The sequence below is a fragment of the Andrographis paniculata genome, unplaced genomic scaffold (genome assembly GCF_009805555.1).
Source record: "Andrographis paniculata isolate CXL003 unplaced genomic scaffold, ASM980555v1 Contig14END, whole genome shotgun sequence".
Classification (NCBI taxonomy): Eukaryota; Viridiplantae; Streptophyta; class Magnoliopsida; order Lamiales; family Acanthaceae; genus Andrographis; species Andrographis paniculata.
The window spans coordinates 1,099,257-1,243,435 of record NW_026137424.1 but is presented as its reverse complement, the minus strand read 5'-3'; the positions used below and the strand labels follow the sequence as shown (position 1 = coordinate 1,243,435).

At 31.1% G+C, this 144,179-nt stretch overlaps 6 protein-coding genes and 1 long non-coding RNA gene across 7 annotated transcripts; 5 read left to right on the top strand and 2 right to left on the bottom strand.

The window, feature by feature from the left end:
• The first annotated feature begins 4,241 nt into the window (after nucleotides 1-4,241).
• On the top strand, nucleotides 4,242-10,557 carry LOC127259727 (WAT1-related protein At4g30420-like). The gene is made up of 7 exons (XM_051287285.1): nucleotides 4,242-4,540; nucleotides 5,404-5,472; nucleotides 5,728-5,844; nucleotides 7,675-7,900; nucleotides 8,561-8,719; nucleotides 8,802-8,950; nucleotides 10,155-10,557. Exons 1-7 carry the CDS (start codon nucleotides 4,362-4,364, stop codon nucleotides 10,354-10,356), a joined length of 1,101 nt encoding a protein of 366 aa, XP_051143242.1. The 5' UTR covers nucleotides 4,242-4,361; the 3' UTR covers nucleotides 10,357-10,557.
• Nucleotides 10,558-12,741: 2,184 nt separating this feature from the next.
• Nucleotides 12,742-21,175, top strand: LOC127258497 (WAT1-related protein At4g30420-like). The gene is made up of 7 exons (XM_051285350.1): nucleotides 12,742-13,130; nucleotides 14,716-14,784; nucleotides 15,609-15,725; nucleotides 17,534-17,789; nucleotides 17,939-18,097; nucleotides 19,874-20,022; nucleotides 20,980-21,175. Exons 1-7 carry the CDS (start codon nucleotides 12,955-12,957, stop codon nucleotides 21,173-21,175), a joined length of 1,122 nt encoding a protein of 373 aa, XP_051141307.1. The 5' UTR covers nucleotides 12,742-12,954.
• Nucleotides 21,176-43,592: 22,417 nt separating this feature from the next.
• Nucleotides 43,593-49,793, top strand: LOC127258494 (uncharacterized). Its single transcript, XM_051285345.1, has 6 exons — nucleotides 43,593-43,992; nucleotides 44,134-44,745; nucleotides 44,845-44,954; nucleotides 45,324-45,497; nucleotides 46,206-46,352; nucleotides 49,284-49,793. The coding sequence occupies exons 1-6, from the start codon at nucleotides 43,593-43,595 to the stop codon at nucleotides 49,791-49,793; spliced, it is 1,953 nt and encodes a 650-aa protein (XP_051141302.1).
• Nucleotides 49,794-60,728: 10,935 nt separating this feature from the next.
• LOC127259144 (WAT1-related protein At4g30420-like) lies at nucleotides 60,729-75,216 on the top strand. Its single transcript, XM_051286291.1, has 7 exons — nucleotides 60,729-60,919; nucleotides 67,668-67,736; nucleotides 70,137-70,253; nucleotides 72,110-72,356; nucleotides 72,515-72,673; nucleotides 73,678-73,826; nucleotides 74,888-75,216. The coding sequence occupies exons 1-7, from the start codon at nucleotides 60,744-60,746 to the stop codon at nucleotides 75,090-75,092; spliced, it is 1,122 nt and encodes a 373-aa protein (XP_051142248.1). The 5' UTR covers nucleotides 60,729-60,743; the 3' UTR covers nucleotides 75,093-75,216.
• A 1,209-nt stretch (nucleotides 75,217-76,425) lies between these two features.
• On the bottom strand, nucleotides 76,426-88,262 carry LOC127258490 (cytochrome c oxidase subunit 6b-2-like). Its single transcript, XM_051285341.1, has 5 exons — nucleotides 88,252-88,262; nucleotides 87,658-87,793; nucleotides 77,712-77,800; nucleotides 76,989-77,070; nucleotides 76,426-76,823 (listed from the first exon to the last, which is right to left on the bottom strand). The coding sequence occupies exons 1-5, from the start codon at nucleotides 88,260-88,262 to the stop codon at nucleotides 76,770-76,772; spliced, it is 372 nt and encodes a 123-aa protein (XP_051141298.1). The 3' UTR covers nucleotides 76,426-76,769.
• Nucleotides 86,086-87,311, top strand: LOC127259153 (uncharacterized). The gene is made up of 2 exons (XR_007840438.1): nucleotides 86,086-86,144; nucleotides 87,266-87,311. It is a non-coding gene; the product is annotated as an uncharacterized LOC127259153 (long non-coding RNA).
• A 2,408-nt stretch (nucleotides 88,263-90,670) lies between the features above and the next one.
• Nucleotides 90,671-91,419, bottom strand: LOC127258953 (putative glycine-rich cell wall structural protein 1). The gene has a single exon (XM_051286050.1). The coding sequence runs from the start codon at nucleotides 91,334-91,336 to the stop codon at nucleotides 90,923-90,925; it is 414 nt and encodes a 137-aa protein (XP_051142007.1). The 5' UTR covers nucleotides 91,337-91,419; the 3' UTR covers nucleotides 90,671-90,922.
• Between the last annotated feature and the right edge of the window lie 52,760 nt (nucleotides 91,420-144,179).

Here is a 144,179-nt window from a genome sequence, read left to right as displayed (position 1 = left end):
AAAGGGGTCCAGTTACCGGACTAAAAAAAAATAGTTTACCCTTATTATTATTATTATTATTATTATTATTTAAAAAGAATTATATTGAATAGGACTGAATGAATACGCATTTCCAAAATGGGTACATTAATTATTGTATGTCCATCCACCCAAATTATGACAATTTAATTTTGTGGGTAAAAAGATAAATTAATGCATATCCGATGAAGTCTATTTAAAGAAATTATACTTAATTACTTAATAATAATAAGGTTAAATTGCATAAAATTTATCCGTGTTCATTAAATTGCACTAAATTTTTCATACTTTTAAAACTGTGTCAAACTTCATCGTGGTTTCATAAACTTTGCGTCTAACCCCCTCAGCAGTTTTTATTTAACGGTATTTGACCTAAATGTGTTCAAACTGCGAATAAATTAAAATTTTTATTTCTAAACCCCTAAAATTACAAATATATTTATTTTTTATATATTTAGCTTTAAAAATAGTAAAAATAAACTCTTAAAATTTGAAAAAAATAACTATATTTGAGTATGTTTACTATTTTTTTAGGATAAATATAATATATATATATATATTTGTAATTTTAGGGGTTTAGAAATTTAGATTCTAAAATTTATTCGCAGTTTTAGCGCATTTAGGTCAGATACCGTTAAATAAGGACCGCTTAGGGGGTTAGACGTAAAGTTTATGAAACCACGAGGGAGTTTGACGCAGTTTTAAAAGTACGAGAGACTTTGTGTAATTTCATGAAACCACATTAAGATTTTGTGCAATTTAGCCTAATAATAATAATAATTATAATAATAGTAATGCATTATGATATTATCTTATTTTTTTTTATATTATTGATGATATTGATAGTTTTAAAATAAATCTAATACTATATATAATTAAAAAATCTAAAATATATTTGTAAATATTTTAAAAATTATATCGCAATAAAAAAATATATATAGTATGTATATAATTTTGTAGAGAAAAAATCACATAAAAATATTTTTATTTATTTATAATTAATATAAACTAATTTTTATAAAAGAAACAAAATTTTAAATATAGAGAAAAATATTTATTTATTATAAGAAATATAAAAATAAAAATGTTTTGAGTGAATTGAATACTACATGATTTATGATATTATATGTTATATAATTAATTAAATTAATTTATGTTTTTTAAATATATTTTGATTTAGTAAATTTTATTAAAAATAAAAAAATATCAATTATTATTATATAAATAAAAATGAAAAAACAATATCAATTATCATGGGGAGGGAGCATGTAAATAGTAATAATAATAATAATAATAATAATAATAATAATAATAATAATAATAATAATTCCCCTCTCTCTCGTGAAGATACACACTCCCGTCGGGCCTGGTTTGCAGGGTATTAGGTTCGGCCAGAGGTTTACCCAATACCCATCTAAATAGTTTATTATTCTAAATTATTAATCTGTCCATCTCTTATTTGTGTTTATAAAAAATATCATCATATATTAATAGTATTATTGGTTTTTTCCTTTTTTTTAAAAAATAATATTAATAATTACTCTATTATAAATTCTGTCAAAACTTTTAAATAAGATCATCTTAGTTTTGATTAGATGTGAGCTCTGTTTGTTCACATATTTCGTTTGAAATTAATTTTCAATTTTTTTTCTCTAAATAATATCAAATCAAATATGTATTTATTTAATATATTGTTAATTTTAGTATAATAAATCGATGTAATTTGTTTAAATAATATTCGTATATTTTTTAAAATAAAAAGCGTAGCTAGAGGTAGATCTTCAGCAATCGAGTTTCACGAACATTGTTGAAAAAGAAGAATGACACATACACTTTTCGTCCCAAAAAAGACCTCCAACTAGCTTCATATTTTTATTATTTTTTTAATCAAATATATTTTTTAAAATTTCCGTGTAAGATTTAAATGTTCTAATTTGTACGGACAAAAACAAATATAATTTATGAAACTAACTAATATGGCGATAATATATATATTCTCCATCCGCCAAACAAACCCTCATTCGGGTTTTGATTTATATAAAAAAATAATATTTTCTATTAAATGATAAATTTTTATGAAATAATAAGATCCATGCATATATATATTATATTGCGAATGTATCGGAAAAAAGTCTATTGGAAAAACAGATCTAGTATTAATATATATTTTTTTATGTCTCAACTCAAAATATTATTTTTATATTTTTATTTGTGTCACTTAAAAATATTATTTTACTTTTAATAAAAATCATTATGCATTAATGCCAAAATACTTTTAATTTTTTTTAGAAAAATTACAAATATAATAATAGTACATATATATACAAAATCAAATGACAATTTAAATTCTCTTACACATTTTTATTAATCAATAAAATAAAAATATTACTTTTTAATTTACTACCAAAATTTAAAAAAGTACGTTGAAAAGTGGTGGAGGAAGTATATATATACATATAAAAGGCGGGTGCAGGTGAGACGGCTTCATTGTTATTTATGTTCTAATTTTTCCTAATTTTATATATATATATATACACACGGGTGTATTTAAAAATATATTATTTTATTTTTAAAATACAATCGCATTTAATATACACGACTGTGTTGAAGTCAACATGAAAAAAATATATATATAATTATCATATATTTAACACACAAGTGTTTTATATCTAATAAATTCGTAAGCTATTGTATCCCTTTTTTTATCCTTCCAAAATCATAGGTAGCCTGGGAAGACCAAGGCATTTTGTGTTTTGGTAGTGTGGATGGGGAGGGGATCCTCAGCATCATTTTCTCCCTGCCCAATCTGCTTCATACATATTCATGTATAGATACATGGGTGTATATGTATTTATATATGTGTGTGTAACGATGTTGAGAGTAAGGCAGAGAGTAGATGATACTGAGGATCCCCTCTCCTGTGGGTGTGTTTTCTAATTCCAAAATTTTTAATTTTTTACTATTTGATTTGTGGGTTTTCGAACACAAATATCCTATCAAATATTATTTAATACTTTCCTCGTTCTAAATAAAATGAATCGTACAGAAATTTAAGTAAAGTATAATTAGTAAATAATTAAGAAGTGTATTAGTAAAAATAATAATTATTTAGTAAAAATAATTATATATTAAGATTAAAATAATTAAATAGTTTAATTAAAATTAAAAAAATTTAAATTTTAAATTTTAAAATATAATTAAAATGTATAATCAATTTTCTAATAAGAAATTAAATTACTTGGAATGGACAAAAATAAAAATAAAAAAAATTAGGCAAAATAGAAAAAAAATCCCTATGGTTTTTCGAAATTGCTGAAAAGCCCCCGTGATTCTAAAAATCTAAAAGAACCCCTTGTGGAATTTTAAAACCACGAGAAATTTTCAGCGAATTCTTAATATCACAGAGGAATTTTTTGCTATTTTACCTATAATTATGTTGGATAGAAAGAATATCAAATTCAAATCAATTTTTTTTTTTTTTTTTTTTGGAACACCGTCTAACCCGTGTGTGCTCTAACGCCCCGTCAGCCTAACAGGCGTAGAAGGGTCTTGAAGGGACGGGACCACCATAATCTTGTTTGGCAGGTGCAGCTGTACCCAACATTTCTTCAATTATTAATTACCCGAACAATGCCCTCGACACTACATAATGATTTGAAATCCATATTTGGTTGAATTTTAGATAGTAATATTTTAAATATAAGATTAATTTTTAATATAATATGAAAAATAAAAATTATATTTAAAAAATAGAAAATAGTAAAAATTTTGAAGAAATATTTAACATTAATCACAATATTAGAATTTTGTTTTGATTCTTATTATTCAATATTTCGGAAGAATTTGCTGAATTCTCCAATAGGCACAAGTAAAATATGGAGATAATACATGTGACAATATAAATATATATATATATTTTAATAATTATTATCAATATAGTGTATTTGTTTGAAGAATTTTGGTGGATTTTTACTATTTACACGAATTTTTTTTTCAAAAATATAAAATCAAACATCTATTTTTTATTTTTTACATTCAAAATATCACGTCAATCCATATTTATATCACATTATACAACGATTTCAATTCAAATTTTTTATTGTCCAAATTTCAACCCAAAATTCAAATCCCCAAACAAACACAGCCTTAACCAGCGCTTTCTAAACTACATCCAAAAGCGGATATATACATACATACATATATATATATATATATAGGACCCAATCTTCTTCTTTCCAACGCCACCGCAGCAGCAGAAATCGATCATTCAATAATTAAATTAAATTAATAATTAGGGCAAAGCTCTGTCTGCAGTGACTGCCAGTTCGATAATCAGATAAAAAATGGGCTTCTTCGAACAGCAGATTCCGACGACAGCGATGATCGGATGCCAGATTCTGTATTCGGCGGTGGCACTTTCCGGCAGAGCCGTACTTCTCGACGGCCTCAGTTCCAAGGTTTTTGTCGTCTACAGACAGTGCTTTGCCTTCTTCCTCATTGCCCCCCTTGCCTTCTTCTCCAGGTAATTAATTTCTTGCACACAAAACCCTAATTTATTATAAATTGGATAAATTATACAACATCTTATGAATATTTTAAATAATTTTGTTGAATAAAATAAAATAAATAAATAATTAATCAATTATTTATTTTTATAATTTTTATAAAAAATCAGATAACAATTTGTCTCCAAAATAGTATAAAATGAAGCATTAATCAATTGTTTATTTATTTATTTTATTCAAAAAAAATTATTTAAAATATTTTTATTTGTATAAATTAAGTCTTTATTTAGAATTAAATATCAATGTTGGACAATGAAGATGATTCGCCCAAATTTTACAATAACGCAATAAATATAACATAAAGTATTCTGTATATTTTTAGTAAAACACAAGGGTGTTATATAATTTACCCTTATTAATTTGAATTTCAAGATTTGATTTTTATTTTTGACTAAATTGCACAAAACCTATTTGATAGTTTCGTAAAATTGTGCTAAATCCCTTTAAAACTTGAGTCAAACTCGCTCGTGGTTTCTTAAATTGACATGCACCCAAATTGCGAATAAATTTTAAAGTCTCAATTTCTAAATCCCTAAAATTACAAATATATTTATTTTTCTTATATTTAACCTAAACAATAGTAAATAGACTAAAAAATAATTATTTTTCTTAAATTTTAAGAGTTTATTTTACTGTTTTTTTAGAAAAAAATAAATATATTTATAATTTTAGGAATTTAGAAATTGAAATTCTAAAATTTATTCTCAATTTAGGCGCATTTATTTCAAATACAAGAAACCACAAAAGAAAAGGAATTTAATTTCGTAAAACACACAGGTGTATTTTGTGTGATTTAATTTTTATTCTTTTATTTTTGCAGGAGAGAGAAAAAGGAATGTGGTTTGGGGTGGAGAAGCTTGGGGATGATATCATTGCTGTCGTTTATTGGGCAAGTTATAACAACATAACCAAGAAACAAAGAAAGAAAGAAAGAAAGAAAAAAATATTTTAAATTACAAAATCCGAAGACCACAAATGTAATAGAACTGACATCTTCTCTTTTTTTTTTTTTTTTAATTTTTTTAATTAATTCTTGCAGAGAAGGGAGGAAGAAAACTATTTTATTTTATTTTATTTTATTTTAATTATAATAATTTAATTTTGTGTTGATAATTGGATTTATTATAATAAAATTAATGTGCAGTGTGACAGTGAATCAGAATATGTATTATTCGGGGCTGTATTTGGCGACTTCTTCTGCTGCCAGTTCCATCACCAATCTTGTGCCTGCTCTCACCTTCATCCTTGCCTACACTTTTGGGTAATTATAAATATCTAAATTTATTTATTTCACAATTATTTTTATATTTTTGTTATTTAAATTTTTATAATTTTATAAATTATTACTCATCCAGCTCCACATAATTTGTTTATATTTTTATTTTAGTTCGTCCCATATAATTTGTCATTTTTTTTTAAATATAATTATACACTTTAATCCTATTTTAAATTTTATAATTTTTAAAATTTTAATTAAACTATTAGTTATCTTAATCTTGTACAATAATTATTTTTACTAATACACTTCTTAATTACTTATTACTTTAGCTAAATTCTCGCGTCTAAAGTAATATAGCCGTAAGGAGTAGGGATGTCAACAGGGCGGGTTCAGGACGGTTTCTGCAGGCTCCGAGACCCGAGACCCGTCCCGCTAGAAAATATTAGGCTCCGAGACCCGCCCCACCCCGCTTCCGCCCGGCCCCAGACCCGTTTTTAAAAAAAATATATAATAATAAATATTTTTTTAACAATCAAATGCTAAAACAAATAGCATTAAAAGCACAAAAAAAATCTAAAAATAATCAAATATTGATCCATAAAAATAAGATAAATAAATAAATAATATATTTTTATTATATAAATATACATATATTAGGTATAATAATTTTAAAAAATTATTTGGAGCAGACGACTAATTGAATTTTATATTTAAAATTATTTAAGAAAATAAATAATATATTTTTATAATATAAATGTACATATATATTAGTTATAATAATTTTAAAAAATATTTGGATCCGGGTTGGGGTTGCGGCGGGTTTTTAGTAAAACCCGTAACCTGCCCCGAACCCGACCGGGTTTAAAATTTTAAATTCATAACCCGTCTCGAAACATATTATTTAGATCCAAACCCACCTCATTAAGAGTGGATCCGGCGCTAACCCGCCCCATTTGCACTATGCAAACGGTATACATTTTTAAATTAAATCATCTTTTTTCTTTTTAATAAATATATATATATATATATGATATTTTTATTTTTTGATAAAATTATTTATGTTTAATAACACTCATATATATTGTTGAGATATAATTTTAAAATATTTCAACAAATCTATATAAGCATATCTCGTTATTAAATTAATATTTATAATATACTCCAAAATCAAAGGTTTGTGTGTCTCTATCGGTTTGGATTGAGATGATTTGATTTAAATTGTATATTTAATATAATATTTTTGCTAAAATAATACTTTAGTTTTTGGAAAATATAATAAAGTTTGGAAATAAATAAATAGCCATAAGTAGCTTTAAAAAGTAAATAAATAAATCATATGCCCAACATGTCAAACAAACCCACCTTAATCTTAGGGTTTATTTGAATTTGGATTTCAATGATATTTTATATTTTATATTTTTGTAATATATATATTTTTATATAAAAATTGAAATATAACATATAAAAAAAATTTATATGTTAGGAATTGAATTTGAAGTTTGAAAACAATTTACTTTTAAATTTAAATAAAGTTACAATGGGACATAAATAAATATTCTTTTGGTTTGCCAAACTTATTTATGTTAAATTTATTATATTATTAATTTTGTCAAAGTCAATAAATCAAAATTAAATTAGTACACTTTATTCAATAGTTATTTACAATAAATGTCATTATTTTTCGTTACATTCTTCCTTCGTTTGTTTTAATTTCTAAACATTTGTTTTAATTTCTAATTAAATTTTTAAGAATATTTATTTTTATTATTTATGCCAAATTCAAATAGATAATTTTAGTGGACGGAGGAATAACTATTTTATATAAATTATTATTATTATTATTATTTTTGATGATTTGTATACGTTGTACAGATTAGAAAAGGTGAATTGGAGAAGCGTACGAAGCGGTGCAAAGGTGGTCGGAACGGTGTTGTGCGTGGGCGGCGCCGCCGCAATGGCGCTGCTCAAAGGCCCAAAACTGCTCAACACAACAAACAATTTTTTATTATTATTAAGTGGGCCCGAGGACACGTGGCTGCTCGGCTGTTCCTTCTTATTTGGAAGTGCTTTCTGTTGGTCACTTTGGCTCATATTACAGGCAAGAATATATTATTATTATTATTATTATTATTATTATTATTATGTTGAATTGTATAAAATTCATATGTGATTTTTTAAAATTGCGTATAATTTTTTATATTTTTATTATTGCGTCAAATTTTTTTATAATTTTATAAACTCTTGTGCTTTACCCATCAATCGTTCTTATTTAACAATTTTAACAATGTGCACTCAAAATGCGAATAAATTTTAAAATTTTTATTTTTAAATATTTAAAATTATAAATATACTAATTATTTTTGTTATTTAACCTAAATAAAAGTAAATATATCATAAATAGTTGCTTATATCTAGTTTTAAAAGTTATTTTTAATATTCTTTGAAGTTAAAAATAAGATAAATGAATACATTTTAAATTTTAGAAATTTAGAAATTAATATTTAAAATTTATTCGCACTTTAAGCGCGTGCCGTTAAATAAGAACAACTAAGGAATTTAGATGTAGAATTTATAAAACTATAAAAAAAATTTGACATAATTTTAAAAATATAAAGAATTTTGTGCAATTTTTATAAAATTGCATATAAATTTTGTGTAATTCAACTTTATTATTATTTTTATTAATTTTGATAATTTATTTAAGTTGTAAAAGAAAATAAAGAAGCAAAATTAAGTGTGGATATTGGGACAAGTGCAGGCTCATGTAAGTGGTTGGTACCCAGATCATCTGGCATTGACGGCGTGGATGTGTTTGATCGCAGCCGTTCAATCTGCGATCTGGACGGTCCTGGTTGAGCCTGATCTGAGTGTTTGGAAGCTCACTTCTCCCTTCCAACTCTTTTCCTGCTTCTTTGCAGTAAGTATTACTAGTATTTATTTTATTTTATTATATTTATTAAAAATGAATAATTAATTAATTAATAGTATTTGTTACGTAGGGATTGACGTCAGCAGTGACGTTCTTTGGTCAAGCGTGGTGCACTTCAAGAAGAGGGCCTCTGTTTGCTGCACTGTTCAATCCTCTTTGCACTGTTATTGTCACAATTATTGCCTCCATTTTTATGCACGAAGAGCTCTACTCGGGAGGGTACGTACACTTCCTCTATTTTTCATATTATATAATAATAATAATAATAATAATAAATAATATTATTATTTATATATATATAATTTTTAATCAAAATTGTCTAGCGGAATTGAATTGTTTTTTTTTTTTGTCTATTAAAAAAAGGTGTTGAAAAAATGATTTGAATTCAACTAATTAAATATTTATCACTCAGCCTTAAAAAAATAATTTTATTTTTACTTTTATTTTTAGTAACAAGCTCTCACATTTTTACAAAATTATCCCTATTTTTTCAAAATACTTACATATATAAGGTTATTTTGATCTTTCAAAAATATTTTTGCATCAACATTTTTGCATTAATTATCAATATAATACTTTTAAAAAGTATTTTAATGTTGTAAATGTGTAATATTACTTGCAAAAGAATAGATAAAACAATAGATACAAAACATAAATTTCTATTCCATTTATATAAATATTTTTAGATTTTTGCGGATTTGAAAATTTTTACAATGATAAAAAGATTGAATATTTAGTACGATATTTTGTAAGAGAAATTAAAATAAATATTTGATATGATATATATTTTAAAAATTATTGTTATAATTAAATAATGTCAAAACTTTCAAAATATGTACATTAGTATTACTTAATGTGCCATTTTAATGAAAAATCAATACTACTTTTATACTCCCTCCGTCCACAAAAAAATATACAATTACTTTTGTCGTTTAAGAAATAATAGTATTTTAATTATAGTGGGTAGTTAAAAGTAGTGTAATGACATTTTTGCCTTTGTTTTTTTGGTGTAAAAGTAATGATGTGATGTAAAGCAGAGGTATTTGTGCAAAAAAGTAAGGTATTTAACGAAATGTTTACTTTGTAATTGAACGTCCCAAAATAGAAACATGTATACTTTATAACTGGACGGAGCGAGTAATAAACAACTTTATTTATTCACAATTTTATTAATTATTATTTAACAAATAATAATCAATTTATTACTATATTTTCAATTAATTCATTACTTCTTATTAACTCTGCAATAATTTTTTCATAATATTTCACTTTTTATTCAGTTATAGCGATATAAAAAATTTAGACAGAAAAAGTATTTCATATAATATATTAAATAAAAAAGTACACATATATATCATATATATATGAACATTTGATAATTTTAGGCAGAAAATATTGATGAATAGTTTATGTATGTATATAGGTTGATGGGTGGATTGGTTGTGATACTTGGGCTGTACATTGTGCTCTGGGGCAAAGCTAAAGAGAATACGGCTACGGACGGAGAAGAGGATGACATTGCCCAATTGAAGAGTGATGAAACCGATATTTTGGAATACGCTGTTACGATCGATTTAGAAGAGCCATTTTTGTCTGAAAAAATTTCAGAAAAATTCGAGGAGTGAAAGAAAGTAAATGAAAAAAGTGAATGATGGATCAAATTCATTCTTTCACCAAATTAGTGTAGTTGGTCTTAATTGAGTTTTGGGGATGTCATATTTATCTATGTATATATTATTTTTAAGTTATATAATATATATATATATATATATATATTAGGTATGTATGGTTAATTTATGGAAATGATAATTCTAAGTATATAGATAGGCATTGACTATATTGTTGAATTTAAAATTCAGCACTGTGTTGACAAGTACATTGATGATTTAGGTAAAGCAAAAACGAAGAGTTTTCAATATATTGAATGATTAGTGAAATGAGGTACAGACTTAGAGTGTGTATATATACAAAGACAAAACAGAGAGACAAAATAGAAACGGACTAATTGCCTAGCACAAGAAAATGAGCCATATTAAACTTAATTAAATGGCCTAAAAAAATGATGAACTAATGGCCCAAATGAGAGTTGTCTTCAACCTTCGATGGCTGCATCTTTTCTGCAACGATATTCTCTGTAAGTAGCTTTTCACCCCCACCCCTCACGCCAAGCGTGTCATTGCACAGCTTGGAGCGAAACCGGAGAAAAGTCAGACCGGGAAGAGGTTTCGTGAGAATGTCGGCTAACTGATCACCACTGCGCGTATAGACAGGAACAAGGAATTTTTTGTCATAATGATGATGGATGAAATGACAAGCAATGTCGATATGTTTGGTCCGTTCATGAAACACGTAATTCTCAGTAATGTGAATAGCAACCTGGTTGTCACAATAAAGTGGAATGGGGTTGTGAAACTCAAGCTTCAAGGCATAAAAAATATAAGAGAGCCACACAAGCTCACTCGTACACGAGCTCATGCTCCGGTAGTCGAATTTTGCGTAAGAGATGCTAATAGTAGGTTATTTCCTGATTTTCCAAGAAATGAGATTGTTGCCAACAAAGATACAATAGCCGGAGATAGATTTCCTGGCTTTCCAATAAAATGAGATTGTTGACAGAACCTTTAAGGTAGCATAGAACATGCAGAGCAGCCTTCAAGTGGCAAGAAGTGGGATGTGACATGAACCGTCTTAGTTTATGTGTTGCAAAGGTGAGATCAGGGCGAAAGAAGTTAAGATATAACAAACGGTCAATAAGACGTCTGTAAGAGGCAGGATCAGCCAAAGGATCACCATCAGAAGCGGATAATTTGATCCCAGGTGGCAAAGGGGTGGTAGTAACTGAAGCAGATATATCTTTGCTAAGATAATATCAAACCAGAATCAGAATGAGACTGCTTAATCTCAATATCCAAGAAGAAATTGGCGTCACCGAGATCATTGAGATAGTTCTTGACTTCACCAATTAAGCTCACCGAGATCTGTATACCCATTTGTATCCTATGGCCTTTTTGTCTTTGGGCTTTGCAACTACATCTCATGTATGATTCTTCTCAAGAGCATCAAGCTCCTCTTTCATAGAATGAGAATCAGATGCGTCTTCTAGATAAGATGTTGGCTCATCATCATTGTTAGTACAATGACAAACATAGTCTTGAAGCCGACCAGGTTTTCTAACCTCTCTATGAGGTCGTGCAGAAGGTGTCACAGATGAGGATTCAGTTGCAGTATCAGAAGAAGAAGAATTGCAGGATGGAGAATAATGAGCAATTTGATGAACACAACAAAGACATTCAAGACTTGAGATTTTAATGGCAACAAGAAGATCCAGGTATTTCTACTGTAGTCATCGAAAATAGTTAAGAAATTGGATGATGAATCCCAGTCCAAGAATAAAAAGAAGATGGAGGTCCGAAAGATAACTCTAGAACCAGGTTAGAGATTAAGTATTTTTGGTGATTACATATGGCATAACAACCAAAAAGTTGTTATAATAGATTGAGGTGTATATTCTTCTGTTGGAAGAGTTAGTTAGACTTCTGTATTTATATTCTCCTACGACTTAAGAATATATTTTTAGTTTTTTTTTGCTTTGTTTCTCTTCTTCATGGTGCTGCTGCCCTGTTTATTTCCTTTAAGCTAAATTTCTTCAAGTAATCATACTTGCCCACAATATTACCGGTAAGTGCAATTGATGTAAATATCAAATGTTACACTATTAAGAGCATTTTAGTAAAGATATATATCCATTATATATATATATATATGTGTGTGTGTGATCACATGATATACAGTCAGCTCCAATGCAAGCACAACTCTACAATCATCACTCGATGTTTCGCAGGTTTTTCCAATCCCACCTTAATTTATATATATATATATATATATATTATATAGCTGTCTGTCGAGTGTCGATCCTGTATATAAATTAATTAGAGTACAATAATTGAAATCACTACACAATTAATATTCAATTACATTCTAAAATCCCACCAATTTGAACCCTACACCTATCCCTTCAATATTCAACCATGGTTCCTTAATTCATGGGCACCTCATGTCCCAATGATTCAATAAATTACTACACCACACATATCCCCAATCATTAAACATACGATCGAATTCGGTCCGAGGAATGCAAATATAAATACAGGACGTACTATGGCTGCTGCATCAACAGGCCAGAGAATATATATAACAAAACCAGCTTTTGTAAAAGAATTGAAATGGGTTTCGAAGATAAGATTCCGACGATAGCGATGATCGGATGCCAGATTCTGTATTCGGCGGTGGCACTTTCCGGCAGAGCCGTACTTCTCGACGGCCTCAGTTCCAAGGTTTTTGTTGTTTACAGACAGTGCTTTGCCTTCTTCCTCATTGCCCCCCTTGCCTTCTTCTCTAGGTATTATTTAGTTCTTCATTATATTGGACAGCATTTTGATAAGAAAACCCTAATTTTTATTTCAAGAGAACATTTGTGCTTTTTGATCCTATAAGAGTGACTCTTGTTTTTTTTTTTTTTTTTTTTTTTTTTTTTTTTTATTGCATTTTATTTAGTACTTTTTTTGTATCATTTTAGTACACAAAATTAAGGGATCAATAGATATATTTTTAGTTCCAACTGTGGCACAAATTTTTGTCCTTTTTATCTTTCTCTACTAAAGCATATATATTAGTCTTATATTTAATTAATAATTGTTGAAACTGTTATCTCTTAGTAGAACTTTGCCATATGTGCTAACATGATACAAGTAGGCCACATATCATTTCTTATATCAAATTTCAATGTAGCTTTAATTTCGTATATTTATTACAAATATATACTTATTATTTATTTCAAATTTTAAATTTACATCAATATTTTGTGGAAAATTATTAATATGCCGCAAGTCTATGTCAGTTTCGTAGTGTCATACACGTGTGGTAAGATTTTAGTACTCCCTCCGTCCCACATATCATATCCACATTGCCGTTTCTGCCCGTCCACGTCTCATATCACTTTCCTTTTTAGAAAATAATTACAGACTTTAATATCATTTTAAATTTTCTAATTAATTTTTTTTAATTTTAATTAAACTAATTAGTTATCTTAATCTTAATTTATAATTATATTTACTAATAAATTTTTAATGATCTACTAATTATACTTATCATAGATTTTGATATCTACAGTAACATGGACTTCCTATGTGGAAACAAATGGGGTATTATATAACAACTTTAAGAAGTAAAGATTATAAGACTATTTCCATACAAACTTTATTGAAAAACAACTACAATGATCATAAAGAATATATATGCTATGTACAGACTAAAGAAACATTTAATAATAATAATGGAGATTCTATGGTTGCTAATGAGGTACATATACGCATTCACTACAAGAAAAAATCAGTTTAATAACAAAATTCCGTTACTAATGACATTAGAAACGGAATTATGAATGGAATTGCGTTAGCTACGTGAACTTTAGGGATGGAATTCTGTTACAAATATATTATTTTTTTTAGTGATTTTGACGGTTTGATATTTTTATATTAACTTGTTTGGAAATTATGCAAATTGCAATTCAACCCGAATTTAATATTTTTATTATATATACATATATATTTCTTATAAGTTGAATATCTGTCTGGAAATAATCTTATATATATTATTTTCGATCGAAAGTTTAGTCTTTTCGTGCCCAAAATTGGTTAGGGTGATCAGATTGACGTGCCATAGGAGCACATAAATACTTATAACATATCTCTATGATCATATGCTTGTAATTGGCCATTACATAAAAACAGCTACTATGAATAAGATAGGAGATATTTTAAGAAAAAACACAAATAAAATATTAAAATGATGGTTCTAGTTACTAGACAAAAACAATATACTACCTTATTTCAAGATTTTATTTTATTATTATCATTTTTTTTTTGTTTCAATTTTTATTTATTAATTAAATTATTGTTTCTGTTGCTGTCCTTGATTTGGTGCAGGAGAGGGAAAAGGGAATATGGTTTAGGATGGAAAAGCTTCGGAATGATATCTTTGCTATCGTTTATTGGGCAAGTTACAACAACATATATATATATATATTACTACAAAAAAAATAGTATATTTGTAACGGAATTTCGTCCCTAAAGATCACGTAGCTAACTTAATTCCATCATTAATTCCGTCTCTAATATCTTTAATAACGGAAAAAATAGATTTAAAGATAAAAAAATTTCGTTACAAAAATGATATTTTCTTATAGTGTATATATATATAATAAATGAAGAAGGAACAAAACAAAACTGATCGAAGCACAAAATAAATAAATAAAAATTAAACAAAGATTAAAAATGGTATCTTTACATACACACTACAAAAAAATTAATATATTTGTAACGGAATTCAGTCCCTAAAGTTCACGTAGCTAACGTAATTCCGTTCCTAATTCCGTCTCTAATGTCATTAGTAACGGAAAAAGTAGATATAGAGACAAAAAAATTTTGTTACAAAAATGATTTTTTCTTGTAGTGACTACAAAAAAATAATATATTTGTAACGGAATTCCGTCCCTAAAGTTCACGTAGCTAACGTAATTCCATTCCTAATTCTGTCTCTAATGTCGTTAGTAACGAAAAAAATAGATTTACAGACAAAAACATTTTGTTACAAAAATAATTTGTTCTTCTAGTGACAGTGAAGAAACAATATGCTAAAACACATTCAAAATAATCTCAAGATATAAATGTAAAAGAGCTGACATTACATATATAAATGTAAAAGAGCTGACATTATATATGTAATTTAATCTTCTTCAAAATAAATAATTTAATTAATTAAGTAGAAATAATTAATACTATTAGGTTTTGATATATATATATATATTATATATATGCAGAGTGACAGTAAACCAAAACATGTATTATGAAGGATTACAGTTGGGCACATCTTCTGCTGCAAGTTCAATAACCAATTTGGTGCCTGCCATCACTTTCATCATGGCTTATACTTTTGGGTATTTACGTTTTTTTTTTTTTTTTAATTATTTAAATAAAATCTTGATTATATACATGGTATTTCTTATTATTTTTAGTATTTTAATGAGATCCAGTCCAAAAATAATCATGTATCTCACTTATCTTTACATAATTTCTCATTATTTCATGTGTTATATATACTCATGATATTGACATGTATGTGCTATGAGTAAGTATTCTACTTAGGTTAGAACTTTTAAAATGACAACGAGTGAAATATGTGTGTTTATTTGATTTTGGGATTTGGTTTTGAATAGTAAAATTCTAAATTGTAATAATTATTTGATGTGATATAAATATGTATTGATGTGATGTTTTGAATGTAAAATAAAATTTTAGTATAATATAATAAATAAATAAATAATAGGTATTTGATTCGATAGGAAGGTGTTTGATTCGATAGGAAAAAAAAAAGTTGAAATAGAAAAATTATGTAAAAACACCCGCAAGTAAACAGACGAATATCATTTTAAAACATGATTTAATTAAAGAAAAAATGGTAAACGATCATTTTATTTTATTTTATTTTTTTCACAACAAAGATATTAGTTACCCATAACAATTTTATTCTCATGTTCATTTTCCATCCATGCACGTGTTGAATTAATTTATTTTTCTTTCTTCCACACTTTATTTATACCCCAAATTGTTGTTCAACTTCTGCCTTTGTTGGTTATAAAGAGAAGAAATGGAACAAGATTGAATACAAGAATGAAAATCTTTTGATTTGATTATTGGGGTTTGCTTTTGTATTTTTGTTTGAATATAATATTTTGTGAGAAAACTATAATAGAAAATCACGATGATCGCACGCTGGGAAAAATAAATGAAACAAAACAATTGAAACCAGACTCCAGGGTGTGTTTGTTTTAGGAGATAATTTGAATGAGTATATTTTTACGTAAGATATGAAAAAATGTATAGAGAATATAAAATATTGAATGTGTGTGATATATTAATATTTTTGAAAAAAAAAATGTATATGTATTTTTTATTAAAAGAACACATGCTTGATAGAACTGCCAAATTATTCTCAAAACTCTTTGCACTTTATCACACACACTTGCTTTGATACCACTTTCATTTTTACCCACTAGGTTGTGAAAATAAGAACATTATATATAGTGTCAAACGAACCTATTTAGGCGTCGTATTTTCTTTGAAATTTAGAATTAAATATGTTTTTGGTATAGAAAAATGATAGATAGTGAAATGAAGATGTCTTCATTTTCCTTATTTCTTGGAGACAGATAATTAAGATTTGAAAATTAAAAAATTTCTCATTTTTTGATATCATTTTATCTTTTATATATAGAGAAATTGAAAGAAATAAAAAGTGAGAAATATTGAATTTGTTCATTTAATATTTTGCTTTTACCTTTTAATATTTATGATTTTTTTTATAAAAATATATTATTTTATTTTACAAAATATTGCATTAAAACGAGCATTCAAGTAATTTAAAAAAAAATAAAATGATTGTCAATTAAATACGCCAATATTTATTCGTTAATCTCAATTCTATTGAAACTCTATTAGATTAATCATTTCTCTTTATCAATCATCTTGCAATATATATTGTTTTATCTCTCAAATATATGATTCTACAATTTATTTCTCAATTGAATTATTTACTTTTATCAAATAAAAAATCAGTTATTCTACTTGAATTCATTATCTATAATTCTTTTTTTTTACTATTTTTTTTTCTTAATTTTATTCTCTATACCGAACGGCTTCTAATAATTGTTCAGCCACTCAATTAAGTTCCTCCCTCTCTCTCTAGGTTAGAAGAAGTGAATTGGAGAAGCTTAAGAAGTGGTGCAAAGGTAGTGGGAACAATAGTGTGTGTATGTGGTGCAGCTGCAATGGCTCTGCTCAAAGGTCCAAAGCTACTGATCAACCCTACAATAACTAATCTGTCATTACATCCAAAACATAATTTATTTCTACTTAGCTATGGACAAGAAGACACATGGCTGCTGGGCTGTTCATATTTGTTTGGAAGCACCTTTTGTTGGTCTCTTTGGCTAATTCTCCAGGTCTCTCTCGCTCTCTCTCATGATCTAATCTTTCATGCAATAAATTGTGTGTGTGTGTGACAATTAATTAATTCTGGTAATATAAATTAGAAATTATGACTATGAACTTTGTTGTGTTTCTTGTTTTTGTGGGGATTGGGCAAATACAGGTTCATTTGAGTGCTTCCTATTCAGATCACATTGCATCGACGGCGTGGATTTGCTTGATCGCAGCCGTGCAATCTGCGATCTGGACATTCATGGTCGAGCCAGATATGAATGTTTGGAAACTCACTTCCTCTTTCCAACTATTTTCTTGCTTCTTTGCTGTGAGTATTACAAACCCTAAACTTCTCTCCATTGTTGCATTATATATACATATATATATACTCTTTTTGTCCTAATTCAACGAACTTTTTTACTATTTTGTCCGTCCCATTCAAAAGTACCCATTTTCATTTTTAGTAAAAGTAATTATACACTAATATCAAAATACCATTAACTTTTATCTAAATACAAACATACCAATACGCATACAATTATTTTATATAAAAAATCAGAGTGCAAAATGTAAAATTTCTTACACATTTCCAATAACTTTTAAAATACTACTGCCTCCGTCCCGTTGGAAAGGTGGCGTTTGCTTTTTGCACGTAGAATTTTGAATATTAGTATTATATTAGATTGTAGTAAAAAAGACAAAAATACTCCTATTAGTATGGTGTAATATAAAAGTAATGACATCTGTGTAATATATTGTAAGTTGAAAGGGTATTTATTATGTGAAATAAGCAGTACATTTACTAAATTAGGAAATTGTAACCTTGTTTTGGGACGGACGAAAATGAAAAATGGTAACCTTTCAATAGGATGTAAGGAGTATTATTTTTTAATCTACTACAAAACTCTAAATGCCCTCTTTCAAAGGGACGGACGGATGCACACTCCAATTTCCGTACTTGATCAAATCAATATGGTTTAGCACAAAAATGTAAAAGGCAGTATACAAATAAATATATATGGTAATACAATAAACAACACATGTCCTAACAACTTACATTGAAAAAGTAACAACTGTATTCATATGCTTATGACAAATTATCACTTTTATATCTTGTATGTTTCATTTTTTTATCAGAATATTTTGTATGTTTCATTAGTTATATATGCTTGAATTCTAATGTGTGAATTCATCGACCAAATAATATAAAGAGCGACTTTCTTGAAAAGTATAAGACCAACATAGATCAAAATGATATAAAGATCGACTTTTTTGAAAATTATAGAACGAACATACAATGATACAATGTTTATGATTTAAGTGACAATATGCTATATGTGCATGACTAAATTTGTAATCTTCTCCAATAAAATCCTACCTATTTTCATTTTTATTTTTCAATTAAGCTTGAGATGTTTAACATGAAAATATTTACTAGAGGGTGATTCTTTTGCATCTCGTGTTTGGAAACAATAAAATTAAATAAATAGTTGAAACAATTACTTTTTCCATTTACAAAATTTATATTTTTTTCCTTTTTTCCGTTTACAAAATATATGCACTTATATATCTATATATATATATATAAACTCTTGTATACTTTTAATTTATATAATTGAATCTTATACTTATTTACAAATTTTTCACAATCATAATATATTTTTACACATCTAATTATTGAAAGAAAAAAAAAACATTATTCTCATAAATAATCAATTTACTTTTTAATGTATTTTTACATTATATTACAATCAATTAATATAATATTATATTTATTATTAAACTTCTGCTCAGCTATTATTACTATACTTTTGATAGATATATAGAGAGTACAATAAAACCTTTCATTATATAATACACAAAATTTCAACTCTTTGATTACTTATATTTTCAATTTTTTTTGTACTATTTATTGACACAATAATATATATTCTTAAAAATATCATATTAAAAATCTATTTTTATTTTAATATTACATTAGAAACATACTCTCTCTTCAAAATAACACCAAAATAACACGACTATTCAAATTTCAATTTTTTCTAAATCGAAATCCAAATTTTAAAGATATTTTGAAAACACATGCATTTCTTGTTTCGTCTAGGGTTTGGCTTCAGCAGCAACATTGTATGGCCAAGCATGGTGCACCACAAGAAGAGGACCTCTCTTTGCTGCATTGTTCAATCCACTCTCTACTCTCATTGTCACCACTATTGCCTGCATTTTTATGCAAGAACAGCTCTATTTTGGAGGGTACGTACTTTATTACATTTATCTTTCTCGTCTTTCTCTTGCATTTCTATATGCATCTATACATATGTATTTATATGTCGAAAAAGGTCTTGAACATAATAAAAACACAACTTTATTCAAAGGCAAAAGAACATCTAATCGAACCTTAAAAAAAAAAAATACTTAGGCTTGCTTCTACAATTATTTAGATTGTAAAAGTTTTGCGTGTTGTGCTTATTAAATACATATAAGTGTGTTTGTTTGGGGTTTTGAATTTTGAGTTGTGATTTGAATAGTAAAAATTTTGAATTTGAATAGTTGTATGATGTGATATAAATAAGTGTTGATGTGATGTTTTGAATGTAAAATTGATTTTTACTATAATATAAAAAATAAAAAATAGGTGTTTTATTTGATGTTTTTGAGAGAAAAAAATAAAATGAATAGTGAATTTAAAATCCAATCCCCAAACAAACACACCTTAGGGATTGGTGATTATGTTGAAAGATTATTCAACACATCAATGTTAATTGAAACTAGGGATTGGTGATTAACACTCTTTGGATAAAAATAAATAAATAAAATGGGTAGTCAAGAATAATATACCAAGCTTATATTTTCAACAATATATATATATATATACACAGAAACTTGTATATCACTATAAATATGTACGTATTCTTATGATTGAAATAGAGAATTTCAGTTTCATATTCTAACAAATATAAAGTGTGTTTAGTTTTTTGTTCCCTTTTTAGTGGGAATAGGAGTTTGAATGAAATATATTGTGAAAAATATAATATATTTTTATATGTAATCGCAGAGTTGAATAATAAAAAATTGAATAAGTGCCAAGTTTCCGATGATCAAGGCAAGAATAGCAATTAATTTTTATTTTCCTAAAATATCTTCTATTGTCGCAATTTTTTTTCCATATCATATATACATAAGTTAATGTTTTTCGACGATAATATATAGGTTGATGGGTGGAATGATAGTGATAATCGGGTTATACATTGTGCTATGGGGCAAGGCTACAGAGCATCAAGTGATGAATAACGAAGAAAATGATAGCAGCAGCCAATTGACGAGTGATATAATTTGCAATTGTAGCGAAAATGGTTTGGAAGATCCTCTCTTGTCTAAAAAGGATCCAACAAACTTAGATGTCTGAAATTGAAGATTCCTTGGAATAATTAAGCTAATTGGAGTGAGATCTAGTCGTGTGATCGACTCTTGGATTGTAAGGTTTTTCGATAATAGACTTTTGGGATGTATTGGAGATGCACATATTGGAACTTATTAGTAATTAAATCCTAAACCCAAGATCTGTTGTGTTGAAATAATTGATACAAGAAAATACAATAACAAGTCGGATTTGGATCTGCAAATTAATAAAAGATTTTGTGTTGTTCAAACCTATAACGTAACCCTTACTGAAACTCTTAGGTTTCTGTCATTACTTCCAATATGAGCTAAAAATATGAAAATAATGGATGTTGTGTCTAAATTTGGGATCACAATCCTAATATATTTATATTATCCCTATAATTAATTAACCTCATCACTCACTCAATAATTTTTCGGATTTATGCATATAGGAGACCCGCATTTACTGAATAAATCTTAAGCTTAATAAATTTAATAGATCACTTAATATATGATTAATCTATTTGATAGCCTAAATAGTTATATTTAACCCACAATTGAATTTTTAATCTTACTGCACATACATAGTTTGTTTATCATTTGAGTTTATATTAACACATACAATTTAAATGATTCAACATAATCCCACGTAGTAAATATCAATTAAATTTGCTCGCATATTTCCAATACATTACTGTGTGGGACCGAAACTCACTATCGGAAACTTGACCATTTATAGTGTTGGGTGATTCTCGTAAAATATTAATAAAAAAATTATACATATTCTTACAAGCTTAAACTTTTAGGCAAAATGTGTCATTTAATATCATCTTACATGGTATCATATAGGTCTTGTATTTGAGTCTTACCGTCCTAATCTTACATATCCAACGATGTTCTACAACACACCAATGAAATACCAAATTATAAAATAACAAAATGGTACTTTGTAAAATTACAAGGAATTAGTAATCATCCAACTCATCATTGAAAAAAAAAAGGTACTCTGTAAATTTTTTTAGATCATATACTACTAGGTTTTCAATAAAGTGTTTTATACCTTTGTAAACTTTTTGAGGAAATCATATCCTAATAAGTATTTTATACCATTTGTAACTTTTTCCAAATAATTAAAGCCGCAAACATCTTTTGTATGTGGAATTTTACTAAGTTTCGCATATCATATATGAACCTACATGTACGAAATATTAATTGATATCAAATTTATGATAGAATAGTTGAAGTCACTAGTTGCGGATATTATGTACAAGTATTGTAATGCTATTGATATACAACTTTGTATAATAACGTATGCACATAGTTAGATTTATTGAGAAATATAATACTCCATATAACTAGTTATGTTATAATAGTATTCACATTATAAATGAAATTATATTTATCTTGGAGCATTTTATGATTTTTATAATTTACATTTGAATAATTTTACAATACAACAAGGTAATAAAGTACGAAACTATGCGCTAATAAAATTGTATTTTTTTTCTTTTTTTTGTTATAACTATTTTCAACTTATTTATCATTTATACTCATGTAACGATATATATACATATGTATAATATACACATAAGCATTAAAAAGTACATCTTAATACGTACAAATTATACACCCACAATCACATTTTATTTTAAAAAGAAAAATAAGATTACGAAAAAAGAAATTGTTGGAGTGAACTCTATTCACAATAAGTTATATAGGTACGTATATCTTAAAATTAAGGGATTGAATACAAGTTAAGTTAATTGTTGGGGTGCAAACCCAAATCCCATATTGGAAGTTGTGAAGAAAATTACACACCTTATAAGTCCTAAGTGAACTCCACTAGAATGAGGCTTTTTGGAGGATATCCAAAAATAAATCCATGCGGACTTAGCCCAAAGCGGACAATATCATACTAGTGTTGAGTTGACCCAGTCCTAACAGTGGTATCAGAGCCCCAGGTGATCAATCGATTGCGAAATTGAAAGAAAAATTGATTCGAGTTTGGTAGGACTTGAATCGTGGTAAAAGGCTAAACTCTTCTCTCTTTAATTTCGCTATATTACGATTCTTGGTGAATTTGTGGTTTGATAATATGCTGAAATTCTTTGTGTTGATTGGCTATGCTTACTTGGTGATTGATTGAATAATCTTGGAATTTGTCGGAATTTCTTGTATTTCTTGGTGAATTATTTTTTTTTGGAAATTGTTTTTGATTCCTTGGTTATTTCGAGTGTAGTTTCTTGGGCTATGTTTGTGTTAGTCTTGAGAAATTGAGTTGCTTTAGCCGATCGTTAGATGCATGTTGATATTTCTGTGTGAGATAGAAAATGCATGTTAGGTATTATTTAAAAAATGCCTAAAAATGATTCTAAAGTGGAGGATAATCAAGAATAAAACGATTTTGTTGCATTATGTGTTTCCTTGGTGAAATAATTGAAATGCATGTATTAGATTCTTGATTTGTATGCTATGTGATTGATTTAGTCTTTCCTCTATAGGTTCTTTGTGAAAATAATAAAATGTCAAAGTGTGAAAATTAAATTGCATGTTTCTTGTGGAGAATTAGTTGAAGATATACATGAGATGCTAAAATTAGAACTAATTGTTGAAAGTTAGGAATACTTTGGTGCATGATGTTGTTTGATGTGTGATGAGTTGCATGTATTCCTTGATATCTTTGCGATTTGATTGTTTAGTTGGTATTACGTGGATTGAGTTCCTGATGTGATCCTGCTATGTGGATTGTGATGTAATCCTATTATGTGGATTATCTTGCTGATGTGATCCTGAACTGTTCTATACATTAGATTGTAGCATTGATATTTGGTGATCATGCTTGTTACTTGGATTGCATGTTTTTGTGCTCTAGTTGTTTTTGTTTGATTAAAGCATGTTGTCTCCTTATTTGATTATTTGTGGTTATCGTGCCTGTATATTTGCGCTTAGGTTGTGAGTTCTTTGTGCTTAGGCTGTAGAACTTTGTGCTTAGATTGTAGGACTTAGTGCTTAGACTATTGGACTTTGTGTTTGGGTTGTAGGACTTTATGCTTAGGTTGCAGAACTTCACGCTTAGGCTATAGGACTTTGCGCTTAGGCTGTAGGACTTTATACTTAGGCTGTAGGACTCCGTGCTTAGGTTGTAGGGCTGCATGTTTGAATTGTAGGGCCGTGTACTTAAGTTGTATAGTAGTGTGTCTAAACTATAAAGTAGTATGTCTAAATCCGTAAAGTAGTGTGTTTGAGGCATAGAGTATTGTGTCTAAGTCGTAGAGTAGTGTATCTAAGTTGTAAAGTAGTGTGTCTGAGCTATAGAGTAGTGTGTCTAAGATGGAGAGTTGTGTGTTTGAGCTGTAGAGTTGTGTGTCTAAAACATAGAGTTATGTGACTATGTAGTTTGGTGTGCCCATGCGTTCTCTAGTTGATATCAAATAAGGTGGAGCTCATGTTATGTGATTCTAAGTTTTGTATTCAGTATGTTGTTGCGTTTCATTTGTGAATATGCATGTATGTTGCTGGATTGTGTAGTAGCTTGTTTGCTCGCTTAAAATCTGTAGGTTCATTATGTTGAATCTGTTTAAACTTGCTTGTATGCTTGTTTTCGTAGTAGCTTCTGTATACTACGTGCTAGGTTGTTGAGTGATCAATCTAGGTGCATGTTAGGACTTGTGTGTTCTATGTGCGATATATATATAATTTTTTTCTGCATAACGTTTGTTCGTAGATGCAGCGAGGGACAAAAGGCTATGATGAAATCCATTGGTACTAGGTAAGTCTATATCTAGTAAATACTTATTTGGGATTTCGTTAAATCACGACCAAAATAGGTGAAGATTGTTGGGAATTTTGGCCGTTCGAGGCCTAACTCGACAAGTCCCTCGATAAATAATTAGTTGACCCACTCCGTAGCCCGACCCACTGGATCAACCAAACCCTGCGTGGTCAATTAGAATTCCAAGTTAGGCCTATTTGGTTGTGTTTCTTCTAATTTCCATAATTACCTTGATTAATGCGTTTAATTTCTTTTCGATTCGGTTTTATTTCAATTTGGGTTTATTCGATAATTCACTTTCGCTACTAATTGTTTGTATTTTTGTATACGAGGTTTGTTCGATAAATTCAAAAAAATCCGGGAATAAATTCACAACAGTGGTATCAGAGTCTGGTTAGATGGTTAAGTGGATTGGGTGGCATTGGGCATTGGTTGTGGTGGTGGGCTCGCCCTCGTGACCTGCGGATGTGCCTTGTGTCGAAAGTCTCGTGGCGGTGTTGGGTCGGTCCCGATTAAGGTGGTTAGACAACGGATCCCTTTGTGATAAGCGGTACAAGGTGGGCAGGGAAGATCCATTAGTTGGTCCTTGGTTTAAGGGGAGGATTGTTGGGGTGCAAACCCAAGTTCCACATTGAAAGTTGTGAAGAAAATTACACACCTAAGTCCCAAGTGAACTCCACAAGAATGAGGCCTTTTGAAGGATATCCAAAAATAAATCCGTGCGGGCTCAACCCAAAGCGGACAATATCATACTAGTGTTGAGTTGACCCTGACACTCGTGAAGGCAGCAGTTAGGGTGTTGATTAATTTGATCATGCTAATTCGACTAAATCAACAAACTAACTTAAAGGAATTAGCAAATCATTACACAATATATAATGTGCTATTCAAATATGTATTACATTTTATATCGATATTTTTAATTTTGTTTTATAGGCATTTACTAATTGGGTCAAACCAGCATCATATTGACTTGATCCAATCAACACGATAACGCATTCATAAGATAACCCAATTTGATTAAAATTAAATTTATTTTTAGAGAATTTCTTTCAATGATAGTAAATCAATATCAATTATACAAATTTTATACTCCTTCCGTCCAGCTAAAAAGTATACATGTTTCTATTTTGGGACGTCCAATTACAAAGTAAACATTTCATTAAATACTTTACTTTTTTCCACAAATACCCCTACTTTACATCACATCATTACTTTTACACTAAAAAGCAAGGGCAAAAATGTCATTACACTACTTTTAACTACCCACTATAATTAAAATACTATTATTTTTTAAACACAGCTCCAAAAATAATTGTATACTTTTTTTTTTTTTTTTTTGTGGACGGAGAGAGTATCAATTAATTATATGCCCAATAAACTAGTTTGCACCCTTCTAACCTTTATCCATGAAGAACACAAAAAAATTAGTCTACAGTTATTTCAAACTTTTATCAATAAATTAAAACAAAACCTAAATTAGACATTTTGACCTAACATCTAACACTCTGATAATTGTGTTCTATTTTTGTTCTACATAATAACATTATTCTATTAATGCATGCTTTTAGCAATAACAATTTAACCTAATTCTTGGGATTCGAATTATTGCAATTAATATGAATATTATTGTTTAGGTTTATCTTTTGTTGTTTATTCGAGAAACTTCAATTTTTTTCGTCTATCTTTTCTTCTTTTTGAATGATATTTAAATAAGTGATGATACAGATATATCTAAACATTTCTTCTTTTTTTTATTTATTTCTTTGTTAGAACACTAATTTTGAATATATTCGAACACTTGCATGTGTATAGGAATGACAATTGGGACGGGTCTTACCCGGATCCGGTGTTAATAGAGCAGATTCAGGTTGAAAATTTTATTGAGGGGTGAATTATAGATTTTAAGATTTTAAATACGGCCGAGTCTAGAGCGAATTACGAGTTTGATAAAAAATTTGCCCCAAACCCGCTTAAGTTAATATTATATATTTATATAATTATTTATATTATCTAAATTTATAAATTCATACTTTTATTATGATTTTTTATTTTAATTTTTTTTTGTATAATTTTTAATTGTATTGTACTTTTGAGTTTGTTCACTTAATATTTTTGTATAGAGTGATTCCCTATTAATATAGTGTCCCTTTTACTGTAGACACGAGAATTTAGAAGAAATATAATCGATAAATAATTAAGAATGTATTAGAGAGAATAATTATTATTTAATAAAAATAATTTTAAATTAAGATTAAGATAACTAATTAGTATAATTAAAATTAAAAAAAATTAAATTAAAAAATTTAAAATGAAATTAAAGTGTATAATACTTTCCAAAAAGGAAAATGACAGAATAAGTGGGACAGAGGAGAATAGAAAAATTGACATGATACGTGGAACGGAGAAAGTATTATACACACACATTAATATAAAATAAAAATACCATAATATAATTTATATATTCAAAACAAAGTCAACAATTGAACTTAAAATATTATTTTTTATATTACTAACACAATTCTTCATACCTAACAATAAAAAAAAAAAAAGAAAAAAGAAAAAAAAAAACAAAATGAACAAACCCTTTCAAACCCTTTCAATTTACTATTTTTTCCAACTCATCATTGTTTTGTTATTCATCTATGTAACTTCAATTGACAATATATTGTCCTTTTTAATATTAACATTTCTAAAAAGTAAAATACTCAATATTTAATATATGAATTTTAATTTATATATTATTATATAACCTATATAAACATAGAATCAAAATATAAATATATTTTACAAAATAAGATGAACTTTTTGAATTGGGTGTAAATCTGACTGGGTCCAAAACAAAGCGAATTTTGTAACATACGATTTCATAGGCCTATATCTTTTTGGCAGAAGCATCATTCCAATCAGAGGTGGATCTACAAAAGTTATTAGTTGCTCACACAATATATCAACTTTAAAATAAAATAAATAAAGTTTTTAATTTTATTAATTAAAAAAGAAAAAAAAAATATACTCCCTCCGTTCCAAATAAGGTGCAACATTTTTTTTGGGCACGGGTTTTTAGGTGGATAGTATTAAGTAAGATAATTTAGAAATTAAGTGACGTGATGGAGAGATAAATGTATATTTTAATTTTTTTTTATTTGGGTGATGTGATGGAGAGATAAATGTATATTTTATTTTATTTTTATTTGGGTAATGTGATGGTATAAAGTATAAGGTAGAGATTAAGTATAATTAATTATTTTATATTTTGAAAATATTACAGGTATTTGGGACATACCAAAAAGAAAATATTGCACCATATTTAGGACAGAGGGAGTACTAGCTAACAATTTACGGCTTCATTTGAAACATTAAAAATTATTATTGATAATAGAAAAAATAATCACATAATAGTATTATTTTTTATATTTATTATGTTATGTAATATAAATTAATCATTTTAATTGAATTGAATTTTTACTTATTTTGATACGTTAGGTATTTTAAATTTTAAATAATTTATCTATTTTTCTTGAATAACAATGTATTTTAAATTTTTAATGAGAGCACTGCAATTTTTTATTGGTAGCACAATTAATAAATCATAACAAATTTTCTTTATCAGAATAAATCACTGGTGGCACGTGTCATCACCGGGCAGAATATAGATCGGTCATGTTCCGAGGCCTACAAAATTCATTCAGAACCCACTTGTCACCGTCCTTGTATGCTATTTTCATTTCATTGTTTGAATAAAAGTAAATAACATTTAAAAAAAAAATTAAAAAAAAAAAAAAGAAGTCATCTAACCAATATGAATATGATATGATACAATTTGAGTATTTCAATAAAGATAATATGTAATATGTCAAATATTTCTTCGGATTTGTGGTATTTATATATATATTTTTTTATGACATGAGAATCCATAATCGCTATTCGAAAGTACGTATTGGATAAACCCTCGATCGAATCTAATACAATGCAAACTAGCCCGACTGGATTTGTGGTATCTTTAATTTGATAAATTGAGGTCTACATATATTTAATATAAGGCTGTAAGTTTGAGAGAGATTCAAATATTCCATAGAGATTGTGGTATGACTTCTTTTTATTTTATTCCAATTTCTTCTTATTTTCTTATCAAGAAGAGTGTTATATATTTTACATATTTTATTCTAAGTATTATTTTTTTCTTCTCTTGAAAGTAAAAGACAGAGTTGTTTAATTATTGTGTAATTATACCAAAAAAAATTTAAATGATAGTTCGTCCGTTCCAACTCAAAGTATCATTTTTATAATTTTCATCCATCCCACTCCAAAGTATCAATTTCTTATTTTGGTAGAAGTAATAATATATCAGTACCAAAATATTCTTAATTTTTATCTAAATTACAAACATATAATTACGCATATAATTATTTTTTACGTAAAATCGTAAAAAATGTCAAAACCTCTTACACTTCCGCTAAGTAATTATTACTATGTCTTAATCTATCACAAAATTCCAAATGACCCATTTGGACCGAGACAGAGGAAGTATAAGTTATTAAAGGTTTATTCACATTGTGTTTTTTTATGAATATATTTTTTTTATATTAGGTATAAAGACTATATTGCTAATATAAAAAATAATATTTTGTATTATTACCGAAAATGTATTCGACGAATAACGACCGCAGATTTCTAAATTATCAAAAATTAATATTTGAATATAATAATAATAATAATAATTTGTATTGAATTGTTAAATTATCTATGAAAGAATGTATTATTATTTATGTGTATATTGTATTTTTTTTTAAAAAAAATAGCATTAATAGAGAATCATTTCCTTTAGAAATACTAGCGAAAAAACCTGATAATTTGAATTAATCATGTGAATTTGAATATAATTTTTTATTTTTTAAAAGAGAATTTGTGCATCGAATAGCAAAATGGGAGCAAATTATTTAATATTGGTTAAAATATTATTAAAAAAAGAAAAGTAGAATTGCAATAATAATGTAATTCGTCATTTGACTCATTTCAATTGGCGATTTTTTTTCCAGTCTTTGTCATTTAAAGTGACAATTTTTTGAAAAATTTCATTTCATAAGTTTTAAAGTAAAAATAAAATTAGGGGTGTGATCTTTTCATTAAATTTTCTCAACACATCTTTTTTAATAATATTAATATATTATACATATTCATTATTTTTATATTACGTATATCATTTTTTATATCTTATACAGTATAAAAAAATATCCTTACAAACTAAAATCAAAGCACAAAATTGGGTGTGTTTCTTTTGAGATAGTTTGGCAAAATTGGGTTTGAGTTTGAGTTTTATTTAAATTTTAAGATATATTTGAATTTTGATGTTTCTTTTGTATTTGGGTTTGGTTGGGATTTAGGGAGTTTTGATATGATTAATTTGATGAGTAATAAATATAATAATATAAATATGTATTAATTTTAAATAAGGGTAAAATTTGATTATGAATTTATATTATAGGATGTGTTTGTTTGGGCTTTGGATTTTGAGTTATGATTTGAATAGTAAAACTTTTGAATTTTAATAGTTGTATGATGTGATATAAATACGTGTTGATGTAATGCTTTGAAAATAAAAACAATTTTTAGTATAATATAAAAAATAGGGGCCAATAATGTTTTTTTAGCATAATTTTCCCAAATTTTATTGGACTCTGCGTTTCCCGAAAAAAAATACATGTTTTCCTCTAACAAAACATCCCATCAAACATTATTTTCATATCAAATTCAAACCAAATTTTTTCCAAACCCATCAAAAGAAACACACAAATATATTTTTGGAAAAAAAAAATTGGATAAATAGTGGATTTTGGGGAGAATCCCCGAAACAAACGCACCCTATCTACATATATATTTTTAAATTTTTATTTATTTATATTATAAAAAAATTATTTTATACAAAATGACATATTTATTGTATATATTTTAAGTTATAATTATTATAAATATCAAATTATACTCTCTTTGTCCATCTCTAAGGGTTACATTTACTTTTTTGTGTCATTGTACTTAATATTAAAAATATCTTCATATTTGTATAATTTTTTTAATAAATGTCCATCTATTAGTATTATAAGACGATGATGACAGTATTTTTTTTCAATTTTTTCTTATTTTATACTATGTTTCGATATAATAATAATATTTAAAAATTAACACTCAAAAAATAATTGAGACCTTTAAAATCGGATGAAAATACTATTTTAGTTTTACAAAGAAAAAGAAAAAAGAAAAACACTGTCGTGCAGACAATATCGGGAGGCAAGGAACAACCTCAATTTAAGAGTTTGCACGTGAAAAACCCCCCAAACTAAGTTGAAGAAACCATCCTATAATACACAATATATAATATAAAAAACTATGCAATATTTTATTATTGCAACTTGATAAAAATGAATTTTAATTTTTTAACATACTAGACATTTTATGATATAGACGGTATATAATTCTTGAATTTAATTTTTTAACATACTAGATATTTTATGATGTATACCGTATATAATTCTTGGCTTTGGTTTTTGTGTTGTTTGAGTCAAATTAGAACACTGTTAATTTGACCAAATCGGTATATATTTATACCAAAAGTAATACATATCCAGTAGTACATATTAATACAATATATGATGTTATATATTATAATTTAAATACAATAAGGGTGTGTTTGTTTACTATAAGGGTGTGTTTGTTTGAGGGTTTGGATTTTGAGTTGAGATTTGAATAGTAAAATTTTTAAATTTAAATAGTTGTATGATGTGATATAAATAGGTATTGATGTGATGTTTTGAATGTAAAATTGATTTTTAGTATAATATTAAAAATGAAATATGTGTTTGATTTAATGTTTTTGGGAAAAAAAATTGGATGAATAGTGAAAATTAAATCCAATTCCCCAAACAAACACACTTTCTAACAGATTATATATAGCACAACACAATACATAACTTATACAACACATGCTTCCATATAACACATGATAATATGTGTTGTGATAAAATACTAATTATTTCAAGTTAGTGTGGTATTTTCGTCAAATCAATATGATACTGATTTGACCAAATCAACGTCCTAACCGGCCCCATAATTCATGTTGTTAAATTTGTAAATATTTATATGTAATACTCTCTTCGTCCCACTTATCATGTTCATATTTCTATTTCCGTTAATCCCACTTATTTTGTCACTTTTCTTTTTTTGGAAAAGAATTATACACTTTAATTTTATTTTAAAATTTTAATTTAGAATCTTTTAAATTTTAACTAGATTAATTAGTTATTTAATCTTTATTAATAATTATTTCTATTATACGATAATTATTTTTACTAATATATTCTTAATTATTTACTAATTATATCTCTCCTAAATTCATGTGTCTACTGGAAAGTGGACATAATAGCCGGAACGGAAGAAGTAATTAATATATATAACATTTGGAAATGTTGAAATAGGAATATCAATTAAATTAGGGTAAACTGTTTTTTAGTCCCGTAACTGGACCCTTTTATCATTTTAGTCTCGTAAGTGGAATTTGTCGCAAACTAGTTCCATAAGTGAAAAACTTTCGTTGTTTTAGTCCTCCGGCGCCGGAGACGTCCGCGTAGCTCTCCGGAAGCCACGTGTCCGACAGGTGTTCCACCAAGTCAGCAACACCTGGCGGACACGTGGATTTTATTTTATTTTTTATTTTTTTAATTTTTTTTTCAATTGGACAAATAAAAAAATTTAAAAAGACAAATAGAATTTTAAATAAATTTTAAATCAATTTTAAAAAAAAATTTTAAAAAATGAAAAAAAAACAATAAAATCCACGTGTCCGCCAGGTGTCGCTGACTTGGCGGACACGTAGCCTCCGGCAAGCCACACGGACGTCTCCGGCGCCGGAGGACTAAAACAACGAAAATTTTTCACTTTTGAAACTAGTTTGCGACAGGTTCCACTTATAAGACTAAAATGATAAAGAGGTCCAGTTACGGGATTAAAAAAACAGTTTACCCATTAAATTATTATATTAGTTGTATATAAACTTCATTAAAAATACTCTCTTCGTTTGTTTGAGTTAAAGTTATTCATTTTGTCATTTTTATATGTCCAATTGTAAAATATCCGTTTTTATTTTTTAGTAAAAATAACTCATAACTAAATATCAAAATGTTCTTACTTTTTGTCGTTATTATTTCCCTACCATTAATGTCAAATGCTAAAAAAAAATTTACACCTACGTATTATAAAATATTAATTAATATACTTAAATTCATGCACAAAATTCAAATAAAATCTTTTACTCATATTGAGAAAGTATAGTTTATTAACGGCTTAGCCAAGAGGAGCGGGGATCTTGGTCTCTAACGATTTTAAGTTTTTTTTCCCTATTATTATTATCTTAATAAAAATTACTATATATATATATTATAATTATTAAATTTAATTTTCCAAATATAATTATTCTTACAATGAAAAGGAAAATTTAAGGTGTATTTATTTTGTGAGATAATTTGAAGGAGAAATTTTTTTATATGAAGTATGAAGAATTGTATAGAAAATTGGTAGAACAAAAAATAATCAAATGGAGAACTTTGTTTGCCTAAAACAGCCAACGACTTAAAATTCCAAAACTTAATTGAAATTCCAATGAATGTAAAATAAAAAAATAAAAAAAAAAACTGTTTATCTTATTTATATCCTAAGTATAAATAAAGAAACCCAAATATAATAAAGGTCCAACTATTAATATTTAATAAAATGCTAAAGTCCTATGCTTGCGAAGGCAAGCTCAATCCCGTCCCCGTCTTTTGTAGACGAGTAAGGGCCTTGATCCTTTTTCATTCTTGGGTATTTGCTCTGACTCTCTATTAATTCCATCATTCTCTGAGACAATCTTGTCCTCAAGGTTGAACACCTGAAATTGACTCTGAAAGTTAGTCTTGTCCATCCACGTGGCATCGTCGGCAAAATGTCCTATCAATTTCACCAAGAGTTGGGTCGTTGCGCGTAATGACAATGTCTCGTAATTGGCCTTCTGGGAAGTGAGGCATTAGGCGACATAATTCTGCACCCTCCTGAACATCCATTTTTAGTAGACATTCGACGCCAACCTCTTATAAGTACGATAAGCGCCTGCATGCCCTCCTGAAGGTGTGTCGTGAAATTCGGCCAATAGAGTGAGGATTCAGTACGAATCAGAGGCTAGCACAAGACCCTCTTGAAGAACAACTGTCCCCTGACCAACTTGAAACTTGGCTTACTGGCAGGATCGTTGTTCAGGGCTTGCACGATGCTGCGTAAAAACTTATCACATTGCTGTTTTTCCTCTAACTCAGGCAGTCCGATCTATTTAGGCATGCTAAGGGCTGCCAGAGACGGCTCCCCATTGCGTCGTGAAAGGGCGTCGACTGCGGTGTTGGAATTGCTCGATTTGTACTCGATCGTAAAATTATACCCCAACAACTTTGCCACCCAAACTTCTGCGATGGATTTCCAATGCGCTGTGTCAGCAAATGTTTCAAGCTGCGATGGTCCATTCGCACGATGAATCGATGGCCAACCAGGTAAGGGTTCCAGTGCTGTATCGCCAAGGCTAACCCCATTAATTGTCTCTCGTAGGCTAATCGAGAGAGGATGCGGTCAGATAGGGACTTTATGAAATATGCTATAGGGTGCCGCTCTTGCGTGAGCATGACACCGAGTCCAATACCGAAGGCCTCGCACTCAACCAAAAACTCTCGATTGAACTGGGGCATGGCAAGGACCAGTGCCTCAGTTAATGTTGTCTTGAGGCGCTGGAACCCCTCCTCGGCCGTCGGGGGCCACCTAAACGGATCAGTCGCCTCTTTCTTTAAGAGCGATGTGAGAGGGATGGCGATAAGACCGTATTCCTTCACAAAGCACATGTAGCAGCCCGTCAAACCCAAGAACCCACAAAACGCGCGGACGGAATGAGGGTGCGGCCAATCAAGTACGGCGCTAACCTTAGCAGGATCCATCGCCACTCTAACCTGCGAAATGATATGAACTAAATACTCGACCTGAAGACATCCAAAGGCGAACTTTTTTTGGTTAGTGCGAAATTGATTTTCTAACAATATGCGCAGGACCAACCAAAGCTGATCGCGGTGGTCTTCCCAAGAACGGTTGTACACCAAAATATCATAAAAAAAAAACCAGCACAAACCGGCGTAGATAGAATCAAACAAATCATTAATGACATATTGAAAGGTCTGTCAGGGCATTCTTCAACCCAAAAGGCATTACGAGGAACTCATAGTGTCCACTGTGAGTTCGAAATGCCGTTTTGTGGATGTCAGAAGTGGCCACCCGAATCTGGTGGTAGCCGGAGCACAAGTCAATCTTGGAACACAATTGCTCCTGAAAACTCATAACATCTCCTGGATTACTGGCATGGGGGTACTTGTTCGGCACTGTGGCTTTATTGAGCTCCCTATAATCTACCCAAAATTGTTACCTACCATCTTTCTTTTTAACCAAAAGAACTGGACTCGAGAATGGGCTGGAGCTCGGGCGGATGATACCTACCTACAACCTGTCATCTACTAACCGCTTGATCTCATCCTTTTGGACATGGCCGTACTAGTAGGGTCGAACAGAGACTTGAGTGCCCCTTGGGGTCAACTATATCCTATGATCTGCCGGACAGCAACGGGGCAGCCCTTTTGGCTCCGCGAAGACCTCTGCGTGCTGGTCGAAAATGTCATCCAACTCTTTCGAAGACGCGCTAGACAATTTTCCCGGCTCACCTTCAAGTAATATTGCCCAAAATTCAACCGCAGTAATCTTGATCAAGGTGTGCAGGCTAACCAAATTCCGACACATTGATGGGTCCCCTTTTAACTCTATTTTTCATCCGTCCCATGCGAATTTCATTGTTAGGGCCTCCCAATTGGTGCGGACCTCACCCAATGTGGCGAGCCATGCGACTCAGAGAATGATATCAATGCCCCCTAAGGAAAACATGTAGATATCAGCTCTGATATTGCAGTCTGGTAGTGAAATTGGGAGCTGTCTACAAACACCCTCAGATTCCTTTTTGTGGCCATCACCCAATTGTACACCGAATTTGCTTGTCTAATCCAGACGGAGCCATAGTAGGGAAACTAGCGAAGAAGATATAAAATTGTGTGTTGCACTACTGTCGATTAGAACTATGACGGGGCATATCTCAACTTACCCCGCATAGGCCCATGGTCCGGGAACTGAAAATTCCAGCCATAGAGTAAATCGAAAAATCAACCTCCACCTCGTTCATATTTTTTTGGCTCTCAAGGGCATCCTCCGATTTAGTCACCTCACAATACTCATATTGTTGGAGGTCCAATTCCTCTCCTTCTTCAGCTACCATTACTCTCAATTGCTTTAGGGGGCAATCATGGTAAAAGTGAATGGTTTCCGAAAACGAAAGCAAAGGCCTTTAGCCTGCAAGTTTGCCAACTCCTTAGGTGGCAAACAGGTGAATTTTTGGCGAGCTACTGGCTGCCCGGGCACCCCAGTATCACTTCCAGACAAATGTTTCACCCATTTGGCGGAACCATTATGCATCGCCTTAATGCCTCCACTGGATGCCGCCAACCCCCTTCTTGCAGACAGCCGCGGGGAGGGCCCTATGCATGGCGTGGAGGTGCTGAAGGACTAATTCCCGGGGCCGCCGCTTGAAATAAACAAATTGTCATCGATATCCCTAGCCAACTCCATTTCCGTTTCCAGGTCATTCGGGTGCAATAGTCGCAAGGAGCCACATATAGTCTTCTTCAATCCATTCATAAAGTAGCCGAGGTAATGGTCATCAATGAGGCCAGGTACTTGACTCGCCAATTGAACAAACAATGTAATATACTCCTCCACTGTTCCAGTTTTTCTAACCCCGAAAATCTCTCAAATTGATTTTCTTTGAATTGCGTATCAAAATGTGTCACCACAGCTTGCAAAAATTCCTCCCACGATAGTCCTCACTTCCGCATTCTCCGCCACGTCAGCCAATACAGGGTTGGGCCTTCCATGGCCATCACTATCGATGCTACCTTCATCTCCTGTGGAATACAATTTAATTCAATTTTTTGTTTAGCCCTTGCTACCCAACTGATTGGATCGCCTCCATCAAATGTTGGCAACGGTGTCACAACCACACCTTTGTGGCCAGAAGCATAGACTGGCGATACCACAACCTCATAATGGGTCTGCAGGCTCGTCAGTGGCACAGTCTGGGCGCGTTATGCTCTCCTGACGCTGCCTGGGATGTTTCGGCAGATACGGAATTCTCTTGCATCACCTTCTGGAGCGTTGATGATAACTCAGCCAGAGAAGCTGCAATCTCAGTTAACTGTACACTATTTTTCACCAGTCGCGCATTAGTTTCACCTTACTTATCTCTCATCTCTTTTTTGGTTGGCTTCTATCCTATCGAGTCATTCGCTCTGCGATTCGTCATTTCGGCGGGAACGGATATGGAAGGTCGGACAAATTAATAGAACCAAGAATAATCAAACGAGAAATCCTCGTTTGGCCAAAATAGCTGACGGCATAAAATCCCAAAACTTGATTGAAATCCCAATGAATGTCAAAAAACAACGGTAGCCTAGGTATAAATAAGAAAACTCCAATATAATAGAGGTCCAACTATTAATAATTAACAAAATACTAAAATCCTAAGCTTGGAAGGCAAATTCAATCCCTTCCCCGTCTTCTGTAGATGAATAAGGGTTTTGGCCATTTTCATTCTTGGGTGCTTGCTCTAAATCTCTATTAAAAAAAATATAAAAATAATTAATATGTATAGTATATTAATATTTTTAAATAAGCGTGTTTGTTTTTTTTTATTAAAAGAACACGCCCTTAAAAATTAGTATCCTTTATAATTTTATTTATTTATTAATTATATTATATACATTTAAAATATATATATTATATATTTAATAAAATCGACCAACCAAATATTTTTGTAAATGTGAAATATCAATAAAAAATTAAGTGTCCAAATAATACTAATAATAATAACAGAATTAGTGCACAATATTTTTCAGAAAAAGAAATTATGCGGGAAACAAAAAATAAATAAATCAATCAATCAAGACCAAATTTTACCTATTATTGTCTGTTCAATTTAAAACTACTATTTATTTTTTTCAATTTTAAAAAAATAATAGTATTTTAATTATAGAGGATAATTAAAAATAATATTCTTTCCGTCATGTAAATGTGTGCTCATTTGACCAAGTACGGATTTTAATAAAAATAAGTAATAATGGTTACTTTCCCTTAAAAAAGATACAAGTATGTAATAATGTTTACTTAAAAAGGAAACTAGAATATTTTTCAATGACAATTCAAAGAAGAAAATGAGCATAGATTTGAATGATGAAGAGAGTATAAAAATATTTTTTTTTATTTTTTTATAAATATAATTATATAATGATAAAATAAAAATATTTGAAAAAAATAAAATATTTTTTATAATAATTATTTTTTAATTAAATAATTCAAAATAAAAAAATATATACATATTAGTCGATAAAAATAAAATATCTAAGTGAGATTTGGATGCAATGATTAAAGCAATGATTATAGCTATTGGGCACATGAATACAGTCAGATCCTATGTAGGCATGACTCTACATGTTTAGTCTGTTTATTACTACTACAATGGATAATAATGCCAACATGGTTAACAGTGTTTGCCAGCACAGATGGTCTCGAGTCACGTGTTTTGCACGAATTTAGCTGTTTTGGTGGGCGTTTCAATTATGATCTCAATTTGATCATGTCTGTTTATTTGTGAATTGGAATTTTGAATATTAAAATTTTGAATTAAAATAATTATAAGATATAATATAATATTTTAAGTGTAAAATTAAATTTTAAGTATAATTATGGAAGATATTTTTAACAATGTAAATTAAATTTAAAAAATACTATCGAGTTTGGGTAATAAATATATACATAAGATTTTCAATGCATTAAAGTAATAAATAAATAAGTAAAGAGTGACCATTTAATAGGAAATTCTTAATTTTTTGACTGATTGAAGATATTATTTCTTTGATTTCCCTGATATTTAAATATTCACTTTAGAATCGCCCTGAATCGTCAGAACTGCCCTGAACCGTCACCAAATCGGTTACCAAACTGCTATCAGTTAACCTCATAAACCAATTTTCTGATGAAACGTGCCATCAACCGACCACTGACAGTTTATGTCAGTTATACACTCTAACCGCCCTACATTCTCACAACGGATGTGCTTCCCTACATATCAACCAAACTCGGTCCGTTCCAAACTGCAACCGATGCAATCCCCTAATTCCTTATTTAATACCCCGATTTTGGAGTGTATAAAATAATATTATTGTAGCAAATAAATATTTTTATAATATTTTGAAATTAAGAAATTAATATTCTGAAATAAATTTCATTCCTATTTTATATATTGATTACGATTGAAAAGACGGTTAAACGAATAAATATCGATAAGGATAATCATAAAATATAATATATATATATATATAATAATAATATTAATGGTGATGATGATAAGGATAATATTTATAATAATAATAATAATAATAATAACGTTAATAATAATAATATAATATAATATAATATGTAATATATAATAATAATATAACTATATATGTATATATAAAACAAATCAACCCACCTGCGAACGAGGCAGAAGACGAAACGCAAAGGAGAAGAAGAAAGGAGAAGAAAAAAAGGAAGAAAAAGATTTAACCGTCCGATTTTGATTCCGACTTCGATATTGTATTTCTTGTTATACGTAAAATTTAATTATGGATTTTAATATGAATTTAGATATTGAAGATATTAAATTTGAAATTCTTCAAAAATTTATAACTAGCTATTTGGCTATTTAATCGACGAATTTCTTTATCTAATAGCTTATTCGTAGTCTTAGTATTATATTCTGAGAATTTCGTATCGATCCGAGCCGAATTGAAAACGGCAGTGTACTGCACCTGCCTGTTTATTCATATCTTTAAGTAATTTTATTTAATAATCGGGCGATATAAATATTATGAGGTATAAGAGTTTTATAGATAGAATATCACAGTCTATCAAATATAAAAGTTTGAAACCCAACGAGCTAACTATAGAAATTAGCTTTTGAATAAGCAGGTAGCTCCTATGTATAAGTATATAGCTCAGCTGATTTGAGTAAATAATGGGGCAAGTGTACGTTGGAAGAGATTTGGGTGAAATTGCGGGAGCTAGGGAGTGTCGATAAAAGGTAAGCAGTAGAGAATTAAATCTAATTTTAAGAAATTAGGTATGCACGTTGCATACGATTTTGATTAATATGTTAACGTGATATTATGTGAATCATTTTGTTGCATGTATATATTTATATATATATATATATGTGCGTATGCATGTGGGAGACTTCACGGTTTATGATATTTGATATACGTATTTGATCGCGTTGGTGAATTTATGAAAATGAGGATATGTGAGCTGTCTTACCAGCCCTTTTCGGTAAATTAACTTATTTGGCATGTTACACACATATTGCATGGTTTATCGGATGTGTTTTATGGATCTATCGTTTAGTTGCCGTGTGCGGTAGTGCTAGGCGAGGGTATCATCTGGGGTTAGGATATTCGATCCCGATGTACCGTAACACTTTGGCGATAGTGGACGATAGTAGTCGGACAACTGGGTGACTTAGTCGCACGGTCATTCAGGGATTAGACCCATTGTAGTTGAGACGTATTTGGTCTAATCATTCGTGCTCGGTGTTGTTCCACTCATTGGACTGATCACTAGTGAGGTCTACCGGTAGTTTAGGATCATATCCCAAACTCCAAACGTGATCCCGTTAGGGCGCGCAAGGAGGAGTAGAGTTTCCGGGTTTCCCTTGGGTAATTCCAGGTTGCACAGATTCTACTACATTACACGGGATAGGGCTAGTCAGTTGGGGTCCTATCTTCGCTATCACAGACTATGGGGCGTCTTGTGGTTAATGGCGACAACGTTCGGCTATCCATGTATTGATTGTGGGAGTGGTATGGTGGGTATATGGAAGTGACCGGATGACCGTTATATTATTATGGGTTTATCAGGTCCTTCCTTAAGCCGAGGATTTTCCGGCTATTTATTGACGATGGTCTAGTGAGCTTGTTATTACGGGGCCGAGGGTATTCCGGCTGCTCACTTAGACAGATGTAGTGAGCCCATGATTATGGAGCCGAGGTTATTACGGCTGCTCACTTTGGCGGATATATATATGTGAGTGTGCATTGTTGTCGAGTTTGATATCTGTATTGCATCATTTCACTATTGGCATGACATGACACGTATTTTATGATTAACGGGAATTAGACTTTATTTTAAAAAGGTGTGAAATGACATATTTCACGTTAGTTCTTAAAATGGATTTAATTCTAGACTGCTTTTAAGAAAATATTTGTTTCAGGTATGCATGGCACATCCGAGACAGGGGACGTCTCGAGACATAGAAAGATGGGCTGAGTGAGTGAACTTACGTATATTGTATTATATGTAAATTTTTAACCGGAAAAACCTCTTGTTAAGGGGTGTGTTTTGTAAATATTTATAAATCAGATTTTGGTATATATAATAATGCGCTTTTATGGTTAATTTAGCCTTAACACTGTATTGTGGGGCCCGAAGTAGGAGGTGAAGACCTCATGATGCAGTGTGGCGGTAGCATTTCCAGTATGAGCCAACTGGGGGTGTTACAAGTTGGTATCAGAGCCTAGGTTTGGTAGATTTTGGCTATTTGGATTAAAAAAAGGTTTTGAAAATAATTATGATATTGAATTGGTTTGGCGAGGTTTGGGTTTTGTGGGTGCATTCATGTTAACGTGGTTTATGCTTTAATGTTATATCTGGTTTAGTTGTGTTGCTGAGTTGATATTGAATCAGGGAAGTCGGGGGCAGTATGTCAAATTCTCGAGGTGATGGTACGTAGGGCTATTCGAGGCCCAGAGCTATATCCTTCTTCTGATGAGTCACAATATCATGTGCCAGAGCATGTACGAATAGAAGCACCTAATCAGGATTTCTTCCGGCAGTTTATGGCTGCGATGATGCCTCAACAAAGGAGTTTTATTGATGCTGTGATGCGGCATAGCCCGCCAGCATATTCTGGTTCTGTAGAGCCTGGAGTTCTTGAGTTCTGGGTTGAAAAGATGGAAAAGATATTTCGTGTTGTTCAGGTTCCACCAGATCAACTAGTCAATATCGGGGCTTATTTCTTGGAAGGTTGAGCAAATCGGTGGTGGTTAGGTGAGGAAGCTGCGGTAGTGGACCAAGTGGATATGACTTGGGATGAGTTTAAAGCAAAATTAAAAGCTAGGTTTATACCGTCACATATACGAAAAGCAAAGAAGCAAGATCTGCTGGACTTGAAGCAGGGTTCGATGTCAGTCGAGGACTATTTTGTAAAGTTCAATGAGCTGGAGATGTATGTTCCTGACTACTTTTCCTGTGAGCGAGATAGAGTTGATCATTTTGTAGATGGGTTGCAGCAGAGGATTCAAGAAGCTTTAGCTGTGTTGGATATCAGTTCGTTGTATGAGGCTTACGAGTGTGCTGCTCGATTCTATCAGAAGCAGGAAGTCAGGCAGAAGAACAGTGAGAAGGAGATGGGGTATCAACATCAGTTTCGAGATAAAAGAAAAGCCAAGGAGGAGGACGAACCAAAGGGTAAAAATAAATGGTGGCAAATATTCAGGTATGGGCCATCGTACAAAGGGATTTCGATTAAAGAACCGAGTCAAGAGAGGTTTCAGCAATCGGGGGTTGTTTGTCGACGTTGTGGAACAAGTAATTCAGGTACCCGTTGTGATAATGTTCCATTAACATGTTTTAAGTGTGGTGGTAGTGGTCATATTGCCAGGCTATGCCCGAGTGTGGTAACTGCAAAGGAGTTTCCAGAACCGAGATTTAGGCCATGGCAGCTGCCATCTTCACAGTCACAGGGGAGAGAAGGATTAGGACCATCATGGCGAGGTGGTCGAAGCCAGTCACGTCCATCATCTAGGCAGCTAGGCAGAGGACCTGACCAGCGTGGCAGAATAAATGTGGTTACCCAAACAGAGGTTGATCATTACCCAGGTGAGGTTTTAACGGGTAGATTTTTGTTTGCGGTTTGTCAGCTCTTGTGTTATTTGATTCGGGTGCAACGTTCTCGTTCATATCTAAACGTTTGGTTAAAAGATTGCGTCTGAATTCATCGGTAGAAGTGGTAGTGGAAGTTTTACTTCCATCAGGAGAAGTACTGGAGTGCCGAGAACTCTATATGCAAATTCCGATTAGTATTGGGGGAGTTGATTTTGCTACTAACTTGTTGAGTATGAAGTTATCCGAGTTCGATGTGATACTGGGGATGGATTGGTTAATGGCATATCAAGCTCAATTTGATTGTCGAAAAAGATCAATTTCATTGGTTGGAGCAATGGGTGAACAAGTGAGCTATGCAGGATCGGCGAGACAACCTTCTATGAAGGTAATTTCATCCCTATCATTTCAAGCAGTTATTCGTAAGGGGTATCCGGTGTATCTGTGTGAGGTAAGAGATTGGAAGCAAGGGGAGCAACAATTGCAAAATATTCCTGTGGTTTGAGATTTTCCTGATGTATTTCCTGATGATATTCCTGGTATGCCACCTGCTCGTGAGGTGGATTTTACTATTGATATTGTGTCAGGCGCCGAGTCAGTATCAAGAGCCCCATATCGCATGGCACCGTTAGAACTCGCTGAACTTAAATTGCAACTACAGGAATTATTGGATAAAGGTTACATTCGTCCTAGTACGTCGCCTTGGGGTGCTCCAGTTTTATTTGTGAAAAAGAAAGATGGAAGCTTAAGATTGTGTATTGACTACCGTGGGCTGAATAAAGTAACGGTAAAGAATAAATATCCTCTTCCGAGAATTGATGATTTATTTGATCAACTGAGAGGTGCAAGTGTATTCTCCAAGATTGACTTGAGGTATGGATATTATCAACTAAGGGTTGCAGAGCATGATATTCCTAAGACAGCCTTTCGCACTAGATACGGTCATTATGAATTTACGGTTATGTCTTTTGGGTTGACCAACGCCCCGGCTGCATTTATGGAATTAATGAATCGAATTTTTCAACCATACCTCGATCAGTTTGTGGTGATATTTATCGATGATATCTTGGTATATTCTCCAGATAAAAAGACACATGCAAAACATTTGCGTGTGACACTAAATACACTGCGTGCGAGGAAGTTATATGCCAAGTTATCCAAATGTGAGTTTTGGTTGAAAAAGGTTGCTTTCTTGGGGCATGTAGTTTCTGGTAAGGGTATCTCAGTAGATCCTTCTAAAGTTGCGGCAATCTCGGATTGGCCAAGACCTACCAATCAATCAGAAGTAAGAAGCTTTTTGGGTTTGGCAGGGTATTACCGAAGATTCGTTCTTGATTTTTCGAGGGTTGCGAAGTCATTAACTAATTTGCTGAAGAATGACACAATGATTAATTGGGATCGTGAATGTGAGTCCTCTTTCTTAGAATTGAAACATCGATTAATTTCAGCACCAATCTTGGCTTTACCAGTAGAGGGTGAGGATTTTGAAGTTTATAGTGATGCTTCGAAAAGGGGATTGGGATGCGCCTTAATGCAGAATCAAAGAGTTATTGCTTATGCGTCACGACAACTAAAACCTTATGAAGAAAATTATCCTACACATGACCTGGAGATTGCAGCAGTACTATTTGCTTTGAAGATTTGGAGGCACTATCTTTATGGTGCCCATTGTAGAATGTTTACTGACCATCAGAGTCTGAAATATATCTTCACCTAAAGGGAATTAAATTTAAGACAAAGAAGATGGTTAGAATTGGTGAAAGATTATGATCTCGAAATTGTATATCATGAAGGTAAAACAAATGTTGTAGCTGATGCCTTGAGTCGAAAACCAAGGCATAAGTTGGGTTATATGTCAGTTTCTGATGAACTGTATCAAGATCTAGCACGGATGGAAATTGAAGTACTTGGACGGGGCATGACGCGGGGATATTTGCAAATTATGCAAGTTGAGCCTGAAATTTATAATCATATTAAAGCGGCTCAAATGGAAGATGATAAGATGGTCGAGCTGGCTATAAAAGTTCAGGGCGGTCAGACTCAAAACTTTAATATTGCTTCAGATAGGAGTCTTCGATTCCATGGGAGGTGGTGTATCCCAAAGGACCGAAGCGATTTGAAAGAAAAAATTATGAGTGAGGCTCATAATACACCACATTCAGTGCATCCAGGGGGGATTAAAATGTATCAAGACTTACATCAACATTTTTGGTGGAAGGGCATGAAGAATGATGTAGCTAAATTCGTTGCACAATGTTTAAACTGCCAAAAGGTAAAAGCAGAACATCAGGGACCGATGGGGTTGCTACAGCCTTTAGAAGTTCCGCTCTGGAAATGGGATTCTATTGCAATGGATTTTGTGATAGGACTTCCAAGGGCGAAGTCGGGAACAGATGCAATTTGGGTGATTATAGATAGATTAACTAAGTCAGCAGTGTTCATCCCAGTACGTATGACTTGGAGCATGCAGAAGTTGGCCCAATTATATGTTCATCATGTGGTTAAACGACACGGTTCCTGAGGTAATCATATCGGATCGTGATCCACGTTTTCAATCTCGTTTTGGCAAAAATTGCAAGAAGCCTTTGGTACTCAATTGCATATGAGTAATGCATTTCATCCAATGACTGATGGTCAATCAGAGCGAACTATCCGTATTCTGGAAGATATGCTAAGAGCTTGTGCAATAGAATTTCAAGGAAGTTGGGAGGACCACTTGGATTTAGTGGAATTCTCAAATAATAATAGTTATCAAACAAGTATTGGAATGGCTCATTTTGAAGCTCTTTATGGATGAAGATGCAGAACTCCTTTAAATTGGGATGACATGAGTGATCGACTGATATTAGGTCCAGAAATGATCGAAGAATCAAAAAAATAAGATTCGAGTTATCAGGGAGAAGATAAAGATAGCTCAAGATCGCCAAAAAAGTTATGCCGATAAAGCCCGACGTGAAGGCCAATTTCAAAGTGGAGATTTCGTCCTGATAAAAGTATCTCCAATGAAAGGTATTAGAAGGTTTGGAATTAAAGAAAAATTGAGTCCACGTTATGTTGGACCCTATGAAATCCTCGATCGAGTTGGGGATTGGGCTTATCGGTTAGCACTTCCTAATTCCATGGAACGAATTCATATGTGTTTCATGTATCGCAGCTTCGTAGGTATGTCGCAGATCCTTCTCATATTTTATCTCCGGATGAGTTAGAGCTAAATGAGGATCTTTCATATGAGGAAATGCCTCTTGGGATCATGGACACAAAGGTTCGAACTACGAGGAACCGAGATATTCGTATGGTGAAGGTAATGTGGTCCCGGCATGGAGCAGAAGAGGCCACGTGGGAAGTAGAACAAGAGATGTTCAAAGCATACCCACATTTGTTTAATTAAGTAGTGTTGTTATGCGTTTGAGTTTAGATTTCGGGGACGAAATCTTTTAAGGGGGAGTGAATTGTAATACCCCGATTTTGGAGTATATAAAATAATATTATTATAGCAAATAAATATTTTTATAATATTTTGGAATTAAGAAATTAATATTTTGGAATAAATTTTATTCCTATTTTATATATTGATTATGATTGAAAAGACTATTAAACGGATAAATATCGATAAGGATAATTATAAAATATAATATATATATAATAATAATATTAATGGTGATGATGATAAGGATAATATTTATAATAATAATAATAATAATAATAATAATAATAACAACGTTAATAATAATAATATAATATAATATATATAATAATAATATAACTATATATATATAAAACAAACCAACCCACCTGCGAATGAAGGCAGAAGACGAAACGCGAAGGAGAAGAAGATAGGAGAAGAAAAAAAGGAAGAAAAAGATTTAGCTGTCTGATTTCGATTTCGACTTCGGTATTGTATTTCTTGTTATACGTAGAATTTAATTATGGATTTTAATATGAATTTAGATATTGAAGATATTAAATTAGAAATTCTTCAAAAATTAATAACTAGCTATTTGGCTATTTAATCGATGAATTTCTTTAGCTAATAGCCTATTCTTAATCCTAGTATTATATTATGAGAATTTCGTATCGATCCGAGCCGAATTGAAAACGGCAGCGTACTGCACCTGCCTGTTTATTCATATCTTTAAGTAATTTTATTTAATAATCGGGCGATATAAATATTATGAGGTATAAGATTTTATAGCTAGAATATCGCAGTCTATCAAATATAAAAGTTTGAAACACAACGAGCTAACTATAGAAATTAGCTTTTGAATAAGCAGGTAGCTCCTATGTATAAGTATATAGCTCAGCTGATTTGAGTAAATAATGGGGCAGGTGTAAGTTGGAAGAGATTTGGGTGAAATTGCGGGAGCTAGGGAGTGTCGATAAAAGGTAAGCAGTAGGGAATTAAATCTAATTTTAAGAAATTAGGTATGCATGTGCATACGATTTTGATTAATATGTTAACGTGATATTATGTGAATCATTTTGTTGCATGTATATATTTATATATATGTGTGCGTATGCATGTGGGAGACTTCACGGTTTATGATATTTGATATACGTATTTGATCGCGTTGGTGAATTTATGAAAATGAGGATAGGTGAGCTGTCTCACCAGCCCTTTTCGGTAAATTCACTTATTTAGCATGTTACACACATATTGCACGGTTTATCGGATGTGTTTTATGAATCTATCGTTTAGTCGCCGTGTGCGGTAATGCTAGGCGAGGGCATCATCTGGGGTTAGGATATTCGACCCCGATGTACCGTAACACTTTGGCGATAGTGGACAATAGTAGTCGGACAACTGGGTGACTTAGTCGCACGGTCATTCAGGGATTAGACCCATTGTAGTTGAGACGTATTTGGTCTAATCATTCGTGCTCGGTGTTGTTCCACTCATTGGACTGATTGCTAGTGAGGTCTACCGGTAGTTTAGGATCATATCCCAAACTCCAAACGTGATCCCGTTAGGGCGCGCAAGGAGGAGTAGAGTTTCCGGGTTTCCCTTGGGTAATTCCAGGTTGCACGGATTCTACTACATTACATGGAATAGGGCTAGTCAGTGGGGGTCCTATCTTCGCTATCACAGACTAATGGGGCGTCTTGTGGTTAATGGCGACAACGTTCGGCTATCCATGTATTGATTGTGGGAGTGGTATGGTGGGTATATGGAAGTGACCGGATGACCGTTACATTATTATGGGTTTATCAGGTCCTTCCTTGAGCTGAGGATTTTCCGGCTACTTATTGACGATGGTCTAGTGAGCTTGTTATTACGGGGCCGAGGGTATTCCGACTGCTCACTTAGACAGATGTAGTGAGCCCATGATTATGGAGCCGAGGTTATTCCGGCTGCTCACTTTGGCGGATATATATATGTGAGTGTGCATTGTTGTCGAGTTTGATATCTGTATTGCATCATTTCACTATTGGCATGACATGACACGTATTTTATGATTAACGGGAATTAGACTTTATTTTAAAAAGGTGTGAAATGACATATTTCACGTTAGTTCTTAAAATGGATTTAATTCTGGACTGCTTTTAAGAAAATATTTGTTTCAGGTATGCATGGCACATCCGAGACAGGGGACGTCTCGAGACATAGAAAGATGGGCTGAGTGAGTGAACTTACGTATATTGTATTATATGTAAATTTTTAACCGGAAAAACCTCTTGTTAAGGGGTGTGTTTTGTAAATATTTATAAATCAGATTTTGGTATATATAATAATGCGCTTTTATGGTTAATTTAGCCTTAACACTGTATTGTGGGGCCCGAAGTAGGAGGTGACGACCTCATGATGCAGTGTGGCGGTAGCATTTCCAGTATGAGCCAACTGGGGGTGTTACACCCTAGCCCACCGATGGGCCCACTTTCCATCTTATTTTGAGCCAAAACCCTAAGTATACATTTTTTATACTTAATAACTTGCCCCGTCGCCTGACTCCCAAACGTCATTCCTCGATCGCCGTATGATAAGACGTTTGAGAGTATGTAGCTTAAGTGATAGTACTGCTCTGATGCCGTTTCAGGTCCCATCAGTGGGGTTTAAAATACCCCAATTCGAACCCATATATCTCATTCAACAATAAAACTTTTCGTTCTATCTGCATTCCCTCACGCTCTTCAAATTTCTTTCGATCTGCATCCAAAGTGAACAATGGCCAACCAATACGTTCCACCCCTACCTGTCGATGGATCAGACCCAGAAATTTCCTTCGTATGATGCAAGGCTTTAACCCCAACCATTCGACCCTACTGTACTAACCCCGAAGATTCTAATCGGATGAGGGAAGTGCTAGGAGGCGGAAACCCTTTAGCCATTAACAATCCTGCTTATAACTCTGTCCGTATAAACGACAGTATTAAAACCCATATAAACGATCCCAAAGAGCCCTATCGTACCTGGTACACCAGGGTAGCTGAACGTTTCCAAGAACAATGGAAACTCCAACATATCGACCAAGCTATCTTCCTATCCACCCTCCCCTTCCATTTGCACGAGAAGGTGTTGTTGGCCATGGCAGCCTTCTGGCATACGGAAATAGGGGCCTTCTGCCTGCCATTGGGCCCCATTGGCCCGACCCTGATGGACGTGGCCCTGATCGCCCACCTCCCTATCGTGGGTGAGGATCTGGTATCGGGCTCCTTGGACGGGCGGGAGCCCGCAGCAGACCACCTCGGGTGGTCGCTGGCAGGAATAAAAGAATGGAGCTTGACGAAGTTCACAACCGACCAATAGGGGGCAGAAAGGACCCCTGTAACTGACCGCGACCACACCGCCTTTCTCTTGTTCTGGCTATGTAGGTATGTCATCGTCTCTCCCTCTAAATGCGTTCTTTCTTCACACTTAGATCTAGCCATTTACTTGGCCTCAGGTCGTTTCTTCTCACTAGGCACCCTTTTCCTTGCTAACTTTTTTTAGGGTTTGTCTCGAGTTAGCACCCGCCTTACAGATACCAAAAAACTAGATACGGCTACGTCATATCCTTTTTGGTTTTTAGAACTTTGATTCCGTCTATATTTTCCTGACACTTTTTGTCTTGGCCGCCCTTCTAGAAATCCTTCACCCGAACTCTCTTTGGGACTAGCTCTGACCAAACTATGTCCCATTCACGCCAGTGTACAACCATCAGACCCTATCATTACGGCCATTGTTTCTGATAATCGTAATAACTCCCAATTTTATGTATATGAGAGATATGCCCGCTATGCAGTCGGCTTGTTCTGGCCTTTCCCTGTAGTTTCCCTTATAGCCAATCCAGATCCCTTTCCTCATTCGACCTACCATTTTTCCTGGGATGCATCCCTCAAGCCTAGATCTTTATTCGCCAGTAAGAGGTTTGATAAAAACAAAAGGGCAAAAATATTTTTATACTTTTAATTATCAACCCCAGTTCCTGGCGCGGCAATTCGGCTGTTGTCAGGGGTTACCAGGTCCTCTTGCCCGTCCACATCTCATAACCCAAAGCCCGGACGACAAGGTTATCCTCGAACTTATACTCGTCTACCTTAACTAATTTAGAACCTATATTTCTTCCAACTCTTATATTCCGTTTCAAGTCTTCCCCCAAACCATTGAGAACTTTCGAAATTAGTGATCGGATATGTGGGCCCTCCTGGTCCCTGCAAAAGATCAGTTGCTGGGCATACTCTTGCCCCAACCTACATTAGTGCTAGGGGCGGCCCGACCACAAGTTGCCCCCCGAAAGACAGCAGCTGCCCCGGGTGTTGGGACCAGTGTTCCCAAGAAGAAAAGAAAGATGTCCCTAACCCAGGCTGTTCCGACCCCAAAAATAGACCAGCAGGCCGTCGAGGAATATTCGATATCCCGTCCTCTGGACACGATATCAGTAAGGATCCGTCTTCACCTAAGTAAGCATCTGAATTCCTTATTTACTTTAAAGTTCTTCAAATATTTGACTTGTACTTTATACCTTATGACAGATCCTACCCAAGCAGCAGCTCCTGCCGATCAACCGACTTCTACTCTGGCCGCCCTACCAAGCCATCCATCCGACCAGCCCCAGGTACCTTACTTGTACTTCCATCTTTTTTTAGATTAACCTTCTTAGTTCTCACCATACTCCTTATAAGTTCCTCCCGCCAATGTCCAAGCTGCACCGCCGATGATTAGTCGGGAGAAAGATCCGACTAAGAGGCCGTCTCTTCCCTCCCTGCTAGTAATTAGTCCAGAGAGGAACCCGACTAGGAGGCAACCTTTCCCCTTTCCGATGTCAAGAACCTCTGTAAGCCTCTCATATATTATACACTTGCTAATACTTGGATGTATTAATAATACACACTTGGAATAATTTCCAAGTGCCTTCGCAGATTCCACCCACGAATGAACTGGAGGTGACGGCGGCTGTTGCAGAAACCCTTGAAGTGGCGGCTCGACCTATACGTGGACCGATGGCGGAAGTGGTCCGACCCCCATTTTCACCAAGTCCGAACTTGGAGCTGGCTGCCCCCACTGCAGCCGCCCCCCAGCCGGAGGCTGGGGAAGAACCGGCAGAAGATCAACCTGCCGACCCGGCTGCCAGCCGTCTTGAGGGCCCGCAACATTTTTTTGAGGATATTTCTTCTTCCGAATCGGGGGAAACCTCCGTCAACCAGAATTTGGAGGTGGTCGTAAGGCCTTTACCACATTTTTTACATATGTATGTATATTACGTCGGCTGCTAACTATTCTGTCCTTTGATCTTAGAGCTCTGGACCAATCCTTACTCTACCAGGCCAACCGTCTGCCAGTAAGGAATTGGTAGTAGGGGCCCTGGCCGTCCGACCTCCACGCCCTCGACCTTCGACTTCCTTTGTGTCATCCGTTTCCACGGTTCATCAGGAGGTAAGTGTAAATCTTCCAAATACCTTTCCCCGCCAACTTTCCATTAATCAAACTGATAATTTATTGAATTATCTTCATTCAAGGTCGCCTTGACCTTGCCTCACTATCAGTTGTCTCAATTTTTGATGAAGTTCAGGTCGTCATTGCTCAAGCAGTCAACCGTCGTTTTGCGGACGTAGGGCCGGAATCCCTTGAAGGCCTTACTTAGACGGTTGGCGACCTACTATTCCAGACTTCGTCAGATTCGGCGGCTGCTCCAATTCTTCATCGGCTGATGGAAAGGTTAACGGAACTTCAAAATGATCTTCCATCCATCCGACACCCATCGGCCGAGCCGTCCCAGCCAAGCTCCGAACCGACCGATCTGGAGGCTTCTCAGGTCAAAACTAGAAAATCCCTCCAACAAGCTACTGAGCGGCTGAACGGCCTTCTTCAGACTGAAACTCAAATTGATGAAATCATTCAACAGAAGAAAAAAGAATTGGAGGCACTTCGGCAGGAAAAGACCGTTCTGACTGGCCATATATCTGAAGAACGGCGGCTGATCGAGGGGTGCCAACGTGATGAGGCCAGCTTGGATCGAGAACTGAAGATTCAAGCCCGGTCTCAGTTTATTAGAAGATATCAAACCGCCATCAGGAATCATCGAGTAACCAGGGCCGAAGAGAAGTGGTCCCAAATTAAAATTTCCCTGGGGGCCTCTTACTAAACTGACCCATGTAATTCTTTTTGACTTAGTAAAATTTCCTCTTCTATCAATAAAGATCACTCTATGAATTCCGAATCTCAAGTAACTATATTAACTCATTCCCCTTGATAAATAATACAACCCTCTCATGATAAATAAACAATTCAAACCTAAAACTAGAACATACCTGAGGTATTAATAAAATGTCACAACATCGACCCCATGTTCTTTCTAACAACTGGGAAACTGCCATGCAACCCTTCCTTGTAGGTAATCATCCTGCCGGTGGTCATGCAGAAGACTTAGTGCATGTACTTAAACAACTGGATTTTAAATTCGGGTTCTCTCAACGAGGGAGAAGAACCATTCACTGCGTAATTCGTCTAATGGAACACGTCCTTGACGGATGTGAGACTCTTCATGACATCCTTAGCCGCCTTCCTGATATTGACCATCATATGGACCTGATTGAACACCATGTAATAGCCATACTTCCAAATCTTGGCTGGGACCATGTATTTTCCAACCAACGAGCAGTCTTTTCCAGACTACGTGTTCTGGTTCACTGCGAACGCCAAGCAATAACAGACATGAAAGCTCATACTAATCACGATCTGGAAGAAATGCAAAATCAATGGGAGCGATACCGACATGATCTCGAAGATCTGCTTGATGAAGAACTGTAATTAATCTCCAATAATTGGGATGAAGACTCTAACTCGGAAGAAGAGAGACCCACATGCATTCACCTCTCTGACAACGAATGAACCTTCTCTCGGGTTCGAACCCTTTTATTTAGGTTCTAAATAAATTAATAATAATTTATGAATTCTTTTTACCTAAAAAGGAAGAAAAATACCTTTTCAGATATATGACATTAATACAATTATGTACTCTTTTCCCTTCTTGATTTATTATAATGAAAGCACCATTTCCAATTTCCTAATGATTAATAAATGGTCCCTCCCAATTTGGAGACAACTTTCCCAATTGATCAACCTTCTTGTACGTAAGTAAAATGGTTTTCCAAACCAAATCTCCATCTTTGAAAGTCCTGTAAGAGACCTTTTTTCCGTAATGTTTACCTCTGATCTCACTCTGCTTTACCATCTGGTCAACTGCACGGAGTCGACTGACATCCAAATCTTCCAACTGTTGCAACATGACCTGGTGATATTCCTCAGTGAATTCTCCAGTGATAAAATATGTACGACCTAATGATACTTGGATTTCGGCCGGAAAAACGGCATTTTGTCCGAAAGTAAGCTGGTAAGGCGAAAATCCAGTTGTCGTGCTTCTGCTATTTCTATGTGCCCATAAAGCTTGAGGTAGTAACAAATACCATTTTCTCGGATTTCCTTCAACCATTTTCCTTATAATTCCGATAATAATCTTATTAGCTGCTTCTGCCTACCCATTGGCCTGAGGATAATATGGGCGAAGAATGATTTAACTGAATACTATATTCTGCCAAGAGTTTCACAATTTTTTCTCCGGTGAAAGCCAATCCCTGATCGGTAGTCAAAAAGTGAAGGATACCATATCTATAGATAATCTAATTTAATACAAAGTCGATTACTTTTTTTTTTATCCACATTTTTTAATGCAGTTGCCTCAACCCATTTGGTGAAATAGCTGTAGCAACCAAAATGAAAAAATGATGTTTGGATGAAGGAGGGTGTATCTTACCGATGATATCCATCACCCAAGACTTAAAAAGGCCACGGTTTTACCATAGCCTGGAATTCAATAACTGGTAGATGACTCAACTGCCCGTACCTTTGACATTCCTGGCATCCTTTTGCAAACTGGGTACAATCTTCGAAAATCTTTGGCCAAAAGAATCCCAATCGATCGATAGCCCATCTCATATTCAAACCTGCTCGATAGACCCCACAAACCCCACTATGAACTTCTGTCATAACTTCCAAAGCTTGCTCAGATCCTAGACACTTTAAGAGTAAACCTTCAAACGTACTTCTATACAAAATTCCTTCGATCAATTGGAACCGTAAAGCCTTCAATCGAATCCCTACCGGAACATTCGCGCCTGGATCTGCAGATAATAATTTCAGTCCTCCAACCGGTCACATCCTCTCCTCCTGATCCGACCTCTCCAAAACTAACTGTGGAATTCTTTTACATGCTTTTTGAGCTAACTCATCTGCATGTTGATTTTCTTCTCTAGGAATGAATTCAATCATTACTTCTGAGATTTTTGATAACAATTGGTATACCAGATATCCTATATCTATGCAAATGAGGGTAGTTACAAACATATTGCTTGGTTACCTGATTGATCACTAGTTGAGAATCCCCTCGTATTACTACCGATTGGACTTTCCTCGCTATCGAAGCCTCTAGCCCCAAGATTAAAGCCTCGTATTCTGCCGAATTCTGAGTCATTGCTTCTAACTGAAGTTGCAACTTAATCCTTTGACCATTTGGTCCTTCCAAGTTCGAGTACTTACATAAGGAATATACTCTGATTCCCTTTGATCACTTCCTTAAAACTCTGCCAGAAAATCTGCTACTGCTTGACCTTTTACAGAGAGAATGTTTTAAGGCAAAAGGGGACAACTTTATGGCCCATTTCATGAGTCTACCCTGCATAGTAGGCCTTTGCAAAATTAATTTGATGAGATCAACCTTTGAGATGACTTGTATTTCCCTAGGAAGCATGTAATGCTCGAGTTTGGTACATGCAAATACCAGCAAGTAACACATCTTTTTTGGCATAGTATAATTTAAATCCGGACTTGCTCAGATAATAAATTGCCCTTTCTTTTCCATCATCGCCATCATGTGCCAATAAACAATTGACCACCTCTTGAGTATTTGACAGATATAACTTAAGTGGCTGACCTTCCTAAGGGGACATTAAGACTAAAGGTTGAATCAAAGCCTTCTTTATAATGTCCAAGGCGACTTGTTGATCTGGTCCCCAAACAAAGTCGGTTGCTCTCGCTTTCAGCAATTTAGTGATTGGTTTAATCTTTCCAACAACATTAGCAATGAATCTTCTCAAATAATTTACCTTACCCAAAAGACTTTATACTCATGGACCAAAAAACCCAAAAAATTAATAGTCGATATCCCAAAAGCACATTTAGTCGGATTCATCTTTAAATTATACTTCTTCATCCGATCAAATGCATTTTTTAGATCATCAAGATGGCAATCAAAATTAGATGACTTGATGATTACATCATCGATATAAACTTCCATGGACTTACCGATGAGATCGTGAAAGATTGACTTCATGGCCCTTTGATAGGTTGCCGCGGCATTCTTCAATCCGAACAACATTACTGCCCATTCATAAATTCCCAAGGCCCCTGGACATCTGGAAGCTGTCTTGTGAATATCTTCTTCTGCCAAGAAAATTTGATTATACCCCACATAGCCATCCATAAGACTAAGGATTTTGTGTCATGGCGCTGAGTCAATTAACATATCGGCCATAGGCATCACATACTCGTCTTTGGGAGTTGCCAAATAAGATCCCGAAAATCAATACATATTCTAATTTTTCTGTTCCTTTTGGTTACCGGTACGATGTTTGCCAACCATTCTGCGTAACGGCAAGGCCTAATAAAACCAACTTTGAGGAGTTTCTGGATCTCTTCCTTGATTTGAGGCATTAGGTCTGGGCTCATCCAACGTGGGGGTTGTTTGTAGGGCTTAAATCCTTCTCTGATAGGCAACCGATGCTCTACTAGACTCCGCTCCAAACTGGACATTTCTGAATAATCCCAAGCCAGACAATCGATATATCCCTAATGACTTCGAGCATCCTTGCTTGTTGTTCTCCGGATAAGCAACCACTTATTCTAACCATTCTTGGAACCAAATCGGTTCCTATATTGAATTCAATTAGAGGTTCTTGAGCTGAAAAGGTAGGCTCAGTTTTTTCTAACAAATCTGGCCATCGGAATTGTTCATCTTTATAGTGAACATCAAACATTTTTTTAGTTTTCTCTACCTTTTTCAATAGTTGTTCTAAATAATATTGATTAATAAGTACTCTACAATATTCTATACTTGTGCTACCCATTAGAATATTTATAAACGAAATTTGGCTATCTTACGAGCCATGAAAGACGCATGTTCTTTCAGAAGAACATTGAATTCTGAATAGTGAATTTGTAACCCTTTCTTGGGTTTTCACTCATCAGTACTGCCTGAGACATTGGAGGTAAGTGGTCTGAGTAAAATACTGATTCTTCAACCCTCTCTGAGGCACAAAAAAGGGTTATCATTTGTTTCCATCTTAAAGACCTGGTTATCATTAGTTGTTGTTGTAAGGATAATGGTACACATTGAGATGTATGTATTCAATCCCGTCCCGATAGAACTGAATACGTGGTATTTGCATCGACCACAAAAAACACGGTAGAAATTGTCTTTGACCCATCTTCAATCAGAGCTACAATCATACTTTCCGGCTTTGTTGGTTGTCCTGTGAAACTAGTCATCTCGAAATTCACGGGAGATAAATCGTGACTTTCTTTTCCTAACTTCTTAAGAGTTTTCAAAGGCATAACATTGAAAATTGCTCCGTTGTCTATGAAAAACTTAGTAACTGGTTTCCCGCAAACATGTGCGTTAACATAAAGAGGCTTCAAATAAGGAGTTGTTCCTTCTGGAATAGGAGAAAAAACTATAGGGGGAATCTCTGTCTGAAAATTGGGGTATGATAATCAGCCCATTCTGGTTCCTCCAAGGAACCATTCACTAAACTTGCCCACAAAGGTTTTTCTTCAACCCAATGTACTTCTGTCATTCGACATTGGACTCGTGCGCCTATGCGAGATTTGATAGACCTTGGCTTAGGTTCTGTCGGCTGTAACTCCTCCCCTAACCAATTCCCGGACCGAATCCTTCGATGTCCTAAACGAAATTCCTCAAAATTTTGATCAACATTGATCCGCTTACAATACTGACATCTGAAACATTCGGCCTTCTCGTTAAGATTTTCCTCTTTATTCTTTTGTATGGATCGGCTTCTCTACTGATTATCGAAGACTACTTGAATATCAGCCGGCTATTTTGGTGCAGAAGATTACCCTTTTCCTTTTTTCCCATATATCACAGCGTATCTGCGCTTGGCATTACGAATTTGAGTACGATTCATACCTGAAAACCGAGGGTCGATGTCAATCGGTAAAGGTTTACGATTCCGAGCCTACTTGTCTCTGACTAAACCAATCCTTCGAGTGGGATGATCCCGAACCATCATATGTTCCTCAATTTCTACGTCGAAAGAGCCATCCTAATTATCCCACTTTTCTGCTACCGGTTTTTCACCAACCTTGAACTTTCCTTCTCGATGTCTCTTTGATTGATGTATTTTTATTGATTTAGGGTTTGCCAAAGCATCCATCATTTCCATCGTAGCCTTTGGAAATGGTTGTTGCTCGACTTCTAAAGTAACATATTTGAGTCGCCCTGTCTTGATGGCCCTTTGAATTTATTTTCGAAAATGCGTACATTGATTCGTATTATGAGTAAAATAATTATGTCACTTACAATATGGTCTTCCTTTGATCTCCTTTTTAGTGGCTAGTCGTTGGCCTTTCGGAATACAAATTTATCCATCTGTCAGTAGAATATCAAAGATTTCATCGGCTTTAGAACTATCAAATGTAGGTTGATCCCTCCTTTCAGTTCCTGGCAATGGGCTTTAACTTTGGGCACAGATACAGTTTTCTAGAGATAATCTCAGCCGTCATTTCTTCCATTTCATCAACATCAGGACTGTATGGTTCTGTTTCCATGCTGGCCATTTGCTGAACTTTGTTGCGCCTGAAATTTTGATCATTTTCTTTAAAAGGGACTTCAAATGCCCTGCCTTAGATGCAAGACTTGTTAAATCTTCCACATCATGTGTTGTAAGTGCCTTTCTCAGGCGTAAATGCATATTTCTGACAACCAAGTTGGTCATCTCTTTCTCATCAATAGCAGTAGGACATCGCCCCTTCATTAAACGCACCATTTCGATGAATTGTGCGGCTGATTCTTCTGGTACTTGCTTCATCTCCAGCAAATCAGTGAGGGATATTGTTGGTAGTGGATTGAAAATCTGGTATGGAATGCCATTTCCAATCCCTCCCAGGTTTGTATTTGCCCCGGTGATAGGTTGACAAACCAAAAAAATGTTGTCCTAGTGACAAATAACTGCAACTTGTAAAAAGGATTATTACTAATCCTCCCTAATTGTGCTGTGAAACGACCTATGTGCTCGATAGTAGAAGATCCGTCTTCTCCTGAAAAAGCATGAAATTCGGGCGGTAGATAATTCCTTAGAAGGGGATATTCGTTGACAATCCTTTCTGGAAAGAGTCTTTGATAGGCAGGGCGATTAGCCACGTGAGGATTCATAACGAAATGAACCATCAAGACATGCGCGTTTCCTTCGGGATCCAACCGGAAAGGTTGATGATCAAGGACATGAATAGGATCATATATATGCCCTCATTGTCTTTCTTTTTCTTGGAACGTTTGGTTGAATATTCTCAACCCTTAGTCCCAAAGGAACATTGTTTGGAAATGTTAGAGGGCTCTTTCCTCTTTCTGTTCGGTTGGGAGCCGTAGCACTAGGGATCGTACTATCAACGTATGACGGCCCTGCAAATGTTGGCCCTGCAAAAGTTGCCTGGAAATGCGAAGGCAACAATGTTGGGGGCGTGTTTGAATGCAACGTAACCCTTGACAAAGCCTGGTCCAGCATATTCTGCATTAAATTATGTTGATCATGCAACATTGTTTGTATGGTTGTCATCTGTTGATTGTTCATTTGCTGAACATAAATTAACCATTCAGGCTGCACTTAAGGCGTTCCCCCCGTAGTTGAAACGGATGTTGCCGAATTTGAAGTTACAGCGGAGACTCTGACACCGGTGGTAGTGGTTTGAGATTGAGAGCCTGCCATAATGTTTCTGCTAATGATCCGACCGGACCGCAAATGTATGAAGCCTTCGTTAAAAGTAGAATCAGCAATCTTATTTCTTCTCCCACTGTGGTCGCCAATTTATTGAAGATATTTCCAACAATACAAAGTAAAATTCGAGAAATACTATCGAATTTGTGTAATAAATATATACATAAGCTTTTCAATGCGTTAAAGTAATAAGCAAATAAGTAAAGGGTGATCCCCAACAGGAAATTCTTAATTTTTTGACTGATTGAAGATATCCTTCCCCTGATTCCCCTGGATATTTAAATATTCTCTTCGGAACCGCCTTGAACTGTCACCAAATCGGTTACCAAACTGCTATTAGTTAACCCCAAAAACCAATCTTCACACGTACCCTCAACCGACCACTGACAGTTCCTGTCATTTGTACACTCCAACTGTCCCACCTTCTCACAACGGATGTGTTTCCCTGCCTATCAATCAAACTCAGCCCGATCCAAACTACAACCGACGCAATCCCCTAATTTCCTGACCCACCAATGGGCCCACTTTCCTTCTTATTTTGAGCCAAAATCCTAATTATACATTTTTTTATACTTAACAATAATATAAAAAATAAAATATAAATAATTGATTTGATATTTTTGAAAAAATAAAATTGATAAATAATAGAAGTTTGAGAAAGTTGATAAATTTGAGATTTTATAGTGTGTTTAGGAAAAATATGTTCAGCATTAATTTTCTCACTGATTTTTATTTTTTTATTATTTTTTATTTTTTATATTTATTTTGTGTCGACCTCGAGTCTTGACAAGCTGCATAATTAATGTAATATGCCCAAAAAAAAAAAGTAATTTTATAACATTGCCGAAGGTAATTTTATCAAAATATTCAACTTTTCTTTAACTATTTTAAAATATTTCACGCAAGCGGAACTAAAAATTATTAGGCATTGACTTCACGTCACGTGCATCTAATTAAGCCAAGTAGGTGTGGCCAACAATGGATGAGCTAATAATTCAATCACCGTAATCAAATTAATTTATTTATGGATGATCTGTCGTGATACACGAATCGAATTAGAATGGGCACACTTCACATGATTGGCTGCATTGAATATATCATATATATCTATACTTATATATTTAATTTTTTTTAAAAAAAAGTTATATATATATGGTGATTAGATTGAAATAAAAAGTAATGAATTGGTAGAACAGAAGAAAAGAGAAGAAGAATGAAAATAGAAATAGAAAAAGAATACATAGTGATGGTTGGGTGCCAATTGATGTATGCAGCAACGACTCTTACAACGAGATATGTTCTTCTGCAAGAAATGAGCTCCACAGTCTTTGTTACCTACAGACAGTCTTTCGCTTTCTTCCTTCTCGCTCCTTTCGCTTTCTTCCCTAGGTATTTATTTCTCTCTCTCTCTCTACAATCTTTTATCTAACTTTATTTTCTATTTCATGTGTTTTGAGATTTTAATTCAGGACAGTGTTGAAAACACATTATGTATCAAGAAATAAAAATATGACATATATATATATATAACAACAAAAAATAAATTAGGTCCGTAAGAAATGACATGGTGGTGTGGGGAGTAAACTTGTGATCATTAGTCATGAGTTTGAACCCCGACGACTCCAAATAACCAAACATAGTTCGTCTAGTGTGATTTATTCACTTAAATATATATATATATGTGCACACACATCTATGTTTTATTTTGGTAAAGATTTTACTACCATATATTTTGAGTCTATTACGTAGATACGGTAATTTAGATAAAATATAATTAGTAGATAATTACGAAGTGTATTAGTATAAGTAATTATTATTTAGTAAAAATAATTATATATTAAGATTAAGATAAGTAATAGTTTAATTAATATTAAAAAAATTATAAAATTTAAAATTTAAATTGTGATTAAAGTGAAGAATCATATTTCCAAAAAAGGAAAGAACAAGTTACGTGAGACGGACGAAAATAAAAAATAAAGACAAATTATGTGGGACGGAGGGAGTAATTATTGATGATTCTACTTTAATTTGAAAGTTGTTTTTCATTTGGTAATTACTTGTTAGCATATATGAATTAAAAATTGAAGTGGGATCAGATACTGAATCAAATTGTTCAGCATGAATGCTGAACACATGAAACTTAATTACTTTATTTTATATAATTAAATTTTATTATTATTATAATCATGTAAATTAATTTTAATGAGGTTCAGCACCGGTGCTGAATTTTTTCATTCAGCACCGGATCTCCTCCGTTAAAAATTTACTTGAGTTCGACTCATCTTGAGTTTTTATTATAAGTTTGTAAAGTTACATTTGAATAATTAATTGATTGATAAGAAATGTATTATTATTATTATTATTAATTTTTATTAGTGAATTTTGTCTAATATATAAACTTAAGTATAATGTTATAAAGTGTATCTTTTTAATATAAAAATATCAATTCAATTCCACAATGAACGGTATTTAATATTTCTTCCGTCCGCTTGCAAGAGTTACATGAGTGTGTTTACTTTGAAGTTTTGGTTTTGGGCTTTGACTTTGAATGGTAAACTTTTGAATTAAAATAATTATTTGATGTGATATTTTGAATGTAAAATTAGATTTTGAATTAAACATTTTCCAACGAAGCCCCAACTCATTTGTATAAAGAGCTGAATTTTGTATTTATATTTATCTCATTTTACTTAACAAATGAAGGATTTGTTTTTTTTAATAATTTTTTATTGATACAATTTTTAATAAATATTAATAAAAAATATAATGTACATACATTCATATATTATAAATAATATATATCATATTATATCGCCAAAACTTAATAATTCAACATACTAATATTACTTTTTATATTATCACTAAAATTCATCATACATCATATTTAAAATTTAAAAAAATTAAATAAATCTCAAATTAAAGCATGAAACAAATACACCCAAACTTTCATCGACATCAAGCAACTCAAGCTTGCAAACAAGTTTTGCAACTCTAGTTTAGAAGGAAAATATATACTATCTTCGTCCGGCTATAAAAGTCTTATTTACTTTTTGTCTGTTAATATCTGAATATTAATTATTATATCAAAATATAGTACAAATTAAAAAAAATTGCAAAAATACTTCTATTTGTGTCTTATAATACTAAAAGAACATTTGTACAAAAAAAAAATTAAACAAATATAAAAATCTTTTTAATATTAAATACAATGACGAAAAGGTAAATGTTAACATTAAGAATACAAGAGTTTTAAAACTCTAATTTATTTTTTTTTTTCTTAAGAATGGATTAAAAAAGCTAACTACTATTAAAATAATTACATACTTTTAAAATTACTAAATAAATGAATGGTCATGGATAATGTAAAGATAAAATTGTAATTTAACTCATATTACTACAAATATATGTATATGAATTTGTCTGAATAAATTAATATAATTATTTCATAAATTTAAATAAATAGTTATTTTATAAACTTAAGTTATATTTTTAATTAAATTAATTTGTAGCGTTCACATTAAAACTTAAATAAAGAATTCATTTATAATCTTAAATTATAACTAATTTATATGAGAAATATTTTGTAGAGTTAAAACATAGCTTAAATATATATTGTTAATGTAAACTAAAATTTGAATATAATTTTAATTTGTCATCTAATATACTGAAAGTTATATTGTTTTACCTTTTAGGTAAAGTATAATTAGTAAATAATTAAAAGTGTATTAGTAAAAATAATTATTATATTATAAAATGAATTATAAATTAAGATTAAGATAACTAAATATTATAATTAAGATTAAAAAATTATAAATTATAAAATTTAAAATATGATTTTAAAGTGTATAAATATATTTCCTAAAAAAAAATAGATAACTAAATATTATAATTGAGATTAAAAAATTATAAATTATGAAATTTAAAATATGATTTTAAAGTGTATAAATATATTTCTTAAAAAAAAAAAAAGATAAATAAGATGGAACCGACGAAAATAGAAATAGTTGACGAAAAATATAGGAAGGATGGAGTATTATATTATAATTTTTTATCTACAAAATAAATAATCAAAATAATGTATTGTTATAAAAGAAAAAAAAAAAGCAGTTGTATATAACATGAGAAAATTTCAAATAGAAATTTAAGAGTGTAGAATATTACTTCCTCCATTCCCTATTTCTATTTACTTCTATCCATCATTTTTTTTAAAAATATAATTATACACTCAATCACATTTTAAAATTCATAATTTATAATTTTTTTATTTTAATTAAACAATTTAGTCATCTTAATTTTAATTTATAATTATTTATATTAAATCATAATTATTTTCACTAATATATTTTTAAATTACTTACTAATTACACAATGTCTAAAACTCGGTGTATAAGGTAAATAGGACAATTTAGATGGGACAAATGGAGGAATAAATAGAAAATTAAAATTAATATAACTAAAAAATTAAGAAAATAATAACAAAAAAATAATAAAAAATTAAAATTAGCTACAATATATTTTTAGCTTAGTTTCTCAGTTAACATATATGGGTTTTTTTTTTATAGTTTTTTATTTGGATTTTAGAATAATAATATTTTGATATTCTTTTTTTTAAAAAAAATATAATAATACTTATATGTTTATTCTATACTTCGACGACAAAATAAAACAAATTTGATTTTGGAAATCCAAACTTTCACATGTTTGGTTTGAGTTTCAAAAGCAAATTACCACTATTCAATACATATGGTTTCATAAATAAAAATATATTATTTTTTTTACAAAATATCATATTACGAATATTATTTAAATTAAAATTAAAATTAAAATCAAATTTCACTTTTAAACCAAAACCAGACAAAACATTTGGGTGAATAATTCAATTATATGAATATATTCTAAGATTTTAATTCTTCTTTTTCTAGTTCAAAATAGTTTTATTAACAAAAATATATAAAATATTGTTAGATTTATATTTGAGTTTGGGTTTTTTTATTTAAATAGTATTTTAACATAATATTATATACAAAAAATAATATATTTTTATTTAAAATCTCATCGATTGAATAATAAAATATTTGGTTTGAAGCATAAGCCAACAAATTCCTTTTTGCATTTTTTATTATATAATATATATAATTTTTTTAAAAAAATAAATATCAGATTTGATATTAATTTTTAGTACAAAATATCAAATTGAATAATAGTTTCATTTTTAAAAAATATCAAAATAACAATAATAATAAAAGAATGTTAATTCAATTTGGATGTGTATATATGCAGTTTTGATTCATCAAAATTCATGTAGGTGAATTTGGGATTTTAAATAACAAATTTTTTTAATTAAAATAATTATTTGATATGATAAAAATATGTGTTAATACGATATTTATAATATAAAATTAAATTTTTGTGTAATATATTTTTATAAAAAAAAAATAGTAATTTATTTTGACAGATTTTTATGAGAAGAATTAGTCAATAGTAAATTTCGATTTGAAAAACTTTTGAACAAACATAGCAAGCGTTTTAGATATGCTTGGAAGTTATAAGAAAATTAAATAGAAAATAGATGTTACCTAATATTTAAATACAAAAATAATTTTTAAAATGAATTTAATAAAAAAAAAATCAAATGTTATATATGTATTTTAAGATGGAATTTTTTCTTATTGATAAATAGTACCAAAATATATATATATATATATATAACTAGGAACATAGATTAGCCGCTGCTCAGGTCAGGTCAAGTCAGTATAATATTGATTTGATCAAATCAACATATATATTATATAGGTAATCAGTATATATTTATACATATTTTATTATATTTATAATACAACATCTGTTATATTATAATTCAGTATATATTATATTATAACTCAATCGTATATTATATTATATATAAATATATATTGATTATGTATATAACATATACTATCTATCAATACACTTATTCTATTATGTATTCTATTTTTTCGATATTAATTTTTTTAGTCTGTAAATCCTACAGTGTCCTATAAATGAATATTTTTATTCTATAAATATCTAATTCATTATTTAGATCAATTTTTTTAAAAAAAAAAAAAAAAAAAAAGCAGCAAACATGCATGTGCATTTAATTAATCAGAATACCATGCGCTCCAACCCAACCCCATTTTCTGCCCCATTTTTTTGGATAACTATAGTGTTACTCTATTTTTGGAGTAATATTGTAACTCTACACTATTTTTAGAGTAGAGTATTTTGTTATTTTTTATAATTTTTGGGTGTTTTATGTAATTTTATTTTTTAGAAATTGATATAAAATTTTATTTTTGTAAAAAATAATATATAATTTATTTTTTTAAAAGTGATGTATAATTTTATAAATAAAATATGAATTATATATTTTTAGTGATAATATAAAAATAAATTAAAGTTAGGGTGTAATTTATAAATATGAAAAGTTATATAAAAGAAAAATATATAGGAATATATTTTTTTAGAGTAAAAATTGAAATTTGTAGTTTGAATAAGATGACTGTAGTAGACCAACTGTATTTTTACTATAGCTGTTGCAAAAATAAAGTAATGAGTTGGAGATGACCGAATGGATGGGACGCTGAATTTATAAAATTCAGCATTGCTTAAGTAACACCATTGATTACTAAATTATTTATCTGACTAACATGATTAAATTTAAAATTAAAGGTAGGGATTGAATGTTGAATGCATTTGCAAGTCAGCATATGATTTTATCGTTTAATTGATAATTTTGGCTCTATTTGTCCAATAATTTTTTTTACACAACTTGTAATATATTATTGTCTTATAAAACTAATATTTAAAATAAAATATTATTTTTATATTAGCGATACGATTCCTTATACTTCACATTAAAAGTTAACATTCAAAATAATAATACCTCGTTCGTCCAGAAAAATTATATAATAATATCTTTGTCCAATTTGAAAATATATATTTACTTTTGGCACGAAGTTTAAGAAATAATAGTACTTACTCTGTTCCGGAAGGAGAATACCATTTTTTTTGCACATAATTTTTTTAATATTAGTTTGTAGTAAAAAGATAAAAATACCTCTGTAAGTATTGTGTAATATAAAATTAATGATATTTGTGTAATATATTATAATTTGTAATAATATTTATTATGTTAGGTAGGTAGTATAATTATTAAATTAGGAAATGACGACACCTTTGTTATGGGACATACAAAAAAAAATAACTCTTCTTATGGGACGGAGGGGATAATTTAATTGTAGCAGATAGTTAAAAGTAGTGTAAAAATAATTTTATATTTAGTTTTTTGGTGTAAAAATAATAATGTGACGTAAAATAGAAGTATTTGTAGAAAAAAATGGAATTTTTTAAAAATTGTTACTATGTAATTGACCAACACAAAATAAAAATATGTATATTTTGTGAATTGACGGAAAAAGTATTAGTTAAAAACTAAAAAAAAATATTGATATTATAATGTTAAAGTGAGGGGCTGCGGATCCTGTGTTATCCAATTAAATAATATGGTGTTAATTTGATCGAATCAATATATCTTATAAAGATAATCAACGGATATTGTATACTATCCTAACATATTTATGATACAGTATATATTATGTTATAACTCAGCATATAATATTTTATAACACATATATTGTATTATACAAAAATATATATTGAATATCTTTATATGATATTTTGACCTCATCTATTCAGCACACCTGATCTGTACCCTAAAAAAGATATGTAAAAATTTAATGCGGAGATGTTATAAAAATATGTATATATTAATAAATTAATAAAATTATAATGAAAAAATAGAAATAATAATAATAATAAAATTTTTATTTACTATAAATAAAAAAATATAAAAGTATGAATTGATAAAATATTTTATTATAAATAGTATCGATTGATTCCATAAAATATAAATTAATAAATAATATGTATATCTACCTGTTTCGATTTTCAAATAAAATTATTATTTATATCATTTAATACGACACGTATATAAAAAATATATTTTTTGACGGACTGACCGATGAAATATATGTTTATAATTAAAATAAAATAAAATAAAGTTGTGAAGTAAACATATAACTATTTTAATTAAATATGGGGTTATTGTTGTTTGCAGGAGAGGAAAAAAGGCATGCGCTTTGGGGTGGAAGAGCTTTGGAATGATATTTATGCTTTCCCTTATTGGGCAAGTAACCTCTCTCTCTCTCTATTTATAATTTTAACTTTTTTTTTTTATATATTTATTAGAATTTTTATATATTATATTAATGAGTATATAATTTTTTTTAATTTAAAATATTACGAAAATTAAAGGTCTATTTATGCAAGTATTCTTTGGAATTATGATTCTTTAAAAATAATATTTATATCTTTTATAAAATTTTCTATATTATACATAAAAAAAAAAGATTATAAAAAAATTAATTATTGTCCGTCCCGTAGCAAAGTTGTCATTTGGTTTTTACGTCATTATATTTGACATGAAAAATATCTTTATATTTGAATAATTTAATTTAAAATATTATTGTATTGGTATTATAAGAGACTAATAAACATATTCTTGTCTTTTTTCTTAATTTTTACTGCGTCTTCATATAATAATTAATATTCGAAAATCAACGTGCAAAAAGCCAATGACAACCTTGCAGCGGGACGAAAGGAGTATTATAATTTCAGCATAGATACTAAATGAGTAAAAATGTATTATCATAATTTATAGTATTAAATAATATAATCAATATAATTATATAAATTTAAGATATATTATACGCATATTCTTAACACTTTTCTATAACATATAAGAAAAATCAATTCATACAAAAAAAAAAAAAAAATTGGGTGAACAGAACCTAAGTGTTTTTTATTTATATATTTTCTTTTTTATTTTCATATTTTTATTAAAAAATTGTTCTAAAAAATTTGACGATGATTAATATACTGACACTAACATCTATGAATGATGATCCGCACAATATGATGACAGATAAAACACAATCTATGTTAGTGTCAGCATATTAATCATCGTTAACATATACAAATATATTATTACTTTCGTTCGACTCTAAGTGTCTCATTTATTTTTTTCGTATTGATCTTTGAATAGTAATTATTATATTAAAACGTAATACAAATTAAGAAAAAAATTCAAAAATGCATCTATTAGTGCTTTATAATACTAATAGAAGGATATTTATACAAAAAAAAAAAAATTATACAAATATAATGATATTTTTAATGTTAAATATAATGACGCAAAAGATAAATATAACCCTTAGAGAAGAACGGATGAAATATATGATAATTGTTCATAATGCATACATTATAATTGATTTTAAAACAAAAAATATATCCATATAGTACACCTTATTTTGCGTTTGTTTTGTATTAATTGAAATTATATATTCCCTTCGTCTCATAAAGAAGTATCAATTTACTTTTTGCACGTAGTATTAGAAATATTAGTATTATATTGGGATATAGTAGAAATAAAATAGAAATGACTAAAATAACCTTATTAGTACGTGTGATATAAAAGTAATGACATTACGTGTGATATAAAAATAATGACATTTGTGTAATATATTGTAAATTGTAAGGGTATTTATAATGTTAGGTAGATAGTACAGTTACTAAAAAAGGAAATAGATACTTTGTTATGGGACGGACTAAAATGAAAAAATGGATACTTTGTTATGGGACGGAGGGAATACTATTTGTGTGTTTGGTCAAATTGGCACGTGACATCTCCCAAAAGTTCTATATCTAATATTTAGATTCTATTCAATTTTTTTACTATTTTAAAAATAAATTTCAAATTGTAGATAAAAATAAAATAAAATAATAATAATTTTAAAGTGTGTACATCAATAAAAGTTTTTGGCACACTTTCATATTAATATTATCCAAAAAAAAAAAAAAAAAAAACAAATACAACATATACACGCTAATAAAATATATATAGAATATATTTTTATATTACCAACATATTTTCATGTATCTACATTAAAAAAAAAATCTACATTAAAAATAAAAATAAAGTCAACAAATTTTTAATTATTCACTTATTATATTCCTTTTAAATTCTCGTGTCTAAAAAAAAATAAACACTTACGTGAGACGAAGTGAGTAATATAAAAATAGGATAAGTAAAAGCTAATGTAGAATGTTATAAAAAATTTATTAAATAGCTAATATAAAAAAAGAAAAAGATAATTAGAAAATATAATGACAAATTGATTGTTATTATTTACTAAAATAGAAGTAATGAATTATGAATTGTGAATTGATAAGTTATTTATTAAATTTAGGTAACATCTAGTGTGTTTCTTGTTACCAAAATTACGTGTTTTTTATATTTGGATATCGCATTCTCCAAAAAAAATATAATTTTTTTAACAAAAATATTTTATCAAATAATTTTATATCAAATTCAAATTAATTTTTTTTTTTTTTTAAAAAAAATCAATAAAAAAAACACACCCACATGATTGCCCCAATTGAGAGACTATTATTTTTTATTTGAAAGAAAAAAATAACAAACAAATCCTAATTAATTTATTTATTATTATTATTATATAATTTGCAGAGCAACGGCTAACCAGAACATATACAGCGAAGGATTGTATCTGACGACCTCTTCGGCTGCAAGTGCATTATCCAATTTGACGCCTGCCGTCACCTTCCTCCTCGCTTATACCTTCGGGTAACTTTTATTAAGTAATTAATTAATTATTTTTAAAATAAATAGTAGGAAAAATTGCTTATAATAGATACCGTTAGAAAATTTATATTATACTCTGCCCGGTCACGGTCACGTAACAATTGACATATTTCTATTTTTGGTAAATTTATTAAATTAATTTAATTAACTACATAACATATAATATTATACATCAATTGGGATCCAATCAAAATCTGCTTATTTTTATTTTTTTCCTAAAAAAAAAATTAATCTACATTTAAAATTTTACATATTTTATAAAATTAATTTATATTAATTATAAATAAATAAAAGTGTTTTTTATTTATTTGTATTATAGAAAATTTTATTCTCTACAAAATAATATATATTACATATATTTTTTATTACAATATAATTTTTAAAATATTTAAATACACATTCTAATTTTTTAAAATCATGTATATATAATTTATTTTAAAAGTATCAAAATACTATTATAGGATCTTCATCTTCATTTTCATTCACTTCTTTACATTCTTGTATAAAAACATAGTCTAACATGAAAATGGCACGGGATAAATGCATATACATGTATACAGTGCTTTTGTTGTACCGTTTCATTCTTAAACGGTGCTACTTATACTATCATACGTTGAAACTTATCAGAAATTCAATCCTAAATTCGGGATTTACCGTATTGTAATAATTGAGATAAAAATAAAGCAAAATAAATTAAAGCAAAATAAATTTAACTTTATTCATCAGCATAGTCGGATTCAAATCTACAAATCAATTGAGGGTTTTGTATTTTTCAAGCCTATGACGCAACCCCTTTTGAGAAAACCGCTAGGGTTTCTGCCATTACTCTCACGATGAGATATGAAAAATAATGGATGTTGCGTCGGGATCACAACCCTATTTATATCCCTTATTATTAATTGGTTTCATCACTCAATTAATAAGTTACCTGGTTTCTACACATAAGAGACTCGTACTTACTAAATAAATTTAAGCCCAATAAATCAATAGATCACTTAATATAGACTTAACCTGACTCATAATCCAAATAGTTACATTTAACCGACAATTAGATTTTTAATCCAATATCATATAGATGTGAACTGCAGTTTCAGTGTTAGATAAAAATTGATAGTACATAACAATAATTATACTGTACATATGTTATCATTGATTTCAACACATAAAATATATTTATAGAACATATAGTAAAATATATACTCCCTTCGTCTCATAACAAAGTATCCATTTTTCCATTTTAGTCCGTCCCATAACAAAGTATCAATTTCCTTTTTTAGTAACTGTACTATCTACCTAACATTACAAATACCCTTACAGCTTACAATATATTAAACAAATGTCATTACCTTTATATCACACATAAGGTTATTCTAGTCATTTTTATTTTATTCCTACTATATTCCAATATAATACTAATATTTCTAAAACTACGTGCAAAAAGAAAATGGATACTTATTTCTGGGACGGAGGGAGTAAATTGTTAGTGCATGATTTCAATCAACACCAACAAATATTGTTTTGTTGAGTGAAATCATATGTTGTATGTTCTCTTTTAGTGTATCAATTAGGGTTAATCAATACAATATTGATTAACCTAAATACATAACCACTATTAATGGCGTCGGTCCTGAGCCCAAGGAATACCTAAGGCCCAATAGGAACCTGTTATATATATAATTTGTTTGATTTATATAAAATACTATGAATGATCCGGTGGTACAGGGTTGAAATTGTAGGCATAAAAGTCATGGGCCTCTTCGAAATTTAGGATTGACAACTATAATTAACACAATTGACCATATATCAATTAAATCAAAAGTTGTTTATGACTATGATAGGTTGGAGAAAGTGAATGTTAGAAGTATGAGAAGTGTTGCAAAGATAGGTGGGACAGTGTTGTGTGTAAGTGGTGCTGCTGCAATGACACTTCTCAGGGGCCAAAAGCTACTCAATAACACATACTCACTATTATTATTACATCATAGTAATAATCTATTATTTACTGCTGCAACCTCAACATGGCTGTTGGGTTGTCTCTTGGTCTTGGCAAGCACTTTTTGTTGGTCTTTTTGGCTCATTCTACAGGTAAATAATTAATTTTTTTTATTTTTTTATTTTTTTAAAAAGTATAATTTTTTTTATTTTTTTATTTTTTTAAAAAGTATTATTATTATAATAATTATATTGTATTATTACTAGATATGGATAATACTAATCTAATGATATAATCACATTGACAACAGCCTAGTGTGAGTGCGCAGTACCCAGACCATCTAGCATTGACAGCGTGGATGTGCTTGATCGCAGCCGTCCAAACCGGCCTCTTGACGGCCCTGATCAACCCAGGGACACATGTTTGGAAACTCGATTCATCTTTCCAACTTTTTTCCTGCTGCTTTGCTGTGAGTATTATTATTGTTATTATTATTTTGTTATATGATGCATATTTTAAAAAATTTTGATACTCTTTCCGTCCCATTGAAAGGGTGACATTTGATTTTTGCACGTACATTTTTAAATATTAGTATTATATTGGACTGTAGTGAAGAAAAAGACAAAAATACCCTTGCTAGTATGTTGTAATATAAAAGTAATGACATTTGTATAATATATTGTAAGTTGAAAAGGTATTTATTATATTATGTAGGTAGTACAATTACTAAATTAGAAAATGATAACCTTATTTTGGGACGGACGAAAATAAAAAATGATAATCTTTCAATGAGACGGTAGGAGTACTATTTATTAAAATAGTTTTTAGTTTTAAATATAATATCAAACATTTATTTTACAAATTCCCGTAAAAATACGTAATACTTGCACACATATTTTTAAAAACATTGACATTATTCATCATCGGTAATTTTTTCAAAATACATTACATCAAATATATTTCACTAAAAATAATTTAGCTCCATTTCCATATCCATACACACACATATATATATATATATATATTAAAAAGTTTGACATTATTCATCATTGCCAGTTTTTTTCAAAATATATTACTATCATATACTTATTTTCTCTCTCTAAACATCACATCAAATACTAACATTATACTACTATTTAATTTTTCAAAACTCCAAAAACATCTACCTACACAAAGCCTTTACATATTATACAAAACATAACATACAACTATTTCACTTAAATACACACAAAAAGCACTTGTATATTGTGTTTTCAAAATCATTCTACAGTGAAAAATCTTTTCTTCTAGAAAATATTGCATCCAGAATCCATAAACACCAAATAAAATACCTAATCTTCATTCATATCCACCCCTTATTTTCAATTCAAAACCTTTCAAATCCAAAACATCTCATAAACAAATCAAAAACACTTTCCTTTTTCTTTTTTTCTTTTTTATGGATTGGAGCTTAATGAAGTGTTAGTGCAACAGGGATTGTCAACAGCAGTAACAATATTTGGACAAACCTGGTGTGTTGCAAGAAGAGGACCTCTATTCTCTGCTTCTTTCAGCCCTTTATGCACTGTTATAGTCACACTTGTGTCCTCTACTTTGATGCATGAAGAGCTCTACACTTGGAGGTAATAACCTACTCAATTTCTATATTCCCGCTACATTCTTTCGTTCAAAGATCAAATTGCTACTATTCATTTTCCGATAAAATAAAGAAAGGAAATCTAACATCTATTTTCATTAGAAATACTACGTCCAAAATATGTTTACTATTCAAAAGCATTGCCATTATCAAACATCCCCAAGACACCAAACAAACGAGCATTTCTAATTTTCTGATTTATTATAGTAAATTTCATTATGCTCATCTTTACTATGAAACTAAATAGCTATTTTTCCTTTTTAATTTAGAAGTTGTTCAAGATAATTGTGCTTTGTGAAACTCTAATCCCTCATTCGTTAAAATTAACTGAAGGTATGTGTCATGTACTAGGACTGCAACTAAAGTCGAGGGTTTAGTTAGTTAAAAATATACAATTTAGTTGGAATCATAGCATATTATTCTATTACATTCTCATTCAGAAATAACTTTGCTACTATTCATTATCCAGTAACATAATTTTTTTCTCCTAAAAAATAGGAAATCTAGCATCGGCTTCTCACTAGAAATATCATGCCCAAAACATATTTTCAATTCAAAAGAATTGCTATCATCGAAAGACCAAAACACTCCTAAGGCACAAACAAGCGAGCATTTCTAATTTTCTTACTTATTATGATAAATTTAATTATGCTCATCTTTAGTGTAATAATAAGAAATTATTATTTCCCTTTTGAACATAGAAGTTGTTTAAGATAATTATGTTTTGTAAAAATCTAATCTCTTGTCCATCAAAATTAACTAAAGATGTGTGTCATGTACCAGGATTGCAACTAAAATCGAGGGGTTAGTTTAAAATATACAATTTTAGCTGGAATCCTAGCTTGTGAAACGTATTATTCACTAAATTCTAACACATAGGAGGTTCTGTGCACAGTTATACAAAATATAAACTGGAATCCCTCCATTTCTAAATTGTGGGGTGGGACTGGGGGGTGATTTTTGAGTAAATCGTAGGGTAGCCTAATAGAATTTACCCTATTTATGACAGATTCTTTTACCCGGCAATAACATGTGTCTCTTGTGTAGTATTGTGGGAGGATTGATTGTGATAGTCGGATTATACATTGTACTGTGGGGCAAAGCAAAAGAGCATCAAGGGAAAGATGAAGAACACACAGAAGACCAGTTGAAGACTAATCAAGATTCAGACAACATTTGTGGCTGCACAATTGATTTAGAGGAGCCGCTTTTGTCTGAACAGATTTCAGCAGAATTAAAGGTGAGTAATTAGAATAACAAGACTCTAAATCTATCCTGGATTAGTGTTCCTTTCGACACATACACATATATATATATATGTATTTAATTATTCACATCTTCTTGATGGAATGGGAATATTGCAAATTTTGTCAGGTCAGTACAGTAATATATATTATTGTTTTAAAAATAGTTTCTTATGTTCTTATATACTCAACACAGATATTAGCATGAACTATAACTTTAAAAGAATATATATTATGATTCTAAATTTTCTAAGTTACAAGATGATAGAAACTTTCTAAGTTACTCAAAATTTGAAGCCAGTAAGTCAAAATCATCTGCAGGTTCCTGATCAGTTTGATCACACAATAAAAGCAGGTTGCAATAATGCCAAGAGTGTAACCTTAAGCACAATCCATACAAACCAAGATAATAGCCATCCTCTGACTATCAATTTTCAAAATGAAACCATCAACTGAATAATTTTAGGATAGGATTTTCACAACAATTTCTAACAGGACGAGAGTGCATTACATAACCAGTCACAAAATTTCAAGACAAATATACTTGCAATGCAAGTCGTAAACATTGTTATTACATAAATAACATAAATTAAAGCAAAACTTTAAATCAAAAGAAGCAATATATGGTACATATATCATCCACGGTGAAGGACTACAACAAAAATAGCAAACTCAGTAGGCCATATTTAGTTGGTACGATCGAATCCCATATATAATCGATCTAATAAAATTTGAACAGAAATTTATAATAGTACCTGATAAATGAACCTTTGAATTGGTTTCTTAAGTATGCAGCCAAGAAAAAGAGAAATGGAAGAAACTTTTATGTAAACTGGGGCGTTTGAATTCATTTTTACGGAGTCAAATCATAAATAAAATCTAGAAAGCAGGTTTTCGAAAGTTTGTTGGGATTGCTTTTGAAAAAAGCACCTATTGAAAACAAACTTAACACTTTTCAATAAATAATAAGATAGACATATACATACATAATTCAATTCTCGCATTTCAAAGCATACAAAGTTTTGGCCAAGGAATTCAACTAGAATTTTCTTTAACTTATACAACATAAATAAAATAATTTGAAATATAATTCTATATCAATATATCAATAATTTTATTCATTCAATATAAATATACATATAATGATAGAAAATTTTAAACAATCGGTATCACATGCTCTTTCTAGTCATTCATAATAACAAAAAAAGACATTTCATTTTGTCCACCAAATACTTTTCACCTTCAATCCAAATAGTGTTCTACATGTAATTCCGGTTTTGATTTCTGAATTTGTTAAAAAGTAAACACCGACGACCTAGCTTGGGCATCATTTTCTGAAATCACATAGAGTAGAAAATTACTTAACCTTTATCATATGATAACATGGCAAACATCATGTTCTAACTATACATTTTTCCACATTAAATAAGTTAGAAAAGGCATAGTATTAGACAGTGCACTTCGAGATATTTTAAACAGAAAATTTCAAGAAATTCAAAGGATGATATCAACGAAAAAGGTACAGTGAAGATCTGAAAAACATCATTTGATTCAGCAACTCTTCTTATTTGTTTTGGGGAAGCATAAAAATGCACAGAAAGAAAATTGCAACGAAAATTTATTATCTCAACTGCAGCTTAAAATTCCAAGAGGAGAAGGACTAAAACCCTTACACGGTGATGTGATCAGAGGGGCCCAGGGAAAGTTCCATTCTCCCTCTGCTCATTCCACCTTTCGATCTGCAAATGATCAATAGAATACAGAAACTTATAGTAATTTATTCATGTAATACACCAAATTAAGGAAAATAAAGAAAGCTGGAAAATAAAGAAAGCTGGAAAACAAGAACGTAGAAGGAATACAAAGAATAATGGCCCAATGTGAACATAGTCATCATAACTCACCCACTCTCCAGGACATAGAGCACGGTAGTACTTGGCGAATTTTTCGCAGTCACCAGCCCCTTCACCCTTTGCAGCCACACACCTGAAAAATATATCATCATGAGTCTTCTTTCCTAGCAACTAATAGAGCAAAATCATTTCACATGAAAATGTATTAGTCCTTATGAAATTCATAATCAAAATACCAGAAATGCTATCACAGTACAAGAGTAACACTCATTTTAAGACAAAATTAAGAAATACAAGGGGAAATAGATCCATAGGTCTGTAATCTCAACTCAGCTCAATCCATCAATTTAAATTAATGATGACAGATATCCATAGTGCCAAAAAATATGTCACAAACTCATGATTAAATGAAAGGAAAGCTAGGAGAAAAAATATATATCATTTGACACTTACAACAGTGGTTTGCAGGCGCATGGCTTCAAAATAGAAATTGGACTGACTCCTATTGAAATAGGAATACTTCCCATATCCACAAGGCACGTACCAATAGATTCCAGTGAATTCTCTCAACTTCTTTAATAATTGCAAAATGATGTTTTTAATAACATTAAAGCAAACACAATTAAATCTCATTCTAATGAACAGATTTAAGCACAAAACTAAATTAATACACATTCTCAAAAGGATCACTAGTTTGTTAGAATACACAAAATACTATAGATATATCAGTAACAAAAGCTTGATCATAATGCAAGACAACAAAATCCACATAACGTGTTAAACTCAATGTAGCGGGTGAAACAATGCCTCGTTTGGTTGGTAGTCGGGAAACGAACATCTGCAGGCGCAGTTTTCAATTCAATCTGACAAAAAAAAAAAAAAATCCACAAATTAATTATGTCAGATGTAAACGAATTCGCAAATCACCGGCAAAAAATAGGAACAACAAATGAACGAGATATATGACTCCGGCGTAGCAACCCTAAATCAAAACCGATAGTTGTGTAACAATCATGATACAAACTTTTATTCAGCCATTAGAAATCAACAGCCAAGCGAAGCAAAAGGTAAATAAATAAATCAATTCAAAATCACTGTAAAATACACCTATTCTGTAATGCCCCGATTTCGGAATGTATAAAATAATATTATTATAGCAAATAAATATTTGACAATAGTAATGGAATCAAGAAATTAATATTTTGGGATAAATTATATTCCAATTTTGTATATTAGTTATAATTAAATAGACTGTTAAATGGATAAATATCGATAAATATAAATATAAAATATATAATAATAATATAATAATAAAAGTAATGATGATGAAGATAATATTTATAATAATAATAATAATAATAACGCTAATAATAATAATATAATATAATATAATGTAATATAATGTATATAATATATATATATAATAATAATATAATTATATATATAAAACAAGCAAACTTACCTGCGAAGCGAAGGAAGGCAGAGGAAGAAACGTGAAGGGAGGAAGAAGAAGGAGAAAGAAAGAAAAAGATTTAGCCGTTCGATTCCAATTCCGACTTGGGTATGGTATTCCTTGCTATTCGTAGAGTCCGATTATAAATTTTAATACGAATTTTGATATTGGAGTATTAAATTAGAAATTCTTCAAAAATTCAAAATTGGCTATTTAGCTATTTAATCGATGAATTTCTTTAGCTAATAACCTATTCGTAGCGCCGACGTTATATTTTGAGAATTTCGTACCAATCCAAGTCGAATAAAAAACGGCAGTATATTGCACCTGCCTGCTTGTTCATACCTTTGCGTATTTTTATTTAATAATCGGGCAATATAAATATTATGAGGTAGAAGGATTTTATAGCTAGAATATCATATTCTACTAAATATAAAAGTTTGGAGCCCGACGAGTTAATTATAGAAATTAGCTTTTGAATAAGCAGGTAGCTCCTGAGAATAAGCATAAAGCTCATCTGATTTGAGTAAATAATGGAACAGGTGTACGTTGGAGAAGATTTGGGTGAAGTTATAAAAACCCAGAAAGTATCGGTAGGAGGTAATCTAATTTTAAGAAATTAGGTATTTATGTTGTATGTGATTCTGATTCTGATATTGATATGATATTATGTGGAATCATTTGGTCAGTGCATCTATATATGTATATATATGTGTGTATATGCATGTGTGAAACTTCGTTTTACGATATTTGATATACGTATTTGATCGTGTTGGTGAATTTATAAAAAGGAGGATAGGTGGGCCGTCTCACCAGCCCTTTTCATTAAATTCACTTATTGACATGCTGCACACATTGCACGATTTATCGGATATGTTTTATGGATCTATCGTTTAGTCGCCGTGTGCGGTAGTGCTAGGCGAGGGCATCATCTGGGGTTAGGATATTCGACACCGATGTACCGTAACACTTTGGCGATAGTGGACGATAGTAGTCGGACAACTGGGTGACTTAGTCGCACGGTCATTCAGGGATTAGACCCATTGCAGTTGAGACGTATTTGGTCTAATCATTCGGGTTCGGTGTTGTTCCACTCATTGGAGTAGCTACTAGTGAGGTCTACCGGTAGTTTAGGATCAGATGCCAAACTCCAAACGCGATCCCGTTAGGGCGTGCGAGGAGGAGTAGAGTTTCCGGGTTTCCTTCGGGTGATTCCAGGTTGCACGGATTCTACTACGTTACACGGGGTAGGGCTAGACAGGAGGGTCCTATCTTCGCTATCACAGACTATGGGGTGTCTTGTGGTTAATGGCGACAACGCTCGGCTATCCATGTATTGATTGCGGGAGTCGTATGGTGGGTATATGGAAGTGACCGGGTGACCGTTATATTATTATGTGTTTACCAGGTCCTTCCTTGAGCCGAGGATTTTCCGGCTATTTATTGATGATAGTCTAGTGAGCCGTTATTATGGAGCCGAGGTTATTCCGGCTGCTCACTTTGACATATGTATATGGGTATATGTGCATGAGTTGTCGATTTTGACATTATTGTTACATTATTTCAGTATGAGCATGGCATGGCATTTATTTTGCAAATGACGGAAATTAAACTCTATTTTCGAGCATGACATGGCATATTTTATGTTAGTTCTTAAAATGGATTTAATTCTAGACTGCTTTTAAGAAAAATATTTGATTCAGGTACGCATGGCACCTCCGGGACAGGGGACGTCTCGGGAGATAGAAAGACGGGCTGAATGAGTGAACTGCATCTGATGTATTATATGTAAATTCTAACTAGAAAAACCTCCCGTTTTGGGAGTATGTTTTTGTAAATATTTATAAACTTGTTTTTTTGGAAATAATAAAATGCTTATATAATTAATTTTAGCCTTAACACTGTGTTGTGGGGCCCGAAGTAGGAGGTGACGACCTCATGATGCAGTGTGGCGGTAGCATTTCCAGTATGAGCCAACTGGGGGTGTTACAAGTTGGTATCAGAGCCTAGGTTTGATAGATTTTGGCTCTTTGAATTAAAAAGGTTTTGAAAATAATAATGATATTGAATTGGTTTGGTGAGGTTTGGGTTTTGCGGGTGCATTCATGTTAATGTGATCTATCTTTTATTGTTATGCTTGGTTTAGCTGTGTGCTGAATTGATATTGAATCAGGAAAAATTGGGGGCAGTATGTCGAATTCTCGAGGTGGTGGTGTACGTAGGGCTATTCAAGGCCCAGAGTTTGATCCTTCGTCTGATGAGTCACAGTATCCTGTGCCAGCGCATGTACCAACAGAGGCACCTAGTCAGGATTTCTTTCGGCAGTTTATGGCCGCGATGATGCCTCAACAGAGGAGTTTCATTGATGCTGTGATGCGGCATAACCCACCAACATATTCTGGTTCAGTGGAGCCAGGAGTCCTTGAGTTTTGGGTTGAAAAGATGGAAAAGATATTTCGTGTTGTTCAGGTTCCGCCAGATCAACGAGTTAATATTGGAGCCTATTTCTTGGAAGGCCGAGCAAATCGGTGGTGGTTAGGTGAAGAAGCTGCAGGTGTAGACCAAGTGGATATGACTTGGGATGAATTTAAAGCAAAGTTAAAGGCTAGGTTTATACCGTCGCATATTCGAAAAGCGAAGAAGCAAGAATTGCTGGACTTAAAGCAGGGCTCGATGTCAGTTGAGGATTATTTTGTGAAGTTTAATGAGTTGGAGATGTATGTTCCTGACTACTTTTCCTGTGAGCGAGACAGAATTGACCATTTTGTAGACGGGTTGCAACACAGAATTCAAGAAGCTTTAGCGGTGTTGGATATCAGTTCATTGTATGAGGCTTACGAGCGTGCTGCCCGATTTTATCAGAAGCAGGAAGTCAGACAAAAGGAGAGTGAGAAGGAAATAGGTTATCAACATCAGGTTCGAGATAAGGGAAAAGCTAAAGTGGAGGATGAGCCCAAGGGTAAAAAGAAATGGTGGCAAATGTTCAGGTCTGGGCCATCGTATAAGGGGATTTCGATTAATGAACCGAGTCAGGAGAGGTCTCAGCAATCGGGGGCTGTTTGTCGGCGTTGTGGAACAAGCCACCCAGGTACTCGTTGTGATAAAGTTCCATTGACATGTTTTAAATGTGGTGGTAGTGGTCACATTGCCAGGTTATGTCCAAGTGTGGTAACTGCAAGGGAGTTTCCAGAACCGAGGTTTAGGCCATGGCAGCCGCCGTCTTCGCAGTCACAAGGGAGAGGATTAGGATCATCTTGGCGAGGGGGACGAAGTCAGTCACGTTCGTCATCTAGGCAGCCAGGCAGAGGACCTGACCAGCGTGGACGAATAAATGTTCTTACCCAAGCAGAAGCTGATTATCATCCAGGTGAGGTTTTAACGGGTAGATTTCTGGTTTGCGGTTTTCCTGCTCTTGTGTTATTCGATTCGGGTGCAACGTTCTCGTTCATATCTAAGCGTCTAGTTAGACGATTGGGTCTGAATTCATCAGTTGAAGTGGTAGTGGAAGTTTTACTTCCATCAGGAGAAGTGTTGGAATGCCGAGAGCTTTATATGCAGATTCCGGTTAGTATTGAAGGGGTTGATTTTGTTACTAACTTGTTGGGCATCAAGCTATCCGAGTTCGATGTAATATTGGGGATGGATTGGTTAGTGGCATATCAAGCTCAATTTGATTGTCGAAAAAGATCAATTTCGCTGGTTGGAGCGATGGGCGAACAGGTGGATTATGCAGGATCTGCCAGACAACCTTCTATGAAGGTAATTTCATCCCTATCATTTCAATCATTTATTCGTAAGGGGTTTCCAGTATATCTGTGTGAGGTAAGAGATTTGACGCAAGGGGAGCAGCGATTGCAAGATATTCCTGTAGTCCGAAATTTTCCTGATGTATTTCCTGATGACATTCCGGGTATGCCACCAGCTCGTGAGGTGGATTTTGCTATTGATATTGTGCCGGGTGCTGAGCCAGTATCAATGGCTCCATACCGGATGGCACCTTTAGAACTAGCTGAACTTAAATTGCAACTACAGGAATTGCTAGATAAGGGTTACATTCGGCCTAGTACATCGCCTTGGGGAGCTCCAGTTTTATTTGTGAAAAAGAAGGATGGAAGTTTGAGGTTATGTATTGACTACCGTGGACTGAACAAAGTCACGGTGAAGAACAAATATCCTCTTCCGAGGATTGATGATCTATTTGATCAACTGAGAGGTGCAACTATATTCTCAAAGATTGACTTGAGATCTGGATATCATCAGCTAAGGATTGCAGAGCATGACATTCCGAAGACAGCTTTTCGGACTAGATACGGGCATTATGAATTCACGGTTATGTCCTTTGGGTTGACTAACGCCCCGGCTGCGTTTATGGAGTTGATGAATAGAATTTTTCAACCATACCTCGATCAGTTTATGGTGGTATTTATTGACGATATCTTGGTCTATTCCCCAGATAAAAAGACGCATGCAAAACATTTGCATGTAATATTAAACATATTGCGTGCAAGAAAGTTATATGCCAAGTTATCCAAATGCGAGTTTTGGTTGAAGGAGGTTGCTTTCTTGGGGCATGTTGTTTCTGGAAAGGGTATCTCAGTAGATCCTTCTAAAGTGGCGGCAATCTTGGATTGGCCAAGACCTACCAATCAATCAGAAGTAAGAAGCTTTTTGGGTTTGGCAGGATATTATCGGCGATTCGTTCTTGATTTTTCGAAGATTGCAAAACCATTAACTAATTTGCTGAAAAAGGATGCAAAGATTAACTGGGATCACGAGTGTGAGTCATCCTTTTTAGAATTGAAACATCGATTAACTTCAGCGCCAATTTTGGCTTTACCAGTGGAAGGTGAGGAGTTTGAAGTGTATAGTGATGCTTCGAAGCAGGGATTGGGATGTGTCTTAATGCAGAATCAAAGAGTTATTGCTTATGCATCACGACAACTAAAACCTCACGAAGAGAATTATCCGACACACGACTTGGAAATGGCAGCAGTGGTGTTTGCTTTGAAGATTTGGAGACACTATCTTTATGGAGCCCATTGCAGAATATTTACTGACCATCAAAGTTTGAAATATATCTTCACCCAAAAAGAATTGAATTTAAGACAAAGAAGATGGTTAGAATTGGTGAAGGATTATGATCTTGAAATTGTGTATCATGAAGGCAAAGCAAATGTTGTAGCCGATGCCTTAAGTCGAAAACCAAGGCATAACTTGGGCTTCATGTCGGTTGCTGATGAACTGTGTCAAGATTTAGCGCGGATGGAAATTGAGGTACTTGGACGGGGTATGACTCGGGGATATTTGCAAATGATACAAGTTGAGCCTGAAATTTATGATCGCATTAGAGCGGCTCAAATGGAAGATAATAAAATGGTTGAGCTTGCAGTGAAAGTTCAGTACGGTCAGACTCAAAATTTTAATATTGCTCCAGATGGGAGTCTTCGATTTCACGGGAGGTGGTGTATCCCAAAGGATCGAAATGATTTGAAAGAGCAGATTATGAGTGGGGCTCATAATACACCATACTCAGTGCATCCGGGGGGAAATAAAATGTAACATGACCTACGTCAACATTTTTGGTGGAAGGGCATGAAGAAGGATGTAGCCAAATTTGTTGCACGATGTTTAAATTGTCAAAAGGTAAAAGCAGAACATCATAGACCAATGGGGTTGCTACAACCTTTAGAAGTTCCACTCTGGAAATGGGATTCTATCGCAATGGATTTTGTAACAGGACTTCCAAGGTCAAAGTCGGGAACAGATGCAATTTGGGTAATTATAGACAGATTGACCAAGTCAGCAGTGTTCATTCCAGTACGTATGACTTGGAGTATGCAGAAATTGGCCAAATTATATGTTCGTTATGTGGTTAAACGACACGGTATTCCTGAGGTGATCATATCAGATCGTGATCCACGTTTTCAATCTCGATTTTGGCAAAAATTGCAGGAAGCCTTTGGTACTCAGTTGCATATGAGTACTGCATTCCATCCTATGACTGATGGTCAGTCAGAAAGAACTATCCGTATTCTGGAAGATATGCTAAGAGCTTGTGCTATGGAATTTCAAGGGAGTTGGGAAGACCACTTGGATTTAGTGGAATTTTCATATAATAATAGCCATCAAGCAAGTATCGGAATGGCTCCTTTTGAAGCTCTTTATGGTCGAAAATGCAGAACTCCTTTGAGTTGGGACGATATGAGTGATCGACTGATACTGGGTCCGGAAATGATTGAGGAATCGAAAAATAAGATTCGAATTATCAGAGAAAAGATGAAGGCAGCTCAAGATCGTCAAAAGAGTTATGCCGATAGAGCCCGACGTGAGGGTCAATTTCAAAGTGGAGATTTTGTCTTATTGAAAGTATCCCCAATGAAAGGTATTAGAAGGTTTGGGATTAAAGGAAAATTGAGTCCGCGTTATGTTGGACCTTATGAAATTGTCGATCGAGTTGGTGATTGGGCCTATCGGTTGGCACTTCCAAATTCTATGGAGCGTATCCATAATGTGTTTCATATATCTCAGCTTCGTAGGTATGTTGCAGATCCTTCTCATATTTTATCTCCAGATGAGATAGAGCTGAATGAAGATCTTTCGTATGAAGAAAAGCCTCTGTGGATCATGGACACAAAGGTCCGAGCCATGAGGAATCGAGATATTCGTATGGTGAAAGTAATGTGGTCCAGACATGGAGCGGAAGAGGCCACGTGGGAAGTAGAACAAGAAATGTTCAAGGCATACCCACAATTGTTTAATTAAGTTGCCTTGTTATGTGTTTGAGTTTAGATTTCGGGGACGAAATCTTTTTAAGGGGGAGTGGATTGTAATGCCCCGATTTCGGAATGTATAAAATAATATTATTATAGCAAATAAATATTTGACAATAGTAATGGAATCAAGAAATTAATATTTTGGGATAAATTATATTCCAATTTTGTATATTAATTATAATTAAATAAACTGTTAAATGGATAAATATCGATAAATATAAATATAAAATATATAATAATAATATAATAATAAAAGTAATGATGATGAAGGTAATATTTATAATAATAATAATAATAATAACGCTAATAATAATAATATAATATAATATAAATATATATAATATATATATAATAATAATATAATTATATATATAAAACAAGCAAACTTACCTGCGAAGCGAAGGAAGGCAGAGGAAGAAACGTGAAGGGAGGAAGAAGAAGGAGAAAGAAAGAAAAAGATTTAGCCGTTCGATTCCAATTCCGACTTGGGTATGGTATTCCTTGCTATTCGTAGAGTCCGATTATAAATTTTAATACGAATTTTGATATTGGAGTATTAAATTAGAAATTCTTCAAAAATTCAAAATTGGCTATTTAGCTATTTAATCGATGAATTTCTTTAGCTAATAACCTATTCGTAGCGCCGACGTTATATTTTGAGAATTTCGTACCAATCCAAGTCGAATAAAAAACGGCAGTATATTGCACCTGCCTGCTTGTTCATACCTTTGCGTATTTTTATTTAATAATCGGGCAATATAAATATTATGAGGTAGAAGGATTTTATAGCTAGAATATCATATTCTACTAAATATAAAAGTTTGGAGCCCGACGAGTTAATTATAGAAATTAGCTTTTGAATAAGCAGGTAGCTCCTGAGAATAAGCATAAAGCTCATCTGATTTGAGTAAATAATGGAACAGGTGTACGTTGGAGGAGATTTGAGTGAAGTTATAAAAATCCAGAAAGTATCGGTAGGAGGTAAACAGTAGGGAATTAAATCTAATTTTAAGAAATTAGGTATTTATGTTGTATGTGATTCTGATTCTGATATTGATATGATATTATGTGGAATCATTTGGTCAGTGCATCTATATATGTATATATATGTGTGTGTATATGCATGTGTGAAACTTCGTTTTACGATATTTGATATACGTATTTGATCGTGTTGGTGAATTTATAAAAAGGAGGATAGGTGGGCCGTCTCACCAGCCCTTTTCATTAAATTCACTTATTGACATGCTGCACACATTGCACGATTTATCGGATATGTTTTATGGATCTATCGTTTAGTCGCCGTGTGCGGTAGTGCTAGGCGAGGGCATCATCTGGGGTTAGGATATTCGACCCCGATGTACCGTAACACTTTGGCGATAGGGGACGATAGTAGTCGGACAACTGGGTGACTTAGTCGCACGGTCATTCAGGGATTAGACCCATTGCAGTTGAGACGTATTTGGTCTAATCATTCGGGTTCGGTGTTGTTCCACTCATTGGAGTAGCTACTAGTGAGGTCTACCGGTAGTTTAGGATCAGATGCCAAACTCCAAACGCGATCCCGTTAGGGCGTGCGAGGAGGAGTAGAGTTTCCGGGTTTCCTTCGGGTGATTCCAGGTTGCACGGATTCTACTACGTTACACGGGGTAGGGCTAGACAGGAGGGTCCTATCTTCGCTATCACAGACTATGGGGTGTCTTGTGGTTAATGGCGACAACGCTCGGCTATCCATGTATTGATTGCGGGAGTCGTATGGTGGGTATATGGAAGTGACCGGGTGACCGTTATATTATTATGAGTTTACCAGGTCCTTCCTTGAGCCGAGGATTTTCCGGCTATTTATTGATGATAGTCTAGTGAGCCGTTATTATGGAGCCGAGGTTATTCCGGCTGCTCACTTTGACATATGTATATAGGTATATGTGCATGAGTTGTCGATTTTGACATTATTGTTACATTATTTCAGTATGAGCATGGCATGGCATTTATTTTGCAAATGACGGAAATTAAACTCTATTTTCGAGCATGACATGGCATATTTTATGTTAGTTCTTAAAATGGATTTAATTCTAGACTGCTTTTAAGAAAAATATTTGATTCAGGTACGCATGGCACCTCCGGGACAGGGGACGTCTCGGGAGATAGAAAGACGGGCTGAATGAGTGAACTGCATCTGATGTATTATATGTAAATTCTAACTAGAAAAACCTCCCGTTTTGGGAGTATGTTTTTGTAAATATTTATAAACTTGTTTTTTTGGAAATAATAAAATGCTTATATAATTAATTTTAGCCTTAACACTGTGTTGTGGGGCCCGAAGTAGGAGGTGACGACCTCATGATGCAGTGTGGCGGTAGCATTTCCAGTATGAGCCAACTGGGGGTGTTACATATTCAACATCTTGCAACAACATGAAATAAAAAATCATCGCCGCATCAACAAAACAATAGCACTGACATTTCGCAATATAAATTTGCGTCGGGATGGGATTTACCTCGGCTAGAGGCGATCGACGGGAGATCTCTGCTTCAAATGGCTCAAACGAATCAAAAGAGGAGAAGTGAAGTGGTGCGTTGATCTTGATCTTATAGTTGTCTCGAAGAAAGAGGATTGCAGTTAGAAAACAAAAACTAGAACAAATAAATAAAATAAATAAATAATGAACATTAACGGCTTTCTTTACTTCCATATTAAAATTTAATTTTATATTTAAAATATCACAGTACATATTTTATGTCATATTAAATAAATATTTAAATTCAAAATTTTATTATTTAAAATCATAAAGATAAAACAAAAATCTCATAGGTAAACACACCAGCCGTCCTTTCTCTCCAATCAAAGACATCCGTAAACAATTCATAACTATATTCTTTTTAGGATTTATAATGGGTGTGTTTATTTTGTCTTTTTATTTCAAATAAAATTTTTTGATGAGAAAATATAAAAAGTGCGTAAATAATATAAAAATAATTATGTATAAATATATTAATTTTTGTGAAAAAATATATTAAAAAATTAAAAAAATAAAAACAAACCCAATATATTTTTCTATTTAATTTTTGTCTTATAATCTTAGACTATACACCTAGGTGACATCTCCTATGCAGAGACCTCGGCACCAAATAAGCAGCACCAAATAAGCAATAACTAAAAAAAATTGAAAAAATCTCATAGATATATATGTAGAGATGCCTAGAAATATTTTATTTTCTTTTTATTTTATATATTTATTTTTTGTATACTTTTATATATATATATGTATTATATGAAACTTTGTTTTTTATACAATAATATGTATATCGATATATTTTTTTAATTTTAAAATAAATAATAATGATATAAATATAAATATATATGTAATTTTTTATTAATGAGGAGAAAAGAGAGTATAAGTTGAAAGAAAGAGAGCGCAAAGATCCTTGTACTCTTTTTTTTAGAGTCAAAAAATATTTTTTATATAATTTATTTTATAATTTTTTAAAATTCACAAATATATCAAATACTTAATATAAATGTAAATTAAAAAATTAAAATATAGAAATATAAAAAAATAAATTATTTCATAAATAATAAAAAAAGAACATTGAAAAAAACTTTTTAAAAATAAAGAAACAAAAAAAGTATAATTTATTCATATATTTTAATTAATAAATAATTAAAAATTATAACAAAAAAACACCCTCTCACTTGAGAGGTAGTTTAAGTTCAGCTCAATTCTGCCTCACCTTCTCGGATGATAAAGTGACAATTGAAGAATGTGTGATTGTTTGGGGAATTGGATTTTAATATCACTATTCATTCCATTTTTTCCCCCAAAAATATTAAATCAAATATATATTTTTTATTTTTATATTATATTAAAAATCAATTTTACATTCAAAATATCACATCAATACCTATTTGTATCACATCATACAACTATTCAAATTCATTTTTACTATTCAAATCCCAACTCAAAATCCAAACCTCCAAACAAACACACCTAAGGTAAGTACAGATAAGTTGCACATGGTCTAATATTTTTTCTCTTTTATATTGTATTCTCTTTTGGTTATTTTAGAAAAAGAAATTATCTTTTTTAATTATTTTATATACTTTTTTTAAAAAAAAATTAATAAATTATACATTTTTATTATCTTCATATTATCTACGCAATTCTCTATAACTTATATATAAAAAAAAAAAAAAAAAAAATCTAACTATTTTACATAATAAACCAACATTCCTCATTTACAAAAATTTTAAATTCATTTTTCTTGGCATCATTATAATTTTGAAATAGTATAAATAATATTAGATTATTTATTTATTTAAAAAAATAATTATATTTAGTTAAAATTATATTGACACTCCCTCCGTCCATTGAAAGGTTGTTATTTTTCATTTTCGTCTGTCCCAAAACAAGGTTATCATTTCCAGTAATTGTACTACCTACCTAAGATAATAAATACCCTTCCAACTTACACTATATTACACAAATGTCATTACTTTTATATTACACAATACTGATAGGGGTATTTTCGTCTTTTTTACTACAACTCATTATAATACTAATATTAAAAAATCTACGTGCTAAAAGCAAATGACAATATTGCGCATCGGAACAAAGAGAGTATTATTTTTTCGAAAATAAAATTTTATAAATTATAAAAATACAAAAATATTAATATACGTAAATATAAATCAAATAAAATACAAAAACATAATAATAATAATAATAATAATAATAATAATAATAATAAAACATAGTAATCTGTTTTTTTAGCTAAGTGTCTAATTTTAATTGGAACATATGACAACAAAAAACAACAGCAACATTGTTTCAGAGTTGGCACAGAGCAGCGGTGCTCAATTTTATCATTTTTCACTTTTTTTTTTTTTTTTATATTCATTTTTTTTAAATTGTACAAAAATTCATCCGTGATTTCACGAAATTGTGCCAAATCTCTATATTTCTAAAATTGCGTCAAACTTCCTTGTTGTTTCATAAACTCTGCGTCTAATCTCTCGGCGGTTCTTATTTAATAGTATTTGACCTAAATGCGCTTAAACTATGAAGGAATTTTTTAATATCAATTTTTAAAGCCTTAAAATTACAAATATATTTATTTTTCTTATATTTAGACTAAAAAAAATAATAAATATACTAAAAAATAGTTATTTTTCTCAAATTTTAAGAATTTATTTTTACTATTTTTTCAAGCTAAATATAAGAAAAATAAATATATTTATAATTTTAGTAGTTTAGATATTGACATTCTAAAATTTATTCGCAATTTGAGCGCATTTAGGTCAAATACAGGACCGCCGAGTGAGTTAGATGCAGAGTTCATAAAAACACAAAGGAATTTATAGCAGTTTTAAAAGTACTGGGGATTTGACGCAATTTCGTGAAACGATACGTGGGTTTTAATGCAATTTAGCCTTTTATTTTTAATAAAATTAAAATATTTCCTCCAAACTATACCTAAAAATTTGTAACCACTAAAAAAAACAACCAAAAATAAAAGACAAAGGAACACGCCTTCATCAATTTATTTAATTTAGACAATATAATTACTAACACTTACTAGTTTTACACCTTACACACATGCATGCATGCATGTTTTCATTACCATTTTATTCTTCAATACACTAACACACACACAGATACAGACAACAAAAAACATACACAAACAGACCTTATAATAATTAAATTTAAAAAAAAAAAAAACACATCAAACAAACCAAACCGAACCCTAACAACAACAATATCCTCAGTCATGGTTGCCCCCTGATCCAGCACGTGACCCTGCACGTGACCCCGCCGATGAGCCGGCGCCGCCCGACCTCGACCCCGCAAATGATCCGGCAGAAGATCCCGCCTCCGAGCCGGCTTCTCCTCCGCCACCCGAACTTGAACTTGAGCTTGAACTTGAACTGGAGCTGGAGCTGGAGCTCCCGCCCCCTCCTGAGCCGGACCCTGATCCAGCTCCGGCTCCGGAGCCGCTACCTCCACCCCCTAAGCCAATGCCGATCCCGGTTCCTATGCCGATCCCCAAGCCGCCGCCCAAGCCGCCTAGGTCTAAGCCGAGATCTTTTCGGGCAACTCGGCTTTCGGACATCGGTGTAAGAATTGCTGACGTGGCAAGAAAGAGAAGAAGAACATAGGGTTTGATTGGTTTGGCCATGGTTGAATACTTTTAACTTAATCAAGAATTGCTTCTTGTCTGAATGTATGTATATGAATGAGTGTGTTTGAGTAATATGTGGAAGAACTTACAATGGAAAGGTATTTATAGGTGGTGATGAAGTGAGTGGGGATTGTTTGTTTGGTAAAGTGAGTGTTGACTTTTTTTATTTATTTATTTATTTATTTTTTACTTTATATTGTAATACTTTTTTTCAAAATATTAGCTGTTGTTTACTTGTGAGATTTTTGTAGTAGTTTTCCAATTTCAATTTTTTTTTTAAAAAAAATATTCTCTATGTTTTAACTTAATTGACACATACCTTTTTATATATATATTTTTTAAAAATTGCTAAATCAAAATATACTTAACAAATATAAATAAACTTAATTAACTATATAATATCATACATCATGTAGTAACCACTCAAAACCTCTTTATTTCTATCTCTCTTATAAGAAAATAAATATTTTTATCTTTCTTTAAAACTTCACATCTTTAATAAAATTAGTTTATGTTAATTATAAATAAATAAATGTACTCTTTTTATTTATAGGAAATTTTATTATCTACAAAATAATATCCGTATTGCATTTTTTTTATTGCGATATAATTTTTAAAATATTTAAATATATATTCTAATTCTTCTAATCATATATATATTAAATTTATTTTAAAATTACTAATATTATTAATTACATAAGAAATAATAAAATAATAGAGTATCATAATTAAGTATTTTCAATTAATTAAACATCATTGTCTTAAATACCGTGTCACTAATAAAAAAGTGTCAATTGAGCCAGGGCGGAGGGAGTATTAAATCACATACTTATTTTTAAGGGTAATTATTTTTTAGTTCCATATATAATCATCTTTATCATTTTAGAACTTTAAGTGGACCATGTCTGAAAATACTCTCGTAAGTAAAATTTTTTCGCTAAAATGGTCCTCCGTGCCGGACTCGCCACACTGGCCCACCCGTTGCTAACGTGGTGCTGACACAGCTGACATGTCATCGCCACGTAGATGTCACGTCGGAGAACCATTTTAGCGAAAAAATTTTACTTGCAAAACTATTTTCAGACATAGTCCATTTAAAATCCTAAAAATGAATAAGGAAGTCATATACGAGACTAAAAAAATAGTTACCAAGATATGTTATAAAATTTAAAAATAAAAATAAAAAATCACATGTCGTTGACGTGACATCTATGTGGCCATGATATGTCAGCGCCACGTCAGCCTCATTAGCGCCACGTTAGCCTACGTGGGCCAGTGTAGCGAATCCAGCATCGGATGATTATTTTAGCGAATTTTTTTTACTATGGTACTATTTTTAAATATGATCCACTTAAGGGTGTGTTTTTTGGGGGGATTGGATTTTCAATCCACTATTCATCCCATTTTTTCCTCTAAAAAACATCAAATCAAACACCTATTTTTCATTTTTTAAATTATGCTAAAAATCAATTTTACATTCAAAATATCACATGTTTATCACTTTCTCCATGCCCAAAAATGTGGAGATTGTGGAGTTATTTTTTGCCAGTGACATGTGAGACCGGTGATGCACAAACCCGACCCGCACAACCCGAAACCCGGATCCAGTAACCGTGAACCAAACCCGGTTTTTTTAGGAACCGGCGGTCTGATGCTGAACCGCACCCCATTCGGAGCCAAACCCGGTCCGGAACAGTGATATATATATAAAAGGCTGGGGCCCGGTTTAAGTGTGATACTCTCTCAAACTCCCACACTTACAGATTGATACTTTCTCTCTCCCCGACTCACGATTCCTCTCTCTAAAAGCCCTAACCTGCGACGGCGACTTCAATCGATTTTCCTTGGGTTTTCTCCGGTGATCTGTCCGGCGAAGTGAATGTTTTGACTGAGTTCTTCGACATACAGCCTGTGCTGAGGCTGTTATTCGGTTTGATTTACTGATTTGAGCATTCCTTACAGTGTATTGTGTATATTTTCTGTTTAGGAGAGATTAGACTTAGATCGTTGATGTTTTCATTAGATCGAGGTTTGGTTCGCATGATTGTTGCGTTTTTGTGGATGTCGATTGTGTTTGGGTTGGTGTTGTGCATTACAGTAGGTGTTGGAATTGTTTTTCGATTGGGTAACCTGAGTCCGAGTAGTATCTTTCGTAATATAAAATATTCTTTAAGTTCTTTGTTAAATTCGTGTGTTTCTTGTGAATGTATGGCTTATCAATCTTGAATTTGTAACAACAAGTGGTATCAGAGCTTATAAGCCATTTTTAGTTTACTGGAAAGTTGAAAATCGAGTTTTAATGGTGAACAACTTGTTCTCAGTGTAAAAACCAAAAGTTTTTTTGTAAATAGACTCAAGGTTGTGCGAAATCTTGTTTGATAACATTGTTGAAGTGAAAAAACGTGGTTTTGTGGCGTTTTTTTTTTCCTCTCCACCACTGTAAAGTTTGTTTTCTCCTTGTAAAGGTTTGAAATTAGCCTTGTAGAAGATTAAGAACTAAAACCACCCATATATGGTTGATTTGTATGGTTTCTTTTAGGTAAACCATCAAAACTTTACTAATTTGTGTATTAAGTGCGCAGTGGACAAGGTTTGACAGGTGGAGTGACTTGGATTACGAAAAGAAAGTCAAAGTATTGTTGCGGAGCAAGGAGTGGGTAAAATTTCGCTTTAAATACAAGATGTTAACGTGTTGTTGTGTGTTGTGTTTGTTTTCTTGGTAGTTAAGTGATTTGTTGTGGTTGTGATGTGTTTAGTTGTCAAGTCTTGGTTGAATCAGTTAGATAACTGTTTTTCTATTGGAAATATTAACTGCCCTAAAAGTTAGTTTTCAAAAGAAACTAACTCGAGGATTAGTTGGTATTAATAAGTCAAAATTGAGGTTGTTTGCAAATTCTGGTTTAGGTGAGCAAAACCAGAATTTGCTTGTCCTTTTAAATCAATTTGCGTGAGTCTGGGCTGTTTTTTGAAAATTCAGTGAGATTTTCTTTAAAATCTGAAAACTGGTAAATCAAACATATTTTAATATACAGTTCTTTGATGAAAAAACTGATTTTGTTATTTGAAAACAAAAAATGAGAAGTGTTCTTGTAACTCAAAGATTAATAAAAGTTGTGGAAGTTGATCTAGCAGCTGATATTCCTGCTGCAAAGAGGAATGAGCTGGATGAACTTGCATCATCTTGCATTATTTTGAACTTGGCTGATTTTGTAATAAGAAAATTAGGAGTTTATAAATCAGCTAAGAACTTGTGGGATAAGTTAAATGATATGTTTACTGAAACTTTTCTTCCAAATAGAATACATCTTTTAGAAAAGTTTTTTAGTTACAAATTAGACCTTTCAAAGACAATAGATGAAAATTTAGATGTTTTTACCAAATTAATACAAGATATTAAACTAACAGGGGATAAAACAATAGATAATTACAGCTCTATTGTCTTGTTAAATGTCATTCCTAATTCATATTCATATGTAAAATCAACAATAAAATATGGTAGGGATGTCATTACACTTGATGTGGTTATAAATGGTCTAAAAAGTAAAGAAGTAGACTTGCAACTTTATAAATCTAACAAACAGTCACGTGGTGAAGTCATGCATGTTATGGGTAGATCTCCTTTTAGGCCTAACAAGAATGGTTCTTCTTTCAATAATAATAAGCATGGAAAGAGCTCCTATAATAGTCAAAATAAGAAGAACCTTAGGAGTAAGTCAGAAATAGGTCTTAAACACCCTCTAAGTTCATTAGGAAGTGTTTTAATTGTGGGGATCCCTCACATTATATAAGGAATTGCCCTAAGAAAGGTAGAAGCAATGCTATCAATAATAGCAATATAAACACAGGAACAACCCCTGTGAATGCTACTTTGAATGAGCAAACAAACTTGATATTACATGATGATTGTGTAGGCGAGGTATTTGCTGTAACAGCTGATTGTTCAAACATAACAGATTTTAACAAAAATGAATGGTTGTTAGACTCAGCATGTACCTATCATATGACTACTTTTAAGATTTAGCTCAGGAAATGTGTTGAAACTTTGCAATGTGAAATATGTACCAAATCTGTCAAACAACTTGCTTTCATGTGTTGGTTTGTCTTCACTAGTCTTCGAGGGGAAATGGAGAATGAATTTTATGAAAATTACAAAGGGTTATTTAGTTGTTTTCAAGGTTGTTTTGAGGAATAACCTCTATGTAGTGACTGTTGTGCATGTAATTGAATCTGAAATGTGTGTTAATGCTGTAAAAGACAACACTAAGCTGTGGCATAGAAGGTTGGGTCATTTGAGTAATAGAGGATTAGAGATTTTACAACAATCTGAATACTTTGGGCCTGAAAAACTTTCAACGTTGCCTTTCTGTGAAAATTGCATTTATGGAAAACACCATAAGGTTTCATTTCCTAAAAAACCACTGAAAACAGAATTTTTTCAAAAGATATCTTAGAATATCTTCACTCGGATGTGTGAGGCCCCTCGAGTGTACCCACACATGGAGGGAGAAGATATTTTTTTATCAATAATTGATGATTTTTCCAGAAAAGTTTGGGTTTTCTTGCTAAAACCGAAATCTGGTGTATTTGAAACTTTCAAAAACTGAAAAATTTGAATTGAAAATCAAACGGGAAAAAGGATTAAGTGTTTAAGAACCGATAATGGCTTGGAATTTTGCAATACTTGGTTTGATAACTTTTGTATTGAAAATGGAATTGGAAGACATAGGACAGCCCCTTATACTCCCCAACAAAATGAGATTGCTGAAAGGATGAACCGAACTCTATTGGAAAGAGTTCGAAGCTTACTAGCTTCTTCGGGTTTATCCAAGAGCTTTTGGGGTGAGGCTGTTAAAACAGCCTCCTACCTAATAAATAGATCTCCTTCAATACCTTTATAATGTGCTTGTCCCGAGTCTATTTGCAGTGGTAGGGATATAAATTTGTCAAATTTAAAGGTCTTTGGTTGTTCAGCGTTTATACGTGTTTTAAATGATAAACTTGAACCTAGGGCTGAGAAATGTGTCTTTCTAGGATATCCCGAAGGAGTAAAGGGATATAGGTTGTGATTAAACTCAAATTCTGGTTTTAAAACATTTATTAGCCGAGATGTAGCATTTAATGAAAGAGAAATGCCCTGTTTGAAGGAAAATCAGTCCTTAATTGATGATAATTCTGTGATAAGTGACTCAAATAATACTCAAAGTGAGGTAGAGCAGACTCATTCTAATTCAGCCAAAGAAGAGGCTGAATTAAGTGAGAATTTGGCTCCAGATAAAGCTGTTTATGAACCAGCAAATGCTGATCAGAATACAGCACTGGGGAGGCAGAATCTGATCTAGGCTTCAGCCCTGGAGATTTGAGTGAGGATTCAAATTCTGATCTTGATGGAAGTGAACCTTATAATCTTGAGAATTATCAACTAACTAGGGATAGAAGTAAGCGGAACATTAGGCTTCCATCTAGGTTAAATGACTTTGATATGACTTCATTTGTTCATAATGTGTTTGAGTCTTTAGATGGGAATGAACCAAAGTCATATAATGAGGCAATGAAATCAAAACATAGAGATGAATAGGTTAAGGCTATTGATGAGGAGATGAAATCTTTAAAAGATAACAATACCTGGAATTTGGTGCAAAGATTGCCTAATTGTTATGTAATTGAATGTAAATGGCTATATAAAGTCAAACAAGATGAAAATGGAGTTAGATTTAAAGCAAGGTTAGTTGCTAAGGGGTATACTAAAAAAGAAGGTATAGATTACAATGAGATATTTGCGCATGTTGTTAAGCATTCCACTATACGATGCATGCTTACTTTGGTTGCTTATTTTGATTGGGAATTGATACAATTAGATGTAAAAACAATATTTTTACATGGTGATTTGGTTGAGAAGATATACATGAAACAACCGGAAGGTTATCTTGATAAAAATAAAACAAATCATGTTTGTCTTTTAAAGAAATCACTCTATGGATTGAAACAGTCCCCTAGGCAATGGAACTTAAAATTTGATGAGTGTATGAGATCTGTGGAATTCATTAGAAGATAGCATGTAAACATCCCACATTCTTACTGCAGTATGTTGATGATATATTGTTAATGGGTCATAGTTTGGAAACAATAAATCATGTAAGGGATTGTTTAAACAAGAAATTTGATATGAAATATTTAGGGGATGCAAAAGTAATTCTTGGCATGAATATAGTAAGGAATAGAAGGGATAATGTGTTGTTTCTAAACCAGTTCACTTATGCTAAGAAAATTCTGAAAAAAGTTTTCAATGCGTGATGAAAAATACTCACCAGTCCCATTAGCATATAATTTCATTTTGTCTAAAGAACAGTGTCTAAAATCTGAAAATGATGTGATTTACATGAAGAATGTTCCTTACTCTAATGCCATAGGCTCAATCATGTATTTAATGGTATGTACTAGACCTGATTTAGCATATGTCATTAGTTGTTTGAGTCGTTATATGTCTAATCCGGGTGTGGAACATTGGAATGCTTTAAAATGTGTGTTTAGGTATTTGGTTGGTACCATTGATGTTGGTTTAGTTTTTCGCAAACGCATAAGTGAGATTAAACTAAATGGGTATGTGGATTCCAATTATTAATGATAGAGATTTTAGGAAATCAACTACATCTTATATCTTTACACTATATGGTTCATGTGTTAGTTGGAAGTCTCAACTTCAACATATAGTTGTTCTTTCTACTACCGAATCTGAATATGTGGCTATAACGGAAGCTCTAAAAGAAGCATTATGGTTAAAAGGCCTATTAAGTGAAATTGGGTATTTGAAAAATAATGTCACTATTTTTTCAGATAGTCAATCGGGGATCCAGCTGTGTAAAAATCTAGTTTTTCATGACCGAACTAAACATATAGACGTTAGGTTTCACTTTATTCGTGATATTGTGTCTAAAGGTCTTTTGAAACTTGAAAAAATTCCAACTGAATACAACCCTACGGACATGGGAACTAAGGTTTTGTCTTTTTCAAAGTTCAACTTGTGTAAGAAAACAGTGTATATCGATACTTTTGATTAGGACTATTTTGAAACTGTAAGTTAAAATATTTTTTTGCTACACTGTTTTATGTTTTGTTGCTGTGTTGGCATGAAATTTTTTTGTTGATTAAAATTTGAGAATTCTAATCATGGTAAGTAAGTTTGCAGGTTAAAAGATTGAAAGCGATCGAAGCTCAGACCGTGATGACACCCATGTTTATAACTTTCTCCATGTCCAAAAAGGTGGAGATTGTGAAGTTATTTTTGGCCAATGACATGTGAGGCCGGTGATGCACAAACTCGACCAGCACAACCCGAAACCCGGATCCAGTAACCGCGAAGCAAATCCGGTTTTTTGAGGAACCGGCGGTTTGATGCTGAACCGCCCCATTCGGAGCCAAACCCGGTCCGAAACAGTGATAATTATATAAAGGGTTGGGGCCCGGTTTAAGTGTAATACCCTCTCACACTCCCACACTCACAGATTGATACTTTCTCTCTCTCCGACTCACGATTCCTCTCTCTAAGAGCCCTAACCTGCGACGGCGACTCCAATCAATCTTCCTTGGGTTTTTTCCGGTAATCTGTCCGGCGAAGTGAAGGTTTTGGCTGAGTTCTTTGACATACAGCCTGTGCTTAGGCTATTCCTCGGTTTGATGTACTGATTTGAGCATTCCTTACAGTGTATTGTGTATATTGTCTGTTTGGGAGAGATTAGACTTAGATCGTTGATGTTTTCCTTAGATCGAGGTTTGGTCCGCATGATTGTTGCGTTTTTGTGAATGTCGATTGTGTTTGGTTGGTGTTGTGCATTACAGTAGGTGTTGGTATTGTTTTTCGATTGGGTAACCTAAGTCCGAGTAGTAGCTTTCGTAATATAAAAGATTTTTAAGTTCTTTGTTAAATTCGTGTGTTTCTTGTGAATATATGGCTTATCGATCTTGAATTTGTAACAACAAAAATAAATTTATAGTGTAATATATATATAAAAAAAAATTACTATTTGATTTTATATTTTTAAAAGAAAAAAAAATTAAATAGTAAAAATTTGTGGTAATTAAGAAAAAAAACACAACTTAATACGTTTTCTAACAGTATAAACCATTTATGTTTACTTCAAATAATTTTAAAACCCAAAACAAAGGTAACATGATTTGCTTTTTTGCTTTTCCTTCCGAAAAATACCATATTTAACTAATTATCCATATTTTATTTAAAATATTGCATTCGATATTATTTATTTTATTTTAAAATTCTCAAAACGAAATCAGAACAATGTATTTGTTGGGACTAAACAACTCAATACTGGTACGATATTATCCGCTTTGGGCTGAGTTCGCACGAATTTATGTTTGGACTTCCTTCAAAATATTAAGTACTAGCTGTGGGACACGTGTTAGATTTTCTTCGCATATTCCAATATGGAACTTGAACTTTCACCCCAACAATATTTATTTAATTTTTTAATTTAAATAATAAATTAAAATATTTTATAAAATAAAATAATTGTATATTTTTATTGACAATCATTTCATATAAATTAGAAAAATATATAAATAAGTGTGTTCACGCATACTCCCTTCGTTCCGGTTACAATATTCTTTTTATTTTTAAAAGAAGTATAATTAGTAAATACTATTTAAATATGTATCAGTAAAATTAATTATCGTATGATAAAAAAATGATAGATTAAAATTAAAAACTTATAAATAATTTGTTTTTAAATGAGACTAAATTACTTAATTATTTTCCTAAAAAAAATAATAATAAAATAAGTGAGAAAAAAAATAAAAAAATAAAAAAAATGAACACAGTCAATGAGACTGGAAGAAGTGCAACTTTTTTTTACGTACAATTCTTTATATATATCATGTAGTATATTACTTATTTCTTTTTATAAAAATCAATAATTGAATATAATTTTTTTTTAATTATCAAACACAATTTTATACTACAACTTTTTTAAAAAAATAATACTAATAATTTGTTTCAAGAATTTCAATCAATTTTTACTATTATAAAATTGTTTTCTAAGAAAACTATCATTTTATTTTTTACTTTTTTTTTAATTTTTATATCATACTAAAATATAATTAACATTAACATATATTAATAATATATCATACAATTATTTTAATTTAAAATTTTTATTATTCATATTCTAACTTAAAATTCAAATCCAATGAAACACACCCAAAACCCAGCTTGACCGATGAGCACCCCTTGGGCGGTCAAGCCGAGAGAAAATCCAAACCGTTGATGGCGTGTGATCTGGCGGTGGGGACAGCGTGGAGTTGTGGACCAGAAAAGATGAAGTAACACTGAAGCTTAGAAAAAAGTAGCTGCTAGGCTAGGCATGGAGTAGCATCTCATCATTTATTTATTTATTTAATTATTTATTTTCCTTATCATGATTATGGCAATAATGTGTTGGCCAACCCACAAATCCACTCAAGAAGTGGAATATATATTTGTCTTGTTTTCTATTTCAACTTAATATCTTTATTATTCAATTTAAATTATTTTTAATAAATTATGTAAAACTAAACTTATGTAATTTGAGCATGAATTTTATATACTCTCTCCATTTCATTTTATCTTACTATTATTTTTATTTTCATTCCATCTTATTTATTTTTTTTCGTTTTTTAAAGAGAAATATTATACAATCCATTTTTTTAATTTTAATTAAATTTGTTGAGATATTTTAGATATTCAATTTTATATTTAGTAAATTTATATCTAGATTTGATCGTATCCATATATTAGATTACTTATATTTGAGTTTATTTTGTATTGTCTATATATAGGCTTCTTATTTTGATGACCAAAAATACAATCATATTATTTTCCTTCAAAATTTCTAACATGGTATCAGAGCACGGTTTTCCAAAACCAAAACCCTAATCTCCACCGCCGATGTTCGCCATCCATCGTCCGCCCTTCTCCGGTCGTCGTTTTTTTTTTTTTTTTTCGGTCGCCGCCTCCTGCTTTGGTTCTCTACGTCGTGGTGTGGTTGGCTTTGTCATCAGAGTTGATCTCGTTTTGCGACTGTTACCTATTGGATTGTTCGATCTACTTTCTTGATTTGGGCTTTGATTTTGTGATTCATATATTTTTATACGTTTTTTTGTTATAGACCGTATGGACGTTCATTTATCTATTACTACTATCTTGTCCAGCGATAATTATGATCTTTGGATGCATCAATGAAAAATTTCTTGATTGTTAGGAAGTTATGAAGAATTGTCATTGGCGATATCCGGCCACCTGTCTCTCCATCTCATTTTGTGCATGTTGATCCCACCTCTCGGGAGCATGAAGATTATGTTGCCAAATTGGAAGATTGGGATAGTAAGAATCATCATATTCTTACTTGGTTGAGCAATACTTCTGTACCTGCGATTCAGGTACAATTGACTCTTTTTGATACTGCAAAGGAGGCATGGAATTTCCTCGCTGCTCGTTTTCAGACTACAGGTCTTGCTCATTATTATCAGCTTTGGACCACGATAAGCTCCGCCCGACAGCAACCCGGTCAGTCTGTTAATGAGTTTCTTGCTCAAGTTCAGCCTATTCGTTATCGTCTCCGGCAGTCACAAATTAGTCAGGACTATCTTGACCTTATTCAGATCTTGATGGCCCTTCGACCTGAATATGAGGTTGTTCGTGCCTCACTCCTACATCGACATCCATTGCCTACTCTTGATGCTGCCATTCAGGAGATTACTTTTGAGGAGACCCATCTCCAATTGGCTAAGACACCGAGTTCTGATTCTGCTTTAGCTGTGTCTCGTCAGTCCCGATCTGCTCGTACTGGATGTTGAGTTTGCAAGTCTCCTTATCGCACTTGGTCCACCTGTCCGAAGATTGAGTGCCACTCATGTCATCTACGTGGCCATATTGCTCCGGTCTGTCCCACAAGATCTCATCGTTCAGGTAGTTCTGCTCCTAGACATTCCAGTAGCTTTGCTCCCAAACCTCGGGAGCCTAGTGGGTCTTCTTCGACTGTTTTTTCTACGATTACGGCTGCTACTACTGATGAGACTCAGTATTCTCCTTACAATCCTCACGACATAGAAGCCATCATCAAACAGGTTATGCAAACCAATTCTTCTATGTCTACCACTCCAGGTACATCTACTTGGTATTTTGATTCTGGTTGTTGTCACCACATGACCTCTAACCCTCGTAACCTGACCTATATGTCCCCTGTCTCCCATTTACCACCTATACATACTGCCAATGGTACTACCATGCATATTACCCACACCAGTCTTGCGTCCTTCCTTTCCCTATATCTTCCTGATACATATTGCATCCCTGATTTAGCCTTAAATCTTATCTATATTGGTCAATTAGTTGAATAAGGTCTTACCATTACATTCTCTTCTGGTGGTGTGCAGGTTCAGGATTCTCAGACGGGTCAGCTTCTCGGGACGGGACGCAAAACGGGTTGGTTATTTGAGCTTGAGTCTCTCCATACCTCCTGCGCATATCCCTACACTGCAGCTCTTACCTCTGATTCCTTTAGTCTTCATTGGCATCTTCGCTTAGGTCATGCGTCTTTCAGTAAGCTCCAGTCACTCCATACTAAAGGTCTTTTAGGTCCAGGTCGTTTTGAGTCTTTTAATTGTGTCGATTGTAAACTTGGCAAACAACCTGCTCTTAGTTTTTCAGAAAGTTCATCTATTGCTACTGAACCTTTTCCTTTAGTCCATTCTGACATTTGGGGTCCTTCTCCTATTGCGTCCGTCAGTGGTTTTCAGTATTATGTTATATTTATTGATGATTTTTCACGATTTACTTGGATTTATTTTTTGAAAAATCGTTCTGAATTATCTTCTATATATGCTCAGTTTGCTCAGATGATTCACACTTAATTCTCCCGTCCTATTAGAGTCCTTCGTACTGATAATGCTTGTGAGTACAATGCGTCATCATTTTTGCAGTTTTTATCTAGTTAGGGTACCTTGGTACAACGTTCCTGTCCTTATACGTCCCAACAGAATGGGCGGGCAGAACTCAAACATCGTCACATTTTCGATATTGTTCGTGCCCTCCTTCTTTCTGCTAAGTGTCCTGATCATTTTTGGGGGGAAGCAGCCTTAACTGTTGTTTACAACATTAACGGTTACCCTCGTCAGTCCTCCATGATGTCAGTCCCTTCGAGCATCTATTTGGTCAGTCTCCTGATTATAGTTTATTCCATCCATTTGGTTGTGTGTGCTTTGTCCTCCTCCCTCCCCATGAGCGGACAAAGCTTCAACCTCGAGCTCGTTTATATTTTTTTTTTGGTTATGGCGACGAACACAAGGGTTATAGATGTTGGGATCCTATTTCTAATCGGTTGCGCATATCTAGTCATATCACCTTTTGGGACCGCACCTATTTCTCCACCTTATCCAAGTTTAGCACACCGTTTCACTCATCTTCTCCCTTCTTTTCGTCTTCTCTCTCTGATCTCTTCCCAGACACCTCTTCCTCTTCTTCACAACAACTCATTGATCAATCTGTCTTGTCACCGTCTCCTGGAGTTAATCCGTCTGCGCCTCCTCCCTACTTGTCTTCGCTCCACTCGTGTAAGTAAACCTCCTTCACACCTTAATGATTACCATTGTTACTCTGTCATTTTATCTCAACATGAACCTAGGTCCTTTCGTGAGGCGAATGCTGATCCATTATGGCAGCAAGCTATGACCGAGGAATTGTAGTCTCTGGAAAAGACTCACACTTGGGATTTAGTGGATTTGCCCTCAAGAAAAACCCCTATTGGGTGCAAGTGGATTTTTAAAATTAAGACACACTCTGATGGTTCCATTGAGCGCTACAAGGCTCATCTGGTGGCCAAAGGTTATTCCTAAGAGTATGGAATTGACTATGAGGAGACCTTTGCTCCTGTTGCTCGTCTCACTACTATTCGTTGTCTTCTTGCCATTGCGGCTGTTCGTCAGTGGTCCTTTCTTCAGTTAGATGTCAAGAATGCATTCCTCCATGGCACACTTTCTGAAGAAGTTTGTATAACCCCTCCTCCAGGTTTCTTGTCTTCTGAAAAAGTTTGTCGCTTACGCCGTGCTTTATATGGGTTGAAGCAGGCCCCTCGGACTTGGTATGCCACATTCAGCGCTGCACTATTGGAGTTTGGTTTTACCACATGTGCTTACGACTCTAGTTTATTTCTTCGTTGTTCTTCATCAGGGATAGTTATACTCTTGCTTTATGTTGACGATATGATCATCACAGGAAATGATGCATCTGGTATTTCTGATCTACAAGCATATCTTAGTTAGCAGTTTGAGATGAAGAGCTCGGGTCCCCTTCGTTACTTTTTGGGGCTTGAAGTCTCTGATTCTCCCGATGCTTTCTTTCTATCCTAGGCTAAGTATGCCTCCGATCTTCTTGCTCGAGCTGGTCTCACAGACTGCCATGTAGCATTTACACCACTTGCCTACAACGTTCGACTTACCCCTCATGATGGCTCTCTTCTTGATGATCCTACTCTTTACCGTCAACTTGTTGGGAGTTTGATCTATTTGACTGTCACTCGATCAGATATCACTCATGCAGTCCATATTGTGAGTTAGTTCATGGCAGCTCCGAGGACCTCTCACCACTCTGTCGTCTTACATATTATTCGTTATGTGAAAGGTACTCTTCAGCATTGCTTACAGTTCTCCTCTAACTCGTCATTGACTCTCAGTCGTTACTCTAATGCTGATTGGACTGGTGATCCTACCGATCGACGCTCGACCACTGGTTTCTGCTTCTTCCTGGGTGATTCTCTCATTTCTTGGTGCAACAAGAAGCAAACTTTAGTTTCTTGCTCGAGTGCCGACTCAGAGTATCGTGCTCTTGCTGACTCTACTTCAGAACTTTTATGGCTTCGACGACTACTCACTGACCTTGGTGCCCCTCAGCCATCTTCTACGGCTCTTCACTATGATAATCAGAGTGCTATGAAGATGGCCTATAATGATACTTTCCACGAGCGCACCAAGCATATTGAGCTTGACTGTCACTTTATTCGACAACATGTTGTCAATGGAGTAGTTCATCTCATTCCAGTATCCTCTGAAGATCAGACAACAGATATCTTTACTAAATCTCTTCTTCCAGGCCGTTTCCGATTACTCTTGGACAAACTCAAGTTGGTCTTTACTGCCCTATCTTGAGTTTGAGGGAGGATGTTGAGATATTTTAGATATTCAATTTTAGATTTAGTAGATTTATATCTAGATTTGATCGTATCCATAGATTAGATTACTTAGATTTGAGTTTATTTTGTATTGTCTATGTATAGGCTTCTTATTTTGATGATCAAAGATACAATCACATTATTTTCCTTCAAAATTTCTAATGAAATTAATTAATTATTTTAAACTTAATATATAATTATTTATATTGTATAATTATTATTTTTATTAATATATTTTTTAATTATTTACTAATTATATTTTATCTAAATTCTTTTTTGCCGAACGCTGGACATAAAAGATAAAATGGAAGGAGTAGTATATATTTTTTACCATTATTATAAGAATAGTAAAAAAAAATAGTTAAAAATAATAACAGTATAATTTTTTGCTATAAAAAAGGTATACAAACTTATAAATAGTATTACCGGTCTGGCTCTAAGGGTCACATATCATGATGAGGTGCTGAATTAAAATAATTCAGCAACTGTGTTGATGTCTTAATACAATCATTAATCATGTAATTAATTAATTATTAATTATGTAATATAATTATACCATTAATTAGGCATCAGCACGTGATCCATCTCGTTACTTTTCTGCATGTTGATTTTTAAATATTAATTATTATATCAAAACGTAGTGTAAATTAAGAAAAAATTGAAAAAAAATACTTACATCAGTGTCTTATAATACTAATAGAATGACATTTGTACATAAATTAGAATATTTTTAATGTTAAATACAATATACAAAAGTTAAATGTAACCTTTAGAAACGGACAAAAGAAGTATAATTTTTATAAAAAAAAACAAATAGTAAAATAAATATATTTTTGTGATAGAAAGAATATTATTTTTAAAAATAAATTAAATTTTAAATAAAAGAAAAATCAAAGTCAAATACATACCAAACAAACATACTCACATATTATAAGGTTTGAATTTTAGAGTACTAAATTTATAAATTAAAATAATATTTAATACCATATTTTGAATGATAAAATTTAATTTTTTATTATATTAAATAAAAAATAACCACTTCCTTTTAGGGGTGAGTACAGTTCGGATATTTGAAAATACGCAGGTATTTGATATTTAAATCGAACAAATATTCGAAATTGCGAATCGTATCCGAACCAAAAATTTCGCTTAATCGAAAATATTTGTAATATTTGTAAATAATTCAAAGCGATTTTTAATGTTGATTTTTAAATATTAATTATTATATCAAAACGTAGTGTAAATTAAGAAAAAATTGAAAAAAAAATACTTATATCAGTGTCTTATAATACTAATAGAATGACATTTGTACATAAATTAGAATATTTTTAATATTAAATACAGTACGCAAAAGTTAAATGTAACCTTTAGAAACGGACAAAAGAAGTATAATTTTTATAAAAAAATAAATAGTAAAATAAATATATTTTTGTGATAGAAAGAATATTATTTTTAAAAATAAATTAAATTTTAAATAAAAGAAAAATCAAAGTCAAATACATACCAAACAAACATACTCACATATTATAAGGTTTGAATTTTAGAGTACTAAATTTATAAATTAAAATAATATTTAATACCATATTTTGAATGATAAAATTTAATTTTTTATTATATTAAATAAAAAATAACCACTTCTTTTTAGGGGTGAGTACAGTTCGGATATTTGAAAATACGCAGGTATTTGATATTTAAATCGAACAAATATCCGAAATTGCGAACCGTATCCGAACCAAAAATTTCGCTTAATCGAAAATATTTGTAATATTTGTAAATAATTCAAAGCGAACCGAAATTAAAAAATATATATTAAAACAATTAAAATTCTAATTAAATAAAAATATTTGCAAATATTTTAAATATGCGAACTGAAACAGAATCGAATATAATTATTAATATAAAATTTAAAATATAATAATAAAAATATATAAAAATATTCAGTTCGGTTAATCGAACCGAAAAAATATCAAAAACTGAAACCGAACCGAACCGAACCGAACAAATATCAAATATGTAGTATTTTTATTCAAACTGAATTTGCTCGGTTGACTAAAAATTTGTTTCGATTCAATTCGGTTCAACTATTCGGCGGTTCGATTCGAATTTTTTGCCACCTCTACTCCCTTTGTTCCTTTCTAAAATGTCATTTTTATTATTTTAGTATATTTCACTAAAATGTGTATTTATTTTTTATTATAGTTAAATTAATAATATAATAATACTAAAACATTTTTAATTTTTTACATAAATTTTAAATATATAATTATACATATAATTAATTTATACATAAAGTATAAATAAAAAATTGTTAAAAAATAATTAAGAAAAAAATATAATTATACGTATAATTAATTTATCTCATCACTCACATGAAAAAATATATATATACACATCTCTCATCACATCACCTAATTCCCAATTTATTCTATTTAATATTAAGTATCTAAATTCTCGTAATCAGAATCAAACGTTTCACTGACAAAAAAAAAATATATTATTTTTTATATTGCAGATATAATTTTTATATTTAGAGACAAAAAACACACAAAGTGAACCCATCCAATATTTAGGGGGTATGCAAATAGCTTTTTGAAGAGCTTTTAGCTTATTGAATAGCTTTTAGCTATTTGACCAGTCAAAAAGCTAATTTAGGTGTTTAATAAATTAGCTTTTTGGAATAACTTTTTGGACCCAAAAAGCTAATTTTCGAAAAGCTAACTTACCCAGCGTTTTGAAATAATTTTTTCTGTAAAAAAATCTGTATTTCTTATATGCCCTTAAAAATTTATTATACATTTTACACAAATAAATATATTTTGATTATTTATTAATTATATTAGAATATTTTATTATAATATAGTTTTACTTTTATAAATTTAAAATAATTAATTTTTATATAAAAATTATTTTAATTGTAAAATATATAAATTTATTAAAATCGACATAAAATAGAAAATATAAATATTAATAATTATTTTTATATTAAAATTACATTATATAAATTTTATACTAAAAATAAATTAAATTTATTGAAAATTATAAATATAATAAACTAATCGATAACTAACATAATAAATATATACACGAAAAATTTATTATTTTATATTTTACATCATTTTCAATAGAAAAAATTATTTATATATTTTAATAAAAATATATTATTTTTTTAAATCTAACTGTAATAAAAATAAATACTTTTATAACACGTTTACAATTTTCAATAGCTAATAACAAAAAATTTTAAACATTCTAAATTCAAAAGAACATAATTGAATATATTAGAAACAAAAATAAAATAGAAATATCTTCGATTGTCATTTTACGTATAAACAGCTAATATGAAACGGTTATTTTAGCAAACATTTTAATACAAACAATTAATCAAATCAGCTAGTTAAACCAGCTAATTGAATCAGCTAACAGCTAACCGCTACCGGCTCAGCTAACCGCTGTCGGCTCAGCTAATTGCCAAAGATGCCCTTAATCTAATACTGTAATATTTTCATGAATTCAACAAAAATTTCAGCCACAAAACTCTTTCTATATAAAAGTATTTATATGTACATGTGTGTAATTGTGGTGTATATAAGTTATTTAATTAATTAATTAATAGTAGGTGGGTTTCTTGACGTGTAATTAATTCTTGCATTAGAATTGCATGCATGTTTGCGTTATTAGTGGAAGTCGATAAAGACATGTATATAGACATAGTGAACTTAGCTTTTTCAATGGGTTATCTAACCTCGTGTTGGAACCTTCTGGATTATTATTTTTTTTATTATTATTAAATAATTATTTTTATCAACTTTCAGTTTTATTTAAATTTAATTTTTATTATTTAATTTTAAAGTATCAATTCCAGAAAAAAAAAAAAAAGAAAAATTATGTATTTTTAGATGAATGTGTTCTTTATATTATATATAAAGAATTGTGTTTATATTATAAAAAATAATATTTTTACGATGAATTATTGATTTTTTGTGAATGTATAAATTATACTAATATATATATATGTATGGTATTAACATGTTGTATTTTTCAAATAATATTTATTCTTTTATTCTAAAAAATATTTAATATTATTTCATCTTGAAAATAGTATTTGACCTCAAGTAAATAAAACCACGTTTATACAAACCTTGGGATTACAATTTAATTATTGTGAGTGGACTTTCTTCATCAAGCACTTCCACATGTCTGTATTGGACAAATTATATATATATATATATGAAATAATGGATAAATAAATAAATAATTACATATATGTATGGGTATAATACTCCCTCCGTCCAAGATACCATGTCCACGTTGTCGTTTATGTCCGTCCAACATATCATGTCACTTTTATTTTTTGGAAAATGATTACACACTTTAATCTCATTTTAAATTTTTTTATTTTATTTTTTTAAATTTTAATTAAACTAATTAGTTATCTTAATCTTAATTTATAATTATTTATATTATAGAATAATTATTTCCACTAATATATTCTTAATTATCTACTAATTATAGCCCTCCTAAAATATTGTGTCTACGGTATAGTAGAGACGGTATCTGGATCAGAGGGAGTATAATCTTAGACGTTGAACTCCATTAGGCTGTGCAAGATGTGTTGAATGATTGTAGTGAATTAAGGCCGTGTTTGCTTATAGGTTTTTTTTATCTGAATTTGTTATTTAAAAAAAAAAAAAAATCTCCAATAAAATTAATTAATTAATTAATTAAATATTTATTTTTTATATTATACTTAAATTATTATTTTTAATGTAGAATTTTACTCACTCTCCTACGTCAAAGTATTTTTTTATCATTTTTTTTTTATATCTAATTCAAAAGTATCTATATCTTATTTTAGAAAAATAATTATACACTAATATAAAAAATATAGTTTAATTTTTATTTAAATTACAAAAATATCATTACACATATAATTACTTTATATATAAAGTCAAATCACAAAAATTCCAAAATTTCTTACACATTTTATTAACCAATAAAATACTAATATCTCTCATTTATTGTGTCCACTTTTTCATTTCCGTTTATTTAATTTATTTTGTCACTTTTTTAAAAAAAAAAAAGAAATATATACTTTAATTTCATTTTACATCTTTTACTTTATTTTTTTTAAATTTTAATTAGACTAATTAATTATCTTAATCTTAATTTAAAATAAATTTTATCGTACGATAATTATTTTTACTAATACATTCTTAATTATTTACTAATTATATCTTAATAAATTTTCATATTTAAAGTAAATAGGATGCCATAATCGGGACAAAAGGAATATTATTTTTTAATCTATTATAAAATTTCAAATGGCTGTTCAATAAAGATTACTAATATAAAAATAGATTTTCTTTTCTTGTAAAATAGTATAGCAAATTGCATAATACTTCCTTATATTTTTAATAAAAATACACAAAATATTTTGTATTTTATCATTGTGTGAAAATTCTTTATATTAAAAAATATTTTTTTCTTCCAAAAATTGATATTTGATTGTAACACGAATCTAATTATACAAATTTTATATACATAATATATATATTAAATAATCTTATTTCAATAATGTAAATAAATAAATAATTTTATATTTTATATTTTTATAAAAATTAGATAACAGTTTGTCTCAAAAAAATTATTAAACTAATGATTGATAAATTATTTTGTTATTAATTTTATTTAAAAATATTAGTTGAAATATTTTATTTGTATGAAACTTATATAATAAGGTACTTATTTATAACTAAATATCAATTTTGGATTAAAGTAATTTTTATGCATATTTTAATTTAATACAAAAAATTTTACACAATAAATAAAATATAAAATATTTTGTGTATTTTTATTAAAACGCACAAATTTTTATAATTTACCCCAAAATAGTATATCAAATTACTGTTATGTAAACACAAATCCAAATCGAATAATAATCATCATCAAAATTCTTCCTCGTTAATAATAATAATAATAATAATAATAATAAAATAAAAAATGCTTAGTCTCAATCGCAATCAAGAAACTTACCAAATTAATGAAATATTGATCTTTGTATAGACTTTAATAAAATACCAATAAATTTCAAGAAATCTTTTATTAAGATGTAAGAATCATATTAACAGTAAATAATAAACATAATAAAACGTATGTTTATTTAAACTCAAAATAATAGTATAAATTAAGGATATGTATCTACTGATCAAATAGGCTTTGAACGACGCGCACGACGTCCTCCAAATTCATCTGTCACACATAGTTCGCCTAGTGTGATTTATTTTGTCGAGCTCTTTGTAGAGTATTAGGTTCAGTCAGAGTTTATCCATAACGCACTCGTCAAATAACGGTTGCGGATTCCCACATTATAAAAAAAAAACTAATAATGATAATAATAAAATAGGGTATGTTAATTATTTTTAAATTTTTATTTTATTATTTATCAAAAGAATTTTTTTTAAATATATATATATATTATAATCTACGGCCTTGGATTTTGTTGACTCTAATAAGATACAATTTTACTAAAAAAAAATTATTTAGTTGAAAATAACAAAAATGATGTACTCATTCCATTTCAATACAACAGTCTTATTTATCATTTTTGTCTGTTTTTCAAAACAATAGTCTCATTTTATAAATATTCGTATCACCGTAAAATTATCCATCTTTTTTCATTATTATTATACAAATGCCCTTATTTTTTGCATCTATTACACTGACAAGGATAAAAAAAAAAATTTACTCATATTTTTTTATCAATTATTAATATAATATTAATACTTTTTAAATTTCGCTTCAAATAAAACTATAGTTTTGGGAGCGATGGAGCATTTAAATACTTCGAAAGGTCAATTTGACCACTTTATATAAACCTCCATAAACATCTATTAAAGCTTTGGTTTAAGTGTGGTGAGAAGACCGTTGACATCATTTTTATCATTTTTCTTATATGGTATACTTAAAATTAAATTAATTTATTATGAAGTATATGTTTTTTCTTAACAAAAATTAATAATAAAATTATATATATTTGTGCAATAGGAGGGCTTCATAGGAGATTACTTTAAATTCGTCTAACTTCGAATTTATGATGGGATCTGATGCGTTAAGTTGCTATGAGTTATGCAAAAATATATAATTTCAATTGTTTAATACAAAAACATTGTCTCATCAATTTCATGTTGTTTGAATATTTGCAAAAAAAATAAATATTGTATTATTAACAAAAAAAAAATGAGAGTTTCAATGTCATATATATAGACATATATGTATGCCCCAAATAACAATATATAAAAAAATATGCTAACACCCTCACCCTCTCAAACTCAATGTAGTAAAATAGAAACCAACTTGAGTTTGTTTAACAATGTGGAGAACCGGTCTGGAAAGAGGGACTTGGTAAAAATATCTGCAGTCTGATCCTCGGAAAGGCCAGGAGATAGGTGAGCAGTATCTGCACGAACATGCTGTTGAACAAAGTGACAATCAATCTCAATATGCTTTGTGCGCTCATAAAATACATCATTATGGGAGATCTGGATTGCGTTCGTGCTGTCACAATGAAGGGAAGTAGAAGAAGGCTAAGGAACCCCGAGATCATAAAGAAGCCAACGAAGCCAAATGAGCTCTGAAATCAAATCCGCAAGAACACGATACTCAAACTCTGCACTAGAGCGAGAAACGAGAGTTTGTTTTCTGTTACGCCAAGAAACAAGGGAACTCCCCAAAAAAAACAATAAACTGTGATGGAGTGTCGATCAGTCGGATCACCTACCCAATCAGCATCAGAGAAACCAGCAAGAACCAATGGAGAATCAACTAAAATGTGAAGACCATGTAGAAGTGTACCCTTGACATAACGAAAGATGCACAACACATCAATATAGTGAACTGTCCGGGTATTAGTCATGAACTGAGCAACAATATGAACCACATGAGCTATGTCAGGCAAGTGACCATCAAGTAGATCAGGGAACCCACCAACTATCGATAGCGGGAGGGATCCTTTATTGGAGTGTCATCGAAAGAATTAAGTCGGCAGTTCCCTTCGAGATGGGTGGATGCAATATGGCTATCAGTGAGACCTGAACAAGATATGAGATCAAATGCATATTTCGCCCGAGATAGATATATGCCATTTGGAGAGTCAGAAATTTCAAGTCCGAGAAAATAGCAGAGCTGACTAAGACTCTTTATGTCGGAGTGCCGATGTAGGTAGGTCTGTAGATCGGATATACCAGAAGTGTCATCGCCGGTAATAACCATGACATCCACATACAACAAGAGAATGATGATCCTCGTAGGAGAACGATGAATAAAGAGAGTAGAGTGATAAGGAGATGTAGAAAAGCCATACTGAAAGAGCGCAATACTAAACTTGGCGAATCAAGCTCGGGGTGTCTGCTTCAATTCATAAAGGGCACGTCGCAGCTTACATACTTTCCTGAAAAATTTGAACCAGATGGAGGAGTCATGTAGACTTCCTCATACAAATCGCCATGAACAAACGCATTCTTCACATCCAACTGGAATAACTGCCAACATCAAACATCGGCAACAATAAGGAGACAACGAACATATGTCAAGAGAGCAACGAGAGCAAATGTCTTCTCATAATCAATACCATACTATTGCGAGAAACTCTTGGCTACAAGGCAAGTCTTGTATTGTTCAATAGAACCATCGGAGTGATTTTTGATCTTGTACACCCACTTGCAGCTAATAGGTTTCTAGCAATGAGAAAGATCGACCATATCCCACGTGTTAATCTTCTCAAGAGCCTGCAATTCCTCAGATATAACATCACACCACAAGGGATCACAATATATCTTGCGAAAGGTCCTAGGTTCATGGTGAGATAAATTGGCAGAAAAGCAATGTTAATCAAGTAGATAAGATGGGGGCGACTTACACGGGTGAGTTTCTGATCAGTGGCGGCAGGAACTGGAACTTCCGGAGGATCCGGCACAAGCTCACGAGGCGTAAGTGGGTCAGCTGGTGGGGAAGGATCAACATCAGACAGACCAGCAAGAACGGACGGGGTTCGGGACCTACAGGAGAATGAGAGGAATCTAGAACAAAGAACGGGGGCTTTGACTCAAAGGGAATGGAAAATTTAGACTCAGAGGAAAAGAATTTATGCTCCCAAAAGTAACATCCCGAGATACATAGATGATTTGACACAGGTTCCCAACATTGATAACCTTTATATTCTATCTCATACCTAAGAAAACAACACAGACAGGTGCGTGGTTCTAATTTATTTCATTCATGAGGAGGAAGATGAACAAAGCTGACACAACCAAAAGAATGAAGATGAGAGTAATCAGGTACCTGGCGGAAAAGTCTCTCAAAATGTGTGATATCCTGAAGGAAAGAAGAGGGTAAACGGTTAATATTATAGACAACAATAAAAGCAGCTTCACTCCAAAACCGATCTGGACAACCGGCAGATAACAACATGGCTCGAATTGTGTCTAAAATATGACAATGCTTGTGTTATACCCTACCATTTTGTTGAGATGTGTAGGGACAGGAATTTGGACAAGAGTACCTTAGGTGGACAGAAAACTAAAAAAGACATAATCATTATATTCAAGGGCATTGTCAGTGAAAAGAGTCTGAATAAGACACGAGAATTGAGTTTGCACCATTTTAGCGAATGCAGAGTAAATGGAGGCAAGTTCAGACCGCTTATGCAAAAAGTAAATCCAAGTAAAGTGAGAGTAATCATCAATAAAAAAACACAAAGTAATGAAACCTAGTAAAAATAGCAACAGGAGAGGGCCCCTAAATGTCATAATGTATTAACAAAAAAGGTTTCTCAACAATAGAGAAGTTGTTCAAAAAAGGTATAGCTAGTTGTTTTTCAAGTTTACAATGCAAACAATCAAAAGACTAAAAAACGAATTGAAACTAAAACACTTGTATTTGCAAGAGATTGAGTTTAGATAGGGAGACATGACTAAGTCTGAGGTGCCAGTGATAGGAAGATAAATGAGAGACTGAGGCGGAAAGAGATGGTGTCTGGCGAGGGCGAAGATGGTCAAGCTCAAATAGGCAGTTTGTCTTGCGACCCGTCCCAAGTATCTGACCCATCTGTGTGTTCTGAACCTGCACACCAGAAGAAAAGAAAATTACAGTAAGATCATGCTCAACCAACTGACTGATAGACACAAGGTTTAGGGCTAATTTAGGAATTACATAAGCATCATTGAGGTTGGGGGACGATATATGGCTAGTATAGGTAATGCACATAGAGTTGACATTGGCGGTAAATATAGGAAGGGGCGAGGTGATGGGTTGGGAGAAATGTAAAAGACGACGGTCAGGTGTCGTGTGGTTACAACAGGCAGAATCGATATATTATGTGTTGTTACCTGATGTCGAGGCTAAGGAATGATGGATTGATAAAACCCGAGTGAGCATGTGATGGAGGTCCTCAAGAGTGGTAGACGGCTGAGGCGACTATGATACGCTAGTGGCAGCAAAAATGGCAAAGAAAGAGCCGGAAGAGGACTGACCAACCTTGGGATTTTTGGGAAAATACAAACGGATATGACCCTTTTGATGACATTAGTGACACTCAACCTTAAGGAAGTAGATATAAAGATGATCATCATTCGGGCAACCACGACATTTATCAGACTAAAGTGGTCGGGCATCCTTGCGATTATCTCGGAGATAATGAGTAGAAGAGGAAATTGCCAAGGCCGAATCAAGGCTAGGAGCCTTGAGCGCCTTGAGGTGGGTGTCCTCAAACAAAATCTCCTTCATTGTTGTCTCCAAGTAAGGCAGGGGATGGCGATACAGTAAGGAAGCACGCCTAAACTGATACTTTGGACCAAGCTTTTTCAAGAGTTGAATCAACCGAAAGTGCTCGATCTATATGTTTGTCTCATTAATGCGATCTCACATAGATTGTATAATAGAAAAGAACTTATTCATATCCTGGCGCGAGTTATGTGTCAATGAATTCAATGACCTGATAAAACTGATAATAATGCATCCCTCCAGTGGCCTGATATCGATGCTGCAAATAATCTCAATCTTTCTTGGCAGTGTCCATGCAGCGAAAAATGAATCTGAATGGACTTCGAAGAGGTATTCCAAATCCAATTAAAAATAATGTGATTCTTACTATCCCACTCATCCAAGGCATTCCAATAGTCTGTGAGCTCCTTATTGGTGAGAGGCGCCGTAAAAGTGACAATAGAAGTAACCGGTGCAGAAAGGTCACAGTAACATATCGTCATAATCTTTTACCAATAAAAAATCTCTTCATGGATTTAGCCCACAAATAATAATTATCACCATAAGATGGAATAGTAATCTCGGAAGCCTCTATACAATCCATATTAAGAGTCATACTATGAAGCGAGAAGATAAAAAATAATATAGCGCGCAAAGGAATCGTGCAGAAAATCAAAAGAGGCAACCCAACCTAGTAATAGTCGCGAAAAAAATTCAAATCAGATTGTCAAAACCGACAATACCACTAGATGCACCGTCACACGCAGCAAGAAGGGAGGCGGCGTAAAGGCTCCCGACGCTGATTTGCACGGCCGGCGCGTGGAGGCGCGACGCACCGCCGATGGTGACCAAACTTCGGGGGCCGGCCAGTCTCGAGGAGGCAGAGGCGGTGGTGCCGGCAGTGTCGTCCGGTGAGTGGCGATTGGTGGTGAAACGAGGTAGTGATGCGTGGGGCAAAAGAAACCCTAAATTGGCTCTGATACTATATTTGAAAACTTGCGTAAAAATAAATATTGTATTATTAACCAAAAAAATAGCCATATATGCAGGTCTCAAATAACAACATATAAAAAATACGCTAACACATGTAAAGCTCAATTTAAGTGAATATACAATCTAAAATTTTAAAGTTAATAATATTAAATAGTAAAATACTCTCTCTGTTCTGGCTATTGTCGAGTTACTGTATATACAAAAATTTAAGAGAAATATAATTAGTAAATAATTAAAAACGTATTAATAAAAATAATTATCCTATAATCTAAATAATTATAGATTAAAATTTAAAAAATTATAAATTTAAAATTTTTAAAATAAGATTAAGATGTATAATTATTTTTTCTAAAAAAAAGAGATTGACATGAGATATAGGACAGTCAAAATGATAAGATGATAGGATAAGTGGAACGAAATGAATAATAATTTGATTCTATATACTCCCTCCGTCCCATAACAAGGTATCCATTTACCTTTTGGGTTATTGTACTTAACGTTAAAAATATCCTTATATTTGTATAATTTTTTATACAAATGTCATTATATTAATATTATAAGACACTGATAGAAATATTTTTATAATTTTTCCTCGATTTGTAATATGTTTTGATATAATAATATCCAAAGATCAACAAGCAAAACGTAAATTGATATTTAGTTATGAGACGGGGGGAGTATATAATTTTCTATATTACAATATATATTCTTTAACCCTATTCCTAAAAATGTATAGTATATTATATATTGTCCTACAATAAGTGATTGAATTGGTGTAGTGTTTGTTTAGTGACTAAAAGATCACTTATTTGAATATCTCCAATATTTTTATTTGTCACTTAATATTTGCCTAGAGTGGCTTTTCCAACCGACCTAATTTACATATCTAAATAGCCAAATAGATCATCAATTGTATGTCTACAAGTGAAATATTTAAATTAACTTCATTTAAATTATGAGTAAGCTATTGATGTTTTTTACAAGTTGATTATTATTTATTCTTCAATTATTGTCTTCCATGAGGAATAGGAACGAACAAAGATTAATTATCCTTCGTTTTAAAAGACAAATAGAAACTCAAAAATAACAACAAGAAGAAGTAAAGACATAAGAATGATATCATTACATTATAAGAATAAATCCGAACTTATCCAGTGAGGGATGGTCTGGTGGTTGTAATTGTGAAATCATGTGTTCAAACTTCCGATGCCTCCAAATCTTGCATAGCACACATGGTTCGCTTAGTATGATATACTTTGTCGGACTTAACTTACAGACTATTAAGTTCGATCGAAAGTTTATCCATAACACACTCGTCAAATAGTAACTACAGATTTCCATATTATCAGAATATAAAAATAAATCCAAACTCATACTCATAAATGATCTTAAGCTAGTGCGAGACCCAATATAAATAAGAATCTATTTTATTTATTGTAAATTCTTGTTTGGCAGATTCGGTCTAAGCAGAAATATTAAAAATATTAATTAATAAATTATTTTTATACCTTGATTAGAAATTTTTATTTATATTATCATAAATGATTGGATAATCATTTATATATTTTTATCAATAATAATTAGTTATCAATACGAGATATAATTATTAATATGGAGTATATTTATTTGTATAATTTATTAATATCATATTATATACATATGCATATATATAGTTTATTAATGTTTATATGTTTATTGTTTAATATTATTTCTTTTGACATATATATATTTTTTTTAGGTTTATATCTATTAGATATTTTTTTTGTCAATTTGATTTTTGATAAATTCAATTTAATAATTGTTATAAAAATAATTTATTCAATTTATTTTTTGTTTCAAAATTTCTTAACTTTTGCATTTTAACATAAAATAAATAATGATAATTATATTGCGATCTATTTAAACACAAAACCACAAAATTAAAATAAAATAAATATAAATATTTACTGATGATCTTATTTTAAGAGAAATTTTCACAAATTATATCCAAAATAAAATTTTACTTGATTTCTTGAAGGTACAAGTGAACAATATTATTTTATTTTTTTTAAAGATAAATAATAATGTTCAATATTTTTTATTTTTATATGTGTCAAATGAAATAAGCAATTAGAAACTTCAAAACTTTTAAAAAATCTTCTTGTTACTTATCCTAATATAGATTTCTTTAGACAGTTTGAACCGCTCGTTTCAGTTTATTGAAAAGTCAAATTGAAACTGAACCTTTTAAATTACAGTTTTGGTTTCGGTTTCGATTACGATTTCAAAACCGACGATTTTGATTTAAAAACCGCCAGTTTCGATTTGAATTGCTGATTTATATTTATGCATTTTTAGTGATTTTCTTTTATATATTCTAATTTTTCTAAATTTTAGTTTTAGTAAAAAACAATTAATTCAATTTTAATTTTATTTAAATATATATTGTTTATTTATTGTGTAAAAATTATATAAATAACATTAATCGATTAGATTTATTGTATAAAAAATAATTAAAATAATAAATCTAATAAGTAGTTAAAGTAAATATCATTAAAAAATATTATTATATTAAATAATAATAATATATAATTTAAGTTAAATATAATTATACAATATGCATCATTATAAATATTTATTTTCACTAATATTAATATTATTTTAATTTTATAAAATTTTAATACTGTAATGAAAATTTTTACCCTAATTCATTACATATTCAAGCACAGCATCAGCCGCCCACACTCAGGTTCTTCCTCTATCACCTCTTTTTTTTCCCAATCTTCTCCTTTTTTTTTTTATTTTTCCCCCTTTCTTCTTTTTTCCCTCCTCATCTTCACCCACCGTCCCAACTACGCACCAGGTTAATATATATTACACCATCCGTTCCAAATAAGGTGCAATATTTGCTTTTGGCACGGATTTTAGTGCAACATTTACTTTTGGCACGGATTTTAGATGGGTAGTATTAAGTAAGATAATTTAGAAATTAGGTGATGTAATGAAGAGAAAAATATATATTTTATTTTTTTATTTGGATGATGTGAGGAGATAAAGTGTGGGGTAGAGATTAAGTATAATTAATTATTTTCTATTTTGGAAATATTGCAGGGTGTTTGAGACATACCAAAAAGAAAATGTTGCAGGGTGTTTGGAACGGAGGGAGTATCTTTTTTCAACAATAAAAAATAAAAATACAATATGCCTGTGTTCAAACCGAAACCTCCGGTTTGAACCGGCGGTTTACGGTCAGAGAAAAAAAAATCAGTTTAGCTTTGAGAACAGTTCCGCTTGGAACTGGAACCGCTGACGAACGAATACCCGTTTCCGATTTTAGTAAAATTAATGTTGTTTTTTATGCGCTTAGAGTTTTACAAAGTTCTAGTTCTGATGACTAAGCATTGACTTCTATTCATGAATCAATTTCAGCTAAGTGAAAATATTTCAATTTCAATTTCGATAAAAGTAAAGTGGATTGCTTCATAGTTTTATTCATAATTAAACTTCATTCATCATGTATTCCAAATTTTTCTTTTTCGAAAAGTATAATTTTATTTGTTCTTGCCCGCATTACTCATATAAAAAAAATTGAAAAAAAAAAATTAACAACAACAAATTAACAACAACAAATTTTATTCATAATCATAGGAAAACGATACTTCAGAAAACAAGAACAATAGAAAATAAACTAAGAAATTCTTCCAACAACTCTTCATGGAATATCATCGCGATTGGTAGAAACTTTAGGAGTAATACTGGTAGAATCAGACAGAACAATAACATGAATGTCTTTTTTTTTCTTCTCTTCGGCAACCTCTATATATAAATCATAAGCGTTCATCAGTGGCTCTTCTTCCGAAGAATTTGGCTCAAAAATTGCTTCCCACAATAAAATTCTATCAATTCAATCAATTTTTCCTCAAGAAAATTCATCTTCTGAGGATTGTCCATAGCCATATCAGCACATTCTTGAAAATATTTTTCAACTTGCTGAAATTTCTTGAACTCTTTCGTCATATGTGGGTATCCTTCTTTAAAAAATATCGAAGAATGTCTCCTTTGCACGTCTTTTCTCCATCTATTTAAAATGTATTTTCAATTAATAAATTGTATGTTCTTCAGTGTCATTACTCTAAATATATAAGAACAAACTATTCCCTTAAACTCAAAATTCTTGCATTCACACTCACAATATTCTTCATTTGGACGATATTCAACTTTAAAAGTGAATTCCTTCACAAAGAAATCATTTCGAAGTCTCATCTCCATCACAAAAAAATTCTCAATACCAACTTCAACAACATCATCTTCAGGACCCGGAATAATATTGCAATATAGTATTCGATCAATTTCTTTTTGAACTTTTCCAAATATGGAATTTTTAAAATTGAGCTTCCCATGGAAATTCAGTTTTACATACCTTAATCTTTGTATTTGAATCAAAGTCTGTCATAATTTTTTTTAAATTTTCTTGCCAATTGTCACTTCATAATTTTCTTCAGTGTACATCTTGAATGGATATAATCATCAGAATATGCATGTATCCGTTCACTTCTTTGTGTCGAAATCATACCAGCCCAGAACATGTTATTCAAATAAACCGAAACCCACTTTTCCTTTTCAGCATATAAATCTTGAAGCCAAACTTTGTTTTCCAATCCATATTTGACTAAAAATTTATCCCAATTTCTTTCAAAATTAAGAACCGTAATACTGTCGAATACGATTCATTTGAATTCGACCATCGTCTTATTATACTTCTGAATACCCTTAAACTTCAAAGGCAATTCTGATATTATATGCCAAAAACAATATCGATGTATAGTGTCCGGAAACACCTCCCTTATTGCTATTTTAATGCTTTCACATTGATCGGTCAATATGGCTTTAGATCGCACCCCATCCATTTCTTGAACCCAATTTTCGAAAACCCATTTAAATGAAATCGAGTTTTTGCGTGTCACTAAAGCACACCCTCACAATATATATTGGCCATGATGACTAATCCAAACAAAAGCTCCAAACGGAATTTCATACTTATTGACAAGATATGTCGTATCAAAGCTCACTACGTCATTGAAGTCTCAATACGCAACTTGACTTCTCGGATGAATCCACGACACATTTCTTAACCTTTCCTCATCATCAATGTCTATCACATAAAAAATAAAATAAAAAAAATAAAAAAAAAATGTTGCAATCTCGCAAAAAGCTTTCGAATGGCTTCTGCATCTCCATCACTCAATCTCAATCTTCTCATACTCTCTATAAAATTCCTACAATCTTTTGGAAGACATTTATTATTTTCAGGACCACCAGCTTGAACTTCACACAATCGAATGTTCTTATTTGGCCTTATATCTGCAATATCGTTAGCCTCCAATTGCTTCTTCATGTGTACACCAATTTTTCTATGAGCCGACATTAAAATCGACATATTTGGATCAAGATCATGATTTTTTGTAGTAACTGTTTTTAAAATAATCCATAATCCATCTTCTTTCTTTATGGCATTGAGATGAGTGGGATATCCTACTCGTTTGGAAATCTTGTGTAGATGGTACTCGTGATTTTTCACATGCCATATACGCATATTTTTTCTTTGTTAATGTTCTCCTTAAAACGCTAAATCCAGACTTTCTCACATACACTTGATAGTGTTGAAATATACTTTCATAACTATCATATATCATTCCTGTACATGGCTCATCAATCTGCTCAATTTGATTTTCTTTTAGATTTGCATCAATGTTCATAGGTTCCTGATATAGTATTAATATTAATTTTAAAGAGTATCAAAATAAAATTAAGACTACTTAATAATAATAATAATAAGGCAAAATAGCATAAAATTTCCTTGTGGTTTGCCGAATTTGCTAAAAACCCCACATGTGCTCTGAAAATTCCAAAAAACCTACTCGCGGTTTCTAAAATATTGCAGAAAATCCTCCTTCCGTTAGGATTTAACAGTGATTGAATCTCACGCGCTCAGGCTGCGATTTTTTGTGCAGAAACTGATATATCACTGCCTAATATTACAAAAATACCCTCATATATTAATAAAATTATTTTCTCTCTCTCACTTTTTCTCTCTTTTCTGTTTTTCTGTTAATCAATCGTCTTCTTCATCAGGTTTTATCTGTCAATTTTAAAATTTATATTTGTGGGGGTAGAGACGAGAGATTGAGTTTTTTTTTATTTTTAAATAGTAAAATTGTGATATTTTGATTTCTGATTAATCTTCCCCAAATTTTAGCGCAACACATAGTTTGTATTTCTTGGCAACGTCGATTGCCACGAGAACAGAGAATCAATAATTAGGATAAAATATGACACTGGGTAAGATCTTCTAATCCTCCCAATCACCTCATACGGCCAGTGAAATCATTAATCAAGCTCTCACTAAACTCCTCGTTTAGATGCAGGTCGAAATCGAGCAGAAAGCCGTCGGAAATTGTGGCGTACTCTATGTCTTGGCCAGAGTCGCTGGAGAAATTGAAATTGAAATTGAAGTCGGCGGATTTCGATGCAATGTTGTGAACAATTCGGTGAGAACACAAGTGACGTTGTGGAACTTGTTTGGTTCGCCCAAGAGAAACTGGTTTTGAGGTTGGAAAATTGGAGAATAAATTAATTTAACAATTTAGGTTTTTTTTTCAGATTTTTTTTAATAGATAAAATGACTAAAATAGAGAAGGAAGAAGATGAAGAATTAGGCAGACAGACGGTGAAGGAAGAAGATGTAGAAGGAAGGAAATAAAAAAATACATGGGGAAGAAGAAGAAAGTGCAAGAGACTGTGTGTATAGGGAAGAGAATGGTGATTTAGAAAGGGCATAACGGTCAGTCTATGTAAATATTTAACACCGTGAGTGCAGTTTAGAAGGAGGGACGAGTGTGCAACATTTTCGAAACCACAAGTAGATTTTATGGAATTTTCGAACTACGGGGGGTTTTCAGCCAATTCGGCAAACCACAGGAAATTTTATGCTATTTTGCCTAATAATAATAATATAATTGTTATGATAAGTGACGTTAATATGGACTCAAATGCATTATTAGAACGAAAAAAAATAATTAAAAATTGCTATTAAAAAAATAAAATATGTTATTTACGAAAACTGTTAATCAATATATAATTAATTAATATTCTATACATATTAAAAATAAAATGATCAAAATGGTTTAAATGAATGGACTAAATTATAAAAAAATATATATTGCCTTCTCTAGCTAGGAAAACTATATTCCATTAAATTAATTTCATAGTCAAATTTTGTCCTTATTGGTCTTGTTGTTAAGTATCCAAAAGATGTGAAATCTAACCTTTTCAGAATTAGTGGTTTTTCTCTGTCTTGTTTTTCTTTCTTCTAGGGAGGGGGGCTAAAATCTTTTTCAAAACTATTATATATTGATTTTTTTTTTATTGAAAAATTCAGTTTTATAATAAAATTTTTATTTTTTCATTTATTTTTTGAAAAAAATTTATGATATTTTTATATTATGTTCTTATTTATTTTAATATACTCAATATGTCCTACTTACTATGTCCATATTCTTGTTTCTATCAGTCCATATTTCATGTTACTTTCTTCTTTTAAAAAAAATGATTACACACTATATCTCAATTTATATTTCCTAATTTAAATTTTTTAAATTTTAATTAAACTAATTAATTATCTTTATCTTAATTTATAATTATTTCACTACAAAAAAAATAATATATTTGTAACGGAATTCCGTTCTTAAAGTTCACGTAGCTAACGTAATTCCATTCTTAATTCCGTCTCTAATGTCATTAGTAACGGAAAAAGTAGATTTAGAGACACAAATATTTTGTTACAAAAATGATTTTTTCTTGTAGTGTTTATATTATAGGATAATTATTTTTAGTAATACATTCTTACTTATTTACTAATTATACTTATCCCAAATTCTAAATTCTCATGTTTACATTAACGCGGACATCCAATACGGGACAGATGAAGTAATATTTATATATGTATTTGAAAAAATAATATTTCTTTTTTCACATATCTCTAATATCTAACTATCAATAATATTTTTCATATATCTCTAATCTTATTCTTATTTCTTTTTCTAAGTCTTTTCACTAACAATCCTCCAAAAAAAAATTTAACTATCTTTCTTTCTAAAATCTAATAATCTAAATATTAGTATCATTGATTAATTAATTTTTACATTTATCTAAAAAAAAAAATCTCTTTGTTTTTAATAAATAATATATTGTCAGATATTATAAATTCATTAGAAAAAAATATATATAAACAATATATTCAAATAAACATATATAAAATCAGCATAAAATTTTTAAAAAAAAAAGTACAGTATAAAAAATAAAATAAGAAGAAAAACGTGTATGTGTGAGAAAAAAATATTCAAAAAAATTTATTCATCTTAAAAAATATCAATTAATATACTAACGGACTAAACATCAAGTTCGGGATTTAGGTCAACAAGAGCTTGCGCTTGAATATCTTCATTTACGATGTCATCCATTTAAAAATCATCATATTGATCATTTTCTTCTAAATCCCTACCAAATTAATCATAGTATATAACATTTGTTATATTGATATCTATATTGATATATTAAAATTGAAGAAAGAATGTTAGTTTAAAAAGGACAAATAAAACTACATAATTAATTGTTAATTGCTATTAAAAAATGTAAAATATATTATTCAGAAAAAATATAACGGTTATATTTAATGAGAAAATAAATTTTATATTTTTAATAAAAACTAAATTTTATCGGTATAAAAAGTAAAAATATAATTATTACATTTAATAAATAGAAATAAATTAATTAATAGGTGTTATGTAATAATAATATAATATAATATAATGGTAAGTATAATATATATATATATTAACGTGTGTGTGATATATATATTGGATACAAAATGGTAGATATATAAATATATGTATATATATGTATATCAAGTACAGGAAACAAGAGAGAGAGATTAGAGTAAATTTATAATATTTTATTGAAAAATGAATGTCCCATTAAGGAATGTCTTCACATACATATTTATAGATATTGAGTGGGTCAAACAAAGGTGTATATTCAGCCACCATTCTATGACGCGTTCTTTTATTAAGCATCCACATTAGTGTAAAGCTACTTCGTTTACAATACGCCCCCTTAGATATTTTTATACAAAGAATGTGTCTCGTTAAAACCTTACTATGAAAAAATCTTGTGGGAAAAAATCGTAGTGAAGGAAAAATAGTATATCATTCTTGTTTTATTGTGCTCCCCCTGTTTTGGACTTTATTTGATGTCTTTCATCCGACGCATTCCAATTCTTTGCACCAATTTGTTCAATGTTGCAGTCGGTAGCGCCTTCGTAAATAAATCTGCAAAATTTTCAGACGATCGAATTTGTTGCAGATTAATTTCATCACTTTTCTGAAGATCGTGAGTGAAAAAGAACTTCAAAGATATGTGCTTTGTCCGATCGCCTTTAATATATCCTCCATTTAATTGAGCTATACAAGCTGCATTGTCTTTGAATAATATTGTATGAGGTAATATATCATTAGAAATCAAGCCATAATTTTTCTGAATATGGTGAGTCATAAACCTCAACCAAACGCATTCACAATTGGCTTCGTGAATTGCTAAAACCTCAGTGTGGTTTGAAGAAGTTGTTGTTATTGTATGTTTGCAGATCTCCAAGAGATTGCGGTTCCACCACAAGTAAATAAATAGCCAGTTTGAGATTTTGCTTTATGTGGATCAAATAGATAACCAGCATCAGCATAACCAATTAATTCATTTCGAGATTCACTCGAATAAAATAGACCGAGGTCATGAGTCCCCTGAAGATAACGAAAAATGTGCTTGATACCATTCCAATGGCACTTTGTGGGAGATGTGCTAAATCTGGCCAGTAAATTTACTGAGAATGATATATCTGGCCTTGTACAATTTGCAATGTACATTAATGCGCCAATAGCACTGAGATATGGTACCTCGGGGCCAAGTATTTCTTCATTTTATTCTCTTGGCCTAAATAGATCTTTACTGGGATCTGACCACCATTGGTGTACTCAGAGAGTGAGATTTATCCATGTAAAATTATTTTAATACCTTTTGAGTATATGTGGACTGATGGATAAATACTCCATTATTTACATGATCCACTTGTAATCCCAGACAATATTTGTCTTTCCAAAATCTTTGATTTTAAATTCTTTCTTTAGATATTCAACTGCAATTTGGATCTCTTAAGGAGTTCAAATTAAATTGAGATCATCAACATATATTGCAATAATGACAAAATTTGATCCATTTTTCTTTATAAAGACGCACTGGCATATTGGATCATTAGTATAACCTTCTTTTATTAAACATTCACTAAGACGGTTATATTACATTCGCTCTGATTGTTTAAGTCCATACAATGACTTTTTCAATTTGATGGAATATGATTCCCTTGGATTTAATTTGTATGCTTCAGGCATATTGAATCTCTCAGGAACTTTCATATAAATATCAGTATCCAATGAGCCATAAAGATATGCAGTAACTACGTCTAAAAGATGCATATCGAGTTTTTCTCGCACTACTAGGCTCACAAGGTATCTAAATGTTATTCCATCAACAACCGAAGGGTATGTTACGTCAAAATCTACTCCAGGTCTTTGTGAGAATCTCTGAGCTACAAGATGGGCTTTATATCTCACAATTTCATTATGCTCATTTCTTTTTCGTACAAATCCAACTGGTTTTATACCATCTGGTGTTTGAACAATTGGTCCGAAGACCTCTATTTTGTTTAATGAGTCAAGCTCTTATTGAATCGCCTGTTCTCATTTTGGCCAGTCATTTCTTTTCCGACATTCATAAACCGATTTTGGCTATGGATCCTCATTTTCTTCCATTATATCAAGTGTTAAACTGTATGCGAAGGCATTATCAATAATTGCCTCTCTACGGTTCCAACATTTTCTTGAAGTAACATTGTTAATTGAGTTTTCAATAATCTCATCATGTTCTTCAAGATCGTGCTCTTCTGGAGCAATTATTTCAGGGTTGACTTTCTCATTAGATGGAGGTTTATTAATGTCATTCCTGATATTTTCATGATTATCATCATTAATTCCTCTTTTCTTTCAAGGATGTTTGTCTTTGCAAATGTATAATGCGTTGAACTTCTAGTTCACACTGCTTTGTACGAGGATCACAAAAATTCAATGGGATTTTCCAATTAATATCCCTTTTTGGTTCATTTCTGTCTCCTCCTAATGTCGGAAAATATGATTCGTCAAAATGACAATCTGCAAATCTTGCAGTAAATAAATCACCCGTCATAGGTTCAAGATATTTTATAATTGACAGCGATTCATATCTGACATAAATGTCCAATCTACGTTGAGGATCCATTTTTGTATGTTTCGGGGTGGAATAGGAACATAAACAGCACACCCGAAAACACGTAGATGAGATATATTTGGTTCGTGACAAAATACTAACTGCATTGGGGAATAGCTATGATAAGCTTGTCGGCCTCATTCTTATAAGTGTTCCTGCATGTAAGATTGCATGCCCTCAAGTTGAAACGGGCAACATAGACCTCATGAGTAATGGTCTAGAAATCAATTGCAATATTTTAATAAGTGATTCTGCCAGACCATTTTGTGTATGAACATGAGCAACTGGGTGCTCTACATTAATTTCAATCGACATGCAATAATCATCAAATGCATTCGCTGTATATTCACCAGCATTATCCAGACGTATAATCTTAATATGATTATCAGGAAATTGTGCCCGTAATTTAATAATTTGGGCAAGCAATCTCGCAAATGCCATATTGTGAGTAGATAATAAACAGACATGGGATCATCTCGTAGATGCATCAATAAGCACCATAAAATATTTAAATGGCCCACATGGTGGGTCTATTGGTCAATATATATTCCCATGTATTCTTTCCAAAAATGTAGGTGATTCAATACCTACTTTAGCTGGCGATGGCCTAGTTATCAATTTTCCCTGAGTGCAGGCAACACAGGTTAACTCATTTGAGTTTAACACTTTTTAACCTTTTAATGAATGTCCATACAAATTCTCAATTATTTGCCTCATCATTATACTGTCATGATGCCCAAGGCGATCATGCCATATTTTAAAATCGGTAGTCTTTTGATCTACCGTGAGGTGTGTTTCAACAACACCTAATCTGGCATGGTATAAACCAGTATAGAGTTAGGGCAATATCTCAATGATGCATTTTTTTTATCAATGATATTGGTGATCAATAAAAATTCACATTGGTATCACTCATAGTTTCAATGTGATAACCATTTTTCCGAATGTCCTGAAAGCTCAATAAATTTCTTTGAGCTTTTAATGGCCAACAGTGCATACTGTATCACAATTTTCCGTCCCCGCGGGGAGAACTATAATGGCTTCTCTAGAGCCTTCAATTAATTTTGCACTACCACTTATTGTATTGACATTCATCTTTTCCCTTTTCAAATATGAGAAATAAATTTCGTGTTTCAATATAGTATGTATCGTAGCATTGTCAATGAAACACATATTTGCATCATTTTGATTGGCATCCATTTAACCTTCAAATATAAATGAACGCAGTATTAATAAAGGCAAATATAAATATTACAAAATGCATTACAAAAATGTATTATGCGATAATTTAAATATTACAAAACATAATGTAAAATGACATAATATGTCTATCACTGAGGGTTTGCTGGATCTACGACAAAATTCGCTATATCAATATGCTTTGTGTCGTAATCCAAAAGATCATCATCGGGGTCGTCATCATTATCAACATAATTAGTCTCGACCTCCTTCCCCTTTTTTCTTCAGTGAGGCTTGATAAAGATCGTCTAGGTGTTTAGTTGTTCTACAAGTATTGGCCCAATGGCCTTCAATGCCACAGCGATTACAAATGCCGATTTTTGGCTATATCCCCGTATTGGGATTTACTCTGCTTCTTGTTAATGTCAAAACCGCGGTGATTGTAAGGGGTATATCGACCGCGTTGACTCTCACAACCGCGACCGCGACCACGTCCACGGCCTCTACCACGTCATCGGCCTCGTTTAGAAAATATCACGTTCACTTCAGGGAACGGACTGGAACCCGTGGACCGGGAATGATAATTTTTCATCAGTAACTCATTATTTTGCTCAGCTAACAAAAGACATGCAATGAACTGTGAGTACTTTTGAAAGTTTTTCTCATGATACTGTTGTTGCAGTACAACATTAGAAGCATGAAAGGTAGAGAGAGTCTTCTCCAATTTATCATTCTCAGTAGTAATTTATCCGCAGAGTTTCAACTGAGATGTAATCTGATAAATAGCAGAGTTGTACTCTGTAACAGTTTTAAAATCTTGCAACCGCAGGTTAAGCCAATCATGTCGGGCTTTGGGGAGAGTGATATATTTTAAGTGTCCAAATATCTCCCTCAATTCATTCCACAAATCTAGTGGATCTTTCACCGTTAAATATTCAAACTGTAGAGGAATATCCAAATGATGACGGATGAAAATAATAGTCTTAGCCCGATCTTGGCTTGTACCGCATTTTCACTGGCAATTGTATGAATAATGCCCATTGAAACCAGATGCATTTCTACATTCAGGGATCGAGTCAGAAAATTATTGCCGGTGAGAGACAGGGGTTTAAAAGAAAATTTTGCAAGATTTTCTATAATGTATAAAATAGATAATACAGATAATATAAAAATAAAACTTATCAAAAATAAAATAGACAAGAGTCTTCGTGTTGATAACGTATTATGTAATAATAATATAATATAATGGTAAGTATAATATATATATTAACGTGTATGTGATATATATATTTGATGCAAAATGGTAGGTATATAAATATATGTATATATATATATCAAGTACAGGAAACAAGATAGAGAGAGTAGAGTAAATTTATAATGTTTCATTGAAAAATGAATATTCCATTCAAGAATGCCTTCACATACATATTTATAGATATTGAGTGAGTAAAACAAAAGTGTCTATTCAGCCATCATTCTATGACGCGTTCTTTTATTGAGCATCCACATTAATATAAATGTAGTATCTATGCAGCTACTTCGTTTACAATAATAGAGATATAATAGATTTTTACTGTATAAATACATTGTCAATAAATATTCTGTCATAGGCAGAATCTGGCTAGTGTAAGACATATATTAATGTTGTGCTCAACATAAATAGAAGTATAAATGAATCAATTATAATTAAAATTCATTTTTGTAGTAGTCATTATCATTAAAGTTTTCTACACAAGCCACTGGCATTTATGAGAATTCATAGTTATGAATTTATATTAAATCTTCATTTTTCTCATTCTAGCTAATTTACTATTTTAATATATATATATATATATATATATTTCTTCCATTCCGGTTGAAATAGTTGATGGTATTTAAGATAATTAGGTTTAAGTAATTAATAATATTAAATTGAGATTTTTATTTTTTTTATTTTTAATGTGAATAGTATTGTTTTAAATCTAAAATAAAAATTAATATATGTAACTAAAATATGATTTAGAATATGTGTTTAAACACTAATATGTAAATGTGTGTTATGTACGGATTATTATGTAATATGAGATTTAATTAATTTTAAATTATAGATAATAAATAATCTTTTAACAATAATATATTTTGTATATATATGCTAATAATATATATATACGCTATAGATATAATTAAATTAATATACTTAAATAAATAATAATAATGATCACTTTTTGTTGAAAGAAAAAATAGTAAAAATTGGATAAAGAAAAGAAAATTATTAAATAAATAAAAGCATAAAATTTAGAAATATAAGTAAATTAAACACACTGTGATGAATTTAAATTCAATAAATAACAGTACTTTTAAAAAAATATTCTTGTAGAAAAAAATAGAACAATAAATAAAAGTACTTTTAAAAAATATTCTTGTAGAAAAAAATAGAAAGAATAATGTCTATAAATATGTAAATATTACTTCTTTTTTTTTTGTTTGAAAACCAGACAAATACATTGTGTTTATAGGAACCTTAGTTTGCTTGTTATTACCATTATCATTATCATGACATATAAAAAATTATTCTTAACAAATTTTCAAATATGAATCATATTTTAAAATAGATTATTTGTCACAAAATAAAAAAGCAATTGAAAAAAAATAAAAAAAAAAATTATTCACATTCTACCAAATATTAAGTTAATATGAATTTTAATATTATGACATACTATTTAAAAAGCTACATATATATCTATAATATCAACAATTAAAAAATATATTTTATAATAAAAAATAAATTTTAAATTAAATATATCAAATAATATATAGTACTACTGTTATTATTTACTCTACTAATATATCATCGTCATACATACTCCTATTTGAAATATTACAAAATGTTATTAGGTTAACTACGATAAATATTATAAATAAAAATAAGTCAATAAAAAATCGATAAAACAATATTAGTAGAAAAAATGACACGAAAATATGCAAATTATAAAAATAAATAAATAAATTATGCATTTCAATATATTCTTACACAATTTAAAATACAGGTTCAAAAAAAAATTAAATTTTTTAATATTAAAACTTACTATAATTTTTTTATGAATTTTTCAAATCAAAAGATTCGAAATTCACACGTACCCTACAAAATTGAAAAATATATTAGAATATAACACTCATAATCAAATCAATTAGATAGAACACAATACATAATTAATAAAATACATACACAATCAAAATAAAAATAAAAATAAAAATTGTTTATATTCAAACTTACCGTAGTTTTCTTTATAAATTCCTCAAATATTCATTTAAATCAAAAGACTCGAAATTCGAAAATAATCTACCAAATTAAAAAAATATATTAAAATATAATAAGTATAACAATATCAATTAGAAAAATACATACACAATAAGAATAAAAATATATATATTAATTAGTAAAAAATAAAAATAATGCAATAAATAATTTTATATATACACAATAAGAATGAAATATTCTCTTCGTCGTACTTAATTTGTCAATTCTTTCTATTTCTGTTTGTTCCATATAATTTGTATTTTTTTTTTGTTGGAGATATAAATATGTACTTTAATCACATTTTGAAATTCATAATTTATATTTTTTTTTATTTTAAGTAAACTATTTAGTTATCTTAATTTTAATTTATAATTATTTTTATTCAATCGTAATTATTTATACTAATACATTTTTTAATTACTTACTAATTATCTACTACCTAAAATTCTTTGCTAAGCAAAAATGGACAATTTAGGTGGGATGGATGGAGTAGTAAAATAAAAATATTTTTTAAATATTTAAACTTACCAAAAAAAATTGTATGACTCAAAATTTAAACATAATATGCAAAATTGAAAAAAGAAAGTATTAGAATATAATATTTGAAACCAAATAAATCGAAAAACTATATATATAATAATAATCATAAATCGAAAAAAAAAATAATAATAATAATAAATTGTTAATTAAAGTATTACATAATTAAATAATTATGAGACATAGATAATTCGAGTATCACAAATATATATGATTATATATATAATATATACTCACAAATAAATTGTTAAACAAAAAATATTATTTTAATATTACTGACATAATTCTTTATACATAATGTTAAAAAAATTAGTTCAAAAATACAAAACAAACAAATTCAAAATAAAATATTTTTTTATATATATAGTAAAACTTATCATAATTTTTTGTATTAATTCATCAAATATTCTTTCAAATTAGAAGACTTTATATTTGGATATAATCTAAAAAAAAAAATAGAATTCATTATTCAAAAATAAATAATTAGAAAAAATTGACATATACAATAAAAATAAAAGTAAATTCATTGATAAAATATAGATAACACTATAGATAATTTTAAAAAATACATACATAATAAAAATAAAAGTAGTATAATAAAAGTAAAAATTATATATATTAAAATTTACTATAATTTTACGTATAAAATTTTCAAATATTTCTTCAAATCAATATATTCAAAATTCCGAGATAAATTAAAAATTTTAAAATTATATTAAAATTCTCAAATCAAATCAATTAAAAAAATAAATATCTATATATATAATAAGAATAAAAAAAATTAATAAAAAAAAACACACACACACATAATAAAAATAAAAATACTAAAGTAAAAACAACTTTTTTTTATGTATTAAAAGACGCGCAATAAAAGAATTAAAGTATTAAAGTGAAATTAATTTATATATATATATATATATATATATATTTAAAAAACACACACCCTAAGTGGACGGAGGCGGACTCGACTAGCATAGGCCCATTTGACCAAGACGACTTTAGATTGGGCCCAAAATAAATTGACTTTTGAAGCCGGATTGGGCCATATCAATTTTTTCACAAATAAATACTCACAAACTAATGTCCTATTTTTCTATTTGGGATTATTTCTTTTTTTTAAATACAAATTTTACATTTTTACCCTTCATTCAATTATTATTTTTAATCTCTACCATACAATTAAGGGCAAATTTGTCAATTCATAACAAAAAGACAATCACCTAAAAAATCGTGCAAATATACTTTAGGATAATAGAAATTTGACGGAGGGAGTATATTATAATATTATAAAAAAATAAAAAATAAGTAAGTGCATTTTGTTACTGGTTGGATTATTAAGTTGAAAGTTGAAATAAAAATAATTTATTTAATTAATATTTTATTTATGATATAATATATATAAGATTAAAAAAAGTTGAAACTATGTGTTTAATATTTTAATAATTATATTTGTATCAATTTAAAGTATTTTTTTTATCATTTGTGTTTGTCTCGTTTCAAAGTATTTATTTTTTATTTAAAAAAAAATAATTATACATTAATGTCAAAATATCATTAATTTTTATTTAAATTACAAATATACCATTACATATACAATTATTTTATATATAAAATCAAACGACAAAAATTCAAAAACTCTTAGATACTTCCAGTAACTAATAAAATACTATTATTTTTTAATTTACTACAAAATCCCAAAAGACCCCATTGAAACGAGACAGAGGGAGTGTAATATAAATATCAATGTATAAATAATAAAATATTATATAATACAAATAAATACAAAAATAAAATAGAAAAACGTGTCGATAATATAAAAATATTTTTTTTATATGAAATTAATAATTTTATGAGAAATTAAAATATAAATATTATATATATTAAAAATTGTGTTATAAAAATTTGAATTAGATGAACAAATCCATTAAGAAAAAAAAAAAAATTATTAAAAACCACATATTCACTATATTTATTTATTTATGAGAGAAATTACAAATAAATCTCACCTACAACCAAACAAAGAGTTTGAGCCTTACAACTCAGTGCTGTTTTGACAAATTACCTTCTAGTTGCTATTGCTATATAATTTTTAGGATAAATTATATAATATTCTATTGTATTTTAGCAAAAATATCTAAAATATTTTTTAATTTATTTATTGTGTGAAATTTTTTTGTGTTAATATAAAATATTTTATTTTTGCACAAAATATTTTATTTGTACAAAGATGATATTTTGTTGTAAATACGAACCTAATTATACATGTTTTATATTAAAAAGAAAAAAGAAAAAAGAGGTAAGATATATTAAATGTTTTTTTTTATGTAATAAAAGTGATTTATCATTTATTTTATAATTTTTTGAAGATAAATTGTTATCTAATTTTTACAAAACTATAAAAATAAAATATTGATCATTTATTTATTTATTAAAAGAAAATACCATTTAAAATATTTTATTTCTTTTATTTGTATAAAACTTACATAATTTATATCCGAATTTACAACCAAACATCAGTTTTAAACGAAAATGGTGTTTTATACAAAATTTACATTAACAAAAAGGGGTTTCACGTAATAAATAAAATATGAAGTATTTTATACAATTTTTATTAAAACACGAGGAAGTGTTATAAAATTTATTCTATTTTTTATATATATAATTTTAAGAGAACGTGGTCTAATGATGTGAATATGAACTTATCGTTGCGAGTTTATGAATTTTTATTTCAAATTAATATTAATATTATTATTGATATTTTTGCACCTAAAAATATCAGGAAAAATTATTTTATTTTATTATTGATATTTTATTATAAGTAAAAAAATATTATGTATATATTTATGATCTTTTATTTTTGTTTCGTCACAGCCCTATAAAAGTTAGGACCTACCCTCGTATAGAGGAAGGTGAGTTCTCGGAGGCTGGAGAGAGAGGTCTAGATGGATGGAGTCAGGAAATAGAGATGATGTAGTGACAGATCTAGCTATTTCTTAAATGAATGCACAATTTATTAAATTATCATCACAATATAAATAAAATAAATTATAATTGTCTCGTATAAGTGACAATTATGCTCAAACTGTAATATTTCAAACACTCGTGACTAAAATAATATATATATATATATATATATTCAAATCAACAATCCTCAATCATCAATATCTAGAGTTACAATCCAAACAAATAAGGATAAATTTGAAGAAAAAATGAGTTTCATTTGCAAAACTATAATCCAAATAAAGAAAAAAAAATGCCAAATTGATACCCAAATCAATACGATATTGTGTCGTCTTTTGAATACAAAAAATAGAATGAAAACAGGGGAAAGGAATTATGATTTAGATATAATATAAAATTAATATTTCATCCATTCAGCTAATTGTCCTATTTAGTTTAGCTACAAATTATGTCTTGATGAAACAAACAGGGAAGAAAAGAAATGAAAGAAAACTACTGTTATTTGCAATTTCAAAGATAGAACTCATGTACAAAGAGAGTTTATTTTTTAATAGAAGTAAAAATGACAGCTAATAGTATATCAAACCAACATACAAATATAATATTCCTCCTCAAAGTGGACGATGGAGATCACAGAGTCCAAGCTTAGGGAGAAACCTTTGAAATGAAGTAACGTGTAGAAGTTTAGTAAAAACATCAGCTAACTAGGCAGAAGAAGAAATCGGTAAGAGATGAAGCAGGCCTTGCTGAATCTTCTCACGTGTAACATGACAATCGATTTCGATGTGTTTTATACGCTCATGAAACACGAGATTGTAGGCAATATAGATAGCAGATCAGTTGTCACAGTAAACTAAAGCAGGGCCAGGAAGCTGTATGCGTAAATCAATGAAAAGATACGGAAGCCATTGAATTTCACATGATAAGCTGGCTAATTCACAATATTTTGTTTCTGAAGAAGATTGGGAAACAGTGTTCTACATTTTAGTTTCCCAGCAAATTAGGGAAAAACCTAGAAAAACACAATAACCAGTGATGGACTTTCTGGTTTCAAGGTAGCATGCCCAACCAGAATCAAAAAACCAGATAGTTTTTATAGGTGAGTCGGATGAAAAAATTAAGCCTTGAGCAAGCGAAGTCTTCAAATAGTAAAGAACCCTTAGAGCAGCCTTATAATGAATATTGTTTGAGTGCTCGGATATTGACTAAGTTGTTGTAGAGCATAAGAAATATCAGGTATGGATATCAAAATATACAAAAGCTTGCTGATGTGGCCGTTCAAGCTCAGAAAATGATTATTGAAGATGGATGTTCTAGACATTACAATTCATTTTTATCCGACTCAAAGGTCATCCAATCGAGTCATCCCGAGGCCAGGATCATAAGAGTCGGGACTTCAAGACTAAGACAACAAATAATTATGAAAGAATCTCAAAGTTACCTAATTATATATTACATTTTATTATAAGTTTCCATATAACATAATTTCATATTTAGAACATTCTTATTATTTGTTTCCTTATAGTTAGACTTACCTTTTATTTGTTTCTTTTATTATTTGTTGTCTTTTATTTTCCTCAAGGACCTCCATATAAGGTCCTTTGAATAAAATTTCTTTATTGTTCCCTCTCAATATTTGTCTAGTGCTAGGATGTGATTTCCTCCCACTTAGATATGTCAAATCAGATCTTTGGAGTGATTCCATCGGTTCGTGGCTTCCAATCCTTTGCACTTAGATATTTGTTTGAGTGCTCGGATATTGACTAAGTTGTTGTACAGCATAAGAAATATCAGGTATGGATATCAAAATATACAAAAGCTTGTTGATGTGGCCGTTCAAGCTCAGAAAGATGATTATTGAAGATGGATGTTCTAGACATTACAATTCATTTTTATCCGACTCAAAGGTCATCCAATCAAGTCATCCCGAGGCCAGGATCATAAGAGTCGGGACTTCAAGACTAAGACAACAAATAATTATGAAAGAAACTCAAAGTTACCTAATTATATATTACATTTTATTATAAGTTTCCATATAACATAATTTCATATTTAGAACATTCTTATTATTTGTTTCCTTATAGTTAGACTTACCTTTTATTTGTTTCTTTTATTATTTGTTGTCTTTTATTTTCCTCAAGGACCTCCATATAAGGTCCTTTGAATAAAATTTCTTTATTGTTCCCTCTCAATATTTGTCTAGTGCTAGGATGTGATTTCCTCCCACTTAGATATGTCAAATCAGATCTTTGGAGTGATTCCATCGGTTCGTGGCTTCCAATCCTTTGCAGTGAGATTTAGCGTATTGTTTGTGTTTTAATCTATGGATTGATTTCAGGTCCGAGACTTATTATCGTGGTTGGTTATCATCCATGTTAATTCATTCACATTCTTTGCACTATCTTTTTTCTTTATTCTCTTTTCTAATATTTATATTCAGAACAATTGGTTATCTATTGAACTTTGTGGCTAAGAAAATTATCATGGGTATAATTATACGCGGTTGGGCCGTGTCATCTGGTATCAGAGCTAGTTGATACAATCTCTTGATTGATATCACGGTTCTATTTGAAAAAAGAAAAAAGAAAACGTAAAAAAAAGTCGAAAAAAGAGGCAAAAAACAAATCCGAAAAAAGAAAAAAAAATCAATTTGTGGTATTCATTAACTGTTTTGTTCTCTATAATATTTTCCTTGTCTACTTTGTTTCGAATTTTTCTTGTTATTGTCTTTTGGAAAATTGAGTCTTCTTGTGAGCCGTAGAGTCGAGGAATATTGTGTTCGGGATAACAATAGTACTTTTCAAGAATAGGGGAATGACGCGGCCGTCCAAGCTCAGAAAAACGATTATTGAAGATGGATGTGCTAGACATTACAATTCTTTTTTATCCGACTCAAAGGTCACCCAACCGAGTCATCCCGAGGCCAGGATCACAAAAGTCGGGACTTCAAGACTAAGACAACAAATAATTATGGAAGAATCTCAAGGTTATCTAATTACATATTACCTTTTATTATAAGTTTTCATATAGTATAATTTTATATTTAGAACTTTCTTACTATTTGTTTCTTTATAGTTATTATTTGTTTCTTTATAGTTAGACTTACCTTTTATTTGTTTCATTTATTATTTGTTGCCTTTTATTTTCCTCAAGGACCTCTATATAAGGTCCTTGTCTATCATTGTAATAGAGTAGAGTGAATCTTAAATAAAATTTCTTTATTATTCCCTCTCAATATTTGTCTAGTGCTAGAATGTGATTTTCTCCCACTTATATATGTCAAATCGGGTCTTTGGAGTGATTCCATCGGTTCGTGGCTTCCAATTCTTTACAGTGAGATTTAGCCTATTGTTTGTATTTTAATTTATGGATTGATTTCAGGTCCGAGACTTATTCTTGTGGTTGGTTATCATCCATATTAATTCACATTCTCTGCACTATCCTTTTTTCTTTATCACCCTTCTTTCAAATCGGGTCGTTGGAGTGATTCCATCGGTTTGTGGCTTACAATCCTTTGTAGTGGGATTTAGCCTATTGTTTGTGTTTTAACTATGGTTTTGATTTCAGGTCCAAGACTTATTCTCGTGGTTGGTTATCATTCATATTAATTCATATTCTCTACACTATCCTTTTTTCTTTACCCTTCATTCTTTCAAATCGGGTCTTTGAAGTGATTCCATCGGTTCGTGGCTTCCAATCCTATGCAGTGGGATTTAGCCTATTGTATTTGTTTTAACTATGGTTTGATTTCAGGTCCGAGACTTATTCTCGTGGTTAGTTATCAACCATACTAAATTCACATTCTATGCACTATCTTTTCTTCTTCTTTCTCTTTTTTTTATACATATTCTTAATCCATTTGTTTTATTGAACTTTGTGGGTAAGAAAATTATTTTGGGCATAATCCTACGCGGTCGGGCAGTGTCACCTGACAACCAATCGTCTGTAACATGCTACGTTAGGAAATGGAACCCCTACATCAGATTGCAGTTTAACAGAATGATCAAAAGGGGTTTTAACAGGCTTAGCAGCAAGGGAACCCGAATCTTCTAACAAATCCAAACAGTATTTTCGTTTATTTGAATGAATACTGGATTTAGACCGGGCAATCTTCAACCCATGAAAAAATCGAAGAGGACCGAGGTCCTCGATGTTAAATTGTTGATCAAGGAACTGTTTCACATGAATAATTTCCTGCATATTATTGCCAGCCAGGACTGTCATCGACATAGACTAAAAGGGCTGTGAAAGAAGAACCAGTAAACTTAAAAAATAAGACTTGATCAGAAGAAGATTGAGTATAACCAATAGATATCAGGGCAGAAGACAAAGTAGCATGTCATTCCCTATTTGCTTACTTTAAGCCATAGAAAGACTTGTTCAACTTCGCATTATTTTAGATGATGAATCAAGTAAACCAGGAGGTGGCAGCATATAAACCTCTTCATGCAAATTTCCATGGAGAAAAGCATTATTGACATCTAGTTATTCCGAAAACCAATTTTGAGATGCAACCAATGCAAGAATTACCCGTACTGTAGTAATTTTAACAACCGGTGAGAATGCATCAAAGTAATCCAAACCTTCTATTTGTGTATAGCCTTTTGCAGCAAGTCTAGCTTTATACATTTATATGGTTCAATCAGCTTTATATTTCATCTTGTACACCCATTTAAATCCAATAGGAACCTTTCCAAGAGGTAAATCGATAATAGACCATGTTGTATTGTGTTCAAGTGCTTGCAATTCTGTTTGCATAGCTGTCTGCCAACAATCAAACTCAAAAGCTTGTTTTTAAGAGGTAGGTTCATGAATGGAAGTGACATTTAAACAAAAGTGTTCGTAAGATGATGAAAGATTATCATAGTGAAGCACAGAAGAAATGCGATAGAAAATACCTGAAGATAAAATTGGTGAGCTAGCTGACGTGGAAGCAAGGTTGCAGTGATAATCAACTAAATTAGATAGAGGTTTTCTTTGTCCAGAAGGATATCTAGGTTCAACATGTGGAACATGAGAGGATTCTTAGACAGAAGAATTATCAACGGGATTAGAAGAAGAATGGGAAGGTGAAAAAGAAACAAGAGAATGAGATGGAGATAAAGGGAATTGATCAATGAATTCTAGAGGAAAAATATCAGGAGTATGTTTGGGTGTGGAATTTTCTAAAAACGTATTATCAGAAGCAGAAGTGGGAGTGGTATGGAATGGAAAGACATTTTCATAAAATAAGACATTTCAAGAGACAACAAATTGATGATTATGCAAATCATAAAGAACATACCATTTGGTTCCACTTCTAAAACCAGTAAAGACAGTTTTCCAAACCCTTTTCTCAAATTTATTCCTATGACAAAGCAGAGTACTAGTATAAGCCAAACAACCAAACACTTTAAAATGAGTGAAAACTGGTGGTTGTTTGTAAAGAAATTCATAAGGCATCAGATTATTGAGTATGGGAAGGTAATTGATTTATGATATGAACGGCATGACGGATAGAGAAGTTCCAAAAGTTGGAAGGCAAGTTGGCTTGAAAAAACAAAGCCCGTGCAACATTTAAAATATGTTGATGTTTCCTTTTAACTTTAGCATTATGTTGAGGAGTTTCAACACAAGTCCTTGATGTATAATACCTTTAGAATTAAAAAATTCAGACATCAAGAACTCTGGACCATTATCACTTCTAATAGATTTCAACTTGGTATTGAATTGAGTTTCAACAAATGATACAAAATTAATAAGATGTTTTCTGACTTCTGATTTGGTTTTCAAAAGAATAATCCAAGTAAATTTAGAGAAATCATCAACAAGAGTTAAAAAATATTTGTGTCCAAAAATAGAAGTAATTGAATAAAGGCTCCATATATCAACATGAAGTAATTCAAAGGGTTTATTCGATTTTGTGGCACTAGTAAAATATGACAATTTTCTTTGTCAGGTATAGTGACATATATCACAAGAAGAGAGATCAAAAGAAGAACAAAAATAGAATATATGAGTACAGCTTAGAGATAATTTTAGTAACTAAAGGAGATAAGTGGCCTAACTGTAAGCGCCATAAGGTGTTTACATGAAGATTGGTGATAGACACATGATTAACAGAGGTATAGAGTTGAGGTAGACTTATCGCAAACAATCCTTGTTGCAGACTAGCTGAACCAATCATCTTCTTAGGGTGTGTTTGTTTGAGGGTTTGGATTTTGAGATGGGATTTGAATGGTAAAAATTTTGAATTTGAATAGTTGTATGATGTGATATAAATAGGTGTTGATGTGATGTTTTGAATGTAAAATTGATTTTTAGTATAATATAAAAAATGAAAAATAAGTGTTTGATTTGATATTTTTGGGGGGAAAAAAATAGGATGAATAGTGGAAATCCAAACAAATTCCTCAAACAAACACACCCTTAGTAGAATTCTGCACAATAGCACAAGATGGGTTAGAAAAGATCACATGACAATTCAAGGACTAAATCAATTTATTGACAGAAATAAGGTTTATATGGAATTGAGGCACAAAAAAAACATTATGCAGAGTTAAGGAAGAAGATAATTGCACTGTTCCAAATATAGAAGTGGAAACTCTCTCTCCATTTGGTAGGGTAATAAGGACAGTGGAAATTTTTCTATAAGTAAACAAATTTATTATATCAAATGTAATATGATCAGAGGCACCTATATCAAGAACCCATTGCGGAGATTTCCTTACCTTGAGCATAAGTAGGAATTGTGTATTTACTGCAGCATTAACAGTATGAGAATTAGTAATTGATTTAGACTACTGCAATAGTTCATGGATACCTTGAACCTGTTTTGGAGTAAAAACCATTCCTTGTTTAGCCATATCTTGAGAAGAGCAAATATTTTCAGTTAATTCAGAACATGGATTCTCGAGAGGGAAACTAGAAACATTGTTAGCCATTTTAAAGCTGCTAAAATGATAACCAGGTGGATATCCATGCTTAACAAAACAAGTGTCCACTGTGTGATTTTTTCGTTTACAGTTAGTGCAGAATATGTTTCCTTTAGATGCAGTTGTCCTTTGATATCGACCTTTATTCCTTCTACTTGAAGAATTTCCTCTTTCCTAGGAACCTCCATAACTGGAATTTATTCTATGATGTGATCCTTGATTAGAGTTCAAGGCAAAATCCTTAAGATCATAATTAATGTCATTAATCGACAATGCATTCAACTGTCTTTCTTGTTGAATAAGCATACAGAAAACCTTGTTTACACTAGGCAAAGGATCATGTAACATAATCTGGGATCTGACTTGAGCATATTGATCATTTAGACCTTTAAGAAATCGAATCACATAATCTTGATCTCTATTAGTTTTCATAATTTGAATCGCACCACAAGAGCAAGGAGTTGCACATTTGCATTCTTGAATAGGCTTGAAATTCTCAATTTCTTCCCAAATAGATTTCAATTGAGTAAAAAAAATTGGAGATTGAATAGCTAACTTGACTTAATTTATGAAGTCTTCTTGCAATTCTGCAATTTTGAATATATCGCCCTGTGAGAATCGATCATAAA

Coding starts and splice junctions, on each gene's coding strand:
- LOC127259727 (XM_051287285.1), top strand. CDS start 4,362: ATGGGCTTCTTCGAACAGCAGATTCCGACGACAGCGATGATCGGATGC. Junction 8,720..8,801: donor TCTTTTCCTGCTTCTTTGCA/GTAAGTATTACT, acceptor TTTGTTACGTAG/GGATTGACGTCAGCAGTGAC. Junction 8,951..10,154: donor GAAGAGCTCTACTCGGGAGG/GTACGTACACTT, acceptor GTATGTATATAG/GTTGATGGGTGGATTGGTTG.
- LOC127258497 (XM_051285350.1), top strand. CDS start 12,955: ATGGGTTTCGAAGATAAGATTCCGACGATAGCGATGATCGGATGCCAG. Junction 13,131..14,715: donor CCCCTTGCCTTCTTCTCTAG/GTATTATTTAGT, acceptor GATTTGGTGCAG/GAGAGGGAAAAGGGAATATG. Junction 17,790..17,938: donor CTCTTTGGCTAATTCTCCAG/GTCTCTCTCGCT, acceptor GGGCAAATACAG/GTTCATTTGAGTGCTTCCTA.
- LOC127258494 (XM_051285345.1), top strand. CDS start 43,593: ATGCCACCTGCTCGTGAGGTGGATTTTACTATTGATATTGTGTCAGGC. Junction 44,955..45,323: donor TAGCACGGATGGAAATTGAA/GTACTTGGACGG, acceptor AACTGCCAAAAG/GTAAAAGCAGAACATCAGGG. Junction 45,498..46,205: donor AGTCAGCAGTGTTCATCCCA/GTACGTATGACT, acceptor CATGTATCGCAG/CTTCGTAGGTATGTCGCAGA.
- LOC127259144 (XM_051286291.1), top strand. CDS start 60,744: ATGAAAATAGAAATAGAAAAAGAATACATAGTGATGGTTGGGTGCCAA. Junction 60,920..67,667: donor CCTTTCGCTTTCTTCCCTAG/GTATTTATTTCT, acceptor TGTTGTTTGCAG/GAGAGGAAAAAAGGCATGCG. Junction 72,357..72,514: donor CTTTTTGGCTCATTCTACAG/GTAAATAATTAA, acceptor CATTGACAACAG/CCTAGTGTGAGTGCGCAGTA.
- LOC127258490 (XM_051285341.1), bottom strand. Junction 77,801..87,657: donor GTCGATCGCCTCTAGCCGAG/GTAAATCCCATC, acceptor TTTTTTTGTCAG/ATTGAATTGAAAACTGCGCC. Junction 77,071..77,711: donor CGCTACATTGAGTTTAACAC/GTTATGTGGATT, acceptor TATATTTTTCAG/GTGTGTGGCTGCAAAGGGTG.
- LOC127258953 (XM_051286050.1), bottom strand. CDS start 91,336: ATGGCCAAACCAATCAAACCCTATGTTCTTCTTCTCTTTCTTGCCACG.